General features: G+C 42.4%; 3 protein-coding genes across 36 annotated transcripts; 1 reads left to right on the plus strand and 2 right to left on the minus strand.

Annotated features, from left to right (window-relative positions):
* Positions 1 to 10,415: 10,415 nt before the first annotated feature.
* On the minus strand, positions 10,416 to 78,778 carry LOC127001963 (uncharacterized). Of its 6 annotated transcripts, XM_050867231.1 has the most exons (6): positions 78,622 to 78,766; positions 76,193 to 76,457; positions 64,470 to 64,675; positions 63,111 to 63,310; positions 39,623 to 39,826; positions 10,416 to 12,924 (listed from the first exon to the last, which is right to left on the minus strand). In XM_050867231.1, exons 3-6 carry the CDS (start codon positions 64,492 to 64,494, stop codon positions 11,605 to 11,607), a joined length of 1,749 nt encoding a protein of 582 aa, XP_050723188.1. In that variant the 5' UTR covers positions 64,495 to 64,675; positions 76,193 to 76,457; positions 78,622 to 78,766; the 3' UTR covers positions 10,416 to 11,604. The 6 variants fall into 6 exon arrangements, with proteins under 6 accessions (XP_050723188.1, XP_050723191.1, XP_050723189.1 ...); XM_050867234.1 differs by lacking the exon at positions 64,470 to 64,675 and having other exon boundaries at positions 76,141 to 76,457; XM_050867232.1 differs by lacking the exon at positions 64,470 to 64,675 and having other exon boundaries at positions 78,622 to 78,765.
* Positions 78,779 to 108,050: 29,272 nt separating this feature from the next.
* Positions 108,051 to 140,081, plus strand: LOC127001964 (zinc finger protein 91-like). The gene is made up of 3 exons (XM_050867237.1): positions 108,051 to 108,596; positions 123,089 to 125,717; positions 136,205 to 140,081. The coding sequence occupies exon 2, from the start codon at positions 123,502 to 123,504 to the stop codon at positions 125,497 to 125,499; it is 1,998 nt and encodes a 665-aa protein (XP_050723194.1). The 5' UTR covers positions 108,051 to 108,596; positions 123,089 to 123,501; the 3' UTR covers positions 125,500 to 125,717; positions 136,205 to 140,081.
* On the minus strand, positions 125,726 to 131,370 carry LOC127001965 (uncharacterized). Of its 29 annotated transcripts, none has more exons than XM_050867261.1 (5): positions 130,665 to 131,370; positions 130,498 to 130,539; positions 130,372 to 130,455; positions 130,162 to 130,329; positions 125,726 to 130,119 (listed from the first exon to the last, which is right to left on the minus strand). In XM_050867261.1, exons 1-5 carry the CDS (start codon positions 131,232 to 131,234, stop codon positions 130,045 to 130,047), a joined length of 939 nt encoding a protein of 312 aa, XP_050723218.1. In that variant the 5' UTR covers positions 131,235 to 131,370; the 3' UTR covers positions 125,726 to 130,044. The 29 variants fall into 29 exon arrangements, 24 of the variants coding, with proteins under 24 accessions (XP_050723218.1, XP_050723217.1, XP_050723208.1 ...); XM_050867260.1 differs by having other exon boundaries at positions 130,162 to 130,287; positions 130,372 to 130,413; positions 130,498 to 130,623; XM_050867251.1 differs by having other exon boundaries at positions 130,372 to 130,413; positions 130,498 to 130,623.
* Positions 140,082 to 144,179: the final 4,098 nt, after the last annotated feature.

Genomic DNA, 144,179 nt, shown 5'->3' on the forward strand with positions numbered 1-144,179 from the left:
GACGCCGCCTTAAAAGGCAGTGAGGCTGCTGATTGTGTGAGCGTCGGCGATGACGTCATCGAACTCCCAGCGAATCACGTGTTTTCAGAGCTCAGTCAATCGTAAGGCTTCATCTCTTCCTGTTTTCTTCCTTTTTCCAAGGTACGCATTTTGAGATAACAAGGGAGTAAAGGAGGAAAAAAAGTCAGCTTCTCCACGGGTCGGAACAAATAAGCGCACTTGCAGTGTTTTCAATACCTCAAGTTTCGCGATCCTCGAGTTTAGCGCTATACCTTCGGAACGATGCAAGCGCGAAACTCGGAAGGGTACTGTATGCAGAGGTCCAGATAAATACTGTAATTGGACCCCAGGGTTCAGGAGTAGAAAAAAAATAATTAAGTAACATGAATGTCCTGGTGATGGATTCTTGCAAGTGTATTTCCTCGATTGACTGTAGGCCCTACAGTCAGTCCAGGAAATACACTTGCAAGAATTCATCGCCATGATCTACATGTTATTTGATAATATTTACTAATCCTCGAGCCAGGGGTTCAGCCACAACAATCAGAAGGTCCAGATTCGGACCGCAGGCCGCCAGTTGAGTAGCCCTGGGCTAGGGGTTCCATAGGCTCTGCCCTATACGTCACTAACAGCAGTCCCGCCTGATGTGGATGCATTAAGGAAGCCTGCTGCGCTGTAGGGTTCACCAGCAAAATCGGACCAGGGTTGAGGCTTGCACTGCGACCCCAACCTCTACTTTTTCTTTTATTTTTAGTGGAGATGTTTTGCAGGGAGGGGTTGCAGGCCCCTTCCAAACCAACCCAGATCAGGGGCTGGACTAACTACTAACCATGGGCAGGGGCACAACCAAAATGAGTATAAACTCCCAGTCAGCCAAGGATAAGATATAATCTATATTTCCTTAACTGCTCCTTTTCTTTAAAAATTTACTATAACTGAAGACTAGGAGCTCTCATTTTTGCAAAAGCTATCATGGTTGACATGCAACACATGACCAATAATCCTTCAAATAACATTTTTCACAGGAAAGAACTAAGTATTAGTCAAATTTATACACATTCACACATACTTCCCATTAACAAAAGATGCCATCAACCAATTAGTCTCCAGAGCCCAACCTCACCTTCCTGTTTGACTGCAGTTATTTTTTCTTGTCTGTAATAGAAAAAGAGTACCTAAGATATGAAATAATCTATTAATAATCCACGTAAAATAAGGTTGAAGTTGGCAATATGTTTAGTGCCCCAGTGGAGGGTTGGGGAGGGGGCCGGGCTCAGGAATATATGGCCCCACCTGCATTATTAATATGATGGTTGAGCAAACTCAAAGGTGTTAAAACATACATGAATAAAACAACTTATTCTGGGAAAACCTGTACTCATTAATTACATAGCATAGGACATTACTGAAGAGTATCAGGAAACTGTATGGGCAAACATGGTAATGTTAAGATTTTCACAATCTTGCAATGATGAATGGATGAATTAATGGAGTGATTGAGGTGAACATACAGGCAGACGATTCTAACTGCAGCATCACAAGCCTGACATTTACACCTCATCACAGTCACAATAACAATGTCATGCCACGTACCCACTCACTGGCAGGGTGTCTGCCAATCTGTTTGCACCATTCAATTAATGTATACTGTTGTAAAGGTCTTAAGATTTTTGACAGTTTTTATAAGGACAAGTTTAGGAGAGTTAATGAAATGAAACCATAATGTGCCAGACATTAGATATCAGGCAGCACTATGGTGAGGTGGAGTAAATAGTGAGGGTACAGGAAAAAGACAGTGGTGCATGGGAGGGTGAGACAGAAAGTTGGGAATATACACTATTAGCTGCCCATGGCTGCAGTGCTCATCTCCATACCATTGGCCCTTGAGCCTGTGGTAGGTGAGAACCCATTAACCATTGACACAAGGTCAGTACAACATCCGGGTCACCCCAGTTTACATTCCCCAGGTTTCCTTAGGTGCCCATTTATTGACCATCCTGAAAGGAAGAATGAACACCTAGGTGGGCTGCACGCTGACTGCCCAGGCCAGGATTTGAACCCAGGCCCGCAGATTCCTAGTTTGGCAAGGTAACTTCTGCACCATGGAGATGAAGGGAGAAAATAAGTTTAAGCTTTAATAGGATGATTAGATTGAATGGAGGATGTGAGTTTGATGAAGGAAAGAAATTATAATTTTTAAGGAAAAGTACAGTGATTCTGCTGAAACATGGCAGGAGGGGTGAGCTGGATGGAAGCTGCAGCCTGGGCAGCAGTATAGTGAGAATGATGTGGTGATTGGAGTAAGGGATGTTACAGGCTAGACAAAGGGCTGGGCGAGAGTATGTCATAGGGTAGGAGTTAGATTAGTGTGTCTAATACATGAATATATGAGTTCAGTCTACCATCTTGTGTAGTATGGATCTCACCAAAGGGAGATAGAAAGTTCTGCTGAACATAGTTCATTACTAAAGGCCAGACCAAAAAGAGGGCCAACAAATAAATAAAAAGGCTATAAAGAAAGGATATCAGTCAGAAGATGGAGTGGTTGTAGGATGAGGGCATCTTGACACAGCAGCACAGAGCACTAAAAAATCAACACTTTGCCACAATACCTGTGACTTAAGACCGAGGAAAGGCAAATGGACTTGCATAATATAAGGCTGAATTTTACATACTAGAGGATGATCAGGAGAAAGGATTGTGAGAGTCTTGAGTAAAAAAATATGGCTAAGGATGAAGAAAGGTGGGAATCAAGTTATTTTACAGCCAAGAGGATAGCATATAAATTAGTTATAAGGATACTGGACATGTTTGGTAACTGGAAATTGGAGATAGTGAGATGAAAAAGAACAGGGAAGCCAGGGTCAGGTGGATATTTTGAGATACTTGTATAGATAAAGGAGTGGTATGGGTAGAAGTGTGATCTAGCAAGAGAGGGAGTGTGAGAGCAGATAGGGTATGACAAACTTGGAAGAGGTACACATTTGGAGGCAAGGTATCAGCCTAGGTAGAGAAAAATGGATATAAAGCTGAAGAATATTAAGGAAAAGAAAGGGTTACTTAGGAGTAGGGCCATTATATGAGTTTTTAAAGACGACAGCCTAATGGCAAAAAATATAAAAAAATATATATATAGCACTGCTCCTGCGAAACGGAGAAGGTGTCGGATTTGATTAGAGAGGTGACTATATTCCCCTCTTGAAAATATTAAACTCATGGGAAGGAGAAAATGGAAATGAAAGGCTGCTCCAAAGTTTACCAGCAAATATGAAGAGAGGTAACATTGCAGAGAAATTCAAAAGGTCAGTAAAATGTTGAGTTTAGTAGATGATAGGTGATAAAATTGCATTCAGCAGTTCATTTGATTATTTTCTTTTATTTATTCATTTATTTAATTTTTTTTTTACATCAGAGGACACAGCTCAAGGGCAATAAAAAAAGTACAAAAAAAAAAAAAAAAAACGCTACTCGCCGCTCTTAGGTAAAGAGTAGCCAAAAGAGAGGTCAATTTTGGGTGGAGAGGTGTCTTGATACATACACTCTTCTTGAAAGAGGTCAAGTCATAAGCAGGAAGAAACACAAATGAAGGCAGGCTGTTCCAGAGTTTACCAGTGAAGGGGACGAAAGAATGGAGATGCTGGTTAACTCTTGCATAAGGGGTTTGGACAGTATAGGGATGAGCATGAGTAGAAAGTCGTGTGCAGCGGGGCCACGGGAGGGGGGGAGGCATGCAGTTAGCAAGTTCAGAAGAGCAGTCAGCATGAAAATGTCAATTTATTTATTTATTATTATTATTATTAGAAGATAGAAAGAGAGGCAACATGGCAGCGTAATTTAAGAGGTAGAAGACTATCAGTAAGAGGAGGAGAGCTGATGAGACGAAGAGCCTTTGACTCCACTCTACCAAGGAGAGCTGTATGAGTGGACCCCCCCACACATGAGATGCATACTCCAACGAGGGCAGACAAGGCTCCTGTAAATGGATAGCAACTGTGCAGGGGAGAAAAACTGGCAGAGACAGTACAGAACGCCCAGCCTAGAGGAAGCTGATTTAGTAAGAGATGAGATATGAAGTTTCCAGTTGAGATTTTGAGTTAAGGATAGACTGAGAATGTTTAGTGTTGAAGAAGGTGATAGCTGAGTGTTGTCGAAGAATAGGGGATAGTTGTTTGGAAGATTGTGTCGAGTGGATAGGTGGAGAAACTGTGTTTTTGAGGCGTTGAAGGACACCAGGTTCTTCTTGCCCCAATCGGAAATAATAGTAAGGTATGAGACTAAGCGTTCAGCAGCCTCCGGCCTGGAATCGTTTAGTTCCTATTGAGTGGGTCTTCTAGTAAAAGAAGTTGGGTAATGCAGAATGGAGTCATCAGCGTAAGAATGGATAGGACAGTTCGTTTCGGAAAGAAAATCATTAACCCTTTCAATACGGTAACGCAGACGTCAGCGTCACAGTATGGAAAAGGTTAAGAGGAAATGGAAGAGGATTAATCCTCTTCTAAACCTCTTAATCCTCTTCCATTTCCACTTAAGAGGTTTATAAGAGGATTAAGAGGAAATGGAAGAGGATTAAGTTTAGAAGAGGATTAATCCTCTTCCATTTCCTCTTAACCCTTTCCATACTGTGACGCCAACGTCTGCGTCACGTATTGAAAGGGTTAATGAACAACAGAAAGAGAGTGGGAGATAGGACAGAGCCCTGCGGGACACCACTGTTAATAGGTTTAGAGGAAGAACAGTGACTGTTACAAAATTGTGGGGGGAGGGGGAATCCATTGCTGATTTGGCTAGAGAAGGAGCCTAGTACATTAGCCCCTGTGGTGGTCCAACAATGTGTTGATTATGTAAACAGAAAACAAGTGCAGGAGAAAAGGGGATGTTTATCGGAGAATTTATGCATTAATCTCCATACAGCTGATAAATATGTAGACAATGTTTAACCCGGTAGCAGCGATGATATAAAATAGATGATGCATAAACTGATCACAAATGCTGTATTATGAAATGGTTTGGGTTAAGAGAAGACAGGTATGCCAGCCCCAGTTTTTTGAGATATGTATAGTTCTTTTAAAGATGGCAGAAACCTTTTTGAAGGATATAAAGGCTGGGAGTTGTTCAGACATGTTGCATTTGCAACGATAGCTGCTCCAAGCAGCAAGCTTATGTGTAGAGCTTTGGTGCAGTTTAAGTTTCACCAAGGGACACTCTTGGGTGTAAAAGGTCTGGTGGTCTGGGGATAGTGTATTGTGAAAAAGGAAAAATATGTTAATCTACTAGTGGTGTTAACCCTTTCCATCAGTGATGCAGACGTCAGCGTCACAGTATGGAAAGGGTCAAAAGGAAATGGAAGAGGATTAAGAGGTTTAGAAGAGGACTAACCCTTTCCATACAGTGACGCCGTCGGACACCCATCGGACGCCGACGTCGGCGTCGCCGGAGTGAAGGGGTTAAAGAAAGTTGGTGTGTGTATAGCCTGGTTAGAGAGGCAAAAGAATGCCAATTATCTCTAGTAGGTAAGGAAGTGGGATTAAGTGGGAGAGAAAGTGGCTGCTGAAAGAAAAATGGTCTAGGACTAACCAATAAAACCACAGATGGAGAGAAGGGGAGCATAGGAATATATCAAGGCAAGAAAAGGACTAGGTTCTCACATCAAAGTGCATGGGATGGTTGGAGTAAAGAATAGAGGGGTCGGTACTGGACAAGAGCTTTTCTAGAGAACATCCTTGCTGGTTTATATAAGAATCCCACCATAATTTTATATTCAATCAATAGAGGCATACATCAAGGGGCGCATTACCTCACCCACCTATGACACCTACCCCGGGGGTCCCTCTGAGCAAGTCTTCATGCAGGCCCCGTCCCCATCAAAAGTACCTCATGGCAGGATCCATGAACTTGCTCAAGCAATGAGGCTTATGGGCATTCCCTTGGCCTCCTACTCCACTCAGGATTGTCTCTAACAGAAACAAACTGATGAGCAGGGTCAGTTTCTGGGTAGTGTGCCACATGCCCAGATAGCCAGAGTTGACATTCATCGACTAAGCAGGTAAAAGGCCTACGTTGTTTCACAGTTATCCCCAACTTGACAAGGTCAGTCCAGGGATATCCCATGATTATGCATTGGCACTTATTATCAAATGCATCAATTCACCTCATCACTTCAACGTCCGTATCTCAGCCTTAGTACAAAAGAGCACAAGTGGCTTGAAAATCTTTATCTTTGTTATTTTGCACAGGTATCAACACCACCATATACTCGTACTCAGCGGGTCCATAACACCTTAGGCCAAGCCAATTTGCTTTAACACTTCTTGATGAAATACACCATTGTTCTGCACTACACCACTAAGGTTTATGAAATTCCATAAGATATCAATGTCCTTGCCACACACATGAACAGACTTAATCCTCCAGACACCTGTACTTTGGTCTTGGTCCAAAATGTCTGAAGTCCCAAAAACTCCTCATGCAATACATCAAATCTTAGGGAAAACGAGGTTGGATAAAGGAGGAGAATAGATGAAGTGAAGGGGAAAAACTACTAAGAGAAAGTTCAAGAAAATATTATTGGATCAAGGACAAGGGCCTAAGGTTGAGGTCACAAGGTCCCCTGCCCTATTGCCTGCCCAGCATATCAATGGGATTGGAAATAATAGAAGGACAAGCTCCAGCATATCAATGGGATTGGAAATAACAGGAGGACAAGCTTGTTAACTTTCTCATGGTCAACTTTAGTACTGTAATTAACATATCATTGCCTCATTGGTGTTAAATGTCTATGTGAAATTGACATTTACATAAGTGTGTGTACCCTGGAAAATTGATCTAAAGTAAAAAAAAACTGAACTAATGTCAAAAGAATGCATAATAACTGATATTTCAACATTAGTATTGTTTCTTAACTCAGTTTAATGTCACAGAATAGTTTTTATCCTTCTGAGTATTTGTTGGATGGTGCATACACATTGGTGAACATACCCTATTCCATTGGAGCTAAGCAGTTCATAAAAGTTTAAGGCCAGCATGTTCAAGCAGGTAATGTTTAGTAACGTCCCTACCAGGATAATGGCCCATAGCATTAGAAAGAAAATTTGTAGTTTATATTTTATCTCCTTGTAACACTTTCACTAAGGATTATTTTTGGTTTTGAATTAACATTCATTTCATAATTAGGGGCAAAGATATTACTTTACCTTTTAACTGCCACATAAAATTGACAGTGACAACCACTTCAGCTACCAAATAGTATAGATTATATTAATCAGATGTTAAAACTGATTTCAAATGAAAACTACAAATTAAATCATTATGAAATTGCTCTCACTTCATGCATATTATTTAACTTGCTTAGACCTTTATCAGTCAGTGTGTGTGTGTGTGTGTGCGTGTGTGTATAATTCACCATGGTCTGACCACATGACATGCCAGACAGTACCCTTCCTAATTGGGAGCAGAGCTCTAAAGTGATGGACTTCTGGGTACGGCTAAAGCCTCGCACCCATACTCACACACGGGAGGTGAGACACAACCCCTGACTGACACAATGTGTGTGTGTGTGTGTGTGTGTGTGTGTGTGTGTGTGTGTGTGTGTGTGTGTTTGTGTTTCATCACGGCCTGATCACAAGTTGGACTTGCAATCGCCAGCAAGTACCCTCCCGATTAGAGCAAGGCTCATTAATCGATCTATGGGTACTGCCAGGACCTCACACATAACACACCCCATCCCTCTTGCTCAAGGAGGGACAGTAACCACTCCTACTAAGCAGAAAAAACAGCCTGAGATGGGCTCAAACCACTGCCTGCCATGCCGCAAAGCCTGGCAATGCAGTGCTTTAACCGATTATCAGAGCAGTGTGTGTGTGTGTATTTGCCTAGTTGTATTTACCTAGTTGTGACACACGGGAAAAGAGCTATGCTTGCGCTGTCCCATCTCCATATCCACTTTATCCAACTTTTCCTTAAAATCAAGAATGTTTCTTGCACAAACCACCTCCTCCTCCAGTCTATTCCATAGTTCAATGCTTCTGTTTGAGAAGCTAAACTTTTTCACATCTCTCCTACACGTGGTCGTCCTCAACTTCTTTCCATGTCCTCTCGTTTCTCTCTCGTTCCACACACACAGGTCCTCTCTGTCCAAATGCTCCACTCCATTCGCCACCCTGTATAGTGCTATCAGGTGTGTGTGTGTGTGTGTGTGTGTGTGCGTGTGTGTGTGTACCTTCCTTTATCATAAAAGGCTCACAACAGGAAAAACTAAATTTTAGCAATTTTCTCTCAATTGCATGCACACACACACACACACACACAGTCACCAGCAGTACCTACTTTTCCATTACCAGTAAGTAGGTTCTATGTAGCATTCGCAACACATCAACAGATTGCAAAATTAAAGTCACTCTTTTCACAAATAAAACACACTAAATTTCTTACACCCTATAACAACATCACCACTATTATGCAGTGTCCCTTGTCCCCTGTACACAAAGCCACTACCAGTCATTAGTCATGTGTCACAAGAGCCAACAGTGATTAATTAAATTGACTTGTTAGCAAGTGTACTAAAGAATATTAACTTACTTTTTCGATAATTCTGAAGTGATGTGTCTTACAGTCCTCATCCTGCTCTCTCTTAGGCCAAAAATATCACTTCACACGCAAAACCTTTCTTAATCATAAAGTTCCTACCACAAAGAGGAAAGATTTTAGAAACCATTTATATAAGTCAATACAATAATATTTCTGTTGTTTAGTCAAAATAAATAGTTTCACAATGTGTAGCTCATATCAGCCAACCTTGAAGGTATTTAGTTTAAATAAGTTCCCACCAAAACAAAGTTTCTCACCTAATATAATGCCACAATGACAATCTTACTTATTGTTCTTACCTACTAATTGTATTTTTACAGGATTTAATCAAGCTCATTTTGTCCTGCCTGTTGTTGACTTGGGTGACTTGATGTTCACAACCAATGTTGCTTGTGTTCTGTCTATCTATCTATATCTCCGACACCTTACTCCCTCGCGGGAACTTCCCTCCAGGGGACGGCGGCGGCAGAAGTGTCTCCATCTTTCCATGTTCTGGCACTCCCTCTCTCCATCTTTCCATGTTCTGGCACTCCCTCTCAGCACATTCAATCCTGCTACTTCAAACTCTTTCGCTCCAATACTCACTCACCCCATTGATCCACTTCACATGTGGTCCTCCCCTGACACCCCCTCCCTCAATCCTTCCCTCATACACTCTCTTAACAAATTCATTCTCCCCCATTCTCATCATATGTCCAGACCATCTCAATGCATCACGCTTCACCCACACCACCACCCCACACTCCACTCCTTTCGCTGTCGCACCCATACCAAACTGATCATACATGCTTTCATTACTTTCTCCATCCCATCCCGACACACCACATGCACCTCTTAAATAACTCATTTCCACTGCACGTATTCTCGATTGCTGTGCTGCATTCCATGTCCACATCTCTGACGCATATGACAAAGTTGGCAGAATAACACTATTCCTTATTCCCCTCTTTACCTCCACACTCACACTTCTTCCTTTCATAACTCTCTCTAGTGCACTCACCACCTGTCTGCCCTTAACTGCTCTTTCCTTCACCTCACCTTCCATACTGCCATGCTTACATAAAACGCTTCCTAAATATTTGAACTCAGTCACTTCCTCCATTCTCTCCTCCCCTAACTTTATCCTACACTTCGTTGTACCCTCTGCTCTAACTGTACGGCTTTGCAAAATCAATGACCTGTTCTCTCGCCCTCTCAAATACCTTAACCTTACTCTTTCCAGCATTCACTCTCAGCTTTCTCCTCTTACACACCCTGTCAAACTCATCCACTATCCTCTGCAGCATCCCCTCATTCTCTGCCAACAACACTGTATCATCTGCAAACAGGCCCGCAACCAATGACTCCTCCGTACCTCTCACTTTCAGCCTTGGACCAAGCTCCCCCACTCTGGCTTTCATTTCTCTCATACAACCATCCATGTACACATTAAAAAGCCATGGTGACATCCCACACCCCTGTCTCACACCCACACCAAATCCAAAACCCTCACTCAACTCACCCTTCACATGTACAGAGGCACTCGCATCCTTATAGAAGGATCGGATTCCCTCCAGTAAACGCCCTCCCACACCATATATCCTTAGAACATCCTACAACCTCTTCCTGACAACCCTGTCATGTGCCTTCTCCAGGTCCATGAAGGCAGCAAACAGCTTCCTATCCTTCTGTATGTATTTTTCAACTGGACTTAAAAAAAATAGTTGTTATATGTTCTTCTTGTGCTTAGTGCAATTTCTCCTGTGTATTAAAATAAGTGAAAAATTACATGTGAAGTAGCCCAAAAGAATGCTTGAGTTGCAGACTTGAGTGACTGATGTAAACAAATAGCCTTATCAACATCTTTTTATCATTTTAAATATATCAAAGGGAGAAACTTGTTAGTAAATAAGTTTTGATTCACATTACCAGGTAGTTATTTCAAATACAATGAAGCGACTCAGACATCATATATTCAATCAGTTAGCACCAAACTTTCCAAAGAAAAGGACACCTCTGCAGGCAAGTGCATTTTCACCTCAATAAAAAGTTTAAACCTACGTAAGTTGCTTGTTTACAACTTGTTTCACTATTTTTCCTGCTCAAAACACAATAAGTTTTCATATCACTCGCTCATTTGACAACAGACCTGAGCTTGACCAACTGCAATAATACACTTAGCAGGGGATTCCAACAATGTATGTCTCGGGAACTCTTTTGATGTGTGTGTGTGTGTGTGTGTGTACATAAAGCATTCACAGTACCCTTAATTTTATAGTTTCCTGTCATTCATCTTGAATATCAACATTAATTACCATATTTGCCAGTGATGAAGACGCACTTTTATCGCAGAATAAGACTAGAAAAATTATCACGCGTCTTGGACGCAGAAGGTTGCATCACCTGCAGGCCTAACGTAGGCCTATAAAAAGTGAACACACATGATGATAATGTTTAAGGGCTGTGACGATCTGGCAGACCCTGCTCACCCTGGCAGTGTGCTGTGAGTGACAAAGACGATACACTCATAGCAGCCATTGTTACTGTTTTTGTCTTGGTTTTGGTTTCTCATGTTTGTGTGGTAATTAAAGAAATTGTAGTAAAGCTGGTGATGCAGACAATATATACCAAGGTAGTATGAAGTTTAGCCACACACTCCCTCTACATGTCTTGGTCTTGTTCATTGTTTGTGTGCCAGTAGTGGTAAACAATCCTCAAGAGTGAGCAGGTCACCTTGCATATTGTATGGTATATATAGAACAATATGACGCTGGTCCAGTAGTATATGGTAGATATGTACAAGTCAGGCAACATCCAACAAAACATTAATAAAATTGCTGAAGTTCATGATTTTTTTTTTTTTTAACTTAGCACTTGAAAATGGGGTGCATCTTGGATGCCAGTGCACCTTTGGCGCCACTGTGCCCCAGATGCCAGTGCACCTTTGGTGCCGGTGCGTCTTTGATGCCAGCAAATATGGTAGTTTAATAATTTTATGATTCGGCTGCATTTACACACACATCAGTCATAATGCATTCACTCCTAGCTAATGAGCATTTGATACCTGTGGATCACCTTGAGCTGTGTGCTAGCAAAGTATTTCTTGATCTGATACAGCGTTTGTTTAAGTACCGGGTTTAACATCATGACTGACAAGGAGGCCATGTTCCTACCCATGAATACACAGTCATCAAAGTCTTGGTCGGTAAACCATGATATGCTCTTGTGGAGAGAGATTATTTTGATTTTGGAGAGGACACCAGCAACAGCCAGGTCACGCACAACAGTCTGCAAGTTGGCCCCAAAGAGCTCTATGATCCTGAGGTTTGGCGCCGCACGGATCAGGTGAGTGAGGCAGGAGACATCGCACTGGTCCAGAAACTTGACACTCATGCCCAGTGCATTTAGTTTGGTAAGTGTGTTGAGAGCTTTGTAGGAGACACCATTGTTCATCTCAATACGTGAGGCATTCACCGAGAATACCTTGAGGTTGGGGCACAGGTTGAGGCACCGAAAGAGTATCTTTGCATCAAGCACTTCAAAAGTACTCAAGTGCATCTCACTGAAAGGGGCCCCAAAAGTCTCCAGAGTTGGAACACACACAGTTAGGGTGTCTAGGTCCTCTGCTGGGGGTGAGGAGTGGGAGAAACTAGTACAGCGCAGACGCTCCACAATGTCCTTGATCTTGGCACCAAGTTCCCGTGGTTCCATGTCATGGAAGGCGTGGTAAATAGAAACATGCTTCACCTCAGGGAAGACTATGGGTGGCCCCTGCACAGTCCAGGACTCTAGCGTGTTCTTGCGGATGGTGAGCTCAAGGATGTCAAGATAATATTCCCCTTTACCCTTGAGGCAGTAGGGTGGGCCAATGAGGGACTTGAGCAGGAGCGGAGAAAGCCTGTTCTCAGCAATGCACTTGGTCCAGCTTGTCTTGATGTCTTTATAGTAATGTTGGATATAAAACATGACATCATCACAGTCCAGATCCATGAGCATGGTGACACTCTTCAGCTTAGGAAACGTAACCTTCATCTTATCTTTGTCATCAATCATCTTCACCACCTGTTCCTTGTACATGCCGTTGAAGAAGGTGCGGAAAAGGTACTCCTCATTCACAACGTTGTGTCCACCCAACGTGATGGACTCTATGTCGGGACAGTGTTTGCGCAGTTGTGTGAGGACGTGATCGCTCAAATTCTTGTACAGGTGGACATCCCTCAGGTATGGAGAGTTTTTCATGAGAATGACAACAGGCATCTGGTTTTGGAAGTTGATGCATGTCGTGTAGAGTGATTCTATCTCAAAAGGTACAAAGAACTGTAGGAACTCTGCATAACTTCGACTTATTCTTGCATCATACAGCTGAAATGAAATACACTAATGAACAAAACAGCCTCATGAAGCAAGGCTTTGTCTCAACACATCTACATCACGTGAGCAATGATTAACCTTTACAGTATTCATCTGGCAAAATGGTTTCCTACAGACATTAGCATATGACCCCTACTGAATTAACACATGATTAGGACTTTGGAGTCATTGTTTCATACAGCAATAAGGATAGCCACAATCATATAATGTGAACTGTAAGGGATATAACTCCAAAGGTCTTTTAATTTTCCTCTTGATAAAACAATTGAAGGGTGCTACACTAATAGATGGCATTTCAAAACTGGGCTGTCACCTTGCAGAGGTATAGATTACTGTTTTCACAAGACTCCAAAGATATTGGCTGACTGGTCACTTCATCCATGCTTAAATGATGCATTTTTCTACCTGAAGCAAACCAGTCCTAACAAAGCTTAGATATTACTACACCTATTGGTAAAGAAAACCAAACCCTACACTCAGTGAGATAAATTTTTGAAACTAAAGCAAGCGAGGTGCACATGCAAACATTTATTACATTAATAGAGCAGCTGTTATAATGAAGGTGACTAAATGGTGGGCAAAACTCACACACAACCTTGTGATGAAGGTTCTCTTGGGAAATTTCTGCTTAGTGATTATTCTTCAATAAGAGTTAATTAAGAGGCAACTTGACTAATTCATCTTTTTCTTGAGCTATTTCATGGTGTTGCTGCCTTTTATGCTACACATTGACTCTAAATACATATTTTGTACTGATAATTTCCTTCAGTGGGATGTAATGTTTTAAAATACATTTGGAGAACGGGGGCCCTTTGAGTGTATTTTACCTATATATACCTACACATTTTTTTTACATATGGCAGTCGTGCATGCAGGAACCCATGAGGCTGGAGGCAGACAACTGTACAGGAAACTTGACTGCAGCAGCCAGTCAGGGATTGACTCTGAAGGGAGCTTACAGGAGCCATAATACCACAAAATGCCTTCACTTCAAGCTTCCAGAATCTTCATTATCATTGGTTTGTTTACAATATTCTCCTATATATCACGGCAATCATTTCAAATAAAATTTGACTGTCCCACTAATGGGATGGGACCATCCACCAAGCTCATGAGAGAACTTACTGGCTCTATGGGCAGCAGGTAAAAATATAAAAAATTATACAGTCATATCCCTCTATGCCATTTCAACTTACATCAAATACGACAAATCACTTTTCTAGAGTAAAGTTTTGTTTGGCGAACACCACTGTCTGACTTTACACCACTCAGCAACACAGCCTACACCAGACAATCAAAATTTGAACCAGCACCATATAGACTAGTCGGATTTTGGAAAATTCTAACTTCATATGGCATTTTTTGTTAAAAGTGGGCAAATAGTTTTTTTTACATAATTTGGGTGTGCTGAATCCATTTTTGCTGTTTGCCAAACTGTACCTTGGCTATTTAAGCCATAAAATGCATAATTAAAATATGACCGTAAAGATAACTTTTTCTGCTGCTCGAATCATCGTGTATTCAAATTATGCCTTTGTTTGGGTTAAATGTGACATGTATGTTATGCCTTTAGTCATTGTATGTTCTGAGTTGTTTTGTAAATAAAAATTTGTTCATTATTTATGTCCGTTTGTCCGTCTGTCTGTCAATCAAACCCTCTTAATACCATTGAAATTTAGTTCACATATGAGCACCAAATTATATCATCATGCATAACTCTGTATTCTGTTGGATTTGTATGTGACCAATTGAAATATTTTGTCATGTTGTACAACACACTAACACTTACCTCAGTTTTTATTTGCTATTCGGAACTTTTGTTGCCCTGAAAATGTTCTCACAAGAGGTACCAGATAACCTTCAGAACATTGCTTCCAAAGATCTTGCCTCAAATGAAATAGAACATGATCTGCTGTCAGCAAAGGAAAAGGGACAAAAGCAGTTAGAAAACTTTGTTGCAGAAAGACTTCTACCACAAGAGCACAGAAAGACAAAGTTTCGGGACCCGTTGCCTAAAAACAAGCCTCTCACATTTGCTTCCCTGTTTGAGTTCAGAACACTGAAGAGTGGGCCCTCAAAAGAAAAAGCTATAAAGGCAGACAGAAAGGTGTTTCAGAGGTTAATCACAGCATACGAGGCTGGCAGACATGTGAATCTCGATGACATTCTCTGCCATGAACTGTTGCCTGTACCTTCAGCATTGGCAGAAATGAATGGGAACCTTCGTACTGGATCCAAGGCAATCTTGTCTCAGGTGCTGGTGGCAGATACACCCTGCCCTCCTACTTTAGACACAGAGAACCTACCTGATGATGCAACACTAATCATTGATGGTCAGGCATTGGTGATTGCTATTGGAAAACCACAAGGAGCATCTAACTTTGGTGACTTAGCAGATGCGTTTGTTGCAAGTGTCCTGCAGAGTGGAGCATCATTCCACAGAATCGATGTGTTGTTTGATAGATACTACGAAGTGTCCATCAAATCTGCAACGAGGAATAAACGCAGCCAAGGATCAAGGCCCATCAGAAGACCAATTGAAGGCAGAGAAGTGCCCTTACCATCCAGATGGGAGAATTTTCTCGCACATCCAGAGAACAAAGCTGACCTAGCGAGGTTCCTGTCTCATCAACTGGTACTTGGTGCACCACAGAACAAAATAATAGTTGTTGCAGGTGGATTTGGGAATGAGGAAATGGTTGAAGCATCTAGTCCAACCATTGAAACCGAAAAGCTAGAGGCCAGACATGAAGAAGCGGACACAAGGGTGATCATCCACTGTATTGAGTGCAAAGCATCAGCAATAGTTGTGGCTGCACGTGACACAGACATTTTGGTGCTCCTTCTCGCATACTTTCACAAGATGCCTTGTACAAATTTGTGGCTGAAGGCTGGCACAGCAAAGAAGAGGAAGTATATTCCCATCCATTCGATTGTTGAGAACTTGCAGTTGAGCCAAGACATGCTTGAAACTCTGCCTGCATTTCATGCTCTCACAGGAAGTGACACTACCTCGTACATTGCTGGACATAGTAAGAAGTCAAGTTGGAAAGTGTTTTTACAATACTCAGATCTTCTCTCAAACCTTGACAAACTTGACTTGACGCCTGAAACTACAAGAGATGCTCAACACTTTGTCTGCAAGATGTATGGCATACAGAACACGCACTCTGCAAACAAGGCCAGGTCACTCCTGTTTGTAAAGTCTCGTGCTCCAGAGTCTCTTCCACCAACCAGTGATGCCCTGACACTCCACATTCAAAGAGCCCACTACCAGGCAGCAGTGTGGAGACAAGCCCACAAGCAGCACCCAGTGTTGCCCCCTCCTGAGCAAATGGGCTGGAAGTTGGAAGATAATGCGCTTGTCCCAATCCTAATGACCCTACCAACCATACCAGAGTCATGCCTGGAACTGATATCTTGCAACTGTACAACAAGTTGCAGAACTGTGCGGTGCAAATGTAGGAAGACACGTCTTGCATGCACTGCAGCCTGCAAATGCAGAAGTGTTGAAGACTCTTGCTTCAATGATCTCTAAGGTGAAATTATGAAAAATGCAACTTGGTTTTGCTTTGTTAGCAGGCAAACCACTGACAATCCAATGAAAGCATTTACAGTTCATAATACATGCCAAGGCAAAACTCTCATACATGGAGCTTTTATTCTGGTGTCAACTTTATAGTAGAGGAGTTAGCTATTGGTTCAAAAGTTGTTTTATTCTTGGAATGTACGCTCATAAAATGCAATAAGTGACATGAGTTTTTCATTAAGAAACGTTTAAATGTGCGTATTAAAGGGGACAAGACATGTGTCATTAGGATATTAATGTTTTCAACATATGTAGGAATGACCTTCTGCGTGTACTATTTAGTCAGAGTTCTCCTTCATTGTGTTTTCTGCAAACCATTTAGAAGCTTTTATGTGCCAAAATGTTGCTATAAGACTAACCTTATTTCCTATATTCTGTCATTTCAGCTAGTATGTATGCTCATAAAATGTACTATTTGAGTTTATTTTGCCACAAAGAAACATGTGCAATGTGTTGCATTATTTTGTTCTATTTGATAAGGATTCAAAACATGTATCCATAGATATTAACGCTGAAAAGGGTAGGTATGATATGTAATATTAAAGTGGGTTTCTAGTGTATGTTGCTTTCTGCAAGCCTAAAAGTATTTTTTCAGTGCCAAATACTTTACATATGTAATTTTATCTTCATCATTCTTTAATTCCAGTTTGTTTATCAGTTGTTTTATTTATTGGGGCTGAAGTGCAGCCATGTATGACAAAAACAAAATTAAAACACATGTGATTAATACATTTATGATTAAAATCAAAACTGTTGTTTATTTATTTCATAATTCATTTGCAAAATATGACATACCCAAAATGACAATGTATATGCCATATTCGACCTAAGAGGCGCACCTGTACACTCTGGAATTTATTTAAAGCCAAGTCATCCCATAGCTCTTGAAATTCTGAACATTTGGCAATTTGTTCCACTCAAATCGGATCAATAATAAGAAAGTTATAGGCGTTTTTGTGAAATTTTCACTTAAACAGCCATAACTTTCTTATTATTCATCTGATTTGGATGAAACAAATTGGCAAATGTTCAGAAATTCAAGCACTATCTAGTAATTAATAGTAGAAGGCACACCTATGAGAGAAGGCGCAGGTATTAGGGAGAATCGGGTAATTGTTTATATGGTTACTCCTCTAGAAAAAGCCTCTGAGGCCGCCATTTTGTTTTGCATTTCATGACTTAACGAGAGCAGATGGAGCTTGGCAAACGGCAAAAATGGATTCAGCACACCCAAATTATGGAAAAACAACCATTTGCCGACTTTTAACAAAAAATGCCATCTACTCCTTTATTATGCACATTTTCCAGAAATCCGACCAGTCTAATATTGTAATGCAAATACCACAGTGTCTTCATTTGCCTAACACCACATGGCAAAAAACAAAGGCTAAGCTTGGTCTGGACCAGCACCATATTGTATCATATATATATATATATATATATATATATATATATATATATACACACACACACACACACACACACACATACACCATATAATATATATACCATACCTCAATGAGTTATATTCTCCCGCACATTGTTTATACTGGATGTAAGGTGTTTGTCATCATACAGTACAGTACATAAAGCCCCATACACATTAACATTCACAACCACCAACAAGTTTCACAAAGGAGATAAGCCTCCTTGAGCTTCACCACTGAGCAGTGCTGCTGGTGCTGCCAGTGTTTGCCAATGAACACTCAATTAATGAAAGGCATCGACGGTGGTGAGTGATAGTGTGGACTCTAATTTTGCAGTGTTTTATGACTAGTTTTATAGTTTGTCATTTTATGACATTTCTAAGGCATTATGTTCAGTTTGTGAAAAGAACAGGTTACGTCACAGCTTTTGGAACCAATCAATAATTGGGCGAGGTATGACTGTATTAATATGTACAAATGTATTACTTTTCAGTGAATAAATCATTACATATGTAACAAATGCTGATATAAGCCTGTACCCCCAAATGCAAAGTGCAAACATTGGCAATATGAAGGGTTATAAACACTTGTAGATAATATTAGCAATAATCTTTACTAGCAGCAGAACCAGCAACCAACATACAATAGGATCTTGCCAATAACTACTTCCAGAATAATATTTTTGATGAAAACACCAAATTAATGTAGATCCTAATAACTGATTTTTCGCTGAATGGGAACATCTGGGTGCATCTTAGATAAAGATAGTTTTCCGCCATCTTGATGTTCACCAGACTTGCACCTCGGTCCTGGCCAAAGATACATGAGTAAAAGGATATTTGTTGCTGCCAACCCAGGACTCTTTCCCACTGAACCCCTCCCACTACCATTTTTTTATTTAAGGTGAGGTAATAGGATTTTTAGGATTATTTGTTTAACGCATTAAGAAATCACCTTAAAGGGATTAATTTTTCATCTACTAATGACAGCTTTGACAGTCATCAGCTTCTGAGGCTCAGACATACTGATGACAGCCAAAGCTGTCATCAGAAGATGCATTTAAAATAAATATATATATATATATATATATATATATATATATATATATATATATATATATATATATATATATATATATATATATATATATATATATATATATATATATATATATATATATATATATATATATATATATATATATATATATATATATATATATATATATATATATATATATATATATATATATATATATATATATATACGGTACCCTCTCGAGTTTCGCGCTATCCGAGTTTCGCAATCCTCGAGTTTAGCGCTTAGTCCTAAATTCTTACCATTACGACTTTCGCGCATTACCGCCACAAGTTTCGTGCTGCTTTGACATGTACGGGTCACGTCTACCTACCGTCGGCGTGTTGCCTTAAAAGGCGGTGTCCAACCATTGGGGCTATGGGCAACCGCGGTTGCCCGTATACCCACCGGGAGTGAGTTGTTGATTGTCCTTATGAATGGAAAACAGTTGTGAGTACGAGCCTGGGTACGTGGGTACCGAACGGCTGCATGTAAACAAACAGACGACGGCAGTGGCTGAGAAGTGAGGAGCAGTGGAAGATGGCCCACCAAGAGACTTGTAAAATGGACTGGCAGAGCTGCTTTGCTTACTACTTGATTAACAAGATAAGAGAACACCTTGTGCTGTGGAATCACAGTCCAAAAATCTTTTTATCAAGTCTATGGAAATTGTAGATTTCCTGGTGTTGTTTTCCTTTTCTTCTTCTTCTTTTGAACTGTAATGCATGGCAGCGACGGTGAAAAGTAATAGTGAAAAATTGCAAAAGGGCATAGAAAGGCAAAATCAGGGAAAAAAAAGGACAGAAAAACACCTAAGTTCAGGGTGAAGTGTATATGGGTGCTCTGTTAATTAAGTAACTAAGGGCCGTTTTAAGTCATGTTGTTTGTTTTGATCGTTACCAATGGCGGCGATCGCCGCTTAGTATTTCACGTGAAACTGGCCGATAGGGTAGTGGCGGCTGCAGACGAAGCGAGAGATGTTGAGAGTGTGTGGTAAGTGCGGGGCTAGGCTAACCCCGCAGCCACCATATACACAATGGGCCAGTTTCACGTGAAAATACTAGAGCGGCGACTGCCGCCATTGGTAACGATCAAAACAATCAAAATGACTGTGAAAGCGGCCTTAAGTGCATGCTGTGAATATAAAAGTGTGGAGAAGGAGGACCTAAGAGGCGATACAAAGCATTACAGGTCAAAAGAAGAAGAAGAAGGTCCACTACACTGGCTGAGAAATATCTCCCTGATGAAATTAGTCATTCTGCTGCCCACCACGCATGCGCGCTGTGGGAATACACAGGATTAAAAGTATTAATTTGCCTGGTTTTGTTCTAGTCTGTCCGCTTGTGATCTTCGTGAGCTCTGAGGGAAATATGGAAACAGTAAACAAGTTGAACCTTTCTGCGAGCTATTTTGCGGCGGTGGCAGTGGTTTACGTTCAATAGGCATTGAAAAGTCATTCATGATATTAGTGATTTCATGATTTTTAACAGAAAGAGTTAGCAGATTATTTCATAACACAGAAAACTACCAGAAAAATATAGGTTTGTCCAACTGTCCCACGGGTGACAGCGAGCAACCACCCTTACTTTAGCAGACGACACCACGTGGATCACAAGCTTGTATTCAGAACTGCCAGCCAATTGTAAGGCAGCCGCCTTCAACTGCAGCTTAAAAACAAATTGTTCTTACTTCCCATTTTCTGCCTATTAACAAGGTACGTATTTTGAGATAACAAGGGAGTACCTAAAGTTGAAAAATTGTGATAACAAGGGAGTAAAGTCAGAAAAAGTAATTATTTTCCACGGGTCGGAACCAATAAGTGCTTTTACATGGATTTCAATACCATGAATTTCGCGATCCTCGAGTTTAGCGCCATACCTTCGGAATGAAGCAAGCGCAAAACTGAGAGGGTACTGTATATATATATATATATAGAGAGAGAGAGAGAGAGAGAGAGAGAGAGAGAGAGAGAGAGAGAGAGAGAGAGAGAGAGAGAGAGAGAGAGAGAGAGAGAGAGAGAGAGAGAGAGTAAACCCAGTTATCCAGGTGCACTGTATCCGACCTTGCCCGTATCCGGGAGTTTTAAAAAATGTGATTTTTTTCCAAAAAAATTCAAAAAAATTGTCAAGCGCCGCCAAACGTCGTTCAAATTGCCCGCACGATGCCTCTAAGCTCTGCCTGGGCAGCGTACCGCACTACCAAGGTAAAGAGATTCTCTTTACCTTGCGTACCACAACACAACAAGCGCCCCGCACGCCATTATTTACGTTCACCGTGGCCCAGTTAATTGCTTTTGCGTGTGTGCCCTACCTTCTCCAGGCATTGCTTTGCCTGTGTGGTGTTTGGGGCGCTTACCATGGCGTCTATATATATATATATATATATATATATATATATATATATATATATATATATATATATATATATATATATATATATATATATATATATATATATATATATATATATATATATATATATATATATATATATATATATATATATATATATACAGTAAACCCTCTGGTATCCGGGTTGATAGAGCCACAGGGGCACCCGGATATGGGAAAAACCCGGATATGGTGTAGGTTAGGTCTACGGACCCGAAAACCCAACTTTCGCCTACTGCATTTAGTATATCATCGGCACAAACAAAGCTACTTAAGATCACGCCCGTAAGCCCACGATAGCCTTCCATGCCAGCACATACGTATATATATGAAACGAGTGCAGGGACAATATGTTATAGCCGTAAAAATGAAAAATATGTTACAGGTTGGCTACATTTCAGCCGCGCCGCCGCCACTCCGCCCCGCTCGCCCTGAGAATATATCCTTATTATCTAAAAAACGGAGCTACTTAAGCTCACATCCGTATGCCCACATCACCCCTTTACGCCTGCGCACTCGTGGATATACATAGCTGGGCACGATAACATAAAATATTATTCCCAATAACCGATAACTGATAATGGAAAACCTTATCAGTGATAACCGATGTTCGTTAACTGGAGACACAAATATAGGCGACAACCGATACCGATATAAATCCACTATTCCGATACTAGCTAGCGATAAGTCCGATAGGCGAAAAGGTACTATATTGATATTTCAAATAAAAAACATAGATGAATTGAAGTTTTCATTATATCCATATTTTAGAAAACTTACAAAACCTGAAAACCACATGTCGACACATACCTATGGACGGTAATACTAGAAACGCCTGAACCACAAATATTGATTTAAGTTCCGAATACAACATAGATGGCTACAGACTCTTCAACAAAGATCGTGTAAACCGTAGAGGCGGTGGCGTCGCCCTTTATGTCAAAAGCTATTTGCAACCCACCGACAAAACACCGGGAAACAGTAACGTTGAACATTTGTGCGTGCGAGTAAACATTGCAAAAGTCAATTTAAATATATCTGTCACCTACAGACCTCCCGGGCAATCACTCGATGACGACCTTGAAATGTACAGCGTCTTAAGGCAGTCACTTAATAACAACGACTCACTGATATTAGGAGACTTTAACCTCCCCCATATCGACTGGGCGACACTGTCAGGTACAGAAGGCGAGTCACATAGAATGATCGAATTTCTAGAAGAAAATTATCTAAGCCAAATGGTTTCTGAGCCAACTCGACAAAATAATATACTCGACCTTGTTATAACGACCCAAGATAACCTTGTCAGTAGTGTCACGGTAGGAGAACACCTCGGTTCTTGCGATCATAAATTAGTGACATTAAAGCTCAATCATCAGTGACTGAAAATAAAGTAAAGGTGCCCAATTTCAAAAGAGCTAACAGAAATCCGACAAAACTAACAGAAATACAACTATCAGATGACGGCAGCGTAGAGGAAGCCTGGCTAAGCCTTAAAATCACTTACTCACTCAGCAGAACACATTCGTCCCGAATTAACACTAATAAAAGCCCACCGTGGTTTAATAGCGAAATTAAACAATCAGTCAATGAGAGAAAATTGTTTTACAGGTTAAAGAAAGAACAAAGCACGCCGAGAACATTAGACTCTATAATGATGCCAGGTAAAAAGACTAGTAGGTCAGGCAAAGCGTAGATATGAAGAAAATATTGCAGCCAACTGTAAAATAAAAATCTTTCTTCAGTTACATAAACAACAGAAAGGCGATCAAAAGTGGTATTGGACCTTTAACAAACAGCGACGGTGCACTAGTGACTGACAGCCAACACATTGCAAACCTCTTAAACAATTACTTTTCCTCGGTGTTTAATACTAACAGTCTTCCTCTCGCTACCACCAACACCAGTACTATTGTAAATCTCGAGCATGCATTGCCTAATTTTGAAATAACAACCGATGAAGTCCTTAAAGCTCTCCATGCACGTAAAACAAAGAAAAGTCCTGTACCTGACAAAGTATATCCAACTCTTATGAAAGAAACGAAGAAATACTCTCCTCCCTCACAACCGTATTCAATATGTCCTTGCGACAAGGCATCGTCCCTTCAGATTGGAAAAAGGCTAACGTGACACCGATTTTCAAGAAAGGAGACAAACAAGTACCAGGTAATTACAGGCCCATTAGTCTAACTTCGGTTGTAGGTAAGCTACTTGAGGGCATAATTAGAGACAAAATTGTGAGTTACCTTGAAAGCCACTCATTGATTGGGGACTCACAACATGGCTTCCAAAACAAAAGATCCTGCCTATCAAACCTATTAACCTTTTATAACGACCTCTTCACTGTTTATGACGTAACCAAATCACTGGACGTAGTCTATCTTGATTTCAGAAAGCGTTTGATAAAGTCCGCATCATAAATTACTTTACAAATTAAAGCAAATAGGTATTGACGGTCAAGTAAACCAATGGATCGCGAATTGGTTGAGCAACAGACAACAAAGAGTAGTGATTGACGGATTTAACTCAGAGTGGGCGCCTGTCACTAGTGGCGTCCCTCAGGGCTCGGTCCTTGGCCCAGTGCATTTCATTATTTACATCAACGACGTGGATGTTGGACTCAATAACCGCATTAGTAAATTTGCAGACGACACAAAGATTGGTAACTCGGTTCTCACTGACGAAGACAGGCAAAGCCTCCAAGAGGATTTGCACAAAATTTCAGCTTGGTCGGATAGATGGGAGATGCCCTTTAACGTAGACAAGTGCCAGGTCCTTCAAGTTGAACGAGGAATAAGAAATTCGAATACGAAATGCGCGGCGTTAAACTCAACAGCGTTCAATGCGTCAAAGACTTGGGGGTCAAAATCGCGTCAAACCTCAAATTCTCACAGCAATGCATCGATGCAGCAAATAAAGCGAACAGAATGTTGGGCTTCATTAAAAGAAACTTTGTATTCAAGAATAAAGATGTAATACTCCCGCTCTACAACAGTTTAGTCAGACCCCACTTGGAATATGCGGTACAGTTTTGGTCCCCACCATGCAAAGGATATTGCTAAATTAGAAGGTGTTCAGCGTCAAGCATCTAAAATGATCCCTTCCTTGCGCAACAAATCCTACGAAGAAAGGCTTTCTATCCTTAACATGTTCTCTCTTGAAAAGCCTCCGAGGAAAATTGATCGAATGTTTTAAAATACTTAATGGTTTCACGAATGTAGACAGATCAACATTGTTTATGATCGATGACAGTCTGCGCACGAGGAACAATGGCGTAAAACTCAGATGTAGACAAGTAAATTCAGATTGCACCAAATTTTTCTTCACCAACGTTGTAGTGCGAGAATGGAATAAGCTTCCACCATCAGTGGTCCAGTGTAACACGATTGACTCCTTCAAAAATAAGCTCGACCGTCACTTCCTTCAACTTAATATCAACTAGAGTAGAAATGCAACGTTTTGGAGTCTTCTGATTAATGTAAAATCACTTAGGTTTAAGGACAGACCACCAAGTCTGGACCATGGGGTCTGTGTGGCCTGATTTTCTATGTAAATCTATGTAAACCAGTGTTGTGTTATTTGGCGTCCCCACCGTCAAAGCTGACGCTTTTGTTTACAAACACTGGTCTCTCGTGAACTGTGCATGCTTAGACCAGCAAGCGTAGACCTGTACAGTCTCACAAAGCTTTTTAACCATAATTAAGAGTTACTGGAAGGCTAAATAGGACATACAGTACCACTACCACCATCCCCGCTGTTTCTAGACAGACACTGTACGAGTTGTATTCATATGTACAGAGTGTCGTTCTAGAAACAGCGAGGATGGTGGTACTGTATGTCTGATTCAGCCTTCCAGCAACTCTTAATGTGTTAAAAAGCTTTGTGAGACTGTACAGGGCTACACTTACTGGTCTGAGCATGCACAGTTCACGAGAGACCAGTGTTTGTAAACAAAAGCGCCAGCTGTTGAAGATGGGACACCAAATAACACAACACCGGGTGCCTTCAATACCATGGCATGCTCACAAATGAATATGGAATATCAAATTTGAGGCAGTGATTAATTATTTTTTGGGCAAAGTTAAATGATTTTTCTCTTTGATATATTGATTTTTGAGTCTAACATAAAAAACTAACCTAGTGTTTTAATGTTGATGATCTAAGCATGAAATCTCTTCACCGAACATACTTCATACCCCGAAGTTTTTTCATACAATTCCGGGCACCTGGGCCACGCATGCGCAGTAGGGAGGAGACAACAATTTTTTTCTGAGGCAGAAAAAAGTAGTGATTATCGCTATCTAAAGTTTGGCTACAAAAGTAACGAAGATACCGATATATATTTAAATAAGTAGCGGATGGCCGATATCCCGATTTTGTTATCAGCGATAACTTATCGCGATAACGCCCAGCTATGTGGATATATTTACATTGCCAGGTAGGCTTCTTCCGGTCTTCTTCCCAGTCCCGGTGGAAGGTCATCCAGCTCATTCCGGTAGGTCCTGATGTGGTGGGCCCAGCCGTTCTGGCGCATTTATAGTTGCGCCATCTTGCATCTTGCTGCTGCCCATGCAGCCTCCCAGAGCTCATTTTGAACCCGAGTCCGCTGATCCGCGGTGAGGGTCTCTTTCTGAGCATGTGGGTAGTTTTAAGCCACTGGCGGCGGGCTGAAAAAATCCCAGCTTGCGGCACCGGGCGGGATTGAACCTCGCTCCCCCTGAACACGAGGCTGTTTTGACGACTCAGCAGCCACCTCCTGTACATGAAACGAGTGCAGGAAGGATGTAGTATAGCCGTAAAAACGAAAAAATGTTACGGGTTATGTAAAACTGCTCGCCTTGCCCCGCCTCCCCAAGAATGTTTTACCTTGTTTTCTGCAATATTACATTATGTACGCTAACGCCAGTGTAGGCAAGCCTTTCCCCATCCACAGTGAATACGTGGGCGTTGTGGCATCTCTTGCAAACGATAATTAGTGACTTAAGAAAAATTATTGAGGCATTGTGGGGCTGGTCAGCACCCGCCATGCCCCAAGGACGCGGGTGTTCTGTTAAGATTCGCTCCTAACGGGGTAATTAACGCTTGTACACCCTGCTGACCCATATATATATATATATATATATATATATATATATATATATATATATATATATATATATATATATATATATATATATATATATATATATATATATATATATATATATATATATATATATATATATATATATATATATATATATATATATATATATATATATATATATATATATATATATATATATATATATATATATATATATATATATATATATATATATATATATATATATATATATATATATATATAGAAACACTCCCTGGGCTGCGTTTGAGAGAGTGAATCGGGACTCTCGGAACGTCCCGAGTGCTCTCAAACCCATGACGTGGCAGCACGAGTTGGCAACTCGGCACGTCCACTGGCTCCTGGCTTTGAGAGGTGGAGTGCCTTCGTGCTGTGATGTCATCATCAGCAAACATGGCGGCCCAAATAAACACATATAACTGTTTGCATTGCATTTCACCTCTCTGTACCACCATAACCATTGGAGCTTCCTTTTCATCTTCAGTTGTAAGGAGTTCATCAGCTAGGACAGCTAGTAATGCATGTTAAACATCGCCAGGGGTGGTCTGGGCGCCTGAGACATCCTGACTCGCTCTCTCAAATGCACTGGCAGGAAGATCAGCGTACGCCATTTTGCTGTGAGTGAGATGCCGTTACCATAGCAACGACGAGGCTTAGTAAAAGGACAGCCTTTATCTCCACTCTTGCAGCACTCTTGGAGCACTGGCAGTTACTGCGGCAAGAATTTCTTTTACACTATGATGGATACAGTGAACACTGCTCTCATTCACGTGGTATGCTCTCCCTACCGCAACGTAACTTCTCCGAATCTGAATTCTTATGCAAGATGAACACCTTTCTCGAACGCTTTGTGGTGCTTCCAGCAGGTGTTTTGGTAGAACAGTGTTGCCACTCACGCCACGGCTACTTGGTGCGACGAGCGGGAAATTTAAAAAGCCTAAAAAAATTCTTCCACGACAATCCGTATAAAACCGAAACCGTACTATATATATATATATATATATATATATATATATATATATATATATATATATATATATATATATATATATATATATATATATATATATATATATATATATATATATATATATATATATATATATATATATATATATATATATATATATATATATATATATATATATATATATATATATATATATATATATATATATATATATATATATATATATATATATATATATATATATATATATATATATTTTTTTTTTTTTTTTTATTTTTTTTTACAGCTAAGGAGACAGTTCAAGGGCGTAAAGAAAAATATAAAAAAAAAAGCCCGCTACTCACTGCTCCTGAATAGAGATCAAAGGAGTGTTCAAAAAGAGAGGAAAATTTCAAGAGGTGTCCTGATACCCTCCTCTTGAAAGAGTTCAAGTCGTAGGCAGGAGGAAATACAGATGAAGGAAGATTGTTCCAGAATTTACCAGCGTGAGGGATGAAAGAGTGAAGATGCTGGTTGACTCTTGCATAAGGGGTTTGGGCAGTATAGGGATGAGCATGAGCAGAAAGACGTGTGCAGCGAGGCCGCGGGAGTGGGGGAGGCATGCAGTCAGCAAGTTCAAAAGAGCAGTCAGCATGAAAATATCGATAGAAGATAGAGAGACAACATGGCGGCAGAATTTGAGAGGAAGAAGACTATCAGTATGAGGAGGAGAGCTGATGAGACGAAGAGCCTTTGACTCCACTCTACCAAGGAGAGCTGTATGAGTGGACCCCCCCACACATGAGATGCATACTCCATACGAGGGCAGACAAGGCTCCTGTAAATGGATAGCAACTGTGCGGGGTAGAAAAACTGGCGGAGACGGTACAGAACGCCCAGCCTAGAGGAAGCTGATTTAGTAAGAGATGAGATATGAAGTTTCCAGTTGAGGTTTTGAGTTAAGGATAGACCGAGAATGTTTAGTGTTGAAGAAGGTGATAGCTGAGTGTTGTCGAAGAATAGGGGATAGTTGTTTGGAAGATTGTGTCGAGTGGATAGGTGGAGAAACTGTGTTTTTGAGGCGTTGAAGGACACCAGGTTCCTCTTGCCCCAATCGGAAATAATAGTAAGGTCTGAGGCTAAGCGTTCTGTTGCCTCCAGCCTTGAATCGGTAAGTTCCTGTGGAGTGGGTCTTCTATTAAAAGAAGTTGAGTAATGCAGAGTGGAGTCATCGGCGTAAGAATGGATCGGACAGTTTGTTTTGGAAAGATCATCAATGAACAACAGAGAGTGGGAGATAGGACAGAACCCTGTGGGACACCACTGTTAATTGCTTTAGGGGAAGAACGGTGACCGTCCACCACAGCAGAAATAGAAATATATATATAGATATATATATATATATATAGATATATAGATATATATATAGATATATATATATATATATATATATATATATATATATATATATATATATATTCCAGCAGAAGCTGAAACTCAGCTGGCCATAGATAGGGCCTACCAGTTCTTACCAGGCCTACCACTGTCAAAAACTAAAATCAGTTTAGGTTACTATTTCTGTAGTATTACTAGTCTAAATGCATTACACATCTTTGGAAAAAAAATCCAGCTGTGTTATAGTCTGGAAATGGGGCCCCTCTCAAGCAGATGCTTTCCAGAAAGCGAAAGACGTCCTCGCCGCAGCAGCCCTCCTTGCTTTTCCAGTTCCCGGGAAGCCTCTCATCATCACCATGGATGCTAGCAACATCGCCATTGGCTCTGTTTGGGAACAAATCACCCATGGGCAGCCACGCCCTTTGAGTTTCTTCAGCTGCAAACTCCTTAAGGCTGAAAAGAACTACTCCACCTTCAACAGAGAACTTCTCGCCGTCCACCAAGCAGTCCGCCATTTCCGCCACTTCCTGGAGGGTGCAACCTTCACCATCCAGACCGACCACATGCCCTTGGTTCACACCTTTACTAGACAGACGGACGCCTGATCCCCACGACAGCGCCGACACCTCTCACCCATCTCCAAGTTTAACTGCACCTTCAGACATCTGCTACGCAGGAAGAACCTCGTAGCCGATGCCCTCTCCAGAGTCGAAACTGACGCAATTCAACTGGGATTCGACTTCAACCTCCTTGCCAAGAAGCAACAATGGGACCCCGAGACGACAGCAGCGAGAATATCGCTCACAGCCCTACAATGGAAGGACGTTCCCCTGAGTGATTCTGGCATCACCATCCTCTGTGACGTCAGCACCAGGCGACCAAACCCAATGAATACCAGCATCCCTTCGCCATCATGTTTTCAACCTCGTCCACGACCTGTCACATCCTACATGACGAGCAACAACAAGACTACTAACACAAAAGTTCATGTGGCACAGCATCTCCCGCGACACAGGGAACTGGGTTCAGTGTCCTGCTCTTCGTGCCAGAAATCCAAAGTCCACCGACACACAGAGACAGGCCCCAGATCCTTTCACCAACCTCAGAGACCCCACTACATCCACGTGGATGTAGTGGGTCCCCTTCCTCCGTCAGCAGAACACCGTTACCTTTTCACCATTGTAGACCGCTCTACCAGATGGCCTGAAGCCGTCACAATGCCCAACGCCACTTCAGCTTCCTGCACTGTGGCCCTGCTCTCCGGGTGGATCTCTAGATTCGGCATTCCAGAGCATATCACGTCCGACCACAGCACCACCTTCATGTCGCAGTTATGGACGTCCTTGGGACAGCTGATGGGCACCGCAGTCCACCACACTACAGCCTACAACTCAGAAGCTAACGGCATGGTGGAGTGATTTCACAGGACACTCAAGGCGGCCCTAATGTCACGATGCAACAACTCAACATGTTTCTCACAGCTACCCTGGGTCGTCTTCAGCCTTCGTTCTACCCCAAAGGAGGGCCTTGACGTCTCCCCAGCCAAGATGGTCTTCGACAACACCCACGTTGTACCAGGCAAATTCTTACCTGACGCCCCTACGAGCAAAAACATCAACTGCCTCAGGAGCATCGTCAGGAAATTCGCCCCGTGCAAACAAACATACAAGGCGCCAGATCACCGATACGTACCCCGAGCTCTACATTCAACAAAGCATTTCTTTCTTCGCACTGACACCCACACGCCACCCCTCCCCCCTATTCTGGCCCCTGCTAAGTCATCCAAAGAAAGAAGAAAGCTTTCCTACTACGTATATAGGGCAGCATACCTTCGAGACGACGACCCCCCCCCCTCCCCCTTCTGTACGACTCTCCAGGGCGGGCTGTCCCCTCTCACGCGCAACGGGACATTTTCACTGATGGGGGAGTATTGTGGCGGCCTTCGCCACAAACCCAATCATGAGGCACGGGACGGGAGTCGTGCTGACAGATGATTGGTTGTTGGTCTAAGCGCTAGATCCAAGAAGGCCAACAGCGAATACTCATGAGGCACAGAGTGGCAGCCACGCTGGTACCTGATTGGCTGTGGAACGGATGCTTAACCCTTTCATTGCTAAGCGCTCGCAACGAGACTACCCCCTCAGGCGCGCTCAGGCACCCCAGTGGGGGAAGGGGATCTCTTTTAACCGCTGTACCTTAAAAACTATTCATCACAGCTACAAAACAAAAACACCATTGGAAAGAGGAGGACAAAATCTATAAGATTCGGTTATGTAAGCCTCTCCTGCGAACGTACAGGCTCGTTCAGGGGGTGTTTTTTCTGTGAGGGCGACTGGCGCTCGCAGCGAGCTTTTAGCACCACCAGCAAGTGACACTAGTGCTCGCTCTTTTAACCTCTGTATCTCAATAACTATTCATCACAGCTAAAAAACAAGAACACCATTGGAAAGAGGAGGCCAAGATCTATACGATTCGGTAATGTAAGCCTCTCCCGTGAAAGTACAGGCACGTTCAGGGTGTGTTGCCTGTGAAGACGTACATTTATACGTGCACGACGGTCAGCCGTAAGCAACTGCTGTAGATCTCTTGATGATGGGGTGCTGGCACGGCAGCATTGCCAGATGCTAAATTTATAACTATTTGGTCAAAATATCAGTCATGTGATAGGTGAAGCTATGCAAAAATGTCGCTATATTGGACAACAATTAACGTCCACCAGTTGCTCGTCCATAGATTTTCCGCGCTGGGCTGACATGATTTTCCACCAAAGTTAGTGGAGAACCCACTCAATTGGCAATGCTGTGTTGTGAGAAATATTGTTGGAACACTCATACATGGGAGATATGAGTGCGGCTGGAGCTCGCAGCGAGCATTTAGCACCACCAGCAAATACGCCTAACGCTCGCTGCGAACGTTTAGCCATGAAAGGGTTAATCCTGTAGTACTAATAAATCAGTTGCTGTCAGATCACCACAGTCTTTCATTTTTACTTTCCCTGAACTAAGAAATTAGACTGCCTGAAGTAGCACCCACTGCAAGGTCCAGAACAGGAACTCAAGTCCCTAGACTCCTTGGGGCAAGCAGCACACCACAGAAACCTCCCTGCACAAGCCTTGGAATAATCATCACACCTCATTAACTCCTCTAAGGTGCATTTGATATTACTCATGGCAATTCAGTTAGGATTCTTATCATTTCGCCTGAATAAAAATTAGCGATTGGAAGGCTTTAAAATTTAAACGAAAAAAAAAATGTGTAGAAGTCCTGGAGTGGCAGCACCAAATAACCCTCTATACATGCATTTCAATATTGAGCAGATGACATTTTGCAAATATCTGCGTATTCTGAGCATCAATTAAACATTATTGACAATATACTATGTTGTCAATAATGTTGGTGTTATTCAGGTTTTACAGCATATTAGCTTCTCATGAAATCCCAATCTACCAAGAAACAAAGAAATTATATATGAAAGATTAATCAGTATTAATAGTTGCTATATTTTCCATGAATAAAATTTTACAACTAGAAAGTTGTATCACCATACTATGGGGTACATAGTGTTATACAAAGGTATTATCACACCACTGATTGTTACTTTAGAATGTTTGCCTGCCACTACAGCAGTCTGAAGAAAGACAGGCAGGATAAACTGGCATTAATAATAAACAGCCGACAAAAACCTAAACTTATATATTTTAAAAAGTATATTATAAGACATTAAAAAATCTAAGCCATGTAAAAAGATGAAATAAATGAAACAAAAAAGTAAGTAAACCTTGAGGCAAACCCAAAATGCCTAAAAGGGGAAATGACAATATGAGCATGCATTGACAGAGTACATTAACCCGTAGAGTACCGTTGACGTATCTCATGCATTAAAAGCGATTTGCAATTATATACCGTTGACTCATCAGACGTGTTTGCAAATTACCGTATTTAATCGCAATTGAAAGGACGCTCCCGTACGCATCTAGATGCTCATATGGGTACAGAGCGTCGACTTGTGGGTCAGCCTAGCCTCTCCCAGCCGCCCCACTTAGAAAGTGAATTTGGGCGTGTGCCACAAACGAAATCAAGTCCGAAACAAAGTGAAAACGTCCGATAATCATAGTGAGGTCAGCTGAGTAGTGACATTGAGCCAGTCTCACACACACACACACACACACACACACACACACACACACACTCTAGCACAGTTACCAAGTATTAAATTACGGAACCATTTCCGTACGCACAAACACTCAATTTCGCACTCAAAAACAGTCTATATCGACCGGCTGTACATACTTTTAGCACTCTAAGGCACAAAAACAATATATATATATATATATATATATATATATATATATATATATATATATATATATATATATATTTATATATATATATATATATATATATATATATATATATATATATATATATATATATATATATAAATACAGTACCCTCTCAAGTTTCGTGCTATCCGAGTTTCGTGATCCTCGAGTTTAGCGCTTAGTCCTAAATTCTTACCATCACGACTTTCGCACATTACCACCATGAGTTTCACGGTGCTTTGACATGTATGGGTCACGTCTACCTACCGTCAGCGTCATGCGTGCTGCCTTAACCCTATTTGAGATTTTATATCCAGCATCGTATTGATTTTTCTGAACAACAATAACGCTCGTGAACACTAAGTACTGGAACCTAATCAATGGTGTAAAGCAATAGTGAATAATGAGTGAAAAGAAACTCTCAAGAAATAAAATCCTTTTCTCCCTCTTCCTCCTATTCTTCCTTCTTTTCTTCTTCTTCCTCCTCTTCCTATTCTTCCTTCTTTCTTCTTCTTCTTCCTCTTCTTCCTTCTTTTCCTCCTCTTCTTTCTCCTTTTCTTCCTCCTCTTCCTCTTCTTTCTCCTTTTATTCTTCCTCTTCCTCTTCTTCCTCCTTTTCCTTTTCTCCAGCTTCTCGCCTCTTTTCTTCCTCTTCCTTTTCTTCTGCCTCTTCCTCTTCTTCCTTCCTTCCTTCTTCCTCTTCTTCTTCATCTTCCTCCTCTTCCTGTTCTTCCTCCTCCTCCTCTTCTTCCTCTATTTCCTCCTCTTCTTCCTCTTACTCTTCTTCCTGCTCTTCCTCCTTTCCTTCCTCCTCTTCTTCCTCCTTTTCCTCTTCTTCCTCCTCTTCCTCTTCTTTCTCCTTTTCCCCTCTTCCTCTTCTTCTTTTCCTTTTCCTCTTCCTCTGCTTCCTACTTTTCCTCCTCTTCCTAGCTTCTCGTCCTTCTTCCTCATTCTTCCTCTCACTCTTCCTTTTCTTCTTCCTTCTCATCTTCTTCTTCCTTTTCTTGATTGTGATCTTCTTCTTCCTCCTCTTCCTCTTTCTCTTCTGCCTCCTCTCCCACCTCTTCCTCTATTTCCTCCTCTTCTTCCTCTTCCTCTTCTTCATCCTCTTCCTCCTTTTCTTCCTCTTCTTCCTACTCTTCCTCGTCTTCCTCTTAGTCCTCGTTCTTGTCTACTTCCTTCTCTTCCTCCTCATCTTCCTCTTCTTCCTCCTCTTCTTCTATACTTTTCCACCTCTTCCTAGCTTCTCGTCCTCTTCTTCTTCCTCTTCTAGCTTCTTCCTCCTTTTCCTCCCTCTTCTTCTTCCTCTTCCTTTTCTTCTTCCTCTTTTCCTCCTCTTATGCATCTTCCTCCTTCCTCTTCTTCTTCCTCCTCTCCTCCTCTTCCTCTATTTCCTCCTCTTCTTCCTCTTCCTCTTCTTCATCCTCTTCTTCCTCCTTTTGGTGATGATGGTGATGGTGGTGATGATGATGGTGGTGATGATGGTGATGATGGTGATGATGGTGGTGATGATGATGGTGGTGATGATGATGGTGATGATGGTGATGATGATGATGTTGATGATGTTGATGGTGATGATGATGATGGTGGTGATGATGATGTTGGTGATGATGGTGGTGATGATGGTGATAATGATGGTGGTGATGATGATGGTGGTGATGGTGATGGTGGTGATGATGATGGTGGTGATGGTGATGATGGTGATGGTGGTGATGATGATGATGGTGGTGATGATGATGGTGATGATGATGGTGATGATGGTGATGATGATGGTGGTGATGATGGTGGTGATGATGGTGGTGATGATGGTGATGCTGATGATGATGGTGGTGATGATGGTGGTGATGATGGTGGTGGTGATGATGATGATGGTGGTGATGATGATGGTGGTGATGATGATGGTGGTGATGGTGATGATGATGGTGGTGATGGTGATGGTGGTGATGATGATGGTGGTGATGATGGTGGTGATGATGATGGTGGTGATGATGATGGTGGTGATGGTGATGGTGGTGATGATGATGGTGGTGATGATGGTGGTGGTGATGATGGTGGTGGTGATGATGGTGTTGATGGTGATGTTGCTGATGATGCTGATGATTATGGTGGTGATGATGGTGGTGGTGATGGTGGTGGTGATGATGGTGGTGGTGATGATGGTGGTGATGATGTTGTTGATGATGATGTTGTTGATGCTGATGGTGATGGTGGTGATGATGATGTTGGTGATGTTGATGATGATGATGGTGGTGATGATGATGATGATGATGATGGTGGTGATGATGATGTTGATGATGGTGGTGATGATGGTGGTGATGATGATGGTGGTGATGATGTGATGCTGATGGTGCTGTTGGTGATGGTGGTGATGATTATGGTGGTGATGATGGTGATGATGATAGTGATGATGGTGATGATGATGGTGGTGATGATGGTGGTGATGATGGTGATGGTGGTGATGATGGTGGTGATGATGGTGATGATGGTGATGATGATGGTGATGATGGTGGTGATGATGATGATGGTGATGATGATGATGATGGTGATGATGATGATAGTGGAGATGGTGGTGGTGGTGATGATGATGATGATGGTGATGGTGGTGATGATGATGATGATGATGATGATGATGGTGATGATAGTGGAGATGGTGATGGTGGTGATGATGATGATGATAGTGGAGATGGTGGTGGTGGTGATGATGATGATGATGGTGATGGTGGTGATGATGATGGTGGTGTTGATGATGTTGGTGATGATGATGATGGTGATGATGATGCGTGATGGTGGTGATGAGGTGGGTGGGATGGTGGCGTTGATGATAATAAGTGTCAGAGAGAGAGAGAGAGAGAGAGAGAGAGAGAGAGAGAGAGGCCCAATATAGGCTATTTTGACCGTTTGAACCTAGCTCCCTCTCTTCCATCTTTCATAGTATTTTTTATTACGCTTCTCTCTCTCTCTCTCTCTCTCTCTCTCTCTCTCTCTCTCTCTCTCTCTCTCTCTCTCAATGCATCCAGGTCCCCCAAAATAAACCATAGTGATTTATAAGTAATTTTTTTATAAGAGTATATTTGCTTATATTGAAAGGAACTGAATATGAATGACATGAATATTTCGCAGCAAGTGACACTGGCACTGATATTATTTATATATATATATATATATATATATATATATATATATATATATATATATATATATATATATATATATATATATATATATATATATATATATATATATATATATATATATATATATATATATATCTTCCATCTTTCATAGTATTTTATATATATATATATATATATATATATCATAGGCTATTTGACCGTTTGAACCTAGCTCCCTCTCTTCCATCTTTCATAGTATTTATATATATATATATATATAATTTGACCGTTTGAACTCTCTTCCATCTTTCATAGTATTTTTTATTACGCTAATTTTTTTTGCCGATAAGAGTATATTTGCTTATATTGAAAGGAACTGAATATGAATGACATGAATAATGACACTGGCACTGATATTATTTTATATATATATATATATATATATATATATATATATATATATATATATATATATATATATATGAAAGATGGAAGAGAGGGAGCTAGGTTCAAACGGTCAAATAGCCTATGACTCTCTCTCTCTCTCTCTCTCTCTGACTCCAAGCACGTACGTTTTTCTTTATTAGCTATATATAGGAATTGTCTGGCCAAAGTACAAGAAATTAACATATGTACGAGACACAGTTATCACCTTATGGTAGTGTCAAAATAAGTATTGTATGTGCCATAATTCGTCATCGCCTCGCCGCAATCACAAGCTCCTGTCGCCAACTGCCGTTGAATAACTCTCGTACACAGCGAGCTGTGTACGTTTTTATTATGTTTTTATTACAGCTAGCTTGTTTGTTGGTCTGTTTAGTGTATCAGCTAAAGCTTTGTTAACATAAAAGATGCAGAACATGCAGTATAGCACTATACAATACAGGTATATTAATATTTATAACAGTAATAATATCGTCATCCGGAGGCGTTTGAACGTTGGTTTTTTTTTCACAGCGTATCGCCGTGCTTCAAAATGATTCGCGTCGGTGTTTCTAAATATTCGTGTTTAGCAAGATAACGGAGGCTCCTATGGTTATTTTTGATATCGCATCTTAATCTACGGTATTTTCTACGTTTATCAGTAGGTCTGTTTTTCTTTTAAACTTGGTAATAAAAAAAAAATGATCGTTTTGACAAAAATCCTCAGGGGGGGGCAAATGTGGCCCGGGTCGGAACGAATAGGGTTAAAAGGCGGTGTCCAACCATTGGTGCTATGGGCAACCACGGTTGCCATATGCCCAACCGGGAGCGAGTTGTTGGTTGTCCTTATGAATGGAAAACGGTTGTGAGTACGAGCCTGGGTACGTGGGTACCGAACGGCTGCATGTAAACAAACAGACGACGGCAGTGGCTGAGAAGTGAGGAGCAGTGGAAAATGGCCCACCAAGAGACTCGTAAAATGGACTGGCAGAGCTGCTTTGCTTACTACTTGATTAACAAGAGAACACCCCGTGCTGGGGAACCATAGTCCAAAAAACTTTATTTTTAGAGTCTATGAAAATTGTAGATCTCCCAGTGATGTTTTCCTCTTCTTCTTCTACTTTTGACCTGTAATGCATGGCAGCGACGGTGAAAAGTAACAGTGGAAAATAGCAAAAGGTCATAGAAAACCAAAATCAGGGAAAGAAAAGAACAGAAAAACATCAAAGTTCAGGGTGAAGTGTATAAGTGTGCACTGTGTAGTAAATAAGGGCTGCTTTCACAGTCACTGTTTGTTTTGATCGTTACCAATGGCGGCGATCGACGTTATAGTTTTCCACGTGAAAGTGGCCTATGGGGTAGTGGTGGCTGCAGAGGAAGCGACAGGTGTTGAGAGTGTGTGGTAAGGTGCGGGGCGAGGCTAACCTCACAGCTGCCACGAGGTGCCGTTGTAAAGGCAATACCTCCGACATCATCACATCACATCACTACCCATCGGCCAGTTTCATGTGGAAATACTATAGCGGTGATCACCACCATTGGTAACGCTCAATACAAACAAAATGACTGTGAAAGCGGCCCTTAGTGCATGTTGTGAAGTATAAATGTGTGTATAAATGTGAAGTATAAATGTAGCAAAGCGTTACATGTCAAAAGAAGAAGAAGGTCCACTATACACTGGCCGGTGTTGCAAAAAATATCTTTCCACTGAAATTAGTCATTCTGCTGTCCACCACACAAGCGCGCTGTGGGAATACACAGCATTAAAGGTGTTAATTTGCCTGGATTTGTTCTTTTTTGTCCACTTGTGGTCTTTGTGAGCGGTGAGGGAAATATGGAGGCAGTAAGCAGGTTGAACCTCTCTGCGAGCTATTTTGCGATTGTGGCGGCAGTTTACGTTCAATAGGCATTGAAAAGTCACTCATGATGTTAGTGATTTGATGATATATAACAGAAAGAGTTAGCAGATTATACCATGACACACAGAAAACTACCAGAAGCTATAGGTTTGTCCAACTGTACCACGGGTGACTGCGAGCAACCACCCTTACATTAGCAGACGGCACCACGTGGATCACAAGCGTGTATTCAGAACTGCCAGCCAATTGTAAGGCAGCCGCCTTCAACTGCAGCTTCAGAACAACCTGTTCTCACTTCCCATTTTCTGCCTATTACCAAGGTACATATTTTGAGATAACAAGAGAGTAAAGTAAAAAAAAATTGTGATAACAAGAGTGTCAAGTCGAAAAAAAAAAAAGGAAATTTTTTCCACGGGCCGGAACCAATAAGTGCTTTTTCATGTATTTCAATACCTCAAGTTTCACGATCCTCGAGTTTAGCGCCATACCTTTGGAATGAACCAAGTGCGAAACTCGAGAGGGTACTGTATGTATGTATGTATGTATATATATATATATATATATATATATATATATATATATATATATATATATATATATATATATATATATATATATATATATATATAAAAACCTATACCAAGGCGTGGGACAGCAAGTTGTGGGCCGCGACAAGGGTGGGCTGCGAGCCAAGCCGGGCCAGCCGTGAGCGGAGCACTTATGGGCAATGGTGATATGGATTGAACCTATTTTCCTTGTTACAGGGGTCACTTTGAAGGGGTTTAGCCAATAAAAAATTTCACTCCCAGTGCGGTACTGGGGGCCACTTTTATATCACATAGGGCGGTACGCTACGAGTTAAAAACTCAAGAAATATAAGCACACTTCCCTTCGCATGCACCCTTGCCCTGCAAAACACTATATCGTGACTTTAAATTCAATCAAAGAGAATAGACACCACCATACATGTACTCTAAAAGCTTGCAAGCATGGTAACATTTAAAAATGCACACCCAAATACCTCTCTGCTCTGGCTGAAGAACCCGGCCTCCTGACAGAACATTAGCTGCAGCGTGAGCATGAAGAGCAGCTCACATTCCTCCTTAGCAATCAGGAGTGGCAGGGCCTCTGCACACGCCACACTAACCAGCTGTCGCAGGTACGATCCGTGGCTTGCTAGACTCTCGTCATTGCGGTACCACTGATGAACACTCTGTAGGTGCTTCTGTAAGGTAAATATGAATACATAACCTTAAAATTCATAAAAAGGTCAGTTGTGGAAAAGTAGTCAAAGGAACTGATTTAAAAATGAAGAGTGTAGGAGCTCAGAACAGGAATATGGGAGAAATGAAAAACCAAAGAGGTTGATCAGAGCATAAATATGTAATTAAACATATGGATATATGTAAATAAATTACTACACCCTACTAAATCAAAAGTAACTGTTGGATTTTCAGACAACTACTTACAATAGCCAGCCACTATACACACACATAGTTAAAATAGTTTTTTTATAGCTGACTATATGTTTGTGCTGTAATCCTCAGTATGCCACACAAAATGGGGAATGACCAAACCAATAGTAAACACCCAACAAAGAACAACCCAGAGACAACAATATGAAGACCATGTAAGCAATAACTATGAAGAGAGACTTTATACATCCACCTGAAAGACCCTGGGGAACGAGACCTTAACCATGTGATGGGTGGGAAGCAACTGACTTGCTTCTTCACTACCAATCCCCAAGTCTCCTTGCCCACCCTGGACTGGCACTGCACAGGATTCAGAGCACAAGACTGGACAGGCTCAACCACGCGAATGAGACTATTAGCAATAACGATTTTACTACAATGTATTGTCATTAAACAAAGTTCTAGTTTTGTATGATAATGAGAATTAAGAAAAAAAGTAAAAAGTATCAGGCTTTTGCAGTACTAATGGGGAGCATCTGCCATGTGTTAAATTATTAACATATCATCCTGATTATATTCATGTAAAATGTATGCTTATGGGGAAGTAATATACGCTTACTTTCAGATCTATAAGTCGATACATAATAGCAGGAAAAAAATAAAATGTACTTTTTTAACAAATTTCAACTCAAACTTCCTCTCTCATCTAACGACCTACGCTACTGAAAAAAACACCAAAGAAACTCAAAGCAGAATCCAAAAGTTGTATCATGGAAAATTCTTCAATTTTGCTTTTGTTAACCCTTACATTACGGCAATCGTATATATAAGTGCGCTACCACACACCCCACCAGTACGGGGATCATATATATAATCATCACATTCAACGCTCCCTACGTTTCAAATATACCGCCAGTTCTTGACTCAGAAAAATGGTTGAGGCATCTGGCATCCGTACACACTCTCATTCGTCTCAGCGCGCGCCCTGCTGAAGGCCACAGATCATTTTCCACTTTTGTTCGGAATACATGTCATGTCTCGTGACACATCAAGCAGTTCCTCTGCTCCGGGTGGAAGTAGAGCGCCGGCGAATCAAAGTGACAGTGACTCATGACTGCTATGGTAGTGACATTGACAGAGGATGGAGGGGCAAGGGGGGGGGGAGAGAGAGAGAGAGAGAGAGAGAGAGAGAGAGAGAGAGAGAGAGAGAGAGAGAGAGAGAGAGCGAGCAAGTGGGGTGCTTCCACGCGACGCGTCAAGGCCACAAGAAAATGTGCAATATTTTCGGCTGTCATAACTATTTTACTATTATTAGGAGAAGTTTTATTACGCCAGCATATATACTAGATGAATATACAATTATTGCAAAGAAGAAAGACACCATTTCCACCTCTTTTAAATGTCTAAATTTTCCCCGTGCACACCATCCAAAGAAATATATCGCCACCCGTACTCTAAGGGTTAAATGATGAGATTTTTTTTCAATTTTGTTGGTGTATCTAACATTATTTTTTTTTTTCCGACAACTGTCCCTTAATTGAAAAGAAAACTCACGATGAAAAGCTTGCGCTTCTGTTCCTTTTTCCAGTGATGTAATGTTTATTAAAATCGGTCAAATAGCAGCGATGGAATTTCCAAAAAACTTAAATTAATCCCGTTTTTAAAAAGGAGAGCTAAAGTCCGCCGATTTATAGAGTTCGTCCTTTAATCCTAGATGCCTTCCCAGTTGGTATTCTTTACTGAATTGCAGTTTTTTCTTTGTTTTGAAGGACTTTGTGTGTCTGATGGTGTCCTTTTCTTGGAAATCGAGCCAAAATGCAAAAATTATCTCTGGCTTCTCCGGGGTGACTGATGTATGTGTCAGCTCTGCCGCCTCCAAGGCCATCGCAGATGCTAGTTTGCCTCAAGATACCATACGAATATTCTTTTAGGCTATTTTCTACGCTGAAACATGATGATGTATGCACCTGTGTATGAATATAGCTTTTTTTTTTTCTTCTTTTTTTACTTGCCAGCCTGCAGCACTGGTAGACTTTCTTGAGAGGCCTGAATGGTGGTCAGCCCCAGCCCGTCATGGCACAGGCAAGTGTTTTATAGTAACGTAAGTGACGAGCAGAAGGGGGTGGCAGGGGGAGATTCACCCATAACTCTGTTATTTTTGCTTATTTTTTCGTAATATTTTGTCACAAGCTAGCCGAGGCGTGTACAAAGACATGAAAATTTTCAATTTTTCCGATATTTTGGAAGTACAGTCACCTCTTGATTACCACGAGTTTAAACAACAGGTTTTTGATTTAACAAGAATTTATATTTAAGGAGATACAATTAACTAATGCGATATTTTCGATTTAACGTGCGTTTAATCGACGATGTCATGCGCACCCACGCTACTTCTGGTGGGAACTGCGCTGAGACGCTCTGTTTCTCCTCAGTCTGAAGCTAGCCCGCACTGTGATAGTGACTTTTTCAAGCTTTGAAATAAGTGTTAGTGGTGAAGTCAGTGACATCAACAACATTGAACTCCAACCCCTCGTCTTATCAGGAAGGCTGAGCCCCATTATTGTTCAACCTCGGTTTGGCGGCCGTCCTGTAGCTCAATTTCATTACAGTGATGGTGGAAGTGATACTCAGGCCCCTGAAGATGCATCCCACCACCCTTCAGGGTTATCAAGTTGAAAACATGAGGGTAATGAAGGGGGCTCGTGACGGGTCGAGTGCGTGGAGGAGAGGTGGCTGGCTGCCAACCACAACATACACAGCGCTGCGAACACAAGCTTGCTCCGACCTAAAAAGTTACTGCGCTTCATCACATCACCACAGAAACACCACATGACATAGAGACTTCGGGTTTGAGGCAGATTGAAGAGGAAGGATGGATTAAGCGAATGCTTATAAATCTAAAGCTACTGGCTCAGGTAGAGCCATGAAATTGATAATAGAAAGTGACCAATTTTCGGGAGAGCGTCTGAACGTCAGAACGGGGGGTGAGGAGGGACAGTGGCCAACGCAAGTGTCGAGTGTTGAAAGTGAAGTACACATGTAAATAAAATGAGAACGGGTGTCTTTGTTGTTTCCGTAACCTACTAATGTATTAATAATGTGTTTTTTTAAGGTTAGAGTAACAAAATCCAAAAGATGGGTAGACTTACTTTCCCAGTGTCCAGGAACGTAACCCCCCTATTACTATTGTTTCTTATGGGGAAATTATGTTTAAATAACGTGATTTTAAATAACACGACATCTCCAGGAACGTAACCCTTGTGTTAATCAGGAGGTGACTGTATTAATGCAGGACGCTCTCCTTAATTTGGTGATTCATTATTTTTACATGGATATCCAAAAGGGAGGGCCCCCAAGCCCTGCTTTGTAGATGGCCTAGGTAGTGCAGATGTTATGCCCACCTGTAGAATCAGCCTTTGGTTGTTGCTCAGACGAAGACAGACAAAGTCTCTTAAGAAGATTTGCATAAAATTTCATCTTGGTCTGATAGATGGGAGCTGCCCTTTAATTTAAATGTGTCAGGTTCTTCAATTGGAACAAAAAATAAGAGGATCCATTACAAAATGTGTGGCGTGAAACTCAAAAGCATTCAGTGTGTCAAGGACCTGGGTGTCAAAATTGTGCCAAGCCTCAAATTCTCACAGCAATGTATTGGCACAGCAAAAAAAGGGAACAGAATGCTGGGCTTCATTAAGAAAAACTTTTCATACAAGAATAAAGATGTAATACTTCCACTGTACAATAGTTTAGTTCGACCACACTTGGAATATGCAGGACAGTTTTGGTCTCCCCAGCACACAAAGGACATGCTAAAGTAGGTGTTCAGCATACAGCAACAAAGATGATCTCCTTACGATGAAAGGCTCTCATCTCTTAATCTGTTCTCCTTTGAGAAACATGGTCTCTGAGCAAAACTGATCAAATGTTTCAAAATACTCACTGGTTTTACGAATGTGGACAAATCTAAATGGTTTATGATCAATGACACATTTTGAAGGAGAAATAATGGCACAAAACTCATGTGTAAACAAATAAATTCAGACTGCACAAAATTTTTCTTCATCAACATTGTAGCACTAGAATGGAATAAGATTCCACCTTCAGTGGTTCAAGGAAACATGATTGATTCATTTAAATATGTCACGGTTTAGTAACCATGACTAGCTTTTCCTCGTGATTAGGTTGTCCCTATTCTCAGGATGATAGGCAGATTTTGTTCTGTCACCATGGTGGGCACGCCAGCCTTTGTTTAATTACTGTGACCTAGCCACCTTCCAAAGAAGGTAGGTCATGGGCACGCGGGTGGCGGCCTGAGCTGGCTGGGCGGCTGATTGAGTTGCCAGATTCTTTTTAGTGTGGGTCTCCCACTTCATGCCTTTACCTGCTTTTGTTCTGTAAGTCATCACTCCATTCTGCTGCAGGTGCACCCACTGAGTGTCTGTACTAATTGCAGCACGTTTATGCCTCTGTATGTACCATGAGGAAGTGTTCGTCTGTGTCGAGTTCCGGCGCTGGCATGGGTGCAGTCCTTCGCCATTCACTGGGCTCACCTTGTTGCCAGCTGCGTGAGATTGTTGGTCCATTCTCTACGTTGTCTCTCACGTTGTAGCTCATTATGCTATGTATTTGCACAAGTTAGTTACATGTTCTGGGCAGTGTTAACTACATTTGCCTGTGGCAGTGTTGTCCACAGCAGGGGGGGTTTCTGAGTCACACTTACTATTGTTCAGTTGTGTGTTTACATTTTTTTGGTGTGCGCGGTGGCTTCTTCCCCAGTCTTCCTGGTGGGTGATGGGCTTCATCATTCCATTCGGTGATGTCCTAGCCAGCCGTTCTGGGGCTCTGCTTAAGTTTTAGTTCATGCCATGCATTGCCATCTGCCATGCTTATTTGCTGCCCTTGGCTTCTTGATTATCTCCTGAGGAGTATGGGTGGTCTTCTGGACGGTCTGATGTGTGGCAGTTTGGGCGGCGCGGCGCTAAAAAAAAAGCCAGCTGGCGGCACCGCGGGGGTGAGAGTCTGGCCCTCCTCCTGAACGAGGGCATGGCTGACCAAAAGTTCATTTCTCCTCTGTTGAGACGTTCCCAGTTGAGCCTTGCATGCATATATTTGTTGCTCCTCAGTATTTTGGGGTTGCATGAGGCTGTATGTTTATTGAAAACTACCCAGCCTGTATGTTGAGCCAGAAGCCTTGTGTTATTGTTATCTTGAGTATTCCCGCACTGGCATGGTCTGTTAGGCCACCGCTCACCGCTAGGCGGCCGTGTCATAACCCTGGGTGACCAGCTGTGTCGCGCTCTCTGTGCTGTTAGCTGCTGTTCTCTCTGGAGGCAGCCGCTGCTGCCTTGCATAGGAAGCAGCAGTCTACCAGGTCTCTGTTGTAGCCATGTCGTTGTTAACTCTCTTCAATATGTGCTCAAGTAACACATTGAGCTTTGCATAGCTCATTTGTTGTTGGGGTTGCATTGTGGTCTAGGAGAAGCCAAGGATCGGCGGTCGGGTTGACAGCTGTGTGTTGACGGCCACTATTAAAGGTCAAGGAACACACAGCCGACTTTGTTTCGCCCTGCCACACTGATCTACAAGCTCAACAACTGGTAGCAGAGCGTAGTTTGTGGCAGGTGGAAGGACATTGATGAGAATTAAGAAGAAAGAAGACGAAAAAAAGATTTCCAACAACAGCGATTGTGGTCGGGCATGAGTGCTGGTCGGAGGAGGAGAAAAGATTGCTGGAAACAAGAGTTGAAAGCATGGCAGCATGTCACCAATGTTGAGAAGAAGAAACAAGCTGTAACACTTGCCCTGTCATTCCCAGAAGGAAGCGGGGCAAGGGGCAAGATTTTTCAAGAGGTGGACATTGAACAGTTGGCGGACGACGATGGGGTGCAAGTTTTGCTTCAACACTTGGACAAGTGGTACAAAAAGGATGAGATGTCAGCTGCATATGAGGCATGGACAAGATTTGACACATACAAGAAAGAGAAGGAAGACACTATGGAGAAGTACATTTTGGAATGTGTAAAGAGAAATGCTGCTTTGGGGAAATATAAAGTGAGTATACCAAATTGCATTTTGGCATTCAAGCTATTGGACAATGCCAGGCTAGAGGTGAAAGACAAACAAATTGTTGACAGCAGTGTCTTTCAGTGAGCCAGATAAGATGTTTGACTCCATGCAACAAGCACAAGAAATTTTTCGGAAATCAGGAAGTGTTGTCATTGGAGGCAGTGTCAGGATATAGTGCGAGTGTGACTCCTGCAGTAGTGGTGAAGTCTGAGCCAGTGTTAAGCACAGAGGAGGTAAATGTTGTTGCGCGGTCAAGAGGATGTGGAGGATTCAGAGGAGATAGAGGAAGAGGAAGTATGGTAAATAGTGAGAAAAGTGGACAGAGAAACTATATTGACAGATTTGATAATGTGAAAAAATGCTTTGTATGTGGATCACAATACCATCTGTCTCCCGCATGTACAAGAAAAGTGTATGTTAACAGTGCGAGTGAAGATTTACCTAAAGAGGCGGAATCATATGCTGTTGTTGAGAATCCTGGAGTGATGTTTGTGTTAATGACGGAATCTGTTAGTTATGTTATCCTGGACACAGCCTGCAATTCTTCAGTGTGTAGTTTTGACTGGATGAAAATGTACATACAAACATTGTCAGAAGAGGAGAAACTGAGAATAGAAGAGGAAGAAAGTGAAACAACATTTAGATTTGGTGATGGTAATGTGTATAAATCATTGAAAAAAGGTTAAACTTCCAGTGAACATAATAGGTGACAGAGCAAGTGTAACAGCTGATGTGGTGAATTGCTCTATTCCCCTTTTATTCAGTAAGACATCAATGAAGAGAGCACAGATGAGGTTGGACTTGGACTTGGAAAATGATACTGCAGAAATACATGGAAAAAAGGGGAAATTGAGATGTCTTTCCTCAGGACACTACTGCTTGCCACTAAGGGATGAGAAAGAAGCTTGAAAGTAAACAGAAGAAATATTACTAACTTTAGGCAATGATGGAAAAGAAAAGAAAAAGAAGATTGAAAAACTACACCAGCAATTTGGTCATCCTACATGTAAGAGACTGATTCAGCTGTTGAAAGATGCAGGTGTCGAGGACGAGGTGTGTTATGCATATGCTGAAGAAGTTTCAAACAGCTGTGAGATATGCATGAAGTATAAGAAAACATCACCACGACCAAAGGAGTTCAATGAAGTTGTGGCAATAGACTTGAAGGAGTATAAGAAAGGAGATATCTATCTATCTTCTGCATATGGTAGACATGGCAACAAGGTTCTCAAAATCATGTGTGACAAAAAGGAAAGATCCTAAGGAGATAGATGAGAAAGTCGTTGAAACTTGGTTGGGAACTGGTTTGGGAGCACCTGTGAAGTTTTTGTGTGATAATGGTGGGGAGTTTGCCAACAACACGTTCCTGGAAATGTGTGAGAACATGAACATTCAAGTGATGCATACAGCAGCATATTCTCCCTTCAGCAATGGCCTGTGTGAGCGTAATCATGCAGTTAAAGATGAAATGGTGGCAAAAATAATGGCAGAGCAACCAGATTTGTCTTTAAAAGTGGCTTTAGCATGGGCAGTTAATGCTAAAAATTGTCTTCAGATGGTAGGGGGTTTCAGCCCATATCAACTTGTATACGGACGGAAACCTAAATAGCCATGTACCCTGAGTGACTAACTCCCTGCACTGGAAGGTACAACATCGAGTGAAATAGTTGCTAAACATCTTAATGCTAGCCACTCTGCAAAGAAAGCTTTTATTGCTGCTCAAACCTCTGAGAAGATACGAAGAGCACTACGACACAAAGTAAGAACCACCGGTAAAATCCTTAAAAGTGGAGATCAAGTCTATTTCAAGAGAGAAGAGCAAAAAGAGTGGAAAGGACCTGCTACGGTCATTGGTCAAGAAGGTAAAACAGTGATTTTGAAATATGGCTCTAATATTGTAAGAGCACTTGAAATTCATGTTCGGGAGATACCATATAGTTTTGACAGGGACATTGATGAAGGAAGGAATGCACTACTTGATATGTTGAGGCATCAAAGTGAAAAGAAAGAAAAGGTTAGAAGCAGAAAGAGAGAGATAGAAGCAGTTGTAAATCCAGTGGAAACCAAAGTAGAAAATGAAAGTTGTGACCAAGCAAAGGAAAAGGAGATAGAAGTAATTGTAAATCCAGTTGAAACTACCGTAGAAAATGAAACTTGTGACCAAGCAAAGGAAAAAGAGGGCTACACCATAGTTGAGGACACACCCAAGGAAAGTGTAATAGTCACAAGTATTCCGAATGTTGGACAGAGAATAAAATTCCTTCCAAAAGAGTCAGATGAATAGCACTATACATAGTCGAGCTGGAAAGTCTACAGGAAAATACAGTAGCTGGAGGAATATTGAACACGAAGATGGACATATATCACCCCTCGACTGGAACAGGGATGTAGAAAAATGGGTACCAGTATTGGAAGAGGATGAAATGCAGGAAGTCAATGAAGTACGAATGGCTTGTGAAAATACAGAAAGTCATGAACTTGAAAAAGCAAAACAAGAAGAACTGAGAAGCTGGAAGAGTTTTGGGGTAAATGAGAAAGTTCCAGAAAGCATTGTCAGTTCGATGGGTGGTGACAGAGAAGAAAAACAGTGAAGGAAAAAAGAAAATTAAACCACGGCTAGTTGCTAGAGGTTTTGAGGAAAAAGAAGAAATTCAGTCAGATTCTCCCACTGTCAGCAAAGAAGTGTTGAGGTCTTTTCTTGCAATTTTGTCTTCCAAAAAGTGGGCAGTGAGTTCAATTGACATTAAGGCTGCATTTCTACAGAGTGAAAGATTTGAGCGTGAAGTGTATCTTGTTCTCCCTGTTGAGGCAGGGTGTGATAAGAATACTATGGAAGTTGGAGAAATGTGTCTATGGTCATAATGATGCAGCTAGGAAGTGGTATCTCACAGTAAAGACTTTCCAGCTGAAGATGAGATGCAAGCAAGTGAAAACTGACCCTGCAGCATTCTATTGGTATGATGGAGAATTATGTGTTATGTTTTTATGCATGTAGATGATTTCTTGTAGGGAGGAACAAAGCGATTTGAAAATGTAGTCATTGCCAAAATCAGAAATCATTTTCAGGTTAAGGAGCAAAGTAATACCACATTCAGATACATTGGACTGGATATTGTACAAAGTGAACAGGGTGTTAAACTTCATCAAAATGAATACTGTAAATCTCTAGAATCTATCAATGTAAATGCTGTGAGAGGATTAAATAAAAATATGGAGTGTAATGAAAAAGAAAAGGATAGTTTTAGGAGTCTGGTGGGCCAACTGATTTGTCATATGATGTATTAGAACTTAGCAGTAAAGTGTCTAAGGAAAGCCTGCACTTTTGTGAGTTCAATGTACTTCCCAAAACTAGGTGACATTTCAAAGTTTAAGTTGGTTGTGTACAGTGATGCTTTCCCATGCTAATCTCCCTGACGGCTGTAGTAGTGTTGGAGGCTTTGTGATTTTTCTTGTGGGCGAAAATGGAAATAGTTGTCCTTTGTACTGGGAGGCAAAGAAAATTAGAAGAGTTGTGAAAAGCACCCTTGCTGCAGAAACACTGGCCGCTGTAGAGGCAGTGGACATGACCTACTATCTTGGGAATGTGTTCTCAAATATTGTATGATAATGAAAGGAAACTGTCGGTGGAGCTCTATGTAGATAACTGTTCACTTTATGATAATGTGTACTCAGTTAAAAATGTTTCTGAAAAGAGATTAAGAATTGATATAGCTATTCTCAAAGAAATAGTTCAAAATGGACAGTTGAAGATTTTTGGGGTAGATTCAAAAGCACAATTGGCTGATGATGACAAAAAAGGGAGTAAATTCTTTGAAAATAGCTGGAGCCTTGGAAAGTGGATCTTTGAAATTATAGCAAATTAACTGGTTTAATGTTATTGTTTTTTTGTCAAATTATGAAAAAGAGTATCTAGTTTCTTTAGAAGTTTTTTTAGAAGTATTATGTTTCAAGTTTTTTTAATCCATTCATTGTATTACAGTTTTGCAAATTTGAAAGTTTTTTTTATTTTGTTTGTTTAAAAGAGAGGGAGTTTGTTAACTCTCTTCAATATGTGTTCGAGTAGCACATTGCACTTTGCATAGCTCATTTGTTGTTGGGGTTGCATCGTGGTCTAGGAGAAGCCGAGGATCAGCAGTCAGGTTGACAGCTGCGTGTTGACGTCCACTATTAAAGGTCAAGGAACACACACCCGACTTTGTTTTCCTCTGCCAAACTGATCTACAAGCTCAACAGTTGGTTCTTTCCTGCTGGCGTGCTGGGGGTTCCGCGCTCTGCCTACCAGGAAACCACATGCACGGCTTCTTAGTTAGCAGGAGGTTTAGTTCTCTTGCTGTATGTACTGCCCGCAGCGGTCCTTGACATCGAAATGCATATGTGTCGAGGAGCCACGGCAGTCTTGGCAAGCAGCGTTACCTGCAGCAACACTCAGCATTACAGCTGTGAGAGTACATCATCGTCTCTTCACACTCCAGCTAAGTAGAACCCATGTTGTATTATGAGTGAGCCACCCGGTAGTCAGCCAGGCCAGATTAGAGTTTTGTTGGCTCACACATACATTGCTAGGTCACCTGTGCTTATTGGTGGAGCATTTGGTTCCATGTGTAATAAAGCTGTACAGTCGCAGACAGAAGTGAAGACACAGATTTCAGTAACTTTCGTTCACAAGCACTAAAGAGTTTTCCTTTTTAATTTGATTCACAAGCAATAAATTTGTAAAATACCTGATAAAAACACTTGCTTATAAATAAAAGAAGGTAACAGCTCTGTTGGGGGTGAAAATATCCATTTAATGCTAAAACAATTATCATGTCATTAATTTGACTTTGCTTTCTGGCAACTACCAATGGCTGATCTTTCCGCTATTTATATTACTATAATGTCCAACTCCTATAATCAAACCGTCACATAAAATCAATAATCAACGTTAATACTTGCACATGATTTTAATTCGTATGATAAAATGATACTATTTGAGTGTGAAAGAACAATGGACAAAGATTTATGAAACATTATCGTTCAGTGTAGGGAGAACTTCTTGGGATGGTAGGCTACACACATGATCTCATAAAAGTTATTAGCCTTATATTTTAATATGCTGAATATATATATATATATATATATATATATATATATATATATATATATATATATATATATATATATATATATATATATATTAATAATGACGCGGCGGGCGCCATGGAAAATGATGCTACTATGTAGGGAACATCTTACGATGTTAGGCTACACACATCTTACAAGGATTATATCAATAGCCTAATAGTTCACGTGTGTGTGTGTGTGTGTGTGTGTGTGTGTGTGTGTGTGTGTGTAATTCACCTCTTGGTCTGCTGTGGGTCTCTCTCGAGACAGCCAGCCATTCCCCTACGGAAGAGCACAAAGCTCATAGTACCGATCTTTGGGTAGGACTGAGACCACTCACACACAACACACCGCAACAACGAGGTCACAACTCCTTGCCTGACGTCGCGTACCTACTCACTGCTCGGTGAACAGGGGCTACACGTGAAAGAAGATAAACCCAACTTATCTTCACCCGGCTGGGGAGTCGAACCCCGGTCCTTCTGGTTGTGAGGCAGACGCTCTATCCACCGAGCTACCGGGCCGTGTGTGTGTGTGTGTGTGTGTGTGTGTGTGTGTGTGTGTGTGTGTGTGTGTGTGTGTGTGTGTGTGTAAATATATAAATAAATAAGTAAATAAATAAATATATGAGATTAAAAAATAATAAAGCATGACCCATGCTGCATGCGACACCATCGTTGGTACCGTTAGTACCGGTACCATTACCAGAGTGTGCCGGCCCTTTCTCTCTGAGTACTTACTTTCTACATAAAAAATCAGTATATAGGTATTATGAAAAGACTTATTATCTAATAACGCTAACAGCAGATATTAGCAAAGTTCTGGTGCCAACTTTCCCTATCTATTATACATACTGACAGCATATATGGTACCGGTACTACTGGTACTGGAGTTCTCGGGACTGGTATTACTGGTACTCAAACTAACGGTGCCTACATATTAGTTGCCAGTTTTCGCCAGATGACAGAATTGTTCTGAAATCTGTGTCTTCACTTCTGTCTGCGACTGTACAGGGTGTGCACCCCTGTGTTGTGCATGTGGTTGAGCCCCTGTGAGTTACTGACCTGTGTTCCTTATCAGCCCCGTAAGGAGTATAATGAACCCTTAACGGTAGTGTGAGCATTTGTGTGTCGTGGTCACCTCCACATGGCGACCTGCAAAGGGGTCAAGCTCTGAGCTGGGTAGTTTTCAGCCTTAGGCTGGCCTGAACGAACACAAGGAACCAGGTAAGCCATGTTATTTATGTCTTTTGGCAGTGAGTACACTCTAATATGTAATACTGGTGCTGGAACGGGCACCAAGCCTCGCTCTTCATCCGTGCCCCTGGCTTTTCACTTAAAATCATGACAAAATACAAGCTCAACTGACACTTCCTTCAACTTAATATACCATGGGGTCTATGTGGTATGAATATCTATGTAAATCTATGTAAATATCTGCTTAAACTTTGTAAGGTTTTGCAAATGCAATAGTCTGCTCTCTTGGCTCTTGCCTTCTCAAATTTCTTGCCAACATTTACTTTCAACTTCCTCCTCTTAATCACTTTATCAAATTCATCCACAATCATCTCCATCAGCTAAAGGAATAGTAATGTAACAGATTATATTAAAAGTAATATAGTAATAATAGTGACAAACCCTGCAATATGGCCCATGCTGATGGTTATGATACTCTTACTTAGCAAAACCAGCAAGACATATAAAGTCACTTTTCATCAATTTTCATTAACCCGGTAGCAGCAGGGATCATGTTTCTTAATGGTCCCTCTAAGCGAGAAAAATGAGAAAAAATCATCACTCACACAAACCATTTCACAATATATATCAAAGCATTTGTGATCAGTTTATGTATCATCTATTTTGGGGGGTTTATATCATGGCACAAATTTGGCCCGTCGCTGCTACATGGTACAGCCACAAATTTGGCCCGTCGCTGCTACATGGTACAGCCACAAATTTGACCCGTCGCTGCTACATGGTACAGCCACAAATTTGGCCCGTCGCTGCTACATGGTACAGCCACAAATTTGGCCCATCGCTGCTACATGGTACAGCCACAAATTTGGCCCGTCGCTGCTACCGGGTTCAAGCCATACTTTTTATATTGCATGCTTTGACAGCCTTAGGAACCTCTGCACCCACACACTCACTTCTTGGCCAATTCTTTTCTTAGATTCACTGCAGAGGGCACAGGACAACAGAAGTTAATGTTTCTTCTGCTGACTAAGTTTTGGAGTTGCATTCAGGTAATTTGGGTTTGCTGATTTCAAAAATGGCATCAGTGTCACAGACCGACCACTGGTAGAGCAGAAAACAATATCTTTCATCCTATTCATATCAAACGAGATCTAATGAACCAATACATCAATGCTCCGAACGTGGAGGGTGACCTTTTCTAATACAGGCATACGGCATTTCCTGGCCTATTAGGACAAAATAAAAACTGGTGTTTTTGATGGACCACGAATCAGAGTTAATGGACGGCCCAAATTCCACAGATTCAATGGCTGACACAGAGAAAAGAGGATGGAAACCCTTAGTGGCTGTTGTGATAAACTTTTCAGAAATACAAAGCCTGAAAATTACAAGCATCTGGTGAAATCAAGTTTTCATCTTTTGGACTGCAACATGAGCATGAAGATTCATTTCCTCAGCAGCCATCTTAACTAACTTACTGCTAACCTCAGTGACCTAAGAGATGAGCATGGCGAACGCCTTCATCAAAATATTAAGGTCAAGGCAGATGGGGGACACACAAGATGGCAGACTACTGTCGGAGTTCTCAGACTGTCCAGACATGAAGCACCCAAGATGTTTTGGCAAACAAAAATTTGTTCAATGAATAAAAAAAATTGTACCAAGTTTTGTTCCATGAATGAAAAAAAAGAAAATTGTACTAAGTTTTTTAACTTCCAAAATAGACAAAAGAAAATTAAGTACCTTTTTTTTTTTTTATTATTATTCTTTTTTTTAGAATTACACAAATCTATCTTAATCAATGATATATACTGTCTTAATTCTCAATGTCAGACTTGTTTAACATTAACCTTTTCACTACGCCCAGGCGAAAACAGTGCCCCCCCCCTGTATCCAGGCTGGCCACACTCACCTAATTTGAAACGTCGCTACTGAATATAACAAGTTTTTTAAGCCATAAACTCAAAATAATTATCATGTACTATATATAAAAATATGCAAAATTTAATGGTGCACATAAAGAAGCATAAATTAATAGATAATTATGAAATGTATGCACAAATATACAGACATTTGCATTATGCGTAGATGATGTGTATCTGCTAAGGGAAGGAAAGGACACAGACGTAAGATCATGAAAAATATCCTACCGATTCACTGGCAATACGCACAGATTTGACGGAGTAAAAGGTTGAAAGACCATCCTCCTGGAGATGGGTCTTGTGTGTGTGTGTGTGTGTGTGTGTGTGTGTGTGTGTGTGTGTATTTACCCAGTTGTATTTACTTACAGTACCCTCTCAAGTTTCGCGCTCGCTTCGTTCCGAAGGTGTAGCGCTAAACTCGAGGATCGCGAAACTCGAGGTATTGAATACACTGAAAAAGTGCTTATCTGCTCCGACCCGTGGACCTTTTTTTTTTTTCTTTTTTTTTTTTTTCTTTTTTTTTACATGTTGGCTATGGCGCCGGTAGACTATCCATCTGGGCCTGATGGTCGGCCTCGATCCCGCCATGGCTCAGCCAACTGTTTATAGTGGCGCCATTATAACTGGCTCATGCTGCCCGCCCCGGAGCTCAATTTTTTTCCTAATTTACTCCCTTGTTATCTCAATAACGTACCTTGGAAAAAGGAAGAAAACAGGAAGAGAGAACGGGTCGTTTTAAAGCCACAGATGAAGCCTTACGATTGGCTGAGCTCTGAAAACACCCTTGTGATTCGCTGGGAGTCTGATGACGTCATCGCCAGCGCTCAACCAGTCAGCGGCCGCACTACCTTAACACTTACATTACGGCGATCGTATAAATAAGTGCGCTACCACACGCCCAACCCGTACGGGGATCATATATATAATCATCACATTCTACGGTCCATACGTTTCAAATATACCGCCAGTTCTTGACTCAGAAAAATGGTGGAGGCATCTGGCATCCGTACACACTCTCATTCGTCTCAGCGCGTGCCCTGCTGAAGGCCACAAATCATTTTCCACTTTTGTTCGGAATACATGTCATGTCTCGTGACACATCAAGCAGTTCCTCTGCTCCGGGCGGAAGTAGAGCGCCGGCGAATCAAAGTGACAGTGACTCTGATGACTGCTATGGTTGTGACATTGACAGAGGAGGGAGGGGCAAGTAGAGGGGGGGGGGGAGAGAGAGAGAGAGAGAGAGAGAGAGAGAGAGAGAGAGAGAGAGCAAGTGGGGTGCTTCCACGCGACGCGTCACGGCCACGAGAAAATGCGCAATATTTTCGGCTGTCATAACTTTTTTACTATTATTAGGAGAAGTTTTATTACGCCAGCATATATACTAGATGAATATACAATTATTGCAAAGAAGAAAGACACCATTTCCACCTCTTTTAAATGTCTAAATTTTCCCCGTGCACACCATCCAGAGAAATATATCGCCAACCATACTCTAAGGGTTAAGGCAGTATCACACTGGCCGTTTTCTTCTAACCGTTGTGGCTACTGGCAATGCTCATGCGCCCATCCAGGAGCGAGTTGTCGGTTGACCGTAACCTGGAGTCACACTGGGCCTTTTTCTTCCCATCGCGTTGGCGGCAGCTTGGGCAACCGGCAAATCCAAATTTTCCGGGTGGCGTCACACACGGCCAGGGTCAGTTGTCCGTATCCACACCCACAACGTAAACAAAGCACTTGCCCTGTATCAACATGGCGTCGTCTGCTAAAGTAAGGGCTCTCGCAGCTTGTGCTGTCATTACCCAAGTTATGGACTTGTTGCTGCAGTTAAATGGAAGGAAGAAGCTGTTGCAGGTATCAAGCGTCTGTGGTTCCTCAGTGCCAGTTCTCATTGTAACCACTTCGCTTGAGCAGCCAACCCACCCATCTAGACTTCGACCACATAAACACATGGATCGAGTAACAATAAATAAACAAACAAACAAACAAACAAACACACACACACACACACACACACACCAGACTCATCATGAACCATGGCAGATGTTTCTCACAAACAAAAATGGCTTCGCCATTTCCTAGAGTGTGTTAGAACTTATTTGGTATGTGGTTCATACAAACCAAACATACCCAATGGCAAGAAGAGAGCAGTGTTAAAGACGACTGCTCTCTTCTTGCCAAGAGCTAGGTTTGGTTCATGTGAGCCACTCACCAAACACGTTCTAACACACTCAAGAAATGGTGAAGTCGTTTCTGTTTGTCAGAAACATCTGTAATGGTTCCTAATGAGTCTGGTGTGTGTGTGTGTGTGTGTGTGTGTGTGTGTGTTGTTATTCGATCCATGTGTTTATGTGGTTGAGTCAAGATGGGTGGGTTGGCCGCGTACACGCAGTGGTGACAATGAGAACTGGCATGGAGGAACCACAGACACGCCACACCAACAACTGTTTCTTCCTTCCATTTAACTTCAGCAACAAGTCCACAACTTGGGTAATGGCATCACAAGCCGCGACAGCCTTTACTTTAGCAGACGATGCCATGTTGATACAGGGCAAGTGCTTTGTTTATGTTGTGGATGTGGATACGGGCAACCGACCTTGGCCGTGTGTGACGCACACCCAGAAAAGTTGGAGTTGCCGGTTGCCCTAGCTGGCGGCAACGAGGTGGGAAGAAAAAAGCCCAGTGTGACACCAGCTTACGGATAACCGTGACCTCACTCCCAGTTGGGCGTACGGGCGCTGCCCGTAGCCCCAACGGTTGGACAAAAACGGCCATTGTGACACCGCCTTAAGGCAGTGAGGCCGCAGATAGGGTGAGCGTCGGCGATGACGTCATCAGACTCCCAGCGAATCATAAGCGTGTTTTCAGAACTGTCAGCCAATCATAAGGCACCTGCCTTCAACTGCGGTTTCAAAATGACCCATACTCTCTCTCTCTCTCTCTCTCTCTCTCTCTCTCTCTCTCTCTTGCCATAGCCACAATGTTTGGAGTAAAACGTCCAGTGTGATACTATCTTTAAAGGTAGCGTGCGTGACGCCGATGGTAAGTAGACGTGACCTGTACGTGTCAAAGCAGTGCGAAACTCGGGGTGATAATGCACGAAAGTCGGGATAGTAAGAATTTAGGACTAACCGCGAAACTCGTGGATCGCAAAACTCGGATAGCACGAAGCTCGAGAGGGTACTGTAGTTGCGACATACAGGAAAAGAGCTACGCTCGCGCTGTCCCGTCTCCATATCCACTCTTATCCAATTTTTCCTTAAAATCATGAATGTTTCTCGCACAAACCACCTCCTCCTCCAGTCTATTCCACAGCTCAGTGCTTCTGTTTGGGAAGCTAAACTTTTTCACATCTCTTCTACACGTGGTCGCCCTCAACTTCTTTCCATGTCCTCTTGTTTCTCTCTCATTCCACACACACAGGTCCTCTCTGTCCAAATGCTCCACTCCGCTCGTGACCCTGTACACCGCTATCAGGTCTCCTCTTTCTCTTCTTCTCTCAAGGGTAGTGATCCCCATGCTATTGAGTCTCTCCTCTTAAGTCCAATCTCTAAGTTCCGGTACCATCTTAGTTGCCACTCTCTGCACTCTTTCCAGCTTCCTTATGTTCTTCTTTTTGTGAGGAGACCAGACCACTGCTGCATACTCCAACCTTGGCCTTATCATTGTAACTATTATTTTCTTCATCATCTCCTCATCCAAGTACACAAATGCCGTCCTTATGTTCCTCAGCAAATTCATAGTTTGTCCCGCTATCCTGTTGATGTGTTTGTCCGGTGACATGTTCTCTGAGACAGTCACCCCCAAATCTTTTTTCTCCACTCCTCTGCATATTATCTCACTTCCCATCTTATCATATTCACATCTTCTACCACTCCTACCAAACTCCATTTTTTTACATTTCCCAAGGTTGAACTCCATCTGCCATGTACCACTCCACTCCCATATTCTATCCAGGTCCCTCTGCAATGCCTCACAGTCCATCACATTATTCACTTGTCTCAACCGCTTTGCATCAAATGCAAACAAACTCACATAGCTGGGCACTCCGTCCACCATATCATTTATATAAACAGCAAACATATTGGTGCCAACACCGAACCTTGCGGGACTCCACTCATCACAGGGCACCAGTTGGAAACTCTGTCCCTCATTTCATCCTCATTTCTCTGTTAGGAAGTCTTCCAGCCACTTAATCAGTCCATCACCCACTCCACCCCTATTTTTAATTTTCCAAATTAGTCTTCTGTGCGGTACTTTGTCGAATGGCTTTTTCAAATCCAGGTACACTCCATCCGCCCAGCCTTCTCTCTCTTGTATTAAATATGTCACCCTTGAGTAGTAACACAACAAGTTGGTGATGCAAGATCTCCCTCTCCTGAATCCAAACTGGCAATTCGAGATGATTTTCTCACTTTCTAAGAAATCCGACCACCTGTTTTTAACCAGCCTCTCGCATATCTTTGCAACCACACTAGTGAGTGATACCGGTCTGTAGTTTAATGGGTCCTCTCTCTTGCCTCCCTTAAATATTGGTACTATGTTTGCTCTCTTCCAATCTTGTGGTACCTTTCACTCAGGAGGCACTCATTATGGAGTGCAGTTTCTCTGCAAGTTGCTCACTACATTCTTTCAAGATCCACCCTGATACTCCATCCGGCCCTGTCGCCTTTCTTACATCCAGCTTGTTCAAACTTTTCTTGACCTCCTGCACTGTTAACTCTTATCTCCTGCATAACCCTTCCTCTTTCCTGGGCTGGTGGTTGTACTAATTTGTCTTCTTTTGTGAAAACTCTATGGAAGCTGTTATCACCACCTCTGCCATCTCTGCTGGGTCCTCATATGTAGTTTCATCCATTTTCAGCTTATTGTTTCTCTATTCTTTAATTTGCTATTCACATGTCTATAGAATAGTTTGGATTGGTCTTTGCACTTGTCGATTATATCTTTTTCATATTTCCATTTTTCTTCTCTTCTAATCTTTGTATATTCATTCCTTGCTTGTTTGAAATCGTTCCACGAGTTGATTCTTCTTCATCTCCTCCATCCCTTCCAAGCTTCCTCCTTTCTCTTTCTAGCTGCCTCACATCTTTTGTTAAACCACTCCTTTTTACCAATATCCCTTTTGGTTACCTTGGGGACATATCTATTTTTGGCTTCCTTGTATAGCTTTAAAAACTCCTCCCACTTATCCTGTGTACTCTTGGCTTTGTACAGCCCACTCCTTTTTGCATTTTCATAAAAAGTTTTCATGCTAACAAAGTCTGCCTTACAGTAGTTGCTTCTCCCAATTTTGTGATCCTCTTTTCGGTCAATCGTTCTCTTTTCCGTTACTTCAAATTCCACAACCACATGGTCACTCTTTGCTATTGGACAATCTACTTTAAAAATTTTTATTATTTCCAGCTCCTTGCTAAATACCAGGTCTAGTCTTGATGCCTCGCCTTCTTTCCCAAATCCGGTATGTTCCTTAATCCAGAGTCAGCGCATGTTCCATTGCCAGTTGCAGGAGTCTTCCTCCCCACGACTCTTCTGCTCCGTGTCTGCCAATCCTCCCATTCTACCTCCTTGCAATTGAAATCACCCATTATAATTATTCTCTCACATTTCCTCAACATTCCATCCAGTCAACTCACTGTGTCTTGTATCATTTGTTCATATTCTCGGACCTTCCATGCACTTGTTCTTGGTGGCACATACCCTACTACATTCTGCCTCCTCCTTCCTTCAGCACCTACAAATTTCACTTTCAATACCTCTGCCAAGCCTTCACCCTCAATCACCTCCTCCACCCTAATGCCTTTCTTTACCATCAACATAACACCTCCTCCCTGTTTTATCTTTCTGTCTCTCCTCCATATGTTGTATGCACCTTCTCCAATCTCCATCACCTCAATTGGGTCACACAACTTAGTTTCCATCAGCCCCACAATATCAGGTTTTTTGTCTTTCAAATATTCATTAAACTCTATCCACGATGAAACTATTCCATTAATATTCGTATATGACACATTCCACCCTTCCTCCTTTTCTGTTAGTTTTGTTCCCACTTTCATATCCATTACTCTCCAAAAAAACTCCTTCTTCTCTTCTTCCAATCTCTTCTCATTTAAATCACGAGCCCCGCCTCTAAATTCATTCAACTTATCTCTCTCTTGTTCATTCAGATCTTTTCTCAGCCACATCATTTTGGTGTCTTCTTTTCCCGCCAGCTTAAAAGCTCCTGCCAGGGCCTCTTCTGCTTCACTCTGCGCCTTAAATCGTATCCTAATTGGTCCATCTCTTTCGCCATTGTATTTTCCAATCCTATGACAGTCATCTATTTCTTTCACCAGGTCACCTCTTCTTGTACCCTCTGCACTATCTTCCTCACTACATCTCTCAAGTTGTTTTCCCTCGCAGATTTGCTCAGGGTCTTCTCCTCCTTGACACCGAACACAATGACACTTTTCTTTGTCTCAACCGTGCCTCTTACCAGTGCTTCATTTTCTTTGATTACCTTTACCACCTTCTCAGCCATCCTCTCCTCCGACTGCTCCTCCACAATCGCCTTAAAGCTCTGCACACTCCCACTTTGCATCATCTCTCCACCACTGTCAACTGTGTGATACTCCTCCTTCCTCGAGTTGCCAAGCAGCCAGCCAGCACACTATCTTACCACAACCCCAGGGGCGACGGAATCATGTGTGTGCACGTGTGTACACAAACACAATCCAGGCAAAGACCCATTTTCTGTAACCCTTCCCTGCATGAATAAAGATGGAGAGAGGAGACTGCAGGGAGGAGGCAGGAAGGAAGGAAGAAAGAGAACAGAGACAGTGGGATGGGTATGAGGGGGAGACAGGGAGGGGAGGCTGCAGCTCCACGTTACCCAGAGCCTCAGACCCGAAGTGGTGGTGAGAATGCACTGGCCAGCCCCTTGGCAACTCAAGGGAAGAGGAACTCCACACACATACACATATATAATTTCTTTCTCATTATTTTTGTTATTTTCTGTAAGAATTGATTGTTACTGTGAAGTACAAATGCACAAGGCACACTTACGTTCTTACACAATACTAATATTGAAAGTCAAATAAGACACCGTATCATAATTATACAACCTACATTCTGAAAACCATCATACAATATCTGGGAAGAAATAACACATATGCTGGCTACAGCAAGCCAGGACGCAGGAGATGCGTCCTCAGATATGGTGCGGGGCACGCAAGGACACAGTATACGCATACTCGTGTTGAAGAGGTTAACCCCTTCGTGCCAGATGTTCAAAAAGCTCGCCTGGCTGATGTACGGCATGCTCGGCCGCGCGGGAAACCTAAGCCGGCATCTATCTGCTTGTCACCTCCGTATATTATGCTGCTAATTTTCAGTCAACATGTCACAGTCACGTCGAGAGAGAGAGAGAGAGAGAGAGAGAGAGAGAGAGAGAGAGAGAGAGAGAGAGAGAGAGAGAGAGAGAGGTGGGCGAGACGTGATGATGTCGGCGCCTCGGTGTCTGAGAGAGAGAGAGAGAGAGAGAGAGAGAGAGAGAGCCAATGAGACTTCCTAATCTTAGACACAATGCAGGAAGAAGGCGGTGCATACTGTAGCTCATTTTTTGTGATTGGTGGGAACAAGGATGGTGGGAGGAGCAATAGGATTTCAAGGACAGCATACGGCGTCTTTACTTAGTAACCAACACAAAGTCCGGGACAACTCAATAGAAGAAGAAACAGAATAGAAATATGACGCCTACGTAGGCGTCATCGTATATGCTACTGGGGCTTCATGATGCCTACGTAGGCATCATCGTATTGAAAGAGTTAAGGCATCATGTTTTTGAACTATGTGATATAGTAAACTATCTTCAGGCAGTTTATCAACTCCTTGGTTGCAGAATTTCTAGAAGAAGACATCACCAAGCTACAGGAGTGGAGCAACAAGTGCCGCTAGAATTCAATGAAGAACAATGTAAAGTCATGCACCTTGGGAGGGGATATCCAGCATATCAATACCACATAGGAAACACTCCACTATCCACCACAGAGGCAGAGAAAGACCTGGGAGTTTATGTTACCAGGCTACCAGTGAAGGCGAAATCCGTGCCAATTGCAGCGGAGGGGTTAACACTACACATCATAAAATAGAGGTATATCATAGAAAAATAATTGTGATAAGCAAAAACGTATGCCATTGTTTACTCAGTGACCCAAACTTAGCTAAAAAGAATTCTCAAACCTTAGTCAGAAAAAATGTGTTGGCCTCTGTTATACATCGCTGCCTTTGAAAAATCACCGTCTCGAAGTTGACTATAAAAATATTGTATTATAAGAGTTACTTCAATATTTGTCACTGGAAATAAATTACATAAAAAGAAAGGTTTCAAAAACTCCAAGCTCAAAACTTTTCCAGCAAGCTTTTTATGTGCTACACTTAATTCTTTTTTTATAAGCTTTCCAATGCTGGCATTCACATTTTTATGTGGAGCAGTTTGAGAACATTTTTTAAATGCAAGTTGGCAAAATTTACACAGTGTGCATAAGTGCCTTACAAGTCTTCCTGCCGGGAGAACACTGGAAACAAAAAGATAATGGTCAGCCTGCTGTGACAAGCTACAGATGTGCCAAATAATTATTTTGCAAAACATGTGTGTACCTAACACAAAGTCTGATGTACCTAGCAAAGAAATTTCTCCACATGCCTGTAAAATTTTCACTCATCTGTGTACCCAGCAAACTGTAGCATAGGCACTTAATGTGTTATGTGGTATATGTGCAAAAGTTAGCAAAAAAGGACAAATATAAATAAAAGCACAGTAGGTGACTCACAATTAGGGTTCTCTTATTAGGGAACTTTTTTCTAACTGATTTAACATTTTCTTTGGGCTTGATGTTGCCTTCCCAGTACTTAGTGATGGCTGGCAGGGTGGTCTGTATCAACTGGTTGGCCAGACTGCGTGCCGCCTGCTTTGCCAGGCTGTCGGGGGTCCGGCCAGGTGGAGACTCTACATCATCTGGCAACTCCATGCCTGGAACATTATTGGGAATATTAGGAATAAATACAAATTACCAACATAATTAAAAAAACACAACTTCCAAACATGTATAAACATTCAAGAATGCCGTCGTTGCAAAGGCTATCTTCCCAACCTTCAACTAACAACTGGCAAGAGGAAGGACCTGACCCTGCTAGCTGAGACTCAAACATAAATCCAACCAAGAGTTTTAGGAGCAGCTTCATAAGCAGTCCATTACACCGAGCCAAATAAAGGAAAATTCATGCTAAACCATACTATAAGTGACAAAATGACTGCAATGAAAGCACAAAGGAATGTTCAGTAAATTTTCAGCTTACAATAAATGCAAAGTTATAGATCCTTGAACCCTATTTTTACGTTGATTGTTCCGAGTTGATAACAACCCTTTTGGCATCAGAAATTACACTACTGCCAACTACAATTGTGTTGCTCCCTGCTGAAGTGAGGTGAGCGACATGGGGGTTCAATCTAGAGATATCACTTGCCTCACATCAACCAACTATTCAGGCTTTCTGAGGCAACTTTTCAGACTAAAATTCAAAGACGTTGTGGCATTATGGTAATTTTTTTCACACATATGCCAAGGAAAAGTGTACAAACACCCAAGTTCAATCGCAATTTTCTCTTTTTGCGTGTCGTTTACCTCACTTCAGCAGGGAGCAACACATTTTCAGTATTTCGGGTCAAAATCTTTTTATATAATGTTCACACATGAGGGACATACACTTAAAATTAAAGGCTTAGATTGCAGAGGTTTTCTATGTAGCCAGTTTCCATCATCCTTAGGGAGACAGTGGCTGAGTGAGCAGCATGCACACACGGTGTCCTGGAGGACCCAGGTTCAAGTCCCACTCGCCACTACAAGCTGACAATTTTCAATCATCACCGAATGGCTTAAAACTACCTACATGCTGTCCAGAAGACCACCTATCAACCCAAACTCAACTCTAGCAAAACTCTCAACAGTGAAGCAAAGATGAGTTCTGGGGAGCAGCATGAGCCAGACAAGATGATGCTACTATAAACACTTGCCTGCCCCCCAAACAGGCTGGGACTGACCAGCAGACCCCATCAAGATAGCCTACTGGTGTAACAGGCCGAATGTAATAAAAAAGGCATTTAAAATAGGAAATAATTTCCAAGCACTTACTTTTCAAGTCACTGGCCACACTCATTGTGAGCAATCCAGTACATACAGTAGACCCCTGCTTTTATGCCTCCATGATGCAGTGGTTAGCATGCCTAGCTACAAATCTGTGGGTCCAGTATCGAATCCCGACCCAGGCAGTCGGAATGCAGCTCACCCAACTGTTCATCCCCTTTTCAAGCAAGTCAATAAATGGGTACTTGGGAAACCTAGAGAAGGTAAACTGTAATAGTCCAGATGTCACAATGGCCCTGTGTCCCAGGGTGATCGTTTCTTACCTACCACAGGTTCAAGGGCCAATACGATAGAGATGAGCACTGAGGTCACCAACAGCTATAATTTATGCCCCCTACTTTTCCTATACCTTTACCTTGCTTTTATGGACTTTGATATGAGGAATTTCAACTTTAACAAATCTTTGGCATCAGTCTGGCATATGTGGGGACTTGCCAAAAAATTTCAGCAAGTGTAGAGTTAGGTTCATTGGTGGACTGGATAACATGTACACGCAAATCAGTCAGCGACGGTGGAAACAAAGTCGAACAGGCAATGTGTGTCTGGTCAGTTTAGCTTAGTCCACCCAAGTGTAAATACTGATGCTCTCATCCTTCTGTGCCTCACCTTTCATCTAACGAACAAACTCAGTTATATACAGAAATGGTCAGAAATAGCAAACTTTCAGCTCATATAACCAAGAAAGGTCATTATATATAAAAAAGTTTGGATCCTTCAGGTATAATGTCACCCCTTTCCCTGCAATTGGTTTGTTAAAGGAAGGGTTTACTGTAATATTACAATGAGCAACAAAAGATTTTGCTACTTTGCATTTTGCCTCCACCAACATAAATGGGAAAGAATCAGATTCCATAGATTTTTCTAGATTAGCAACATGCTGCAAAAATTTATATTTGGGTAAGATAATATCGATATAGGATGGAAGGATATTGCCCTGTCTGACGGCTATAGGCTACATTAACCCATAACGTGATGCATTTCATGTCAAAATATTTTATATAAAGGTCTTCAAAGTATATAGAAAACACTGAATAGGATACAGGATAAGAAATTTGTCCAAGGACTTATTTTTTCAACATGACAAATACACAGGAAAAGTAATATTACAAAATAGAAGAGATTATTGAATAAATTTCCTAGAGTAGTGATTATCACTCATAGGATGATGATTGTCAGAGAGGGCAATCATGATATATGTGTGGGGCCATCATGGTAAGTGTGGGGCTATCAGGGAGGGCTGTCATGGGGAGCCGTCTTGATTGTAATTCAACATCTGGGTGTTAAGACAGAAGTCTACTGTGCATTGGATAGTAACTTACTGAATTTGGATAGTACTCTCATTGACACTATTTATAAACAAAACACCCCAAAAACCTGACACAGTAACCTCTAAAGCTTACAAAGTGAAACCTAAACCTAAAAAGTAACAGCATGACAAAGACCAAAACTCTACCTTTATACATAGGGTTGTCATTACACCCCACTTAATTTATAAAATTTGAAATAAACCCCAAAACAAATATAAGGAATCTATATTACAACTCAACAGCATCATTGCAATGTGAGCTGTAACCCCACAATTTCCCTGGTGTTTATAGCCCTCTCCACTAACAGGTGTATTTAATTTGTTGTAGATGAAAGCACATAACATCACTTGCAGACATAGTATACATGATGTGCCAGTAAAACTTGAGAAGTAAAGCAATTATTGAGACCTTAGTAAAGGAATTATTCTTGTGTGGGATAATGATGGAGGCATGTAGTGATTCTCCGTAATTACCAAGGTGAGAAATACCGAATGAGATTTGAGAACCTTTCTGTAAATGAACCAAAAATATACATGATTAAAGGAAATTAATAATTTGTACTGGTATGTTTTGCCAATATCTATCATTTTAACCCAGAAAACTTACAACACAATAAGGTTGACAGAAACCCTGCTCAAACATTTATGACCATCCATGCATAACAAATATATACATATCAATAAGTTATACCTAGACTTCACAAAGGTATTTGACAAGGTGGATCATAGAGTTCATAAACTGAAGATGGGCATCAGAGGGAAGCTTGGTACTTGGATCCATAGCTTTCTTACTAGAAAAATGAAAAAGGTCATAGCAGAAGGAGCCGAGTCCAGCAGCTTCAAAGTATTAAGTGGCATACCACATGGATCTGTACTTAAGACCTCTCCTGTTTCTGATCATGGTAGGGGACTTGAACGAGGTCACCTACTCAAAGGTCACATGATTTGCAGACAACACTATCTGGACAGGGGAAGATGCAAGAAATTTACAAAGGGACTTCGAAAAAATATTAACTGGGCATCAACTAAAAACATGGCACCTAATAGTGAACAATTAGAGCTCATCCATTATGGAAGTGATAAAGTTCTGCAGAACATCTAAACTGCAGGGGAAGACACCATCAAAGAAAAGGACTCCCTAAAAATCTGGGAGTGTGGATGAGTAAGGATTGCTCTTTCATTGAACATATACAAAGAATTACAAAGAGAGTAAAACAAATGTCAGGATGAGTTCTGCACACATTTTTATCAAGAGAGTCACAGCACCTGCTAGTGGCTGCTACCATTGTGGAGGTCCTTGGTGGTCTCTAAAATGAAATGTGTGTTTCAGCTGGAGTGCCCCTACAAAGTCAAAGACATTCAGGAGCTGGAGCAAATGCAGAGGGTGTTCACCAGAGAGATAGGCAGTGAAACACTGGACTACTGGGACCGTTGAAAGGAACTACGTTTAGTCTGTTCAAAGTAAGTGATCCAATGGCACCTAAGCCGCATCTGTTATGCCTCACCTGACTGGCTGGCCTCCCCTTTTGGCTCTCGCCCTGATTGGCTGGCTTCCTCTCCTGGGTCTCATTGGGGTGACAGTCACTCACACATGCTCTTGGTGATAAATATTTTTACACTATTTAGCCTGGCTCACACCTTACACAAAATAGACAATTTTAGTTAACACCATTAAACGCAGCAGTAATTGTAATCCTAAATATGCTTGTCATAACTCGGTAAAACAAAAACTAAACAAACAATGACGAGTGTAAGTGAAAAAATGGGTCTGAAATGTTTATACCAGTTTTACATATAAAGGATATTTGCAGCAAATATTGAGTCACTGCTGATATAAACCATTTCATGCTATAAAGAAGTTTTGTGAACATGATGGTATAACCAGAACTTAGATAAAACGCGATGTAAAGAGAAATGGAAAGATTTATCTAGACATGTCGTGTTGGTGCTGGGTGTCAAGTTTTGGACATGTCCTGACTGATATTGCAAAGAAAAATGACAGTAGCTTCAAATGAAGTATCAGAGAAGATTTTGAATAAATAAATATTTCCTTTACTGACACTTCCTAATTTTGGTGTCTTTTTGTTCTTTTTAATTGCTTTTCCTTAGTTCATTTGAGTGTTTGGAGGGGCCCAAGACTACCCACATGCTGTCCTGATGATTGCCTATCAACCCTGACTCCATCGTAACTCTCTAAAGAGATTCAAATGAAGCTCGGGGGGAGGGAGGTTTAGCCAAGCAAGATGGCAACACTATGAAACACTTGCCTGTGCCACTAATTGGCTGGGACCAACCACTAGTTCCATCAAAAAATATTTACTGGCACTATATGCCAGACGTAGAAAAAAAAAATCCCAGTAGCTAAGGCGGATGAGGAATAAGCTAGTGCAGAGCATGGCTGCAGTGCTCATCTCCCCTGAGCCTGTGGTGGGAGGAACCCATTACCCAGGGACAAGGTCAGTGTTACATCTGGGTTACCACAGTTTACCCTCACCAGGTTTCCCCAGGTAACCATTTCTTGACCAGCCTGAAAGGGAGGATGAACAGCTGGATGAGCTACACTGTGACTTCCCAGGTGAGGATTCAAACCTGAGCCCCGTGGATTTGTAGCTAGCCACACTGACCACTAGACCATGGAGTCATAAAAAATATAAAAAATTCAAGGGGTGAGAAACTTGCTGTATGGGGACAGACTTAAGCATCTAATGCAGCCAATGTCAACAAGATGAGAAAGAAATTACAACAAGCAAATGATATGAAGTTGCTAACTCATGGTTGCACTGCACACATTCTAATTGTTTTGGCTCATGCTTTGGAAATTGGTACTACAGGTAACTCTCGATTTACGCGAGTATTGCGTTCTTGGAGAGATCGCGTAAATCAAAAACAATGTAAATCATAAATCAACCAAGAGGTAGGTTTCTGTCGATAAATAAAAACCGTATTTTTCAGCTTATAGCGCGCACCTTTTTCACATAAAAAAAATGCCTGAAAGTTTAGCCCTGCGCCTTGTACGCCGAATGTACAAATTTTTAATGATTTTTTTCTTCTTTGGGGTATTTTTAAGGGTCTTTTTTTGTCTTATCCAATAACGGCAAACTTTCCTTTATCATTGTATATAATCCTTCATAGTCCGTAACTGTCTCATAATATGTTACCATAGAATACAGGGTGATCTAATTACTATACAAAATTGAAATCGATAGAGGATTGCCCATGCCTTGTTGTTATCCCGTTTTTCCGTCGGGCGCCATTTGTATGATCTTGATCTTGATGTCGCAGGTGGCTTGATTGTATGACTAAGGAGCAGTACAAGCTACATGAAAAATCATATTGGAAAAAAATATCCATGTGTTCATTATTAATTATTAATATTAGTGAGAATAATGGGGTAAATATGATATCAGAAACTGTACATCATGAGTCTTGTACGAGGAGATATTCCGCGCAATACCAGCCAGGCCGCCATTTGCATTGTTTACAAACCACACAACCACACCCATACAACAAACAGCTGCATGGCGTGTGTCACCAGAAACGTGTGAATTGTGTCTTGCCTAGTTCTCTGTCATAACCTACGAGTGATGGTGGGAATAATATGCTTATTCACTTCATTCAGTGGAGAGAGAGAGAGAGAGAGAGAGAGAGAGAGAGAGAGAGAGAGAGAGAGAGAGAGAGAGAGAGAGAGTATCCATATCACTGAGATATCCACTCAGGCACTCAGTCTCAGCCTCACTCGTGTGAGGAAGAAATGAGGGACACCATGAGTGGCTAGCTAGTATTGGTACCGGTACCGAGCAGTCTGGTACCGGTACTGTACCATATAGCTAGTACCGTTAGTACCGGTACCTGCCCACCCCTATTGTTGAGTAGCGTGGCAGCGTGGGTACTGTATTGTTGTTCAAGTGGCGCGCGGGAAGAACTGAGCTCTGCTGTGTGGCCGCGGCGCTATGTGAGTCCAGCTGCGTGAGACATCTGGTGGCCACTCCATAAAATATTGCGTATAAGTGGAAAAAACGTGTAAATAAAAAAAAAAAAAGGATTTTGGACCCCGCGTTATTTCAAAAACGCGTAAACCAAACTCGCGTAAATCGAGAGTTACCTGTAATATAAAAGAATGTGGTTTGTGTTGTAAAATACTTTTGAAACCATCACTCTGTCTCAGCATGAAGCCGTCAGACAGACGATCAGATTATGAAAATTTGTGAAGTTTATGATATGTAAAATATTGATATCGCGGATTTTTAAATTGTATATATCTAATTTCGTATCACGGATTTTTTGCTATATCGCAAGATTTTGTGGAATAGAGGTATTTTAATATATTTATTATTTTAATTATTTTGCAGTAAAAGAAGCATTTTCAAGCGTAAAAAAATTGTAAACAATAATATTAATAAGAACATATTAAAATATTAAATAGAAATAAAATACGTAGCGTACAGCAGATGAGTAGACAAAGACTCGCATGTATAGAAAATGCAGCTACGGCCGCTTCCGCATGAGCTAGTTTGCCCACTATTGGCTGATGGATGGGAGGCGACCAACCAGAGCACTGTGTTCTGTATCCTGGGCGCTGATTGGCTCAGCGACCGTAGCATTTGTTGGTTCGTGAGTGGTTAGCTCAGAGACAACGGGAGTGTGTGTTACACCTTACTACCATTAAATGCTTGAGAACATGGCAGTGAGAACCCAGACAGGATGAGGCAGTGGTTACACTTGGAAAAGACTCAAATCCTAAACTTGCTCAACATGATTACTCCAAGCTAATCTAGTTTCGTGGAACTCTTTCCAGTACTGGAATAAACACATGGAGAGCTACTGAACCGAACAGCTGATATGCTCTTCTTCTTCTTGTGATCACAGCTTACCGACCACACAAGTAACCGACATGTTGGTGACTGAGTTTCTGACTAGATTTTCGATGAGTTTCCCGTGAAATGTAGCCGCCTTTGAATCTCTCGAGAAACTAGTGGTTGGGTGACCATGTTCACACGGGCTGAGGCGAGATTCACAGTGATGTGTGATTATATAATATATAATATATATATATATTATATATATATATATATATATATATATATATATATATATATATATATATATATATATATATATATATACAGTACCCTCTCGAGTTTCGCGATCCTCGAGTTTAGCGCTTAGTCCTAAATTCTTACCATCACGACTTTCGTGCATTACCACCACGAGTTTCGCGCTGCTTTGACATGTATGGGTCACGTTTACCTACCGTCGGCGTCATGCGTGCTGCATGTCCAACCATTGGGGCCATGGACAACCGCGGTTGCCCGTATGCCCGACCGGGAGCGAGTTGTTGGTTGTCCTTATGAATGGAAAGGTTGTGAGTACGAGCGTGGGTACGTGGGTACCGAACGGCTGCATGTAAACAAACAGACGACGGCAGTGGATGAGGAGTGAGGAGCAGTGGAAGATGGCCCACCAAGAGACTCATAAAATGGACTGGCAGAGCTGCTTTGCTTACTACTTGATTAACAAAATAAGAGAACACCCCGTGCTGCGGAACCACAGTCCAAAAATCTTTTTATCAAGTCTATGAAAATTGTAGATCTCCCGGTGTTGTTTTCCTTTTCTTCTTCTTCTTCTTCTTCTTTTGAACTGTAGTGCATGGCAGCGATGGTGAGAGGTAATAGTGAAAAATTGCAAAAGGGCATAGAAAAGCAAAATCAGGGAAAGAAAAGGACAGAAAAACACCTAAGTTCAGGGTGAAGTGTATAAGTGTGCACTGTTAAGTAACTAAGGGCCACTTTCACAGTCATGTTGTTTGTTTTGATCGTTACCAATGGCAGCGCCGCGGCGATCGCCGCTTAGTATTTCACATGAAACTGGCCGATGGGGTAGTGGCGGCTGCAGGCGAAGTGAGAGATGTTGAGAGTGTTTGGTAAGTAGCCCCGCAGCCGCCACTACCCGATCGGACAGTGGAAATACTATAGCGGCGACCACCGCCACTGGTAACGATCAAAACTAACAAAATGACTGTGAAAGCGGCCTTAAGTGCATGTTGTGAAGTATAAAAGTGTGGAGAAGGAGGACCTAAGAGGCGATACAAAGCATTACAGGTCAAAAGAAGAAGGTCCACTACACTGGCCGGTGTTGCGAGAAATATCTCCCCGATGAAATGAGTCATTCTGCTGTCCACCACGCATGTGCGCTGTGAGAATACACAGCATTAAAAGTATTAATCTGCCTGGTTTTGTTCTAGTCTGTCCACTTGTGATCTTTGTGAGCAGTGAGGTAAATATGGAAACGGTAAACAAGTTGAACCTCTCTGCGAGCTATTTTGCAGCGGCGGCAACGGTTTACGTTCAATAGGCATTGAAAAGTCAATCATGATATTAGTGATTTCATGATTTTTAACAGAAAGAGTTAGCAGATTATTTCATAACACAGAAAACTGTCAGAAAAATATAGGTTTGTCCAACTGTCCCACAGGTGACCACGAGCAACCGCCCTTACTTTAGCAGACGACACCACGTGGATCACAAGCTTGTATTCAGAACTGCCAGCCAATTGTAAGGCAGCCGCCTTCAACTGCAGCTTAAAAACGAACTGTTCTTACTTCCCATTTTCTGCCTATTAACAAGGTACGTATTTTGAGATAACAAGGGAGTAAGTTGAAAAGATTGTGATAACAAGGGAGTAAAGTCAGAAAAAGTAATTATTTTCCACGGGTCGGAACCAATAAGTGCTTTTAAATGGATTTCAATGCCATGAGTTTCGCGATCCTCGAGTTTAGCGCCATACCTTCGGAATGAAGCAATATATATATATATATATATATATATATATATATATATATATATATATATATATATATATATATATATATATATATATATATATATATATATATATACCAGAGCCTTCAAACTAATGCTAATTATGAACTTTACATTTCTGCCCGAAATCGTGCCAAATCTATTCTCCGACTAACCAAAAATTCTTTCATTAATAGAAAATGCCAAAACCTTGCTTTCTCTAACTCTTCCTGTGACTTCTGGCATCTAGCCAAAAACATCTCCTCCAACTTCACTTCTTCATCTTTCCCTCCACTCCTCAGGCCTGACGGCAACACTGCCGTCTCATCTATCTCTAAGGCTGAACTCTTCAAACTTTTTCTAAGAACTCCACTCTGGACGATTCTGGGCATATTCCTCCTACTCATCCCCCCTCTGACTCCTTTATGCCTGTTATAAAGATTCTTCAAAATGATGTTTTCTATGCCCTCTCTGGCCTCAATCCTCAGAAGGCTTATGGACCTGATGAAGTGCCTCCTATTGTCCTTAAAAACTGTGCCTCCGTTCTGTCACCCTGCCTGGTCAAACTCTTTTGCCTCTGCCTGTCAATATCTACCTTCCCTTCTTGCTGGAAGTATGCCTTCATACAGCCTGTGCCTAAGAAGGGTGACCGCTCCAATCCCTCAAACTACCGTCCTATAGCTTTACTATCTTGTCTATCTAAAGCTTTTGAATCAATCCTTAACCGGAAGATTCAAAAGCACCTTTCCACTTCTAACCTTCTATCTGATCGCCAGTATGGGTTCCGCAAGGGGCGTTCTACTGGTGATCTCCTAGCCTTCTTAACTGACTCTTGGTCATCCTCTCTTAGCCGTTTCGGTGAAACTTTTGCTATATATATATATATATATATATATATATATATATATATATATAAGGTCACTACTTCGCGGATTTTCACCTATCACGGGGGTTCAGGAACCTAACCCCCGCGATAAACGAGGGATCACTGTATACCGAAAAAATAGCATGCGGAGTGCATAGAATACTTCATTTGCTTCATATTTGTTAAGGTTTTAGTTACCGGTCCATACCAATTTACTGCGTAAACGGCTTAATTATGTGGGGATGCCTTGAAAATTTCTAAGTCCAGTGTTGTTGTTTCACACAAGGGCTTCTTGGGCAGACTGAGCCTCATAGCTGCCTTGCACAATACCACAGAAACTAGTTCCTAAGTCAGTAATATCCAGAACGCCCACGGATCATTATGATTTCGGACATAAAATGGTCTTTATGAGTTCTACATTATTTTCTTCTCTATATTATAGCAAATAATGGCGCAAGTATTTGTATTTTATAATTTCAAACAACTACATTCATGATGTATTACTACGCGGGGTGTATCGCGCTGCCAGCCTGCCAGGTAGCCAGCTATCTGGCCGTCTTCTTCGGGCAGCCATGATGGATGGATACATCGACACTCAACTCTTCTTTAGTCTCCTCAAATTAACATTCTACTTCACCTCTCTGTAAGTGTTAACTACGCTTTAGCCTCTTTATTAATATCCCTCAGGAGGCACCTCGCGCCACATTGCGCCGTGAAATAACCCAAAACCAAGTCCATTTAATACCACCATATTCAAACAGTGACACGGGCGTGTCACATAGGATGCACTGCACACTTAACACTCAACACCGTAGAGAGCGTTATATTGAGAGCCTGAGAACCTAAGGGGAATCTCAGTTTTGGGTGTGAGAAGGCAAATTGACTGAAATATGGGCTTCCAAAATTTCCCAAAACTTTAAGGAAAGTTTCCTAAACCTATTGTCTTTTAATCCACCAAAGTCGAACAGTGACACAGGCGTATCACATGGGATGAGTTTATTTGGTGCCTCGTGGGCGCATCAAGCTGTGACAAGCACGCGCCTCCAATATTGCCCCCACGAGAATAATAACCTTTCCAAGGTCTCACATACTGTTACACTTCTCTAGTTTTACCAGCGCATCATACATGTAGGGAGGTCCAGGGGGGCACAGCCCGCCCTGGTTAGGAGGGGGGTAGAGGGGGGCGAGGCACCCCCATTAGCAGTAAGGTTATAAAGTTCGGTTGGAGTAATTTAAAAATATTCGACTTGCGGTGTGGGCTGTCAAAAAATACACAGGTACGCAACGCGGGACGGAGTGGGGCGGTGGCGGCCACTACGCTGGGCATCTAATGACATGCCCAACACTTGTCAACAGACCGGCTACTGCGGCTGCTAGGTTATATGGGAATAGATTACAAGAGTATGCGTTAGGAGCTTTCCTTACTTGCGAGACTAGGGAATTTTTCCGAATTTAATGATTTTTCAAGGGAAATTTTGAAACCCGAATTTTCAGTGATTTTGCCCTCCCCCTCAAATAACCCCGGGGTAATTGTGGAGAATCAGTCCGTGCCTCCAAAATATGATATTACGCCTCCATATTATGGTTAAGGGACTAAATACATGTCCCTTAACCATAATATGAAGGCAGAAGTACTTAAAAGTAAAGAAAAGTGCCGAATTAATCCCCTTCCCCCAACAATCTTGGGGGACCCGCGTGAAGTCGGGGTTTTAGGGTGGGGGAGTATATTTAAACTATTCCAACCGAGCTTTACGACCTGCTAACGGGGGGGGCTTTGCCCCTCTCAACCCCCCTGCTAACCAAGGGGGGCTCTGCCCCCCTGGACCCCCCTTACCTTTACTGGACGGAATGTCTACCACGTCCGTCCGCCATTTCTTCTCTTCAAATACTGATGAATGGCGACCCGTGCAGGGGTAAGCCAAGAAACAACTGACCGCGACGCCTATTATACTCATCACACATATGAAACCAACATAATAGCCTCTTAAACCAACTACTTGAACTCCGGAATCTCTTATATTTAATACTCGATTTTCCTTAAACACTCGATCCCTTAGCAAGATAGAAGTTTCGTGCATTTATTGATCATGAGCAGTGTTGCCTCATAATGGTGATGGCCCACAGAGCGCGGCCATTGGTGGCTTTAATTACAAAATATATATTTTTGCCATAAGTATACCACAGAAACGCTTTATTTCAGGTAAACAGCATCATTGCAATAGCTGCTTTTACCCCACAATTTCCCTGGTCTTCATAGCCCTCCCCACTACCAGGCATTTTAATTTTGTTGAAAGGGAGAGGAATATTATCTAATCCTTATCATCACTTGTAGACGCACTATATGTTTGATGCGCCGGTAAAACTAGAGTAACACAACAGTATGTGATAGCTTGGAAAGGCTAGTAATGCCGTGGGAGCAATATTGGAGGCACGTGGTGATTCTCCATATTTACCAACCCCGAAACCCCATAGGTCCCCAGGCTTGAGTGGGGGGTAAGGGGGGCTGGAGTGGTGGAGGGGGAGAAGTAGTTGTGTTGAAGTTTTACCATAACACACAACATATACAATGCAGCACATATACAGTGCACGACATACAACACATACAGTAACAACACAACACAATACGTCAAGCAGAGCCCCCCTAAAACACTAATAACCACCCATGCATAACAAACATCCATGCATGCATACCAACGCATACCCTGCAGCCACTCAGTTCACGCCGCCAGGCACGCCCACGCACCTGGCACAGCTGGCACGGCGTGGCCTACGTGAACCCAGAGGTCGACACTCCTGCCCAAGACATGGAGGCGGCTGCAGGGTTCACAGGGACCTCAAAATAGGCGTCTTTTCCGGAGGGGGACCGCCGCGGAGACCTCCATGGCGCCTCTTGTTTACGTCCTCCCGAATCAAGACCAAGACCTCCTTCCCCTATAAACCTTTGCAACGGCTTCAGCTTTTTTCTTGGTTTCACTTTTATGTTCTGTGTTCTATGTTCTTCTCCTGTTCTATAAAGACAGTTATCTTGGTTACTTAAAATACTTTCTTTTTATTGCCTGTTTCAATGTGTCTGGAATCTTTCTGCAGCCTCTACTATACCAAGATCCTCACTACACTTTCTTTTAAACCAAGGTAAGTATAGATATAAGTTCCTTGTTATAAACGACCCCAGTTCACTTTTTTACTCTAACCACCAATAACCTCGCCTCATTGTCTTCCCTTGCTATTCAGATGATTGCACTATATCTAATACCCATTTCAAAATTAAACGACCTTCCCACGCTATCCCATTCTATTATATAAGCCTCCCTTTTGGGTTAACTACAAACCATGTTTTATTGCTATTCAGACACCGCCTTCTCTGGGATCATAATAGTTGTCCCTCTCGCCCGCACCAACTCCCATGCAAGTACCTCACCGCACAAGTCCACTGGAAACCCTATATTTTATTATACTAGTTCTCATGTCTATTTATCCATGAATAAACCGTCGTGTCACAATAATTACAAACGAGTTTTTTTTTTGCGTCCTGAGTGGAGGATATGATGCGCATGATTCACTTAATTAAATTGGTGCTGGTGGGGTGGAAGAAAGCTTTTAACGAGCCTCAAGTGAGGACAGTTCAGCATAAATTTTGTATCTATAACTAAATGCGGAATGGAGAGAGGATGGAAAAGGTTAGCATATGACATTGCATTAACTAATTATGAAAACTGCGGCTTTCACGCAAACTACTACTATAAAGTGAACTTGACTGCATATGCCTCCACCCCTCCCGCGGCCGGTACACACAATTTTCTGCTCCAGCCCATCCTAATGCTATCCAAATCCCTTATGCAAAAGTTAACCTTCATCATTCAATCATCCATTTCGCTGGTAAACTCTGGAACAGCCTTAATACTTCGTCGATTTCTTCCTGCCTACTACTGATTGAGTGGGGTAAGTAGTAATGTCGCTGCAACGGGCCTACTCCCTACTTCTTGAACTCTCTCACGAGGGGAATATTTTAGAAACCTCTCCAGCCCCTCTCTTTTAGCCACTCTATGCAGCTATAGCCTGTTTTTACACAGGCTTAGCGGGTGTTTCGGGGTACCTGTAGCTGCTTCATTACTGTAAAAGTTTCTTGCCAATCTTCGAATAGACGAGTGGTTAACTGAAGGTTTCAATCACCTGCCGGCAGTGGAGCGGGACCTGAAACCTCACCAACGGTAAACGGTAAAAGGCCGAGCATATTTGAAAAGATATAACATGAGCAGGGAGGATTGACAGTTGATTTCAATAGTCTGATATGATTATGACTCCTGCTTAGACACTCCATGGCTGCCTGATATCAGTGATATAATAGATTTCAGGCTACTCACTCAGCATCACATGATAAATACTCATTGATAAAATAGGATGTTTATAAAGAGAATGAGTATAATTTCCGTTAAATCAGCATATAATTGGGTTTTCCGGATTATTACCTCAGCTACTCGAGTATTAAAAACGTGACTATAGCAATAACACGCGTAGTGCGGCGACTATGCCTGATGAACGAGCCTCCCATAACCCAATCAACCAGCCTGGGGGGGGATTCATCAAACTATTTACCAGAGGCATGGTTTGTAACTTGTAAGATTGATGAATCCGGACCCAGGGGGGTACCCCTTTGGCCGACTCGGTACTCCCGTCACGCTGGTCGCGGGTTCAATCCCAGGCAGCCGGCGACCTCTCCTGGTCTTGATTAATTTCTCGTGTGTTGCGATACACGCAGAGAACGTGTTGAAGAATAGAAAAAAAGAGAAGTAGAAAAGGGAAACTCTCGGTGCATGACAAGTACGGCCCGGATACGTACCTGATTGACCTCTCATCAGCAGTTTATCAGGAAAGGTCCAAAAATATGATGGGAAGGCCGTATAGCATACACATCGGGACGTATTTGACCATTATGCAATGCGTAAAAAATGAGGCATTGGGTTTTGTAAAAAGGTACTTTGTGTGATTTTATTTGATTCGATAAATTTATTACACCCAAGGGGCGACAATCATATTTACAGTCATGAGGTCTGGCACGATTTACAGGGACACGTGTCTCGCTGGGCATGCTCACTACAAATATAATTTTAGCAACTAAATCAGAGCTGAGAAAATAAGCATGAATGAGTTGCAAAACGTACGTTATCTACTTACTTGCATACCAGTCTCAGATGCTGCGTCAGCTGCTCGCATCGGCGTGAAATAAGTTGTGTGTCGTTGTAGCGGAGAAATACACTGAGCCGCCGGCCATCGTGGCACCACTGGCAGGCGGGGAAGCAAGTGCTGTCCCCTGGTGGCGGGATTTTTTAACTATAAATAACCCATTCGTTGTGGAATCATGAAAGTACTAATAGTCAATAAATCTGCTCAATTACTGTTCTACATCGAAATTGTGTAATAAAGCGGAGCATTAATAACGACTATTGGCATTAGACTCACCTCCCGCAAACATTTATATGCAGCACAGTTTTACTGTACATAAACATCAGTTAGTTTACTGTGACCCCTCACACAAACACGTACATTCATTGAATCCTGAGAAGCCCAGGGTGTAGCCCACGGCAAGCCAACTGAATAATAAAGGAAAAAAAATCATCTCGTGTAAGAACATTCTTTTTTTTTACTTAAAGTTGCGCAGCAAAGCGGCCCTCTGCCGTGGGATATGAAATCCCTCGTGTGTTCCGAATCGACGACCCGTTGCTCAAAACCAGCCCGGTGTCACGTCTAATATGCACTCCCCTGAATTATCACTCCCCAGTCGTTTTTATACGTATAATTTGCACTCCCCAGTCATAATTATACATAAAAATAACACTCCCCCAGTGTATATTATATGTGTAATATACACTCCCTCTGAATAATATGCACTCCCCTCCCTGTGTATACGTAATCATAACATTTAACTGCAACTTGGTTGTTATATAGCTGTATACAGAGAAGATTACCAAAAGAGTCCGAGCCACTGCTCCAAGCTGTTATGAATGAAACGTTTGCATTTTGTGGACAGAGTCGACTCCTGCCAGCACTAGCTAACTACAGTCAGTCCAGCAGGCCATATCGCTGAGTGCACTCCTCTCACTCTGGTCTAGTCCCAGCTGCCATGGATTTACGCTGCAATAATCACTATGTATTTCAAGATATTTTTACCTTCATCAGCAGTCATGCATATCCTGATGGCTTACTTGATAAAGGAAAAAAAGCTAATTTTCGACGTGCTTGTAAACCATTTTGCATTGTGAAAAACAAATTATACTACAATAGAAAAATGGTGACCAACTGAAAGTGCAAGTTTTGTGGAACGAACAAGAAGTAAAGTGTGTGCTTCAGGAAATTCATGAAGGATTTGGTGAAACTCAGGAGTCTAAAAGTGTGCGTGCACATCATGGATTTGCAGCTACATTTCTTTAGTCAGTAAGCGCTTTTATTGGCGCACTGTTGAAGCTGATGTGTCTACTTACATAAAATCTTGTGCTCAGTGTCAAAAAGTAAATCCCAAACTATCGAATGAAGCACCAAAGCTGAACTCTGTACCAGTTCCTGATACGGTCATGAAACAGATTGGAGTAGACATTTGCACACTCCCTGAAATCAATGGCTACAAATACTTGGTTGTTGCCATTGACTACTTTTCGAAATGGACTGAAGCAAAACCACTGAAACAGAAAGATGCTTCAAGTGTAGCTGAATTTCTTTATGAACTTATAACAAGGCATTCGTGTTTTGATATACATATTAATGATCAGGGTAGGGAGTTTGTTAACCATGTTTCAGAAACTCTGCATGAGCTTACTGGGGTGAAGCAAAAGGTGACTAGTGCTTACCACCCTCAAGCAAATGGGCTTGTAGAAAGACAGAATAGAACAATAAAGGATAAATTACTGAAAATACTTGAAAATGGTAACAACTGGGTTTCCTGTATTAATGGGGTGCTATTTGCTCACAGAACAGCTGTTCACAGATCAACAGGTTTTTCCCCATTTTTCTTGCTTTATAACCGTGAACCCGAACTCCCTGTGGACGTCCACTATGGCATACAGAACCAGTCGGCAGCCTTTGAGTTTGATGAAGATTATGTAGTGAAAGTGGCACAAGCTATGCAAGACATTCGTGATCAGTGTAGAGCAAGTGCTACAGCTAATATTCAGAAAGCACAAGCTAAACAACAACAAGATTACAACCAACGACACAAAACAGCTTACAGTTACAAGCCTGGAGATCTTGTTCTTTTGAAAAACCTTAAACGTGCTGACAGGAAAGGCGGTAAGGCTTCACTTCCATGGAGCGGTCCGTTTAAACTTGAAAAATTATTGGCTAACAATACGTGTGTCCTTTCGTCGTCAAATGTGGAGCTTAAAAAGAAACAATTTGTGTAATCTAAAACCATTTGTTCAAAGGAGTACTGATGATAGTGTTAGAGACCAACCACATGCTAGTGCAGAGGCAAACATTCTTACTCGAATGTGGATTCCTTCTCTTGGACTGACTGACGAGGACAAGCAGATACTTATTAATAATGATTGGTTAAATGATAGGATTGTTGATGCTGCACAAACTCTACTTCGTAAGCAGTATCCTGTAGCAGAAGGGCTGGACACAACACTTTTTGCACAGAGGCCATGTGGATATGATTCATTGGGTTATAATGCTGTACAGATTCATTTTGATGAAAATAGGAATCATTGGTTCACATCTTCGACGTTCAGGATGAGGATAGAGGTAGCAGATAGTATGAGCCTCCCCAAATTGACTGAATCTGCACAAAAACAGTTGAAATCTCGCTATAAATGTCTTGCCAAAGATGGATGCCTAGAAGTGTATCTCATTGATTGTGATCAGCAACCAAATGTGAATGATTGTGGACTCTATTCAATTGCAAATGCAACAGAATTCCTATCGGAAGATGGGAATCCAATGTCTATATATGACAATACCAGGATGAGGCAACATCTTATAGAGTGTTTGGAAAACGGAGTGTTGTTGCCGTTTCCAAAGTCAATGAAACGTAAGCGAGGCAGGCAGAGTACAAAACAAACAAAACAAACAATAACAGTGTAAAAAATACAGTAATTTTATAATGTTATACTATTAGTAGTTTTTTTGTAAGGATTTTTTAGGATTTATCAATAAAAGTTATATTTCTTATATTTTCTAACCTGAAATATGAAATAATTGAGTATAATTTGGTGGTATTATTATGTATTATGCGTTCTAATTATACAAATAGTTTGTTTCTTTTTTAAAGACATATCTATTTTTAGGATTTATCAATAAAAATGTCAATAGGAGTAACTATTCCACACGCTTTCCTGACTGTTTTACATGTAAATATTTTTGTATTTCTACTATACAGAGTGTTTGTTGATAAAATGTATAAGAAATATCTATATTTTTTTTATTTTTTTACTACCCACGACGTTGGCTGGGGGGAGTGCAAATAATTCAAGGGGAGTGCTAATATAATGTATAAAAACGACTGGGGGAGTGGAAATTATACGTATAATATTGACTGGGGAGTGCAATATCTGCGGGAGCCCTTATTAAATGTTACACCGGAACACTTTTGACAACAACCTAACCACTTGGTTATATCCTACTGCTGGAAATGTGGTTAAGAAGTTTTTATAAACGAATTCCTACGTAAGCTTAGCCTAACAGGCAGCGACCCATCACTGCTAAAATATGAACCAATCATCGCAATGCTTTCACTGTATAACAAATTACACAGTGGCTGAGTAATGCTTCATCCTTACCTTGTTAGAGTCTTATTGCGCGGACAATCCTTTTCGCACCCTAGGCACTTCACTAGCATAATAGTGATGGAAAACACTATCAGAAACTATTTAATGCGCCGTTCAACTACCTCATAATAACTACGATCGCCAACTCCTTTACAAAATAAGAACGTAATATTGATATAAAATAAAGTGAGTTTACATCGAAACCGCTTAAACACCAATCTTTTTTATTATCTATAGGACTCGACATAACTCGATCGTTTTGTTCTTTTCCAATGGAATGGCTATTACTCTTGAGTTCAAGGTCATGCTGGGTCATGCTGGCACTTCTGTATATAAAAGCTATAAATACAGTGACAATGAAAAGGTTGTAGGGAACAATAACCCCGAAAGAAATGTAAATTCACCCTTTTAAGAGAAGTAATTGCAAATTAAGGGGACCCACTTCAATTTAACACAATAATTGCTATGAGTTTTCTTCGTTAACTTTAATTCCTGGTCAAAGTTCATAAATTGCATTAAAAAAATAATGGCAAATTTAACAGCTGTGAAGCAATTTTTGGCTGAGAGAGAGAGAGAGAGAGAGAGAGAGAGAGAGAGAGAGAGAGAGAGAGAGAAAGCATTCACAGATCTTGTGTTGTGGGACGTATTAGCACATCATGGATCTGTGGAACAAAAATATTTCTATATTACAACACACACACACACACACACACACACACATACACACAGAGAGAGAGAGAGAGAGAGAGAGAGAGAGAGAGAGAGAGAGAGAGAGAGAGAGAGATTTTTTTCTTCAATTTATTACGCTTATAAAGCGACAAGCCTAGTCCATATATTATTCTCTGCATATAACCTACATAGTACTCGTGCTCATGTAGCTACAATCGTGGTACCCAAGTATTGACACAGATTTCTGTAACTTTCGTTCAGAGGCACTAAAGAATTTTCCTTTATAATTTGTTAAATGCCTGATGAAAACATTTGCTTATGAATAAAAGAAGGAAACAGTACTTTGTCGGGGGTGAAAATATCCATTTAATGCTAAAACAATTATCATGCCAATAATTTGACTTTGCTTTATGGCAACTACCAATGGCTGATCTTTCTGCTATTTATAGTACTGTAATGTTCAACTCTTTTAATCAAACCGTAGCATAAAATCAATATTCAACGTTAATACTTGCACATGATTTTAACTCGTATGATAAAATGATACCATTTGAGCGTGGAAGAACAATGGACGAAGATTTATGAAACGCTATCGTTCAGTGTAGGGAGAACTCCTTGGGATGATAGGCTACACCAATGAACCCTATACTATGGAACGGACACTTGCCCCAGCCTTGTCATTAAGCCGCGAATTTTGGAAAATCAACCGCTTTGGTGCGAATCGCCATAACTCCTTTATTTCTGGGGCTACAGAAAAAGTTTTGGTATCAATCGACGGCAAAATGAAAGGGATATATTTTTTAGTTAGCGACTGGGCTCGAAAACCGACTCGAAAGGGTCAAAAATCGAATAAATTTGCAAAAGAACGACTCTGAAAAAAAACTATTTTTGAGTTCCCAACCTTGAAACCCGTTCATTTTTTGAGAATTTCAAAATATTTATTTAACAAATGATTCAGCCCTGCCAATGTGCTTTGCAATATGGTGCATAACATTTTCCTACTCTCAGTAGTTTTGTCGCTAGAGCTCGAAACGTAAACCCTGAGCGATTTTGACGAGCTCCAGACACTGCCGTTTCGTGTGACCTTGCTATTGTCTCTAGAAGGCTGTAATTGGGCATGTAGCTCCTCTTGGCAATGTAGTTTGACCAACTCGAAGGATTTTTTGATAGCTCAATTCCAAGTTCGTCGTCGAGTCGTCACAAAATACCCTGCTAAGTCTATGTATACCAAGTCAAGTCACTCTGCTTCAAAACTGCGACCACTACGCGCAGGGGGCGGTTTTGGGGCGGAGCAGCAGGATGACGTCACTTGAAGCTAAAAAAATAAATACCCGCCAGTTCAGGGGTGACTAAAGTTGGGGCCGTATGTGCACTCTGGATGTGTATTCTCGCGCCTTCTTTCACAGCGCGTTCAGGCAAGCCACTGACGAAAAAATGTATTTTTATTGTGCTATTGCGTGACTGTAATTCCAATGCCTACAAACGGCGGTGTGGGGTGTGTGAGGGAGGGCATGTTGAAGTGATTGATTTAAATTAGTCCGCCTTTCTTCATTTTCTCTAAATCCCTGTTTCTACATTCTCTAGTTTGGCTCCAAGCAGTGTCGCGCATAAACCACGCCTCTGCCGTGTCTCCTCCCACACACCTGCGTATGACTTGACTTGGTGTATATAGACTTAGATAGTCTGTTTATCGGCCCTTTTGCCGCGATTTGGACACGTCCTAGTTTTTTGCTTATAACTTTTTATTTTATTTAATGCTTTCCAATTTTTTTCTGATCATTAATCTGTATTAAAAGAGCATTCATTTGCCACCTTTGTACGCATTCCTAGCTTCAACAGTTTTCGCTCGAGCTCGACCAGAAGTAGCGACGAACATTTGCCGAATCTGACTCATTTCACGCGCGCGCGGCGAAAAACCCTCCTGACGCCACAAAAATTAACATATCTGCATAAAAAATCATATATGAACACTTCAATATGATGACTATCTTGTATTAAAACCCTTTTAAGATATCTATATAAAAATTTAATATTTTTAAACAATCATTTCACTATATAAATCAACCTTTATTAAGCGCCTTATCATACATGTTATTTCTTATTTCATTTTTAGTATTCAACCATATTACTTCTCATTTATGAATAATACATTTACTTTGCTTTCTTTTGATACAAAATATGTATGATATATATATATATATATATATATATATATATATATATATATATATATATATATATATATATTTATATATATATATATATATATATATATATATATATATATATATATATATATATATATATATATATATATATTTATATATATATATATATATATATATATATATATATATATATATATATATATATATATATATATATATATATATTTTTTTTTACAACAAAGGAGGCAGCTCAAGGGCACATAAAAAAGAAAACAATAATAAAAAAGCCTGCTACTCTGCTCCTAAAAAGAAACAAAAGAGGTGGCCGAAAGGAAGATCAAATACGGAGGAGAGTCCTGATACCCTCCTCTTGAAAGAGTTCAAATCGTAGGCAGGAGGAAATACAGATGAAGGAAGATTGTTCCAGAGTTTACCAGCGTGAGGGATGAAAGAGTGAAGATGCTGGTTAACTCTTGCATAAGGGGTTTGGACAGTATAGGGATGAGCATGAGTAGAAAGTCAAGTGCAGCGGGGCCGCGGGAGGGGGGGAGGCATGCAGTTAGCAAGTTCAGAAGAGCAGTCAGCGTGGAAATATCGATAGAAGATAGAAAGAGAGGCAACATTGCGGCGGAATTTAAGAGGTAGAAGACTATCAGTATGAGGAGGAGAGCTGATGAGACGAAGAGCCTTAGCCTCCACTCTGTCCAGAAGAGCTGTGAGTGGAGCCCCCCCACACATGAGATGCATACTCCATACGAGGGCGGACAAGGCCCCTGTATATGGACAGCAACTGTGCAGGGGAGAAGAACTGGCGGAGACGGTACAGAACGCCCAGCCTCGAGGAAGCTGATTTAGAAAGTGATGAGATATGAAGTTTCCAGTTGAGATTTTGAGTTAAGGATAGACCGAGGATGTTTAGTGTTGAGGAAGGTGATAGCTGGGTGTTGTCAAAGAATAGGGGATAGTTGTTTGGAAGATTGTGTCGAGTGGATAGGTGGAGAAACTGTGTTTTTGAGGCGCTGAAGGACACCAGGTTCTTCTTGCCCCAATCGGAAATAATAGTAAGGTCTGAGGCTAAGCGTTCTGCAGCCTCCAGCCTTGAGTCGTTAAGTTCCTGTAGGGTGGGTCTTCTATTAAAAGAAGTTGAGTAATGCAGAGTGGAATCATCGGCGTAGGAATGGATAGGACAGTTCGTTTTGGAAAGAAGATCATCAATGAACAACAGAAAAAGAGTGGGAGATAGGACAGAACCCTGTGGGACACCACTGTTAATAGATTTAGGGGAAGAACAGTGACCGTCTACCACGGCAGAAATAGAACGGTCAGAAAAGAAACTGGAGATAAAGGTACAGAGAGAAGGATAGAAACCGTAGGAGGGTAGTTTAGAAAGCAAAGATTTGTGCTAGACCCTATCAAAAGCTTTTGATATGTCCAGCGCAATAGCAAAAGTTTCACTGAAACGGCTAAGATAGGATGACCAAGAGTCAGTTAAGAAGGCTAGGAGATCACCAGTAGAACGCCCCTTGCGGAACCCATACTGGCGATCAGATAGAAGGTCAGAAGTGGAAAGGTGCTTTTGAATCTTCCGGTTAAGGATTGATTCAAAAGCTTTAGATAGACAAGAAAGTAAAGCTATAGGACGGTAGTTTCAGGGATTGGAGCGGCCATCCTTAGGCACAGGCTGTATGAAGGCATACTTCCAGCAAGAAGGAAAGGTAGATGTTGACAGGCAGAGGCGAAAGAGTTTGACCAGGCAGGGTGACAGCACGGAGGCACAGTTTTTAAGGACAGTAGGAGGCACTCCATCAGGTCCATAAGCCTTCTGAGGATTGAGGCCAGAGAGGGCGTAGAAAACATCATTATGAAGAATCTTTTTAACAGGCATAAAGGAGTCAGAGGGGGGATGAGTAGGAGGAATATGCCCAGAATCGTCCAGAGTGGAGTTTTTAGAAAAAGTTTGAGAGAAGAGTTCAGCCTTAGAGATAGATGAGACGGCAGTGTTGCCGTCAGGACTGAGGAGTGGAGGGAAAGATGAAGAAGTGAAATTGGAGGAGATGTTTTTGGCTAGATGCCAGAAGTCACGGGAAGAGTTAGAGAAAGCAAGGTTTTGAGATTTTCTATTAATGAAAGAATTTTTGGTTAGTCGGAGAATAGATTTGGCACGATTTCGGGCAGAAACGTAAAGTTCATAATTAGCATTAGTTTGAAAGCTCTGGTACCTTTTGTGAGCTACCTCTCTATCATTGACAGCACGAGAACAAGCGTGATTAAACCAAGGCTTTTTAGCGTGAGGAGTAGAGAAAGAACGAGGAATGTTATATATATATTATATATATTATATTATATTATATATATATATATATATATATATATATATATATATATATATATATATATATATATATATATATATATATATATATATATATATATATATATATATATATATATATATATATATATATATATATATATATATATATATATATATATATATATATATATATATATATATATATATATATATATATATATATATATATATATATATATATATATATATATATTGTTATGCCGGACGTGTTACTTGGGTTCCGTGTCGCCGTCAGGAGACTCCGTGGGAGGGAGATATGTAAACACTTTGCACTGCTTCTGTAGTTTAATATTCTTCCTTAAGGCGGTGTCACACTAGCACTTTTTCCGTCGATTCATGCGATTTCCGTCGATTTTTCATCGTTCTGCATGAACTTATCGCATGAATTTGTCACACGATCAGGATCGTTTCCGCCTGCAAATTTCCGCCTTTGTTTACATTTCCAAGACCAAGACCGAGACTTTCCGCGTGGCTTCAACCTGTCTCAAACGCTCTCCTGCAGTGACAGCCTTCCTCATCCTGGTGTCACTTCTGGCAATGAGAGGTGTCACTAACTCCAGAAGTCTGTGGTACTGGCTCTTGTCCAACCTGATCCAATTCTTCAGAGTCTCATGATCCTCTAAACTCAGCTCTATTAACAGCCTGCGGTACACACTTTCTCTTTCCCGACGAGCCAACCATGAGCGCATCCATGCACGCTTTTTGGCTTGTTTAGCTCGTCTAAGTCTCACAATACACAGTATTAGGTTCAGAGCAGCGTATCTTTGCCGCAGCGTGGACTCCATGTTTGTTTACATTCCTTGGTCTGTGCCGACGGAAAGTTTCAGACGAAACACCGTTTGTGTGTGACAGGCCGCAGCCAAGATATCGACGATTTTCAGAAAAACGACGGAAAAAGTTGACGGAAAAAGTGCTAGTGTGACACCGCCTTTAGTAGTACACTTCACTTTGACTCTTCACTTACCACTAGCTCACTATGACTGGGACTGGGCTCCTCTCGCCCTCTTCTCCTATATATATCCAGAACAGTACAGTCTAGAATGTTACAGTATATTTTAGATCATACAAGAACATGTAGCTAAAATATGTGCGAGTTGGCAACACTTCCCGCCTGGCGCCTGGCCGCGCGGACGAGGCTTTGCTCCCCGCCCTCCTGCTCGCTTCTCCTGGAGCCTTCTAGAGGCCTATGGACGCAAGGGAAAGCTTCCAGCACAACACTATCCCCCCCTCTTAATTGTGATCGTCCCGATCACACACTTAACTATATACAAACATAAGAGAATTAATCAAAAACATAATAATCGTCGTATCGCTGTGGACGCCTGCGTTGTCTCTGTCTTCTGCTCGGTGCCTCCTGTGTGTCTGTCTCCTGCTGGTGCGCCTCGTCGTCGTCCGCTTCTTGGGGTGTCCCTGGAACATCTGCCGAAGCCGGGAGGTTATCTCCCTCGGCTGAAAGGTCCAGAAGGCCTATGTCGTCGTCGACCTCCTCTCGGTCCTGGACGTCCCTTGCGTTTTCGTCGGCTGCTGGGTGTCTGTAGTTGTTCCAGGTGTAGTTTCCCGGACCGTGGTACCTCCATAGGCGGTTGACGTGGACAACTTTCGGCTAGGTCCTTTCCGTTCTCCGGATTCGGTAAGTCACGTCGGAGAGGCGTTCTAGCACAGTGTAAGGGCCTTCCCAGGGGCTCTGTAACTTCGGAGACTGTCCTTTCTTCCTCTGCGGGTTGTAAAGCCAGACTTGGTCTCCTTCCTTGAAGTCAACGTGGCTTGCCCTCATATTGTAACCGCGCTTCATGGCCTCCCCGGAGAAATTCAAGGTGCCACGGACTTGATGCTGCACCTCTTCCAGCCGTTCCTCTAGTTGACGGGCAAAACTGGAGGCGTCCCTTGGAAGGCTTTCCCCAGGAGGCCTTCCTGTCAGTAGGTCCACCGGCAATCGCAGCTCACGTCCAAACATCAGCTTTGCCGGTGAATACCCCGTAGTCTCGTGGGCGGCAGACCTGTAGGCCATGAGGAGCGCAGGCAGCTTCTGATCCCATGAAGACTGGTCACTGTTGCACTGCTTGGCCAACTCCTGGCCCAACGTCCAATTAAACCTCTCCACCATTCCATCTGACTGTGGGTGCAGAGGGGTGGTCCGGGTCTTCTTGATACCCAGAAGCTTGCAGCACTCAGCAAGGACTGTTGACTCAAAATTCCTTCCCTGGTCGGAATGGAGATCGTTAGGCACACCGAAGCGACAGAAGAACTCCTCCACCAAAACCTTGGCGATGGTAGTGGCTTCCTGGTCAGGGATGGCGTAGGCTTCCGGCCACATGGTGAACTAATCCATGGTGACACAGATGTACCTATTTCCGTTCGTCGTCAGAGGCAAGGGTCCTGCTATATCCACTGCCACCCGTTCCATGGGGGCTCCAACCTGGTATAGTTGCAATGGGGCACGGTGACGCTTCTTGGGGCCCTTCTTTGCACAGCACACCTCACACGCGTGACACCATTCTTCCACGTCCTTCCTCATGCCAACCCAGTAGAACCTTTGGCGCAGGCGACTCAGTGTCTTCTTTATCCCAAGGTGTCCGCTGGTGATGCTGTCGTGCATTTCTTTCAAGACGCCTTCCCGGGACTTCACAGGTAGCACCGTGGACCAGTAGTGGTCAAGACCATCATGAGAGACCCAGCGTCGCTGCAACACCCCGTCGTCCATCCGAAGAGTGTCCCACTGAGTTCAGTAATTCATGGTGGTAGGGCTTTCTCTCGAGATGACTTCCCACCCAGGTCGCGTTGACGACTGACTCAGCCACTCCATAATTGGTCTCTGATCTCGGTCCTCCCGCTACAGTTTTCCCAAGTCTTCCCATGGCACCTCCGCTGTCTGTTCCACTGTAGTGCGGCGGCACATATTCTGGACGCTTTCCCTCTGGAGGCAATGTTGACACTCAGGTAGGCAGGGGCGCCGGCTCAAGCTGTCCGCGTTACCGTGTGTTAGCCCAGATCGGTGCACAATAGTGTAGTGATGCTGCTCTAGTTTACCTATCCAGCGAGCAAGCTGGCCCTCAGGGTTTTTCAGTGACTTCAACCACCGCAATGCAGCGTGATCCGTGCGGATGGGGAAAGCTGCACCGTACAGGTAAGCATGGAAAAAGTCAAGGCTCTTGACTACTGCCAGGAGTTCTTTCCGGGTCACGCAATAGTTTTTCTCGGCTGGGGTGAGCTTCTTGCTGAAGTAGGCCACAACCCGTTCCATGTCGGCACATGCCTGGGACAGCACTCCACCAATCCCCTCATCACTGGCATCACAATCCAGTATAAAAGGCTTGGAGGGGTCTGGGTACGTGAGTACGGGCGAGCTGATGAGGGCCTCCTTGAGCTTCTCAAAGGCAACCTGAGTTTCCGCTGTCCACTCAAACTCGTCAGGAGCTGCAGTGGTGCAGCAATCGTAGCGAAGCCTTTCACAAACCTGCGGTAGTATGAGCACAACCCGAGGAAGCTCCGCAGCTCCTTCACGTTGGTGGGTGTCGGCCAGTCCCTTACCGCAGCCACCTTCTCAGGATCAGTGCGTACTCCAGCCTCGCTCACGATGTGTCCCAAGTATTGGACCTCCTTTTGGAAGAGGCAGCATTTCTTCGGGCTGAGCTTAAGGTGTGCAGCTCTAAACCGGGCGAAAACCTCTGATAGCCTTTCCATCTCCTGCTCGAAGGTCTGGCCAAAGACAATCACGTCGTCGGGTTAGATGAGTGCCGTCTTCCAGTGAAGTCCCTCCAGCACCCTCTCCATCAGCCGCTCGAACGTGGCCGGCGCGTTGCACAGGCCAAAGGGCATGACCTTAAACTGCCACAGGCCTTGACCGTAAGAGAAGGCTGTTTTCTCTTTGTCCTGCTCCGCCATTTTCACTTGGTGATACCCAGACTTCATATCCAGTGTTGAAAACCACTTGGAGCCCACCAAAGCGTCGAGCGTGTCGTCGATCCGTGGGAGCGGGTATGAATCCTTGATGGTGAGATCGTTGAAGGCTCGGTAGTCCACGCAGCACCTGAGGGAACCGTCCTTTTTTCCTGACGAGCACTACGGCAGACCCCCACGGGTTGCTGGACCGCTCGATTAACCCCTATTGCCGGAGATCATCCATCACCTCATCCATTTCCTTGCGACGGGCTGGTGCCATCCTCAGAGGAGCTTGCTTCACTGGAAGGTGGCTACCTGTGTCGATGTGGTGCTCAGCCAGGTCCGTACACCCCAAGTCCAGGTCTCCTGTGGAAAACACATCTGCATTCCTCACGAGAAGCTCCCTGAGCTGTTCTAATTGGGGCTCCTCTAGACACTTGGAGCTCCTGTGAAACAGGTCTTGCAGGTAGTCGGGCAGCTCCTCCTGGGGCTTCGTCAGGGTTCTCCTGCAGACACAGGTTCTTGGTTCCTGCTCGATCTCTTGACACAACCCCACCATGGTCCCTTGTTCTATTTTCTTTGGACTGAAGGAGACATTGGCCACGACGACAGGCACTTCCCCTACAGCAGGGTCTACCAAAGTACTGCCTACAATCACCCCGTTTTCTACCGGGCATCGACTTCCACTCTCTACCACACACAGGCTAGCCGGGGGGGCACCCGTAATTTGACAGGGTAACAGCATCTCCGACCTCGGAGGAATAATGGTGGTGCGCTTGACCGTCACTGGCAGGTCTTCCTTGTTCACAGTCGTCAGTGGCACCCTCCTTCCTCCTACAGTCAGCTGCTTAGCTCGGAAGTCCAGCTCGCACCTGTGGGAGACAAGATAATCCATACCTAGGATGCAGGGGTCATCCATGTCAGCCACGTACACAGAGAGGAACTCTTCCTTTCCTCCGAGTTCAAACTTCACGTCCACTGGGCCTCTGAGCTCTGCATAGTGTCCAGTGACTCCGCACAGTCGATGTGACGTCTTAGGAAGCCGACGATGACTCACCACGTCAGGCCGCACCAGTGTGCGTTCCTAGCCTGTGTCGACGACCACAGGCCACAACACTCCGTCACCCTTGCCCTCCACTTGGCAGCTCGTTATGGTGGTTCTCCTGCACGTTGATATTTTCGGGGCATGTAGCTACAGGACAGACTGGTCGTTGCCCCCGTGAACCAGTCCTTCTTAGTTTCCCGAGTGGTGGTCCCTCGTTGGGGGCACATTTTTCCGACACTCATTCTTCCAGTGCCCCTTTTCTCCACAGGTCCAGCACTTGGGTCCTTCTCTGGGCTTCTTCTTAGCGCCACCTTCATATTCCTTCTTCCTCTTATAGCATTCGTTCTCCTTGTGCCCAACCTTCTCGCAGTACCAGCACGTTCCTTGGAACCTGTCTGTGTCGCTGACAGCGCCCTTTCGTGCCCTAAAGCCAGAAGTCGAGTCGTCCCTGAAGCTTGACAAGCTAGACCTAACAAAGGACTCAAACTCCATGGCACGTGCAAGAGCTTCCTGCATTGATGTTGGCTTAGCTTGGTTCACTTGTATCTTCAGCTGAGGGCTGTCCAGGGCATCGATGAATTGATCACGCAGCAAAACCGTCAGCAGGTCAGGGCTGGCACCTGGGTATGCCTTGTGCGCCATGCTCTCAAGGTCCTGAGCGAGTTCCTGAAGAGACTCGCCGCGCCTCCTGTTGCGGATTCTGAACCTAACCCTGAAGAGCTCGTTCTGGTGCTTGGTCCCATATCGTTGCTCCAGGGCCTGTGCCAGCCCGTTGTAGCTGCCCTTTGTCGCATTGTCGAGCTGAGCAAGGACCTCCAGCGCCGCCCCTTTCAGGCTAGTGGCCAGCTGTACCGCGCACTCTTGGTCATCCCATCCGTTCCGAGCTGCCAACAGCTCAAACTGAGCGCGGTAAGCCTCCCAGGAGACCTTGCCATCAAACTCCTGAGGCTTCTTTCTAACAGGCGAACCCAGCAGACTCATGGGTCTGGCGGAACTTCTTGCAGGGATAAACTCAGGAGAAACAGGGCTCAAACTACCCCGGACTTGCGTAGGAGAAGCATCTTGGGTACAACTAGCCCCTGTAGGCACTGGCTGTCCGTTTCCAGCCAAGCAGTCTTCAAGGGCCTTCACTCTGTCACTTACGTCACAAACTGCCTGTTCAGTACGGTCCACCTCTCCCTGCACTTCTAATATTTCTTTGTGTGTCGTCTCCCGTACCACCACCGTATCTTGTTGAAGATTTGTGTGTTCTTTCTCCACTTCTATCAGGCGTTGTCCTAACTTCATGGTCACATCAATCATTTCTCTTCGCACTGACTCACTTCCATCTTGTACTGCTCGTAGCTGTTGCTGTAATCCCGTGAAGAGATCTTCTAGCTGTTCTTTGAGTTCTTGGAGTGTTCCTTCTTGTTGTTGCTGTGCTCTTTCTTGTTGTTCTTTGAGTTCTTGGAGTGTTCCTTCTTGTTGTTGCTGTGCTCTTTCTTGTTGTTCTTTGAGTTCTTTGAGTGTTCTTTCTTGTTGTTGCTGTGCTCTTTCTTGTTGTTGCTGTGCTCTTTCTTGTTGTTGCTGTGCTCTTTCTTGTTGTTCTTTGAGTTCTTGGTGTGCTCTTTCTTGTTTCTCCCCCTGTAGTCTCAAAGCTTCCAAGAGTTCAGTCAACACCTCGTCCCTCTGGGCAGCTTGGGAACGAGTCTCCATGGCGAAAAAAACAAATGCCTACACTCCTGACGCCAATGTTATGCCTGACGTGTTACTTGGGTTCCGTGTCGCCGTCACAAGACTCCGTAGGAGGGAGATATGTAAACACCTTGCACAGCTTCTGTAGTTTAATATTCTTCCTTAGTAGTACAATTCACTCTTGACTCTTCACTGGCCACGAGCTTACTAAGATTGGAACTGACTCCTCTCGCCCTCTTCTCCTATATATATACCGAACAGTAGACTCTAGAACGTTACAGTATATATTCGATTATACAAGAACATGTAGCAAAAATATGTGCGAGTTGGCAACACTTCCCGCCTGGCGCCTGGCCGCTGGCCCCGCGGGGCGCGGGCGAAACCTTGCTCCCCGCCCCCCTGCTCGCTCCTCCCAGAGTCTTCCAGAGGCCAATAGACCCCGGGGGAGGCTTCCAGCACAACAACAACAACAACAACAAAAAAATATATATATATATATATATATATATATATATATATATATATATATATATATATATATATATATATATATATATATATATATATATACATGTATTATATATACAGGAGAAGAGGGCGAGAGGGGCCAGTCCCAGTCATAATAAGTCATAGTTAGTTAGTAGTCAGTGAAGAGTCAGAGTGAATTGTAGTAAGGGGGAATATTAAACTACAGAAGCTGTGCAAGGTGTTTTACATATCTCCCTCCCACGGAGACTCCTGACGGCGATACGGAACCCAAGTAACATGTCCCGCATAACATTTGGCGTCAGGAGTGTAGGCATTTGTTTTATTCGCCATGGAGACTCGTTCCCAAGCTGCCCAGAGGGACGACACGTTGACTGAACTTTTGGAAGCCTTGAGACTACAGGGGGAGAAACAAGAAAGAGCTCTCCAAGAACTCAAGGAACAACAAGAAAGAGCACAGCAACAACAAGAAGGAACACTCCAAGAACTCAAAGAACAACAAGAAAGAGCACAGCAACAACAAGAAGGAACACTCCAAGAACTCAAAGAACAACAAGAAAGAGCACAGCAACAACAAGAAGGAACACTCCAAGAACTCAAAGAACAGCTAGAAGATCGCTTCACGGGATTACGGCAACAGCTACAAGCAGTACAATATGGAAGGGAGTCAGTGCGAAGAGAAATGATTGATGTGACCATGAAGTTAGGACAACGCCTGATAGAAGTGGAGAAAGAACACACAAATCTTCAGCACGAGATGGAGTTGGTACGGGAGACGACGCACAAAGAAATATTAGAAGTGCAGGGAAAGGTGAACCGTACAGAACAGGCAGTCTGTGACATAAATGACAGAGTGAAGGCCTGTGAAGACTGCTTGGCTGGAAACGGACAGCCAGTGCCTGCAGGGGCTAGTTGTATCCAAGATGCTTCTACGCAAGTCCGGGGTAGTTTGAGCCCTGTTACGCCTTTGTTTACCCCCGCGAGAAGTTACGCCAGCCCCATGAGTCTGTTGGGATCGCCTGTTAGAAAGAAGCCTCAGGAGTTTGATGGCAAGGTCTCCTGGGAGGCTTACCGCGCTCAGTTTGAGGTGTTGGCAGCTCTTAATGGATGGGATGACCAAGAGTGCGCGGTTCAGCTGGCCACTAGCCTGAAAGGGGCGGCGCTGGAGGTCCTTGCTCAGCTCGGCAATGCGACAAAGGGCAGCTACAGCGGGCTGGCACAGGCGCTGGAGCAACGATACGGGACCAAGCACCAGAACGAGCTCTTCAGTGTTCAGAGCCCGCAACAGGAGGCGCGGCGAGTCTCTTCAGGAACTCGCTCAGGACCTTGAGAGCATGGCACACAAGGCATACCCAGGTACCAGCCCTGACCTGCTGACGGTTTTGCTGCGTGATCAATTAATCGATGACCTGGACAGCCCTCAGCTGAAGATACAAGTGAAGCAAGTTAAGCCAACATCAATGCAGGAAGCTCTTGCACGTGCCATGGAGTTTGAGTCCTTTGTTAGCTCTAGATTGTCAAGCTTCAGGGACGACTCGACTTCTGGCTTTAGGCCACAAAGGGGCGGTATCAGCGACTCAGACAGATTCCAAGGAACGTGCTGGTACTGCGAGAAGGTTGGGCACAAAGAGAACGAATGCTATAAGAGGAAGAAAGAATATGAAGGTGGCGCTAGGAATTAAAAGAAGCCCAGGTAAGGACCCAAGTGCTGGACCTGTGGAGAAAAGGGGCACTGGAAGAATGAGTGTCGGAAAAATATGCCCCCGGCGAGGGACGACCACCCGGGCGAGGGAAAAGGAGGACTGATTCACGGGGGCAACGACCAGTCAGTCCTGTACATGCCCCGAAGATATCAATGTGCAGGAGAACCACCATGACGAGCTGCCAAGTGGAGGGCAAGGTTGACGGAGTGTTGTGGCCTGTGGTCGTCGACACAGGCTCGGAACACACACTGGTGCGGCCTGACGTGGTGAGTCATCGTCGGCTTCCTAAGACGTCGCATTGACTGTGCGGAGTCACTGGACACCATGCAGAGCTCAGAGGCCCAGTGGAAGTGAAGTTTGAGCTCAGAGGAAAGGAAGAGTTCCTCTCTGTCTACGTGGCTGATATGGACGACCCCTGCATCCTAGGTATGGATTATCTTGTCTCCCACAGGTGCGAACTGGACTTCCGCGCTAAACAGCTGACTGTAGGAGGAAGGAGGGTGCCACTAACGACTGTGCACAAGGAGGGCTTGCCTGTGACGGTCAAGCGCACCACCATTATTCCTCCGAGGTCAGAGATGCTGTTACCCTGTCAAATTACGGGTGCCCCCCCAGCTAGCCTGTGTGTGGTAAAGAGAGTGGAAGTCGATGCCCGGTAGAAAACGGGATGATTGTAGCCAGTACTTTGGCAGACCCTGCTGCAGGGGAAGTGCCTCTCGTCGTGGCCAGTGTCTCCTTCAGCCCAAAGAAAAGAAAACAAGGGACCAAGGTGGGGTTGTGCCAAAAGATCGAGCAGGAACCGAGAACCTGTGTCTGCAGGAGGCAGGAGAACCCTGACGAAGCCCCAGGAGGAGCTGCCCAATTACCTGCGCGACCTGTTTGCCGGGAGCTCCCAGTGTCTGGAGGAGCCCGAAGTGGGACAGCTCAGGGAGCTTCTCGTGAGGAATGCAGATATGTTTTCCACAGGAGACCTGGACTTGGGGTGTACGGACCTGGTTGAGCACCACATCGACACAGGTAGCCACCTTCCAGTGAAGCGAGCTCCTCTGAGGATGGCACCAGCCCGTCGCAAGGAAATGAATGAGGTGATGGATGATCTCCGGCAACAGGGGTTAATCGAGCGGTCCAGCAACCCGTGGGGGTCTGCTGTAGTGCTCGTCAGGAAAAAAGGACGGTTCCCTCAGGTGCTGCGTGGACTACCGAGCCTTCAACGATCTCACCATCAAGGATTCATACCCACTCCCACGGATCGACGACACGTACGCTCGACGATTTGGTGGGCTCCAAGTGGTTTTCAATACTAGATATGAAGTCTGGGCATCACCAAGTGAAAATGGCGGAGCAGGGCAAAGAGAAAACAGCCTTCTCGTACGGTCAAGGCCTGTGGCAGCTTAAGGTCATGCCCTTTGGCCTGTGCAAGGCGCCGGCCACGTTCGAGCGGCTGATGGAGAGGGTGCTGGAGGGACTGCACTGGAAGACGGCACTCTTCTACCCCGACGACGTGATTGTCTTTGGCCAGACCTTCGAGCAGGAGATGGAAAGGCTATCAGAGGTTTTCGCCCGGTTTAGAGCTGCACACCTTAAGCTCAGCCCGAAGAAATGCTGCCTCTTCCAAAAGGAGGTCCAATACTTGGGACACATCGTGAGCGAGGCTGGAGTACGCACTGATCCTGAGAAGGTGGCTGCGGTAAGGGACTGACCGACACCTACCAACGTGAAGGAGCTGTGGAGCTTCCTCGGGTTGTGCTCATACTACCGCAGGTTTGTGAAAGGCTTCGCTACGATTGCTGCACCACTATACCTCCTGACGAAGAAGGGACGCAAGTCTGAGTGGACAGCGGAAACTCAGGTTGCCTTTGAGAAGCTCAAGGAGGCCCTCATCAGCTCGCCCGTACTCACGTACCCAGACCCCTCTAAGCCTTTTATACTGGATTGTGATGCCAGTGATGAGGGGATTGGTGGAGTGCTGTCCCAAGCATGTGCCGACATGGAACGGGTTGTGGCCTACTTCAGCAAGAAGCTCACCCCAGCCGAGAAAAACTATTGCGTGACCCGGAAGGAGCTCCTGGCAGTAATCAAGAGCCTTGACTTTTTCCATGCTTACCTGTACGGTGCAACTTTCACCATCCGCACGGATCACGCTGCATTGCGGTAGCTGAAGTCATTGAAAAACCCTGAGGGCCAGCCTGCTCGCTGGATAGGTAAACTAGAGCAGCATCACTACACTATTGTGCACCGATCTGGGCTAACGCACGGTAACGCGGACAGCTTGAGCCGGCGCCCCTGCCAGCCTGAGTGTCAACATTGCCTCCAGAGGGAAAGCGTCCAGAATATGTACCGCCGCACTACAGTGGAACAGATAGCGGAGGTGCCATGGGAAGACTTGGGAAAACTGCAGCGGGAAGACCGAGATCTGCGACCAATTATGGAGTGGCTGAGTCAGTCGTCAACGCGACCTGGTTGGGAGGTTATCTCGAGAGAAAGCCCTACCACCAAGAATTACTGGACTCAGTGGGACTATCTACGGATGGACAACGGGGTGTTGCAGCAACGCTGGGTTTCTCATGATGGTCTTGACCACTACTGGTCCACGGTGCTACCTATGAAGTCCCGGGAAGGCGTCTTGAAAGAAATGCACGACAGCATCGCCAGCGGACACCTTGAGGTAGAGAAGACACTGAGTCGCCTGCGCCAAAGGTTCTACTGGGTTGGCATGAGGAAGGACGTGGAAGAATGGTGTCACGCGTGTGAGGTGTGCTGTGCAAGGAAGGGCCCCAAGAAGTGTCACTGTGCCCCATTGCAATTATACCAGATTGGAGCCCCCATGGAACGGGTGGCAGTGGATATAGCAGGACCCTTGCCTCTGACGACGAACGGAAATAGGTACATCCGCGTCGCAATGGATTACTTTACCAAGTGGCCGGAAGCCTACGCCATCCCTGACCAGGAAGCCACTACCATCGCTAAGGTATTGGTGAAGGAGTTCTTCTGTCGCTTCGATGTACCTAACGAGCTCCATTCCGACCAGGGAAGGAATTTTGAGTCAACAGTCCTTGCTGAGTGCTGCAAGCTTCTGGGTATCAGGAAGACCCGGACCACCCCTCTGCACCCACAGTCAGATGGAATGGTGGAGAGGTTTAATTGGACGTTGGGCCAGGAGTTGGCCAAGCAGTTTAACAATGACCAGTCTTCATGGGATCAGAAGCTGTCTGCGCTCCTCATGGCCTACAGGTCTGCCGCCCACGAGACTACGGGGTATTCGCCGGCAAAGCTGATGTTTGGACGTGAGCTGCGATTGCCGGTGGACCTACTGACAGGAAGGCCTCCTGGGGAAGGACTCCCAAGGGACGCCTCCAATTTTGCCCGTCAGCTAGAGGAATGGCTGGAAGAGGTGCACCATCAAGTCCGTGGTGCCTTGAATTTCTCCGGGGAGGCCATGAAGCGCGGTTACAATATGAGGGCAAGCCACGTTGACTTCAAGGAAGGAGACCAAGTCTGGCTTTACAACACGCAGAGGAAGAAAGGACAGTCTCCGAAGTTGCAAAGCCCCTATGGAAGGCCCTTATACTGTGCTAGAACGCCTCTCCGACGTGACTTACCGAATCCAGAGAACGGAAAGGACCAAGCCGAAAGCTGTCCACGTCAACCGGCTATGGAGGTACCACGGTCCAGGAAACTACACCTGGGACAACTACAGACACCCAGCAGCCGACGAAAACGCAAGGGACGTCCAGGACAGAGAGGAGGTCGACGACGTCATAGGTCTTCTGGATCTTTCAGCCGAGGGAGATAACCTCCCGGCTTCGGCAGATGTTCCAGGGGCATCCCAAGAAGCGGACGACGACGAGGTGCACCAGGAGACAGACGTGTAGGAGACAGAGGACAGAAGACAAGACAACGCAGGCGTCCACGGCGATACGACGATTATTATGTTTTTGATTAATTTTCTTATGTTTGTATATAGTTAAGTGTGTGATCGGGACGATCACAATTAGAGGGGGGGGATAGTGTTGTGTTGGAAGCTTGCCCTGGGTCCTGGGGGTCTGGGAAGGAAGAGGAGGAGGGAGCAAGAAGAGGGGGAGCAAGGGGTGGCGGGGTCCGCGGTCAGGCGCCAGGCGGGAAATGTTGCCAACTCGCCCAGATTTTTGCTACATGTTCATTCTTGTATGATCGAATACAGTCGTCCCTCAAATAGTACGAGGGTTAGGGGCCCAGGATTCCCGTACTATTCGAAAATCCGTATAAAATTAGTGCCCCCCTTAGAAACACTCCTGGGCTGTTTGAGAGAGGGAATCGGGACTCTGATAACATCCCGAGTGCTCTCAAACGCGTGACGAGGCAGCACGAGTTGCCAACTCGGCACGTCTGCTGGCTCCCGGCTTTGAGAGGTGGAGCGCCTTTGTATTGTGATGACGTCATCAGCAAATATGGCGGCCCAGCAAGAATTTCTTTAACACTATGATTTTCAGAGTGTTGACCCTGTGGGAGTAAGCCGTTTCAAAGGCTGTAGTTGCGACCGAAAAAGGAAAACTAACTCCCGAGCCAAGACCAAGACCAAGGGAGAAATCCCAGGCTACCTGTGACATCAAGATCAAGATCATAGACAGAGCGAACACTGCTCTCATTCTCGTGGTATTCTCTCTCTACGGAAACGTAACTCAACCCGAAACGTAACTTCTCCTAAATCTGAATTCATTTGCAAGGTGAACACCTTTTGGCTTTTGGGGTGCTTTCAGCAGGTGTTTTGTTACAACAGTGTTGCCACTCACGCCATAACTACTTGGTGCAACGAGCGGGAAATTTAGAAATCCTTAAAAAATTCTGCCATGACAATCCGTATAAAGCCGAAACCGCACTATTGGAAACCGTACTATTTGAGGGACGACTGTATACTGTAACGTTCTAGACTGTACTGTTCGGTATATATATATATATATATATATATATATAGAGAGAGAGAGATAGAGAGAGAGAGAGAGAGAGAGAGAGAGAGAGAGAGAGAGAGAGAGAGAGAGAGAGAGAGAGAGAGAGAGAGAGAGAGAGAGAGAGAGAGAGAGAGAGAGAGAGTCACTGAAGTATTTTTTTTTTTATATTGACTAGTGACTACCGCTACCGCAGTACCGCACACCGCGTACCGCACTGGGAAAGAAAAAAAAAGGGACCGTACTACCGCAACCGCACTGCGGAAAAAGTACTGCACTACCGCAGCCGCACAACTGATTTTTCAGTACCGCACCCACCTCTGTATATATATATATATATATATATATATATATATATATATATATATATATATATATATATATATATATATATATATATATATACTGTTATCGTTATTAGACTATGAGTCCATCAATATATATATATATATATATATATATATATATATATATATATATATATATATATATATATATATATATATATATATATATATATATATATATATGCTAATTTCTATCGAAAAATAAATATTCACTTCATTCAGTGGAAAGAGAGAGAGAGAGAGAGAGAGAGAGAGAGAGAGAGAGAGAGAGAGAGAGAGAGAGAGAGAGAGAGAGAGAGAGAGAGAGAGAGAGAGAGAGAGAGAGAGAGAGAGAGAGAGAGAGAGAGAGAGAGAGAGAGAGAGAGAGAGAGAGAGAGAGATATACATAGATTTACACAGAAAATAGACACATGGTCCAGAGTTGGTGGTCTGTCCTTAAAGCTAAGTGATTTTAAATTAATCAGAAGACTCCCAAACGTTGCATGTCTACTCTAGTTGTTATTAAGGTGAAGGTCGTGACGGTCGAGCTTATTTTGAAGGAGTCAATCGTGTTACACTGGACCACTGATGATGGGAGCTTATTCCATTCTCGCACTACAACGTTGGTGAAGAAAAATTTGGTGCAGTCTGAATTTACTTGTCTACATCTGAGTTTTACGCCATTGTTCCTCGTGCGCAAAGTGTCATCGATCATAAACAATGTTGATCTGTCTACATTCGTGAAACCATTAAGTATTTTAAAACATTCGATCAGTTTTCCTCGGAGGCGACGTTTCTCAAGAGAGAACATGTTAAGGGTAGAAAGCCTTTCTTCGTAGGATTTGTTGCGCAAGGAAGGGATAATTTTCGTTGCCCGACGCTGAACACCTTCTAATTTAGCAATGTCCTTCACATGGTGGGGAGACCAAAAATGTACCGCATATTCCAAGTGGGGTCATACTAAACTATTGTAGAGCGGAAGTATTACATCTTTATTCTTGAATAAAAAATTTATTTTTATGATGCCCAGCATTCTGTTCGTTTTATTTGCTGCATCGATGCATTGCTGTGAGAATTTGAGGTTTGACCCGATTTTGACACCCAGGTCCTTGACACATTGAACGCTTTTGAGTTTGATGCCGCGCGTTTCGTAATCGAGCTTATTTTTTTTTGTTCCAACATGAAGGACCTGGCACTTGTCTACGTTAAAGGGCATCTCCCATCTATCCGACCAAGCTGAAATTTTGTGCAAATCCTCTTGGAGGCTTTGCCTGTCTTCGTCAGTGAGAACCGAGTTACCAATCTTTGTGTCGTCTGCAAATTTACTAATGCGGTTATTGAGTCCAACATCCACGTCGTTGATGTAAATAATGAAGAGCACTGGGCCAAGAACCGAGCCCTGAGGGACGCCACTAGTGACCGGCGCCCACTCTGAGTTAAATCCGTCAATCACTACTCTTTGTTGTCTGTTGCTCAACCAATTCGCGATCCATTGGTTTACCTGACCGTCAATACCTATTTGCTTTAATTTGTAAAGTAATTTATGATGCGGGACTTTATCAAACGCTTTCTGGAAATCAAGATAGACTACGCCCAGTGATTTGGTTACGTCATAAACAGTGAAGAGGTCGTTATAAAAGGTTAATAGATTTGATAGGCAGGATCTTTTGTTTCGGAAGCCATGTTGTGAGTCCCCAATTAATGAGTGGCTTTCAAGGTAACTCACAATTTTGTCTCTAATTATGCCCTCAAGTAGCTTACCTACAACCGAAGTTAGACTAATGGGCCTGTAATTACCTGGTACTTTTTTGTCTCCTTTCTTAAAAATCGGTGTCACGTTAGCCTTTTTCCAATCTGAAGGGACAATGCCTTGTCGCAAGGGCATATTGAATACGGTTGTGAGGGAGGAGAGTATTTCGCTCTTTGTTTCTTTCAGCAGAGTTGGATATACTTTATCAGGTCCAGGACTTTTATTTGTTTTAAGTGATTTGAGGGCTTTAAGGACTTCATCGGGTTTTATTTCAAAGTTAGACAATGCATGCTCGGGAGGACTGTTATTATTAAACACCGAGGAAAAGTAATTATTTAATAGGTTTGCAACGTGTTGGCTGTCAGTCACTAGTGCACCGTCGCTGTTTGTTAAAGGTCCAATTCCACTTCTGATCGCCTTTCTGTTGTTTATGTAACTGAAGAAGGATTTCGGATTATTTTTACAGTTGGCTGCAATATTTTCTTCATATCTACGCTTTGCCTGATGCACTAATCTTTTTACTCGTCGCCTTGCATCATTGTAAAGTCTAATGTTTTCGGGCGTGCTTTGGTCTTTCTTTAACCTGTAAGACAATTTTCTCTCCTTGACTGAGTGTTTAATTTCGCTATTAAACCACGGTGGACTTTTATTAGTGTTAATTCGCTTCTCGCACAAGGGTACAAATGTGTCCTGCTGAGTGAGTAAGTGATTTTTAAAGTTTAGCCAGGCGTCCTCTGCATTGCCGTCATCTGATAGTTGCATATCTATTAGTTTTCGTCGGATTTCTACGAAGTTGGCTCTTTGAAATTGGGCACCTTAACTTTATTTTCAGTCACCGATGTTTGAGCTCTAATGTCAACGCGCACTAGTTTATGATCGCAGGAACCGAGGTGTTCTCCTACCGTGACATTACTGACTAGGTTATCTTGGGTCGCTATAACAAGGTCAAGTATGTTATTTTGTCGAGTTGGTTCAGAAACCATTCGGCTTAGATAATTTTCCTCTAGAAATTCGATCATTCTATGGGACTCACCTTCTGTACCCGACAGTGTCGCCCAGTCGATATGGGGGAGGTTAAAGTCTCCTAGTATCAGTGAGTCGCTGTTATTAAGTGACTGCCTTAAGACGCTGTACATTTCAAGATCGCCATCAAGTGATTGCCCCGGAGGCCTGTAAGTGACAGATATATTTAAATTGACTTTTGCAATGTTTACTCGCACGCACAAATGTTCAACGTTACTGTTTCTTGGTGTTTTGTCAGTAGGTTGCAAGTAGCTTTTGACAAAAAGGGCGACACCACCCCCTCTACGGTTTACACGATCATTGTTGAAGAATCTGTAGCCATCTATGTTGTATTCGGAACTTAAATCAATATTAGTGGTGTCAATAAATGTTCCGGTTATAGCAATTACGTCAAAGTTTTCTGTCAAAGCAAGACATCGCAGTTCATCAAACTTGTTTCTTAGGCTACGCGCATTGAAACTAAGGACTCTTAGGTTATCATGAAGCTTGGTAATAGAGGTACTGGAGGGTTCAATGTTACGAGTCTGTTGCGGTGTATGGTGTCTATTTACACGGGCGGGATGGAAGGACGTGGCTGAGAGTCGTTTTTTGTTGTTCGGGCGTTACGTACGGCGTTGTTGAGGAGCCTTCCAAATCTGGCTGCCCCGATGGGGGACAGGTGTATGCCGTCCCTTTGGAAAAGTCTACTCTGGCCGTAGAAATCGTTCCAGGCGTTAAAGAATTCGACGTCAAGCTCTCCGCAGAGAGTCTGCAGGCGGTTGTTGAGGCTGAAGGCCTTACTGTAGAAGTCGCCCTCATCCCATGTCCGTGGTAGAATTCCTGAAATCATAATATTAGGGGATTTAGACTTATACTGCTGGATGAGCCTTAGAGAGAGAGAGAGAGAGAGAGAGAGAGAGAGAGAGAGAGAGAGAGAGAGAGAGAGAATATCCATATCACCGAGATATCCACTCAGGCACCCGCCACTCAGTCTCAGCCTCACTCGTGTGAGGAAGGAAGAAATGAGGGATAACGAGCGACTGGCTAGTATTGGTACCGGTACCGAGCAGTCTGGTACTGGTACCGTACCGTATAGCTGGCACCTTTAGAACCGGTACTGGTACCGGTACCTGCCCACCCCTAGGCCCGCTTTTTTAAACGTTCGTGTTAGCAAATAGCAACCGCAAAGCCCACGTCGCATCCTGTCTTACTAACATCGCGAACGCGTTTTTTAAACACCGAAAAGGGGACCCTACGTGGTGCTAGGCCAAGCAGGCACCAACCCCACTTTCCGCACAGGTTGGCAGTAGGGATGGGCAAGTAGGGTGATGTGTTCAAGACCCGGACAGTAAAGTGAATAATATTCATAAAAAAAAAAGTTATTGAGCTACAGGAGAGATTTTGTGCTTAAAAGAAAGCTTAACTAATTCCCCATCTTATGCTATGAGTTTCATATCTGTAGATATCATAGTATTGGTTTTACAGCCGTTTTTAAAATCCAGAATTCTCTGTCCGGGTCGAGACCGCGTGTTCACGACCCGGACGGGGTTGTGGTCTCAACCCGGACGGATGTTTTGGTCCACCAAAAACACACTTACACCAATGTTTTATATTTTTTCTTACTAAGAACATCCAGAACATGACACTGAAAGGTGGAATAAAACAATTGGTAGCAAAATATCAATGTAATAAAAAAATATATATGATAAAAAAAAAGGTAACTGAATTCCTTAAAACTACGCCTTTTTTCTTTCGTATTTTAGGTTAAAATGAGAGTGATTGACAGAGTCATTTAAAAAAAAAAAAAAATCCTTCTTATACCTCCGTGTTCTCGACTCGGACATCACGTGCACACTGTCCGAGTCGAGACCACGCACATCATTTTTTTAAAAATTCGTAAAAAATATAAACAATTGGCCTAGGTTAAATATTTCAATTTGGAGAAGTAAACACTAATGGGGGGCACATATTAATGCTAAAAATAATTCACTTCCATCAATAAAACACTTCGAAAAATGATTCAAAAATAAGAACTATGCAATCATTCACTTTTTAATTGGTTTTTCCAGTACACTTAATTTGCATGAATTGTCAAAAATTGTCCGAGTCGAGAACACGGCATAATTTTGTTTAGCGGGCACCCCAAACGAGTCCATTGTTGTTTAGGCACTCCGTATTATCACTGATTTTATGCCAATATGGCTATATTACATAACAAAACTTATCACAAGTTGATCACGCCTTATTCGTGGTCATGGCACAATATATCCTGATGCCGAAAATTAAGATCGCGACCTCTTTAAATCGAAATTCTTACCATGCTTACAAGCGGAGCGTCGGCGGGGAGGTTTGCAAATGGCGTCTAGTTAGGACCGCCCTCCCTCATACGTCATAGCTCTGACGTCATCCTAGGCTCGATCGTTCATTGGTTAATCAAGACTGTCCGGGTCGAGACCTTGTCCGGGTCGTGACCACACGACCCTACCGTTAATTTGAGTACCGGTAGTACCGGTACCGAAAACTCAAGTACCGTTAGTACCGGTACCGGTACCGGTACCCAAAGGAGTTTTTTTTTTCTTAATGACTTCTGATGAAATTCCCAAACAAATTTCCTGTAAAGAAAACCCTCTCTCTCCCTTCAACTTAATATCAACTAGAGTAGAAATGCAACGTTTAGGAGCCTTCTGATTAATGTAAAATCACTTAGGTTTAAGGACAGATCACCTAGTCTGTACCATGGGGTCTGTGTGGTCTAATTTTCTATATCTATATAAATCTAAATCTCTCTCTCTCTCTCTCTCTCTCTCTCTCTCTCTCTCTGAATGAAGTGAATATTTATTTTTCGAAAAAAAATAGCATGTATAGTTATTATGGATGTACTCGATCATAGTCTAATAACAATAAAATATTTATTAGCAACCTAAAAAGAAAAAGAATCGGACATGAAAAATTATCCAGTAACTCAATAAATAAATCAAATAATGGAAACGGGAGCTGTGATGGAAACGGAAAGCAGGACAAAATGGTGGGAACTTGGGGACGGTCAGCGGGGCAGTGACTCAGCGTCTACACACAGGGCCCATACCGCATGGAGGCGGGCGAGCACCGAGTGATCATTAAGCTTCCCGGAACCCAAGTGATCATGATGCTTCGCGGTGCCAGTACCGATAGAGTTATCGATACCAGGGTATCGATAACTGCTATCGGTACTGATGATGCTCCCGCGTACCAGTACCGATAGAGTTATCGATACCAGGTACCGGTACTGGTATCGATAACTGCTATCGGTACTGGTATCGATAACTGCTATCGGTACTGGTACCGCGAAGCATCATGATCACTCGGCACTGCGCATTGCCGTTAGGATCTTAGTGACGCTCGGTGCTCGCCCGCCTCCATGTGGTATGAGCCCTGTGTGTAGACGCCGAGTCACTGCCCCGCTGACCGTCCCCACAAGTTCCCACCATTTTGTCCTGCTTTCCGTTTCCATCACAGCTCCCGTTTCCATTATTTTATTTATTTATTGGAGTTACTGGATAATTTTTCATGTCCGATTCTTTTTCTTTTTTAGGTTGCTAATAAATATTGTTATTGTTATTAGACTATGATCGAGTACCCACTACCCATATCACCGAGATATCCACTAAGTGGTGATCTCTCTCTCTCTCTCTCTCTCTCTCTCTCTCTCCTGCTACACCTCCAATATTTAATCATCTTATATAATTCATCATGCAATTCTTTATAGCCAGAAACTCTCGCCAAGGGATTCAAACTTTTTTCGTTAATGCTTTAATTATTGGATAAATATGATCTCTCTCTCTCTCTCTCTCTCTAAAAGTTAACGAGTCATACGAATTTAACAGTGGCAAGTAAAAAGAAAACGAAGTCTTGGGTTAAAAGTTAGTGAGTCCCACGAGTCTTTAGAAAACGCTAATATATATTGTTATTGTTATTAGACTATGATCGAGTACCCACTACCCATATCACCGAGATATCCACTTACTAAGTGGTGATCTCTCTCTCTCTCTGAATGAAGTGAATATTTATTTTTTCGATAAAAAAATAGCATGTATAGTTATTATGGATGTACTCGATCATAGTCTAATAACAATAACAATATTTATTAGCAACCTAAAAAAAAAATCGGACATGAAGAATTATCAATAAATCCAATAAATAAATCCGAGCAACTGGTACCGGTACCGAGCAATCTGGTACCGGTACCGTACCGTTTAGCTGGTACCGTTAGTACCGGTACTGGTACCGGTACCTGCCCACCCCTACTACAAGCGACCGCCACAGGGGCAAGGGAGCGGCTCTGTGTTTCCTGGCTGGGCCCGGACCATCCTGGAACACTGGAATTACTGGTGACACTGGGACAGGAGGAGACGAGGTGAGAACTGGACCAGGGGAGGAGGAGGGACAGGAAGGGAAGGAGTATGAGCATGTTGACTCGTTGGCCTGGCAAAGAGTGTGGGCCGGAGATGGAGGCACCTGTCCAACATTGGAAAAGTGTGGGCAGGCTGGAACATAGTGGAGTGGGCGCAGCATAGATAATTAGCACAGGAAAGGAAATAGCATGAGGCCACAAGAAGACAGATGCGATTCGCCTTCCTGAACATGAGAGGCTGGAACGAAGGGAAGTGGAGAATTTTGTTGGAGTGAGAAAACATTGAAGTGCTCAGAGTAGGAGAAACAGGGTGGCATGACAGGGTACAGTGTCAGGAAGGTGGTTGGCTGTGTATAGGGAGAGGAAGGAAAGTAGGAGAGAAAAAGGGAGGAGGAGTGGGTGTGATAGTGAAGGAGAGGACAGGGAGAAAGATAATGGAGGTAGGCTTGTTGGAAGAAACAGAGAACAAGTTAGGGTAAAGACTCGTTTTAGGTCCGTGCCAGTATCTCATAATCTACTTTATGAAACATCAGTATCTCTTCATATATCTTTTCTACAAACCTTCAACAGTCATGGAAATGCTTTGAAAATCCAATTCAAGGACTTTTTTTTTTACTCTTGAAAATAGGGGATAATGTTTACAAAAGCGCGTCGCCTCCTCTGGCGGTGGCCGCGGAGACGCTGCAGCCGCCGCAGCCGTAAAATAGCTTGCAGAGGGTTTAGGGTCGGGGAGCATATTTAAACTACTCCAACTGAACTTTACGACCTACTAACGGGGGAGCTGCGCCCCCCTCGACCCCCCCTTCTAACCACATTTATACGTGACTTATTTCAGCGAGGAGGTATTTCTCGCAACACCGGCTGCAGTGTCGCCAGAGGAGGCGACGCGCTTTATAAACATTATCCCCTATTTTCAATAGTAAAAAAAAAGTAGTAATTGAATTGGATTTTCAAAGCATTTCCTTAACTGTTGAAGGTTTGTAGAAAAGATATATGAAGAGATACCGTACTGATGTTTCATAAGGTAGGTAATGAGATACTGGCACAGACCTAAAATGAATCTTAACCCAAGTGAGGTTACAACAAGGGAGATCTGATAACAGTTAAGGTGACAGACCTGAAGGAGGAATGGTGGGTGACTGCGGTGTATATGGGAGTGGGAGGGGCAGAAAACCGCGAGGAAAATAGGAAGCTGTACGGTGCATTAATGGAAATTAGATGCAGGGTAGGTAAAGGAAAGTGGATAGTCATGGGACACTTTAATGGACACATAGGCCTAAATAATGCACCAGTCAATAGATATCGTCACATGCTGCTAGACTTTGCAGAGACAGCTCATCTAAAAATTAAGAATTGGGAGCTTGAGGACCCAGTAACTTGGAGGGACAGAGGGGCAGCATCAGCTATAGACTATATCTTGGCAAGTGAGGCAGTGGAGAAAAGCAAATGTAGGATATGGAAGGAGGAGGAGATACATATATCAGAGCACATAATGATAGGTGTGACATGTGGAATAGGAGGGAGGAAGGAACAGAAACAGGAGATGAAGACAGAGTGGAAGACAAATTGGGTCAAGCTAAATCCCGACTGAGGAAATATAGGGATAACTTAGATGGAAAGCTATGTAGGGAAATAGAGAAGGGCAACAGGACAAGTGATCAGTGGGAAAAACAGGTAAAAGAGGTAATAACAGAGGAGGCAAAAATATCAATAGGTATAAAGAAGTACAAGGTAGGAAAAAGGAGACTGAAAGGCTGGTGGGATGAAGGTAGAGAAAGCAATAAGAGATAGAAAAAGAGAAAACAGAAAGCAAAGAAAGTTGTGGAAATTGACAGAGAAAGAAGGGGATCAGCACAGACAAGAATGGGAGACGGCATATGAGGCTTGTCGTGCTAAAGTGGTCTAACCCGCCCGACCTTAGTTTTGAGTAATAAGCGGTCAAAGTTAAGGTATTATTCTAGTGTTTGCCCATACTCACCCCTTGCAACCAAAATTGGCTAGGGGGCCATTGAGACTGGGGAATGTGGTGGTAAACATGAAATGCATTGCAAATGCATAGTTTTTGAGTTATGGGGGGGTTGAAAAATACCCTAGATGTAGGGAAATTGGTCAGTTTACGGTTTCACCCAACCAACGATTTTCTGACGTGGTTCATGTTTTTCTGGTGATAGATGTAGTGAATTGCACAATTTTGTACCTCATTTCCATCACAAATGTCTACTTTTCGAGTTATGCCTCTTTTCAAGTTATGCCTATCCCCTGCCCTAAACGATCTTGGGGACCTGTGGGAACACAGGGTTTTTGGATGGGGGAGCATGAAATCGACTAATATGCATTTCAAATGAGGTCAAGAAATCAACAGAATCACATTAGAACACCAGTGAAAAGGTATAGCCTGCATTTGTTTTGGGGGGAGCGGCGGAGGCGGCCATTGTGAGTGAAGCAGTGTTGCCAACGATCTGCTATGGGTGAGCAGTGTTGCCAATGATTTGCTACATTTAGCAAAAATAGCTGCGGCCACTAGAAGGTGAGCAGTGTTGCCAACGAAGTGCTACATAGCACAAGGGGGAGTTTTTTCTGGGGAAATCGTTATTGAAGTACCCTGGCCGAAGATTTCTAACTTTCCTTGATGTGATAGGCATAACACGAAAAGAAAACATTTGCAACGGAAATGAGGTACAAAATCATTCAACTCACTACATGTATCACCAGAAAAAGAAAAAGAACATGAGAAAATCGTTTCTTTTGCCCAGTTCAGGAAATGAAAACCACAACAACGGCGTTACCTTACGGGCCATATGTTGATGGTTTTTGTGGCGCTACTGCTGCTGCTGCCTCTCCTCCCTATAAATACAGGGAAGTTTACAGTCTGGGCACCGTACTTCTAAAGGAAGGACACCATGACTTCTTCATCATCCAGATAAAATTGATTAATAAACTCCCAGTAGTTGTCCGTACAACCAGCACACACCATGGCCATCTTTAAACTGACTGGCAAACACTAACTTACTGCTCGAATGGATCGCAGTTTCGAAACACCAAACACGGTATTTCTTTACAACTACTGCTTCACCCTACCGTCGCCCCCCCACTCCGTCCCGCGCTGGGTATTGCAATGGCCTACACCAAATGTCAAATATATTTAAACTATCCCAACCCAACTTTACATAACCTAACCTCAAACTGAGGGGGGGGGCGAAGCTCCCCTCGACCCCCCTCTTAACCAAGGGGGGCTCTTGGGGGACCCGTGAGAATTCGGGGGCTCTGGTGGGGGAGTATATTTAAATTATTCCAACTGAACTTTATGGCCTAGCTAACTGAGGGGGGCCTAACCAAGGGGGGCTTTGCCCCCCCCTGGACCCCCCCATCCCCCAACATAACGATCTTGGGGGACCCGTGAGAATTCGGGGGGTTCTGGTGTGGGAGCATATTTAAATTATTCCAACTGAACTTTACGACCTAGCTAACTGAGGGGGGCTTTGCCCCCCTCAACCCCCCTCCTTACCAAGGGGGCTCCACCCCCCCTGAACCCCCCCTCCCTCATCATCATAACGATCTTTTTAATGGAGGCCGCCCCCCTCAACCCCTCTCCTTACCAAGGCCCTGGAACCCCACCCCCTTGAAACGATATATAATCCCTTACCTTTACTGAACGGAATATATAATGCAGGCGCCTTTTTATAGGAGCAGTGATTAGCGGTATTTTTTAAGTGATTGTTTCCCCCTTTTTTTGCCTTTGAGCTGTTCCCCTTGCCGTAAAAAAATAAATGGCAATACTGCTCACCTCCCCGTGGCTGCAGGTATGTTTGCTAAATGTAGCGGATCGTTGGCAACACTGCTCACTTTCTTATGCTCGCTTCCGTAGTGGATCATTGGCAACACTGCTTACGTCACAATGGCCGCTTTCCCCGCTCCCTTCAAAACAAATGTAGGCTATGCCTTTTCGCTGGTGTTCTAATGTGATTCTGTTGATTTTTCGACTTCATTTGAAATGCATATTAGTCGATTTCATGCTCCCCCACCTAAAAACCCCGTGTTCCCACAGGTCCCAAAGATCATTTTGGGCAGGGGATAGGCATAACTTGAAAAGAGGCATAACTCGAAAAGTAAACATTTGCAACAGAAATGTGGTACAAAATCGTGCAATTCAGTACATCTATTACCAGAAAAACGTGAACCACGTCAGAAAATCGTTGGTTGGGTGAAATCGTAACTTGTCCGTGAAATTCCTTACAATTACTTAGATGTAGGGAAATTTCATATATTCCGGGATTTTTTTACAACGTACGGAAACCACGCAATTTCACTCACTCTCCATACCAAAGAGGGGTTCGAGGGAGGTGAAGCCCCCCCCGTTACAGTATTAAGGTCATAATGAAGCATCTAAATGGTAAGCAATTTACGTCATAAGAATCTTGCAACCATCATATACGACTATGTATTCACTTACTGGTAGCACGTACGAACGCTTGAAGCAGGTTTTTTACCACGTACGAACGCATGAAACAGGTTAGTGACGAAGCTTCTTCGGAGAAGGATGGGTCTGGTGAAGCCGCCGGACCATATTGGCGTCGTCAGTAATATAATAGCTAATGTTGAAGAAGGCGACGTAAGCACCTCTTTCAATGTCCCTCAGTTAGCTGTTAGGTCATAAGGTTCGGTTGAGGTACTTTAAGAGGGGGGGGTCCAGGGGGCAAGCCCCGTTAGCAGGTCGTAAAGTTCGGTTGGAGTAGTTTAAATATGCTCCCCCATCCAAATACCCCGACTTCCTGCGGGTCCCCAAAGATCGTTGGGGGAAGGGGCTGGATCTGGATCCACTACTGGTGCCGCCATCATATTATGGTTAAGGGACATGTATTTTGTTTTTTAACTATGATAAATGGAGGCGTATTATCATATTCTGAAGGCGCAGAGTCAATATCCACAATCACCTTGTATACTGGGAACACGAACCCGTGAAGCAGATTCAAAATGCGGTCAGTCAGGATTCACGTGTTCGAACAGCTCGGGCAGGAGGTTTGAGAGCCTGCACTTGCTCTAGAACCCGCAGTACTGTTTAAGGTGCGGCATTGGACGGATCACGGCTTGTGTCAGTGATAAACAATGAAGATGCACCGTATTTGGTGTGCCACGGACGCAACTAACAGGACAGAAACCTTGCGATGAGGTGACAACCTACTGGCACCGGTGCTAGAGAGAGGGCATGAGTGTGGTGTAGGCGGTTTATGTAGCCGCAGATGGCCTCCGGCGCCACGCCAGACTGGTAAGGTGACCATCGTTTGGTGGGTTCACTACGCTTCTCTCCCAAAACAAGCTTGGAGATCCAGTGAGAATGCGTGGTTTCCGTATGGGGAACACTAAATTCGTCGCAAACACTCATTTTAGTGGCGGTGTGAGGAAAAATCCTTAAATGTAAGGAATTTCCCTTGATCCAGGGAATTTTTGTCCCCCCCACACACACACAAAAAAAATACGCGATTGCGACGGATTTTGTGTCCCCCACCCAAAACCCCGCATTCCCACAGGTCCCCAAGCTTGTTTTGAGGGTGAGGGGGGGTATGGGCAAACACTAGAATTTTATAATGGTTAATTACTGATTACTACCGAATAAAGTGATGCAATGTATGTATTACTATTATACATCAAATTAAAGGTTTAGGCTAGATCTTTCATGCCATTGAGTTTTTAATAAATTTTTAATTTTTGGGGGGGTTACGGTTGAATTTTTTATTTACTACCTCCTCCCGCACTATTTTTTTTCCTCAGAAAGTCATGGTTTTAGGTTTATTTTTAAAGAGTGTATGGAATAAAAAGTGTTCTGTAAAAAAATTATATTGCTGTGCCTAATTCCTGATTTTATAAAAAAAAATTAAATCGTACTCCTGCTTTGAAGTCCGTGAGGAAACTGAGGCCGCGTGAGCGACCACAACACTCGAAGTGCACTCTGATTGGCTGAGCAGCGGGCCGGGCTAGAATGCTCCGCTCTCATTGGCCGCGTCACCCTCCTGGGTTAGAACACTTTTGCTCACGACCTAAAGTTAGTCTGCACTATATGTTGGACCACTTTAGACCTTGGTACACCCCGCAGGATGTTCGCTTTTGCCATTCCAGACATCACTACAAGATAATTGAACCTCAGGACAACAAGTTCCTGCCTCTAACTCCAAACCGCCGATTTGAGGGTTAGACCACTTTCGCACGACACTCCTCATATAGCAGTTATAGGAAGGTTCAAAAGGTGATGCAGATTTTAATTAGTAAGAAAATAGCTAATTGGGAGAGACTGCAGGCAGAGAAACTAAACAATCTACCCCGAGGAGAGAGAGAAAAAGAAGGATGGAAAAGACTGAAGAGGAACCTAGGAGGGAAAGAGGTAGATCAGAGGGTGATGCTGAAAACAGAGGGCAAGGAAACTGGAACAGAGGAAGAAATAAGATCAGTAATAGAAGAGTACTGGAGTAAAGTAATCAAGATAGATACAGGGGATAGAGGAACAGAGAACATGGTGATCTACAGCGACATAAAGAAAATGGAGGAAGTAGGAATAGAAATGGGGGAGGTAGAGCGAGCACTGAAAATGTTGAAGAATGGGAAGGCGGCAGGAACAGATGACATCATCGAAGAATTCCTTAAGTATGGAGGAGATGCAGTCAGGAAGGTTATTTTCAATATCTGCATGGAGGTTTTGGAGGAAGGGGAGGTACCACATGACTGGAAAAAGAGCAGGGTAACTTTGATACATAAAGTAGGGGGAAAGGATAAAGCAGACGTAGGAAATTATAGACCATATTTTATCATGAACACCATGGCAAAGGTGTTTGGAATAGTAATAGATGAAAAGCTAAAGGCCTGGATAAAGATGCAAAAGGTGCTAGAAGAGGAGCAGAGTGGATTTAGCAGAAGAGGGCTAGAAAATATATTTATCTTAAAAGAGATTATTGAAAAGAACAGGCTACAGAGGATGGAGTTATACCTAGTATTTAATGATCTTGAAAAGGCATATGACACAGTGAACAGAGAAAAGCTCATTAGGCTGCTAGAACATGTAGGTGTAGATGAAAAGATAGTAAATATAATACAGAGTCTGTATGAGGGAAATGAGGTGCAGTTCACGTCAGGAGAAGTCACTACTGGGTGGTTAGAAAATAATGTAGGAGTCAGGCAAGGCTGTGTGATATCCCCAACACTTTTCAATATGTACCTCGAGGAGCTGATATTGAGAATTAGGAAAGCCGGGAAAGGAGCAGAGATAGGAGGAGAGAGGTTAGGGTGCCTGGCCCACGCTGATGATGTAGTGCTGATGGCGGAGAGGAAGGAGGGGATCCTGCACATAGCCCACACATATGGGAGGAAGTGGGACCTGAAATTTAGTTAAAGGAAATATAAGGTTATGGAGTTTAGCAGTGGAGGCAGTAATCAATGGGTACTAGGAAACAATGTGCTGGAGGTAGTTGATAGATATGTGTACCTAGGAATGGAAGTTAGTGAGGAAGGCATAGGAGGGGAAAAACAGAGAAAGGTGAATGAAGGGAAGGCAAGGAGGATGTCAGGGATGATAATAGATGGAGGCAATAGAGTAGTAAATAAATATGACGTAGGGCGAAGTCTGTGGAAAGGAGGAGCTGTACCATATTGCCTCTATGGATCAGAAATAATGCACTACAGAGAAGGGAACATTGAACAGCTGGAAAAGGTTCAAAACACGGTAGGCAGGTGGGGATTAGGAGCCCCTAGGAGCACAGCGGTAGAGGCCGTCAGTAGGGATATGGGCTGGAGCACGTTCAAGGAAAGAATTGTAAAGGGTAAGTTGGGCTTCCTAAAGAAAATTGAAAAGAGTAGCAAGGAAAGATGGGCAAAGAAAATAATACAAGAAAGTGGTAACAAGTCAACCTGGGGAAAAGAGTTAGAGAGATGGAAAAGGAGAGAACACCTGAGGAAGGAGTGGAATGAGATGGAGATTAGGGATGTGAAGAAGGCAGTTGAAAGGAACGGACAAGTCAAATGGCAGGAAGGAATGAGAGGCAAGTCGATGCTAAGCTGGTACAGTAGGAAACAGAAACCAGAGGGAGTACACTGGCATGTAGGAAACTGGGGGAGCAAGCTATTATTTAAAGCAAGAACAGGAACCCTGGAAGTAAACGACTAAACAGCAGGAACAGGGACGGGGGAAACCAGAACTGTAGCTGTAGGACAGGGGAGAAAGAAACAGTGGAACACCGAATAGTAGAATGAAGCAACTATGAGAGTCAGAGAGTGGAGTTAGTAGCAGGAGTAGTGACAGTAATAGGCAGAGAGGAGTGGCTAGGATATTAGAGGGGCGATCTGCACGGTGTTGGGGCTATATGGAGACAAAAAGGAAACAGAGAGAAGAATGGTAAAGCTGGCAAAAGTGTTCCTCGTGCAGTGCTAGGAAAAAAGTGCACAAATGCTTGAATAAGTGAAAATAAGTGACTTTATTGCAGTTAAGAAAGTTACGTAATACTGAAAAGGAAAGTGTGTGAATAAGAAGAAAAGAGGAACGATAGGAGGAGGACCTAAGAAGCAATACAAAGCATTAAAGGTCAAAAGAAGAAGAAGAAGACTAAGCCTTGATACCTTCCTCCTTTAACCTGGTAGCAGTGGGGATCATGTTTCTAAATGGTCCCTCTAAGCGAGAAAAATGAGAGAAAATCATCCCTCACACAAACCATTTCATAATATATATAAACACATTTGTGATCAGATTATGTATCATCTATTTTTGGGGGTTTATATCATGGCACAAATTTGGCCTGCCATTGCTACATGGTAAAGCCACAAATTTGGCACGTTGCTGCTACCGGGTTAAGGTGTCCATGCAGCCTTTCTTCCTGCCTTCCTTTAGCCATGTAAACTTTCGGGGAGGATTGAAGAGAGAGCAGCCTACTAATTCCCAGACACTGACTGCTTATTTCTGGGCAAAGTGTGATGCTTTTTATTATAGTCTGGCAGCCAAACCCCATATCTGTGCTGGACGTGGCTTTGGAGTTTAAAGATTTTTTTATTGTTGATTATTGATGTTTAGTACATGTATAATGAGAATCTGCCAGGTGACATCTTGTCACCCTTGAGCATTTTGACTTAGGAGGCCAAATCCAAGATAGCCACTGACGAATAATACAAATCATGTTTTTTGTTATATCTTTGTAACTAGACAAGTTAGAAACACGAATGAACTGTCTTTTTGTATGTTTTCAAGTGCGAGGAATCCAATGAAACCATGATTAATTAATAAAATGCAAAGAAATCATAACTATAATACAAACATATGTAGCAACTTTATGATGCATCCAAATGTAGATTTATACTTAATGTACACAATATGTAAAGGAAAAAGAATTTTGAATGATGGTGTCTTCTACGCATTCACTTCAATAATGCCTAAAAATGCTTCTTTTGAGTAGTTTTCGGAAAAAAATACTCAAAAAAACTATTGATCATAGAGCAATAATATTCCATAGAGATATGTAGCATAATGAGATATGTATTTTGTGGCGTATAACGTGCACCGGCATATAACGCACACCCAAAACTTTAAGATAACAATTTTGGAAAAAAAGTTCTTAAAATGCTCAGAAATATATACGGGTTAAAGAACATTGACGATGTACAGTTTTCCGAAATTTATATATTTTTGGTGTCATCTGTACTGCTTGAATTGACAAGTGTCCTTGAGTAAAGTAATGAAAATGGCGGCCGGGCTGGTGCTGTGAGAAATACATCCCCGTATATACTGATGATGCACAGCTTCTGAGATCATAATAATCATATTATTCCCACCATCACTCGTAGGTTATGACAGACAACTAGGCAAGACACAATTCACACGGTTCTGGTGACACACGGCATGCAACTGTTTGTTGTTTGGATGTGGTTGTGTGGTTTTCAAAGAATGCAAATGGTGGCCGGGCTGGTATTGCGAGAAATATCTCCTCGTACATACTGATTATGTACAGCTTCTAAGATCATAATTAGCATATTATTCCCACCATCACTCATAGGTTATGACAGACAACTAGGCAAGACACAATTCACGGGGTTCTGGTGACACACAGCATGCAGCTGTTCGTTGTATGGGTGTGGTTGTGTGGTTTTCAAACAAAGCAAATGGCGGCCGGGCTGGTATTGCGCGAAATAACTCCTCGTAAAAGACTCATGATGTACAGTTTCTGATATCATATTTGCCCCCATTATTTTCACTAATATTAATGATTGATAATGAACACATGGATTTTTTTTCCAATATGATTTTTGATGTAGCTTGTACTGCTCCTTAGTCATACAATCTAGGCCCCTGGACGAAGAAGCGGAAAAGCGGGATAACAAGGTATGGGCGATCCTGCACCGATTTCATTTTTGTATAGTAGTTATTTGATTGCCCTGTATTCCGTGGTAACATATTATAAGACAGCTATGGACTATGAAGGATCATAAACAATAATAAGGGTAAGTTTGCAGTTGTTATTGGATAAAATGAAAAACAGACCCTTAAAAACACCCCAAAGAAGAAAAAAAATCATTAAAAATTTGTACATTCGGTGTATAAGGCGCAGGGCTAAACTTTCAGGTATTTTTTATGTTAAAAAGGTGCGCACTATACGCCACTAAATATGGTATATACGGTGTGAAAGTTTCATTGAGATAATCTTATAAACAAATAACCATGCATCACCTCCCTTAATGGTACTTGTATAACAACTACAAATGTCTCAGTACTGGTGCCGTACAGTGCCTGCCCCGGCCACATTGCTCCATGGTCTCGGCATTGTCGGTAATTACACCATAATCAGGTAGAAACGGCAAAAGTAATACAAACACACTCAATGTTGTTTGAACATACACTCGGTGCTGACATAGCATGTTGGAATTAGGTAACGTTGCTTAGCGATGTAAAGTCGGACATAAAGGCATTTGCTGAACAAAAAATTACCGTATTTGACGGCTTATAAGACACATGGGCTTATAAGTCGTATTCCCGACCGTCTTGGAGACATGCCCAACATTCTAGACCTTTTCTTTACCTCTAATCCTTCTACTTACTCTGTCAAACTGTTCTCTCTGTTGGGCTCCTCCGATCATAACCTTATTTCTGTATCCTGTCCTATCGCTCCTGTACATCCTCTGGACCCACCGAAGAGGCGATGCTTCTGGCATTTTGCTTCAGCTTGGTGGGACGATCTGAGGATGTACTTTTCCGATTTCCCGTGGAATGAATACAGCTTCCAGAAGAGATACCCCTCTGTGCGTGCTCAACGCATCACAGAGTCTCTGGAATGGAGGCATACATTCCACGTACTTTCTCTACTCCTCATGCTAAAAAGCCTTGGTTTAATCATGCTTGTTCTCGTGCTATTAAAGATAGAGAGGCAGCTCACAAAAGGTTCCAGAGCCTTCGAACTCCCGCTAACTTTGATCTTTACATTTCAGCCCGAAATCGTGCCAAATCTATTCTCCGACTTACCAAAACTTCTTTCATTAATAGAAAATGTCAACACCTTGCTTCTTCTAATTCTTCCCGTGACTTCTGGCATCTAGGCAAAAATATCTCCTCCAATTTCACTTCTTCCTCTTATCCTCCTCTCCTTAACCCTGATGGCAGCACTGCCGTCTCATCTGTCTCTAAAGCTGAACTCTTCGCTCAAACTTTCTGTAAGAACTCCACTCTGGATGATTCTGGGCATATTCCTCCTACTCATCCCCCCTCTGACTCCTTTATGCCTGTTATTAAGATTCTTCCAAATGATGTTTTCTGTGCCCTCTCTGGCCTCAACTCTCAGAAGGCTTATGGACTTGATGGAGTGCCTCCTATTGTCTTTAAAAACTGTGCTTCTGTGCTGACACCCTGCCTGGTCAAACTCTTTCGTCTCTGCCTATCAACATCTATCTTTCCTTCCTGCTGGAAGTATGCCTTTGTACAGCCTGTGCCTAAGAAGGGTGACCGTTCCAATCCCTCAAACTACCGCCCTATAGCTTTACTTTCCTGTCTATCTAAAGCTTTTGAATCAATCCTTAACCGGAAGATTCAAAAGCACCTTTCCACCTCTAACCTTCTATCTGATCGCCAGTATGGATTCTGCAAGGGGCGTTCTAATGGCGATCTTCTTGCTCTCTTAACTGACTCTTGGTCATCCTCTCAGCCGTTTCGGTGAAACTTTCTCTTGCGCTAGACATATCGAAAGCCTTCAATAGAGTCTGGCACCAGTCTTTGCTTTCTAAACTGCCCTCTTTCGGATTCTATCCCTCTCTCTGTTCCTTTATCTCCAGTTTCCTTTCCGGCCGTTCCATCTCTGCGGTGGTAGACGGTCACTGCTCTTCACCTAAACCTATCAACAGTGGCGTTCCACAGGGCTCTGTCCTATCACCCACTCTCTTCCTGTTATTCATCAAGGCTCTTCTTTCCATAACAAACTGTCCTGTCCACTCGTACACCGACAACTCCACTCTGCATTATTCAACTTCTTTGAATAGATGACCCTCTCAACAGGAAGTACATGACTCCAGACTGGAGGCTGCAGAACGCTTAACCTCAGACCTTGCTATCATTTCCGATTGGGGCAGAAGGAACCTTGTGTCCTTCATTGCCTCAAAAACTCAATTTCTCCACCTATCAACTCGAGACAATCTTCCAAACACCTATCCCTTATTCTTCGACAACACTCAGCTGTCACCGTCTTCAACATCCTCGGTCTATCCTTAACTCAAAATCTCAACTGGAAACTTTATATCTCCTCTCTCGCTAAATCAGCTTCCTTGAGGTTGGGCGTTCTGTATCGTCTCCGCCAGTACTTCTCCCCCGAGCAGTTGCTATCCATATACAGGGGCCTTGTCCGCCCTCGTATTGAGTATGCATCTCACGTGTGAGGAGGCTCCACTCACACAGCTCTTCTGGACAGAGTGGAGTCTAAGGCTCTTCGTCTCATCAGCTCTCCTCCTCCTACTGATAGTCTTCTACCTCTTAAATTCCGCCGCGATGTTGCCTCTCTTTCTATCTTCTATCGATATTTCTACGCTGACTGCTCTTCTGAACTTGCTAACTGCATGCCTTCCCCCTCCGCTGGCTGCACCACGACTTTCTACTCATGCTCATCCCTATACTGTCCAAACCCCTTATGCAAGAGTTAACCAGCATCTTCACTCTTTCATCCCTCACGCTGGTAAACTCTGGAACAATCTTCCTTCATCTGTATTTCCTCCTGCCTCCAACTTGAACTCTTTCAAAAGGAGGGTATCAGGACACCTCTCCTCCCGAAAATGACCTTTCTTTCGGCCACCTCTTTTGATTCTTTTTTGGGAGCAGCGAGTAGCGGGCTTTTTTTTTTTATTATTGTTTTCTTTTTTTGTGTGCCCTTGAGCTGCCTCCTTTGTTGTAAAAAAAAAAAAAAAGTCGCACCCCCTAATTTGGGTAGGCATTTAAAAAAGAAAATAAACAGGTTTAAACTACAAGTGCCAGGTGAAGATTTTTCTCCTGACATTCGTAGCCCTCCCAACTATCAGGTCATTTTCAAGTTTCGTATGTATTCAGATCCTTATTAAATTTCAATATTTTACATTTGAAATTCTTAATATTTGCTGGGACCTACCAGAGGTGGTCCTTCTCAGAGACTCGAGATGTACGCAAACATGGTGTAAACAGCAACTTTTTTCAGAGGGGTAACGGGTATAAAGTTTGTACATCATATTTTATCTTATTATTATTCTATATCGTAATTCTAGTTATTGTAATATTTTAGGACTTCTTTAGAATATCAGGAAGTGTGAAAATTAATTTAATTTGTGCTCTACATCATATTTTTAGTTTGAATATTTTGTACACTCTTAAAACAAAAGAAGGTGCGTTTAGCTCGTGTTGTCACGTTTGGTGTACAACCGTCTGCTAGTTTGTTTAGGCACAAGCATGGTTAAGCGGCGTCACTTAATTTTCTTCCTGACTGGTGTTATTTTATATAAAGCAGTGGTAAGTACTACTGTTATACATTGTTACTTTAGAATAGAGTTGCTGATGTTGGTGTAGAAGTGATCGCTACCTTGTTTACATTTGCAGAGAGGTTTGCGGTTTTATTTAAGTGCCACTGCAGCACTAAAACTTCACTAGCTAGTAATCCAAAGCTGAACGTTGACCTTATAAGACGCAGGCTGATTTTCTGGGACAATGTTTTGGAAAAAAGTGTGTCTTTTAAGCCGTCAAATATGGTACTCTAGGACTTAAGCTTAAAGTCATATTTGGCGTAAGGTATGTTGAAATGAGGTAATGCAGGTTATTACTGAATCTGGATCTGGATGAATAATGCACAGGGCACCTGTATGCATGAGTTCCCAAAATGCTTTTTATTACTCCAGGATTATAGATAGAAACAAATACCACTACTCTATTTGTTTTTAAGTGCAAATGTATAAGTATGTTCTAAACACTACTCTATTAGGCAAGTATATGTATGTATTGAATACTGCATGGATTAACACCATTTCTTTCATGTCAGGAAGGGATGTCGGCCATGCTGGGAGGAACACAGCACAGAGACAACACAGGACTGTGTGTGCTGAATGCCACTACTGATGCTGAAGTGGGGTCTGAGGCTAGTAGTGTGCTCAGAACTCCCTAGTTCATTGCTCACCTTGTTTTCCTGAGGTTCCTGCAAGACCAGCCAACTTCTCACGTCAGGAGCAGTGTAGCAGTGGAGACTGCAAGGCTAGGCAGCAGCCAGTGTCCAGGACCAGCAGGAACAGACTGCAACTGGTGTGGGGATCAGGGGTGGTCAGAAGCACCACCACCACCACCTTTCTGCTGGCACCTCCTTCCACAAAGGAAAGAAAAAGACAGAGTCAGGAGTGTGAGATTTAAAACTGAGAGCAAGTTCACTAAACAGCCTTGCTCACACTGGTGAAAGAAATCATGAGTGCAAAGAGTGTTGAAAAAGATTCTTTGAGAAGGATAACCTCAACAAACATACCCACACACAGTGGTGAAAGAAGTAATGAATGCCATGAGCCTGGAAAAAGGTTCAAGACAAAGAGTCACCTCAACAAACACACTCATACACACAATGATGAAAAAAAATATGAATGTCTAGAATGTGGAAAGAGATTCACCCAGAGTAATCACCTCAATGATCATAGCCTTACACACACTGGGGAAAAGAATCATGTATGTCCAGAATGTGGAAAGGGATTTACCCAGAGGAGTCACCTCAAGGAGCACAGCATTACACACACTGGGGAAAAGAATCATGAATGTCCAGATTGTGGAAAGAGATTTGCCCTGAAGAGTAACCTAAAAAAACACACATCTACACACACTGGGGAAAGAAATTATGAATGTTTAGAATGTGGGAAAAGTTTTGCCCGGAAGAGTAATCTCAATGCTCACACCCTAACACACACTGGTGAAAGAAATCATGAATGTCTAGAATGTGGAAAGAGATTTACCCAGAAGAGTATCCTCAACAAACACACCCTTACACACACTGGTGAAAAAAATTATGAATGTCTAATATGTAGGAAAAGCTTCACCAGGGACTCTGACCTCAACAAACACATCCTACTACACACTGGGGAAAAAAATCATGCATGTCTAGAATGTGGGAAGAGATTCACCCAGAAGAGTACCCTCAACAGACACATGCGTACGCACACTGGTGAAAGAAAATATGTGTGCCACGTTTGTGAAAAGAGATTCATCCAGAAGAGTCACCTTGATGAGCACACCCTCACACACATTGGTGAAAGAAAACACGAATGTAAGTTATGTAAGAAAAGGTTTGCCAGTGAGTCTCACCTCAATAGACATATCTTTATGCATACTGATAAAAGCATACATCAATGTCTAGAATGTGGAAAGAGCTTCACCCAGAAGAGTGACCTCAACAAACACGCCCTTACACACACTGGTGAAAGAAATCATGAATGTCTTGAATGTGGAAAGAGATTTGCCCATAAGAGTACCCTTAACGCACACATCCTATTACACAACGGTGAAAGAAAACATGAATGTCTAGAATGTGGAAAGAGGTTTGCCCATAAGGGTGCCCTCAACAGACACATCTTTACACACTCTGGTGAAAAAAATCATGAATGTGTAGAATGTGGAAAGAGATTCACCCGGAAATTTGACCTTAACAAACACATTGACACACACACTGGTGAAAATCATGAATGTTTAAACTGTGGAAAGATATTCACCCATAAGAGTGCCCTCAACAAGCACACACTGACACATGCTGGGGAAAAGAATCATGTGTGCCATTTATGTGGAAAGAGGTTTACCCTGAAGAGTCATCTTAACAGACACACCCTGACACATGCTAGTGAAAGTCATGAATGTCTAGACTGTGGAAAGAGATTCACCTTGAAGAATGACCTCAACAAACACACTCTTAGACATGCTGGTGAAAGAAATCATGAATGTCTAGAATGTGGAAAGAGATTTATTCTGAAGTGTCACCTTAAATCACATTCCCTTACTCACACTGGTGAAAGAAATCATGAATGTCTTCAATGTGGGAAGAGATTTGCCCATAAGAGTACCCTTAACTTACACATCCTATCACACACTGGTGAAAGAAAACATGAATGTTTAGAATGTGGAAAGAGATTCACCCAGAAGGGTGCCCTCAACAGACATATCTTTACACACACCGGTGAAAAAAATCATGAATGTCTAGAATGTGGTAAGAGATTCACCCGGAAAAGTGACCTTGACATACACATTGTAACACACACTGGTGAAAGAAATCATGAGTGCTCAGAGTGTGGCAAGAGATTTGGTTCAAAGGTTGTATTGAACAATCACATCTACAGACACACTGGCCTGAGAGAGTTCAAGTGTGATGTTTGCGGAAAGAACTTCAAGATGAAGCGGGATATCTTCGCACACATGAAGATTCATTTCTGAGGTGTTGTGTTGTGCTCTAGTGCTGCTGTGTGGAGGGTGCTGAGATGCATCTTTGCATTCAAGACAGAGCAAGATGTCTTGGGTGAACCTTGTAGTCATGCCATTTTATTTGGGTGGCATCCAAGATGTCTAGTTATGCCAGGGTGTCTTTTTCCCCGCAAGACATGACTCCTGGGTGTTGGCAGCAGAGGAAACACAAGGATAGCAGACACAACACAGTGAGTATGATTTGCTTTGCATGCCTAAATATTTATAAAAAGATACAGCAGGACAGAGAGTAGGTGTGTACAACATATTTTGGTGTATAAGATGTACCTGTAGTCACAAAACTATCTTAAGTTGTTATTTGCTCAACATTAGCATAACCTTGAATTATTTCTTTGCATACATGCTTCATAATGAAAAATGATTCACTGCATTGGTTAACCTATACCAAAAAGTGCCTTGATCTTGCTCTTGGTCACTCCAGGGTTATGACTTGCATCAGAGACAATCAGCTGTTGGTTGTACAGGGGGGTCGTCTAATATGCAAGAATATGGGCGGTTCAAAGCCTCGCATATCGCAAATTCGCATATTAGGAACCTTAAAAAGCATGTAAATAATGGTATATGGGCGGTCAGCCACATTTTCCCAAACTCTTTAACCTAGTATATCTTTTTCGTATCATATAACTAAGTGGAGATACACATCACCAATGTACACATAATCCATGTCTATCACTTTTAACTTAGTTTCCAATGTAATAAACTGCTTTTTCGAGTTCTTTGGAGGCACCATAATAACAACAACAGCAACAACAATAGCCCACAGGCTAGCTTGCACACAGCACAGACACAGCTTGTGAGAGCAATGGCTGCTTTAGACGTACTGATGAAGAGAACACGTGGAGCCGTCTCACAGAGTAGAGTTGCCAGATTGCGCCATTGTTTATTTCCCTTCCTTCGGGAAGTGAGTAACAGCAAGTTCATTATTTGGTAGGAAATGGATGTTAGCGAAGTCGGGAACATGAAATGAATGAAAAAAAAACTTTTCTCTTACTACCGAGTCAAGTCACCGCTCCCACGTGCTCCACCCCCCAAGGGGGGGAGGGAGGGAGGAAGGAGGTCGCATAATGAGGTGGTTCGCATATCCCAAGTTCGCATATCAGGCGACCCCCCTGTATTTTGAAGTAACAAAAACAAGATCTGCCATGATGATCAAATAAAGTGTAGGTGTGAATAAGTATGATTTCAGTCTACAGTAAAAGTCCAATGATTTGAATGGCAGCAGAGTGACGGTCCAGTAGTTCAGATTATTGTGAGTGAACCATGGAAATGAAAAATATACTCACACAGTCAGAAGGCAGAGACATGACATGTTTTCTTACCAGTAATGTGTAAAGGTGTGTAACAGTAGTTTTGGAAGGCAAATCCATGTCAGGAGAGTAGACCCAGAGCAGTGGTGGGCCCCGATCACTTTTTTGCTGTTCCGATCCCCGATCATCCGATCAGTTTGGGCAACTGATCCGATTCCGATCATCCGATCGTTTTTTAAGTACTGCTATTCTGATCACCATTCCGATCATCTGATCATTAAAACTTATAAAAAATACTATTATTTTTTAAAATAATAATTACAAGAAACACCTATTTTAGGCGTTCCTTAAGTGATAATTTCAAATAAGTAATAACTTCATTGTTTGCTTATAAATATCTTTATTTTTCCTCTTTCTTTCAGTATATAGGACATGGTAAAGAAAACATGTTATCTTAACTTCTTATTTTAGGCAATTATTTAAGGCCAGGGTTCAGGTTCAGGAGTGACAAATTTTTTTTTTCAAAAACCATTTAAAGTTGTTCTATAAACTCTTAAAAACATGTTATGAGTAATGAAAATGGTAGAAAAAAATCTTGGGGTGGCAACATCAGCAGTATACGAGGAGGACATATGCCCTGGATGTCAGAGGGTGAGGCGTTTTAGCTCTTATTTACTCGCTCCAGAAGGGTGATAACTGAACAGTGAAACTTTTACAAGTTATCCTACTTATATCACGTTGACAGGGGAGGGGTTGAGACACATTCACTCCTCAAGGCCAGTGCTTGCTGACATAGCGACGTGCAAGTGTCGTGCGGCGCTGGCTATGAAGTGTATGAAGCTAAGAAGGAAAAAAGAAGGCAGAAAAGGCAGAAGAAGAAGAAAAGAGCAAGAAAAGACAAGAAGGCATCACCTATGAGGCAGGAGGAGGTGACCTGTAGCTGACATGTGCGACACAAATCGTGTAGTTTTTTTTTTTTTTTGGATTGGACAATGGATATATTTATTTTTCTATATTTCTATGAAGAAGGTTTTTCTTTTTGTTTATTGTGTAAACATCACTATATACTGGAAAAAGCTCATTCAGAGAGAATAAAAATGAGTTATTACCAACCAAAGTGTTTGATGGCCAAAATCTCAAAACATGAATATTCAGCTTCAAAAATTTTTGTACATTCCAAATCAGATGATATTTCCATGAAACTGTGTGTATACATGGATAATTTTATGCTCTTGAAAGTTACGGTCTTTAATTTGAAACATTTCTTAATGTAAAATAAGGAAAAATAAATTTATCACGTAAAACGTGGATACGGAATCATACTGAGTTCAGATATAGTTTAAATTTTTTTTTTTTTAAATAGATAAATTATAATTTTTAAAAACTGACACCGTAACTTGTTTAGGCAACCATTAAACCATTACCACCTATATTTTCGTACACCTAAGATGAAAAATATTTAATGTAGAACAGTTATTTTGCCTGACATGAGTATGACATGACATACCGACAGCATTCTAATCCAGGGAGAACAAAGATACCCAAAAGTGCAAGTTAGCTGTAAAGTTTGAACTCTATATTTCCAATAGTTTATTTTTGACAAATATTTCTTTGAAAACCCGAACTACCACCTTAAGTCTACTCTTTTTATTCATTTTATGAAAGTATGAAAAAGGAATTATGTTCGCTGTTTCAACTTTTGTTTGAAGTTGATTTAGATTTTTGACAAATATTTTTCAACTTTTTAATATTTTATTATCGATATCTAGGAATTTTTTTTACTATTCTTTAAAAAAAATGAGTGATAGTGATCATTAATCTCCTATCCTTGCTGATTAAATGGCTTTCTGAATAAAAGATATTGGTCCTTAAATAAATTAGTTACAAGAAGAACATAAGCAATAAGGTTTTGATTTTAAGTGAGCCGGTGTTGTGTCATCTGCCATCCACGTATCCTAAGACATCCCATCCTGATTTGCACATGTGCGGAACCCGATGTTTGCAAACACAGTGTTGATATCGTAGTTTATCAAGGCAAGATGGCGGAAAGACAGCATGGCAACTTTTATGGGAAAATGGCCAATTTCAAGAATGACATGGACCCATAATTCAGATAGCCTACCATTAAGTGGAGAGAATCCGAGAAACATGACCATCAATCAGAAGAGAGTGTATGTTATTTCATTTATCACATATACTGACATACAAGGGGTATAGGTTATCTCATTTATCACATTTACTGACATACAAGTAGTGTAGGTTATCTCATTTATCACATTTACTGACAAACAAGGGCTGCAGGTTATCTCATTTATCACATTTACCGACATACAAGGGGTGCAGGTTATCTCATTTATCACATTTACCGACATACAAGGGGTGCAGGTTATCTCATTTATCACATTTACCGACATACAAGGGGTGCAGGTTATCTCATTTATCACATTTACTGACAAACAAGGTTTCAGGTTACCTCATTTATCACATTTACCGACATACTTTCTTTCTATCTTCTATTGATATTTCCACGCTGACTGCTCTTCTGAACTTGCTAACTGCATGCCTCCCCCCCTCCTGCGGCCCCGCTGCACACGACTTTCTACTCATGCTCATCCCTATATTGTCCAAACCCCTTATGCAAGAGTTAACATCTTCACTCTTTCATCCCTCACGCTGGTAAACTCTGGAACAATCTTCCTTCATCTGTATTTCCTCCTGCCTATGACTTGAACTCTTTCAAGAGGAGGGTATCAGGACACCTCTCCTGCCGAATCTGACCTTGCTTTTGGCCACCTCTTCTGATTCTTTTTTTAGGAACAGCGATTATCGGGCTTTTTTTATTATTATTTTTTTTTTGTGCCCTTGAACTGCCTCCTTTGTTGTAAAAAAAAAGGGGGGGGGGGGGGGGTTAGGTTATCTCATTTTTCACATTTACTGACATACATGAGTAGGCAGTGGCTGAGTGATTAGCGTGCGGGGCCAGCATTCATCACGTCATGGACAATGTCGATTCGAAATCCCAAAACTACCACCTGGGATTTTTTAGGCACCGCCGAGTGGCTTAAGACTACCCACAGGCTGTTCAGAAGACCACCTATCATCCCGGATTCTAAAAGAAACCGTACAAACGAATCAAAAATGAGTTCCAGGGGGCAGCACAAGCCAAGCATAACTAGCGCCACTATAAAAATTGCCTGCGCCATGACGGGCTTGGGCCGACCACCAGGCCCCTGAAGAAAGCCTACCGGTGCTATAGGCTGAGATGTAAACAAAAAAAAGTTACCTCATTTATCACATTTACCGACATACAAGGGGTGTAGGGTACCTCATTTATCACATTTACCGACTTAAAAGGGGTGTAGGGTACCTCATTTATCACATTTACCGACATACAAGGGGTGTAGGGTACCTCATTTATCACATTTACCAACATACAAGGGGTGTAGGGTACCTCATTTATCACATTTACCAACATACAAGGGGTGTAGGGTACCTCATTTATCACATTTACCAACATACAAGGGGTGTAGGGTACCTCATTTATCACATTTACCGACATACAAGGGTTGTAGGGTACCTCATTTATCACATTTACTGACATACAAGGGGTGTAGGGTACCTCATTTATCACATTTACTGACATACAAGGGGTGTAGGGTACCTCATTTATCACATTTACCGACATACAAGGGGTGTAGGGTACCTCATTTATCACATTTACTGACATACAAGGGGTGTAGGGTACCTCATTTATCACATTTACTGACATACAAGGGGTGTAGGGTACCTCATTTATCACATTTACTGACATACAAGGGGTGTAGGGTACCTCATTTATCACATTTACTGACATACAAGGGTGTAGGGTACCTCATTTATCACATTTACCGACATACAAGGGGTGTAGGGTACCTCATTTATCACATTTACCGACATACAAGGGGTGTAGGGTACCTCATTTATCACATTTACTGACATACAAGGGGTGTAGGTTATCTCATTTATCACATATACCGACATACAAGGGATGTAGGTTATCTCATTTATCACATTTACCGACATACAAGGGGTGTAGGTTATCTCATTTATCACATATACCGACATACAAGGGGTGTAGGTTATCTCATTTATCACATATACTGACATACAAGAGGTGCAGTTTATCTCATTTATCACATTTACCGAGATGCAAAGGGTGTAGGTTATCTCATTTATCACATTTATCGACATACAAGGGGTGTAGGTTATCTCATTTATCATATTTACCAACATACAAGGGGTGTAGGCTATCTCATTTATCACATATACCAACATAGAAGGGGTGCAAGTTATCTCAATTATCACATTTACCGACATACAAGGGGTGTAGGTTATCTCATTTATCACATATACCGACATAGAAGGGGTGCAGGTTATCTCATTTATCACATTTACCGACATTCAAGGGGAGCAGGTTATCTCATTTAGCGAGATGGCCCCGCGTTCAGGAGGACGCGAGTTCAATCCCTGCCCAGTGCCACCAAGCTGGGATTTTTCAGCTGCCGCCGAGTGGCTTAACCCGTAAAGTGTTTAGTACGTATATATACGTTCGGGAGGGAAAGTGTTTAGTACGTATATATACGATCATTGTTTTCTTTTACTTCATGGCACCTAAACCTGTAGAAATGGTTCAAGATGTCTTTTCTATGCCTAAATATGATTTTGAAAGCTCACTCTCATTTTTATTGTATTGCTGTGGTCTATTACATAGAATGTATCCATGACCACGAATGATTTATTGAAAAAATAGGTATATTTATAAAAATATGTCAGTGGTGTCATAATTACTTATCAATATACTCAAAATACTGTTCAGTAGATCAGCTATTTTTATATCATTCCAACTTGAATAGCAATTTCAATATATTTTGTGTTCATGCGTACAGTCATCGTCGGTTGTGTTGGCAGCCCTGGGGCGTGAGGCGCCGGGTTGGCGGGTTGGCCCAGCAATGAGTCATGATAGCCAGACACGCTGCTACACCCTTGCTGTTAGCACGTGTTGTCCTGTGCAGTGCAGTGTTAGCTATACAGGCAGCCTCGGTGGGCCCAACAGGGTTGTTGCTGTCTGTTTCTCCTTTGTATTCATTCCTGGCTCGGAACCTGAGTCATCAGTTTCCCAGCCATACAGATTTTCATGGGATATGCTACAGTCCAGAGGTAATACACAATTACCTCTTATATATACTTGTAAAATTGGGATGTTATGTAAATTGTGCAGTAGCAGAGCAATACCAAATTGGTCGGCAGCCAATGCAAAGTAAATGGGAAAATGTTTGGGGTATGTGATCAGCTGGCCGAGGGCTGTGGTATGCAGGAGTACCAACATAAAAAACATAAAATTCGTATAATGGGTTATTTGGGCAGCTGTGTGTAATTTTTTTGTTGTTGGTGTTACAAAACATGTTATGCTTGTGCAATGAAGGGATAATATTGTGCTGCTTATATACACATAGAGAAAATATAGTCTGTACGAGCGTGATAAATTTGGTACTATGATATGACTATAGAAAGGCTAGACAAACAATCCTCAGATATATTTTACAAGAAACTCAAACTAAACAATATATAGTCATGGAAGAAGCATTCACAGTGTGTCGGAAATAATAAATAAGAAGCGGAAGTTACATAGTACTGTTCTACATGTTTCGTCTTACGCACCACCACTGGAGTATTGGTGCCACGTGTGAAAGGACTCACAGAAAACGACAGCTTACAGGGAACACACATATATTGCATTTATATCGTTCAAATCAGCTATTTTTTTTCAATTTTATAAGACAATAATATTATTTGGCCAAAATCCAACCCCACATGACCTGTTTCACTCCTATAAAGCAACACTGTACGGGTTAAAACTACCCACATGCTGTCCAGAAGACCACCTATCAACCTGGACTCTAGATTCTAGGATTAAAGATGAGCTCCAGGAGGGCAGCATGAGCCAATGCAAGATGGCGCCACTATAAACACTCGCCCGCGCCAGAACGGGCTGGGCCGACCATCAGGCCCCACCGGGAAGAAGTCTTGGACCGACCATCAGGATCCACTGGGAAGAAGCCTACCGGCGCAATAGGCCAAGACGTAAAAAAAAAAAAAAAAAATTTTTACGTCATTTACTGACATTCAAAGGGTGCAGGAAGAAACTCATATTTCAAGCAATTTTCAAATTCAAAACATATGTCAACATTTACTTCTAAAAAGATAAAAAAAAAAAACTCAGGTGGGACATATCGCGATAGGCAGTCAACAAAGACACATTATCATGTCGCAATTCATCCACTCTTTGTTTGTAAACAAATTCTGTGCATGCGCAGATTGGATGGGATGTCTTAGGATACGTGGATGGCAGATGACACCACACCGGATAGGACACGTAGCAATGGGTTTAAGTTGGATAAGTTCAGGTTCAGCAAAGACATAGGCAAGAATTGGTTTACCAACAGAGTGGTGGATGAGTGGAACAGACGTAGAAGTCATGTGGTGAACGTCAACACGATAGATACATTCAAGAAGAGGTTAGATAAGTTCTTGGATGGGAGGGGTATGGGGCGTTAGTTTGGTGCCGTGGTCTGGGCGGCATGTTGCGCTGTCTCGCGAGACCTCCTTCCTCCCCTTCCTCTTGTTGCCAGGAGAGTCCGACAGGTGGGTGGAGGGGGGTCGAGGGAAGGCAAAGCCCTCCCCCCGGTTAAGAAGGTGGGGGGGGTCGAGGCGAGGCAAAGCCCCTCCATTTTAGCTTAGGTCTTGTTGGTTTCCCGAAAATGAACTGACACTGCCGCCATTAGAGGGTGGTAACGCAGCAGCAGAAAATGCATAACTGACAACTGGGGCAGGCCACTCGGTTACTGGAGTGAGCGGAAGCCCACTACTGCAGCCCACACCACACTGTCGTGGCGTCGTGTAACAAGTCCCCTCAAGCAAATAAAGAGACTTTGCGCCAGCGCGTCTTGTTCAAGATACCTTACCGGGATTAAATAAATTAACGATCAATAATTATCGCTTAATTTTATAAATAAAGACGCTTATTGAAGTAACTATTTAGCAACGTGTATAAAAATAATTCTAAGAAGTCCGCAGTCACTTGTTGCCATGACAACGTTGACCACTTTCTTTTCTGTGATCGGTGATCGGAAATTAGTTTGTGAAGTTCCGATCTCCACAGTCCGATTACCTTTTACAAAGATGATTGAAACTTTGCATTCTGATCGCCAATTGCTGTTCTGATCAAATCGGAAGATCGGACGATCGGACTGATGATCGGAAGTGCCCAGCTCTGACCCAGAAGTAGTATAAACATGAAAAATAAAGCAGGTTCTTGTAAACACTTTAGATGACAATGATGGTAAGATGATGATCAGCTGGCACATCTCAGTGGAAGTAGGAGTTCTCGGAACAATGCTCGCATGTGACCACACATACTGTACTTCTTACAGCTCCTTAGAGGTAAAAAAAAGGGCATCATTAACAAAATTTCCTCATATTTAGGCAGCAGCAGTATTTGAAGAGTAGCTCCCTTCAAAATGAATTGTCCATTTATAGTTACTGCCGACCTTAGGACCGCAACATAAATGTAGTTACATCGCATAAGAGATGTTTTAACTATCATCTATACATAGATTCTATTGCAATCTGGAAGTGTTGTTATATTTCTGACATACAAAAATGACTGACTGAATTTTGGACCGTCTATACAGTATTTCCCGCCATATAAGACGCACCGGCGTATAAGATGCACCTATAATTTGGCAAGATATATATAGAAAAAAAAGATATTTCCCTGAACTTAAGTGTATGCAGTATTACATTTGGCCACCTTACTTAAAATTATGATTACAGTACAGGTAACTCTCGATTTACACGAGTTTGGTTTACGCGTTTTTTAAATAATGCAGTGTCTAAAATCCAAATGAATGTTTAATTTACACGTTTTTTCACTTATACGCGATATTTTATGGAGTGGCCACCAGATGTCTCACGCAACTGGACTCACACGGCGCCGCGGCCACACAGCTGAGCTCAGTTCTTCCCGCGCGCCACTTGAACAACAATACAGTACTCACGCTGCCACGCTACTCAACAAGGGGTGGACAGGTACCGGTACTAACGGTACTAGCTATACGGTACGGTACCAGTACCAGACTGCTCGGTACCGGTATCAATACTAGCCAATCGCTCATGGTGTCCCTCATTTCTTCCTCACACGAGTGAGGCTGAGACTGAGCGCCTGAGTGGATATCTCGGTGATAAGGATATTCTTTCTCTCCCTCTCTCTACTGAATGAAGTGAATATTTATTTCTCGATAGAAACCTACCTCTTGTTTGATTTACATTGTTTTTGATTTACGTGACCTCTTCAAGGACACAATACTCGTGTAAATCGAGAGTTACCTGTACCTTATGTTGCTTTGTGCCCTGTTCTGTGTTCTAAGTGTTCCACTGTTGGTTGAAGAATTACAGTGCTCTTATCCTGAGCAACTGTGACTTTGAAATGGTAAACAAAATTGTTGGTTGATAGATTCACTCACTGCGCACTGCACGGTGTGCGGGCAGTAACTTTCGCCGAGCTACACTGAGGGAACTAATCATACAGGGATGCTATGTTCGATGGGCAATCTCGACTCAGGGACCGTGTATCTATTTTCAAGTAGAAATAGATGTTGATTAATTTTTTTCAATCATTTTATTTCAATCAATTATGTTTTAATATACAGTACAGGTAACTCGATTTATGCGAGTATTGTGTCTTTGAAGAGGTCGCGTAAATAAAAAAAACAATGTAAATCAAACAAGAGGTAGGTTTCTATTGAAAAATAAATATTCACTTCAATGACTATCAATCTATCCAAATACCTTGGCTATCTTCCCCCAATGAAGGGTGGTAGCCAAGACAGGCACACACTCACTCACACATTCACACTCATGTACACCACTCTCTCAGCTGCACAGCCCCTGAGGGAGTAAAAAAGGCCCTCACTGCATGGGGGATTAGCTGCACAGTTCAGACAGGGAACTTCCACACCAAGGCCTCACAGCATACACTGGTTTACCCCTGCCCTTTCATAACAATGGCATTTCCCCCAGCACCTGAGTGTCCCACACGTGTGGCACCACAGATGGCTTTCACTGGTAGCCTGGTAACATAATAGTCCCAGGTCTTTCTCTACCTCTGCGGTGGATAGTGGAGTGTTTACCATGTGGTATTGGTATGCTGGATATCCCTTCCCAAGGTGTAGGACTACATTTTCTTCACTGAATTGTAGCAGCCACTTTTTGTTCCATTTCTGTAGTTTGGTGATGTTTTCTTGTAGGAAATCCGCAGTTAAGGGGTTAAGTTACATGCATTAATCATGATTAATATATGACACTTTTTTCAGCCCCGCTGCTGTATTGCTAGAGACCATCCCAGCACATTGTTCATTACTTGTGAAAAAGATACCATCAGCTGCTCCGGCAACAGCCACTGCTTCAACATCTGCTGGCCCTATGACACCAGCCACTGCTTCATCATCTGGTGGCCCAATGACACCTGCCACTGCAAGGGATGACAATGAAGCTGCTCCACCACAGTCACCACCTACTTCATCGGAGTTAAGAGATGCCTTTCATAGGGCAGCAGTATAATTTTTTGATGCTGGTGCTGAATATTACTGCCTCAAGGCTATGATTTTGTCACTTTTTTTTTTTTAATACTGAGGAGGTTAGGGTGTAAGGGGTGAAAAATAATCTCTGCTGTTTTTCGACAGAAATGGTTAGCAAATTCATTCAAAGCACAAAATTTACCAGAAAAAAAATTGTGTGCCATTGCGAGTGGGTTCACTTGAGATTAGGCTCCAATACCCCTCCGTGGTCTAGTGGTCAGCATGCCTGGCTTCTACACGGGCCCAGGTTCGAATCCCGGCCCGGGCAGTCGGCGTGCAGCTCACCCAGCTGATCATCCTCCCTCTCGGGCTGGTCGATAAATGACTACCTGGGGAAACCTGGGGAAACTGTGGTAACCCGGATGTCACACTGGCCCTGTGTCCCAGGGTAATGGGCTCCCTCCCACCACAGGCTCAAGGGCCAATGTTACGGAGATGAGCTCCGAGGCCACGCGCTGCTACAGCGTATGCCCCAGCTTTACCTTTACCTTTATTGGCTCGACTGACAGACATGGCTTTGTATGTCGAAGGTCACTGGTTCAGTCCCCACAGCCAGCACTCTCTAACTTGGATTTTTCTGAGTTCCCTAGAGCCTAGATTAATTTCTCTGTGTTAAATGAGGAGATTTGCACCGGCACCCAGTCGTGGGTGTTACAAGATACGTTGTTACAATCAGGGGCGTCATTTGGATTTCAAAAGTGGGAGGGACATTAGGGCAGATAGTTATATATATATATATATATATATATATATATATATATATATATATATATATATATATATATATATATATATATATATATATATATATATATATATATATATATATATATATATATATATATTATACCATCATTAGCTTATAACACCTTTAGGCACCGATCATATTTGCATTTTATGTAGTCTGTGATGCAGGCAGGATATTCATTAGCACCTAATTAGACTCATGCTGTTCTCCAGTGCTCTCTGATGCACTCACAATCAAAGATGCAGTATACCTATATGGTAGCATTGAGTAATCTTAGGTCACTTGGTAAAGTGTTCACCTAAGTCTGACCCAAGCTGACAACATAAACCTAAGCGTGTTTGCAAGCTGAGTGCTTAGAATATTGGCATAATATTAAAAGATGCTGAAAACTGGATTCCACTACTTTATTGAATATATGAATAATTATATACTGAATTTATAATGGAGCCAAGATTAAAAAGCTATGTTTTTCAGTGGTCATACCATGATCTCATGAAAATAAATAGGTTGACATATAAAATTAATTACTACGTATTTTGGTATGATGACCATTGCACGTTAATACCATAGCTTTGCTAGCATTGAGTAATCGTAGGTCACTTGGTAAAGTGTACACCTAAGTCCGACCCAAACTGACAACATAAACCTAAGCGTGTTTGCAAGCCGAGTGCTTATAATATTGGCATAATAATAAAAGATGCTGAAAACTGGATTCCACTACTTTATTTAATATATGAGTAATTATATACTGAATTTGTAATGGAGCCAAAATAAAAATGCTGTTTTTCAGTTGTCATACCATGATCTTATGAAAATAAATAGGTTGACATATATAATTAATTACTATGTATTTTGTTATGACGACTATTGCACATTAATACCATAGCTTTGAATCCAATCATGAATATCTTCAAGCAAGACACAAATAGCAACAGATTGGACACCAATTCACTCAGTAAACACAATACTCCAGAAAAGTATACACACTGAATTCACAATAAAGTTGTTTTTCCACTTGGAACTTTGTAAACAGAAACCAAGTAACCTCGTTTTACTTCACTCATAAGTCATGATGTACAATCGTGGGACACAAGTGAGGGCACACTGTCCACTGAGTTTCGCTCTGCGGCCCCGACTTTAAAATATATCTACCGCATGGAAAGAGGCTAATGTTCAGATATGTCACTACAAATACACACTCCATAATTTATTAGATATGAATTTGTCAGTTGTGCACACTGATAACAACTTTTAAATTCGCGGACGAAAATGTCTCTTTACACTTCGTTCAAATTTAGTCAGGGACAGCTAAAGTTGTTTACACCACTATTATGCATTTGAATAAATGTTGTATTCATTCCTGCAACGTCCTCGCTAAGAAAATACAAAGAAAACATTGATAACGTGCACAAAAATTCTGATATGGTTTAAAAATATATAATGATACCACCATTTAACTCTCGCTTAACAGTGTTATGCAATGACGTCATCGACCATGCCAGCCGGCGCATTTAAGAAACTATAGTCTGTTCGGAGCATGAAGTCGGTTCAAGGTGTGGCAGATTCCAGAATTCCTATGAGTGCAGCGCTGCCAGTTCGACCGCCAGTTATCAGATTAGCGCACTCTCCCGGCCTACCCACCCACAACCTCCCTGTTTATCTCTCTCTCTCTCTCCCTCTCGACCCGGGGGAGGGACCTAGGGGGACACACCGACCACCACCACCACTACCAACACCACAACGTGGCAACATGGGAAAAAATCGCTGCCACATGTCATAGAATTTATACAAATCCTTGTTATAATCCTAAACATCGACACTCATTGTACTACGTAGCTTCCTTTACTATATACAGAATATATAAAATATCGCTTTCAAATAGCACATGGATGGGAAATAAGAGAGAGACGCATGTACGAAGGCTGATTTGGCAGCATGGGTAGAGGTAAACGACGATACCAGGTCCACCCTGAACCGACTTCTTGCTCTGACAGACTATAGTAGGCTATTATGAATTGAAATGAATTACAAAGCTATTATTTTGCATTTGAGAATACTGAGCGATTCGTTTGCATTTATGAAACTAGGCTATTACTTTGCATTTACGAATACCAAGTTATTATTATGCAGTAGGCTATTATTTTGCAGTAACTTTTTTTCTTAAGAGAAATTAATCTCTCTCTCTCTCTCTCTCTCTCTCTCTCTCTCTCTCTCTCTCTCTCTCTCTCTCTCTCTCTCTCTCTCTCTCTCTCTCTCTCTCTCTCTCTCTCTCTCTCCCCCAGAATGCACACTGACGACCAAAGCCAAGCAAGCTTCTAGCTTATGGAATGCAGAAAATCTTATACAGAGCATGCACTAGTGGAAACAAGAACATTCATAACAGATTTTTTAAAGAAACATAATCGTCGTGCAGTTGATGCTCTCAGTTTCGTAAGAAAAATCCTTCAATAATATATCTCTCACACCCACACCCACACTGTGGTCCTTGCACACACACACACACACACACACACATACGTCACATATAACTCGAATGTAGCACAGCTGGATAGTTGCTGTCTTTCGCTAGCGGCGTCCGAAACTTTTTGGAAACTGTGTCAACATTTGTGTCCCACGACTGTACGTGATGTGGTCACCTCGACCTTTCGTTCCTCCTCCCTCACACTGGCAGACGTCACTAACAAGCTTTCTTACCACCATTATCTCAATACGAATAACTGGCAGGAGTAATTTGTTTTGTAACTTGATTGTAAAGCAACAATAATTATAAATCATATTTTAAGTTACATTTTAATGCAATTTTAATGTCATCTTTTTCATTTGTATGTGTGTACCTTTCTGCTACAAATAAAAGTTCTTTTCCCATGTTTCGTTTTCCTTAACTCAAATATTTCACATTTTAATCAATAACAAAGGCATCAAACACTAATTGTATGTTCAAGCTATGTAAGTTTTTTTTTCTGTTCACATAAACTGGGTTTCAGAGCATTTGAGAAGAGTGCCCCACGGCTCTATAATGAGTTACCCGGGGACGTTAAGAACAGTGACAGTCTGGCAATCTTCAAGAAAGCGCTGAAGACTCACTTATTCACTAAATTCTACGACTTAACAAATATGAGGATTGAGGACAACTTTAGGTGCTAATATTACTGTTATAATGTTAGCGGCCCTGTGGAGGGCTGCTACGGCGGCGGACCGGGGCCTGAAACCTCATCAACGGTAAACGGTAAAAACTACTTCATTTTCCTTTGGTGCCATTATTTTCACATGGGTGCAGTCTATCACTCCCACAACACAACACAACAAATTTAAGAAGCTGTGGTATGAGAGCTATTTGCTGAGCCTTAGAAAACAAAGTAGAACTCTATATCAGAGTGGCTGGGAAAATAGAATTAAAGTGAGAGACATAGTATTAATAAAGGCCCTTAACAAACATAGACCCTTTTGGATGATGGGCAAGGTTTTAGAATAAATTACTGGTTATGATTGCAATATAAGAACTGTCAAACTGTAGCAAAGTAATAGGTCTATTCAATACAATTTTATTTGCAATCTCTACCCGTTAGAACTTTCAGTGATTCATTCTATAAGGGGCACAGAAAATAGGGGTGCAGAGGCCAACAGTAATAGTAAATGGGAATCTGGTCAATCTGTAAGGTCTAAAAGGAAGGCTACAGAAAGATTCCAACGGATGCTTGGGGACAACCTTGGTGATTTATAAAGTTGCTTTCTTCATGAATGCTTGAATGGTACTAACTCCAACTATAAAGGTATAGGCAGTGGCGTACCCAGAATACTGAAAAGGGGGGTGGCCAATATATATATATATATATATATATATATATATATATATATATATATATATATATATATATATATATATATATATATAAATTTTCTGCGTCCAGTATTATTGCAAGCGCAGGGATCCCATACAGCTTGAGGATTCGGGTTAGATCGCTAGGGTAGATTTATTATTTTTTATACATACATATACACACATTGTACATTTTAGAAGTTTGTTGGTAGCATATAAGTACAACATAAATCTGGGAGATTTAAATAATCTTAAAAGTACTAATTTTATGTTACTTGAGCGAACATTACTTTTAAAATCTTGTTCATTTCTGTAATTTGGACTACAAAAATTTACTCTCGAAACAACACTACTTACTTTAGAATTACATGTTCTGATAAAAAAGTAATTTACTGACAAGGAAAAAAAAATGTTAGATTCATATAACATGTATAATCTTCGTTTATACAGGCTGCTGCTGTAATACATATTTTTACAAGACACATGGAAACTGGGTCAGGACTCAGGGTATTTTATGAATATAAAATAAAAAAAATAACTAGATGAATTAGATCAGTTGCTGTTAACAACAATACATTGAAACTGGTTTACCTCAAATTTATGCATCTGTCCTTACGTGCAAAATTCACCAAGGACTTCATGATCAAGATTTGTGTCACAATAGACAAAATAAGGCCAGTCCATTTAAACGACTTTCACTCATTGCGTTCCTAAGGTATGCTTTAAGCAATTTAAGGGCACTAAAGGATCGCTCATTGGTGGAAGTGGTAACAGGGAGGGTTGAAAAAATTGCAATAAGGTGGAAAATTTTGGATATGTGACCAATTTTTTGGCACATGCCAATGTCTCAACAACTTGCTTTGACCTCTCATGAGATTCACGACGCTTCCAATAACTCTGCCCCCGTAGATATTCATCTTCAACGAGATCTGCATCTCCATCAAGAATTTTTCCATAAAATTCAACTGCCTCCTTCAGTTCACTAAAATCAGTATCAACTGAAAGAGAGGGAACAAGATTTCCCAACAAAAAAACTCCTAATGTGTTTAGATGCAAACCTTTCCCTGAGTTGTGATACAACAGTGTCCGAAAATGGGAGAAAAATAGCTCTTCGATAATACTCCTATGGAGTTGCTGTTAGAGGGTTAGCCTTAATTATGTTTCTGATGACCACTGATTGTTCAAGGCTTCTGGATGATATCTCCGTACCTTTCCTCAGCTTGGGCAAAAAGTTGGTTGAACTTATTTCCATCACGATAGGACTGAAATGCATCTATGCAGCTCTGTGTAGCTACACTTCCAGAGCACCCATCAGTTCTTGTTGTGACCCCTGCAGCTTTTCAGGCAAGGGTTTAGTGACACTTAGAGCTGAGGTGAGCACTTCCAAACTCATGAGAAAACCTGGGTCACTTATTGATTTAGATTAGGCTTGGCTGCTGATTCTTCACCTAACGTGTTTTGCAGTAATTATTCTTAATCATTATTTACCTACTGTTACGGCCGGGCTTCACCCGCTCTTCATTTTTTTTTTTTTATTCTTTTACCGACACGTTGGCGTCACCCACTTGGCCTGCCGTGACCCTTTGTTCTGTGGTATTTTCCACCCACGCCGACCCAACATGAACTCTATATTTCCGGTTGGGGGAGCGGAATATTCCCACCCGCCGACCTGTTTCCCGCGCACGGGCATAGCTCTTCACACCAGCCGCCCGACTCGGGGTCACTGTTGCCACCGGGCTGTTCTCTCCATTTATATCTTTCCTGCCCGTTTCTGAGTACTGTATGATATTATGTATATTTCCTTTTTATGTTTAGGATTAGATACTTATGTACTGTATGTAAACTATGTATTTTGTGTTGTCGTGGGGTTTGTTGCCCCGCACCGCCAGCGACGTCCGGTAGTCCGCTCGCGGGGCGCCGAGGCAGCAGTCACCCCGTTATAAGGAGTGACCCTAGGTCACTCGCCCTTCCCTTGTTTGTTCCCGCTCACGTCGAGTTAGAAGGGAGGCCGGCTCCTCTCTCTCCCCTTTTGTGTCCCTGCAGCGCCTTCTGCAGTTTTTTCCACGCCTGCAAGCGTGTGTTTTCTTTTACGGGAGAGAGTCGTTACTGTTTTAAGGTAAGGTTTTTGGTGTGTGTTTTCGTGTGCCGTTTTACTGTTTGCGTGTTTATCACGCTTGTACCTGTGTTACGTGCTGCCTCCTTCGTTCGTTTTTTTTTATTAGTGTTTGGTGCATTCTTGTTATTTGTTTCATGTTTTAAAGGAGTGTGTGTTCCTAAGACAATCTTGGGTTTTACTTTTCTTTTTGTAATTAATGTAAATATTAACTTCTTGTAAATATATATTATCTTTAGTTCATTTTGGCGTTTTCCGTTACCATTTCCTTTGTTTTAAATTATTCATTTTCCTTTTATTTGTTGTTCGGTTAGGGGAAAAGAACCTGGTGTTTTGAGACCTAACCAACCCAGTTTTTGTTTTGTCTTCGGTTTTTTTTTGTACTTTTCCCAAGACCCCTGACCGCACCAGTGTTACAACACTAGTGACGTAACACTACCTGATTAACTGAATTATCCAGGGTCAGTGGTGACTTTCCTACACCAGATAGAGTACGTACGTGAAGCGTTTTCTGGCGTTTTGTGACCAGGGAGGAAATATGTAAAGAATGGAAAGGCACAAATCCCAAGCCTGCGTGAATTCAAGAAATGACACGCAATAGAAAAAAAAAGTACTACATAAACAGAAAATGAAGTCTATCAATCATAATTTTCAGAAATTTGGAATTTGTGGTCAGAAAATATTATACGGATAACATGAATAGGCTACGGCCACGTGAGCCTACGTCGTCAATGAATGTTTCTCAAAATAGATCACCTGCTCTTATTCAACTCAGCAGCTCCATTGTTCAAGTGCTGAACATACAATAGTTACTCAGCCACTCTACACTGTCCACTGTCAAGACAAAACGGTCATTAAAGGTGGTAATATAGCAGCAAGATCAACTTGTTAAGATCCCATACGCGTCTTGCGTCGCCTGCCCTCTCCCGTCGTAATACAGAATCATATTACATACTCACCACTGTCTTGAATAAGTTCATGGTGCCTCTATACAGTATAATTATATTGTCCTCAATCGCTTTGACTGCACCTT

The sequence above is a fragment of the Eriocheir sinensis genome, chromosome 22 (assembly GCF_024679095.1).
Source record: "Eriocheir sinensis breed Jianghai 21 chromosome 22, ASM2467909v1, whole genome shotgun sequence".
NCBI lineage: Eukaryota > Metazoa > Arthropoda > Malacostraca > Decapoda > Varunidae > Eriocheir > Eriocheir sinensis.

What these genes read in the sequence shown, in the direction of transcription:
- LOC127001963 (XM_050867231.1), bottom strand. Translation starts at nt 64,494, where the DNA reads ATGAGTGTGGCCAGTGACTTGAAAA. An exon ending in TGTGGCCAGTGACTTGAAAA is followed by an intron (nt 63,311 to 64,469) that starts GTAAGTGCTTGG and finishes ATAATGTTCCAG; the next exon opens with GCATGGAGTTGCCAGATGAT. An exon ending in CTAATAAGAGAACCCTAATT is followed by an intron (nt 39,827 to 63,110) that starts GTGAGTCACCTA and finishes TTTACCTTACAG; the next exon opens with AAGCACCTACAGAGTGTTCA.
- LOC127001964 (XM_050867237.1), top strand. Translation starts at nt 123,502, where the DNA reads ATGAGTGCAAAGAGTGTTGAAAAAGATTCTTTGAGAAGGATAACCTCA.
- LOC127001965 (XM_050867238.1), bottom strand. Translation starts at nt 131,234, where the DNA reads ATGTCGGTAAATGTGATAAATGAGATAACCTGCACCCCTTCTATGTCG. An exon ending in CGGTAAATGTGATAAATGAG is followed by an intron (nt 130,624 to 130,664) that starts GTACCCTACACC and finishes GTGATAAATGAG; the next exon opens with GTACCCTACACCCCTTGTAT. An exon ending in CAGTAAATGTGATAAATGAG is followed by an intron (nt 130,330 to 130,371) that starts GTACCCTACAAC and finishes GTGATAAATGAG; the next exon opens with GTACCCTACACCCCTTGTAT.